The sequence below is a fragment of the Eptesicus fuscus genome, chromosome 13 (genome assembly GCF_027574615.1).
Source record: "Eptesicus fuscus isolate TK198812 chromosome 13, DD_ASM_mEF_20220401, whole genome shotgun sequence".
NCBI classification, from domain to species: Eukaryota; Metazoa; Chordata; class Mammalia; order Chiroptera; family Vespertilionidae; genus Eptesicus; species Eptesicus fuscus.
In genome coordinates this window covers 45,071,291-45,215,469 of record NC_072485.1, presented here as the reverse complement: position 1 = coordinate 45,215,469, position 144,179 = coordinate 45,071,291, and the positions used below count along the sequence as shown (strand labels likewise).

The window sequence follows — 144,179 nt, the reverse complement described above, 5'->3', positions numbered from 1 at the left end:
ATAATATCAAGAGGCTTTTGGAAATTCTGCAATGCAGTCTTGATAGCTTTGTAATTCAATTCTTTGCACAGAAATATGACTGGTTTGGATTCATTGCATGTTAAGCAGCTTTTACCATGAGGTGAACTATCAGTAAAAAATTAGTTAATGCTCCAAGAATAGGTTCCTGCCTAGTACAACTAAGTTCCCCTGAATATTAACTTATTTCAATTTGGCAATTTAAATTATTCTGAAATAAGGCTTATTTTCTAACTTTACTTGTCCTTGGCTGTGGACAGTAAATGACACTAATTGAATTTCTGTTATCAGTCTTGAAGTATATTTACATAAGCTTTGTTTAAGGAGACAAAATGCAAATTATTTACTTTTCCTTCTGAGGCCTAATATATTGACTTTTAACTACAGTTCTCCAGACATTTGAAGGAAACCCCTCTTTATTTCCTTCCAGAGTAATTTCTAGGCTACCATTAGAGAGTTTCTTTTTTAAACCTTTTACTTTCTTTTACAGCAATCAACAAACACGATTGCTTTTGAGATGTTGACTGGTACCCTCATGCCTACACATTAAGTGCTCTCTTTCTGTTTATGGTGACATTATTAATGATCAGATTTAATGCTTGAACAACAATCTTTAGTCTAACCTAAAGTAGTGGAAGAGATATTTAAATTTTTTAATTTATCCTTTTTATTAAGCTTAAAGTTTACTTTTAAATAGCTGCTTTTTTTTTTACTAGAGCTCATTTGTATACACAGAGGTATTATGAGAGGTCTCAGTAAGTTTCAGAGGGGTGGCGGTATGCAAATTTTTATGTTGGCCTTTGTTAAAGCCAACTGCTTATAAAAATATTGGCTTCTTGACTTAGCTGGCTTGGCTCAGTGGATAGAGCATCAGCCTGTGGACTGAAGAGTCCCAGGTTCAATTACAGCCAAGGGCACATTCCTGGGCTGTGGGCTTATTCCCCAGAAGGGGGCATGCAAGAGGCAGCTAATCAATGATTCTCTCTCATCATTGATGTTTCTCTCTCTATCACCTTCTCCCTTCCACTCTGAAATCAATAAAGAAATATATTTTTTTTAAATATTGGCTTCTCATTTAACTGAAATTACATGAGACCTTAATTATATTTTAAAAAGATAACCCAGCCCTAACTGTTTTGGCTCGATGGATAGAGTGTCGACCTGCAGACTGAAGGGTCCCAGGTTCGATTCTGGTCAAGGGCATGTACCTTGGTTGCGGGCACATCCCCCGTAGAGTTGTGCAGGAGGCAGCTGATTGATGTTTCTCTCTCATCAATGTTTCTAACTCTATCCTTCTCCCTTCCTCGCTGTAAAAAATCAATAACATACATTTTTTTAAAAAGCTAAGCCATTAAGCCATTAAGTATGCACCTCCATTGAAACAGCAAAGCAAGTAAACCCATATATTCAATCCATGAGGCACAAACGCTGCCCTAACCCCGGCCCATTTAAAATGCAGACTTCCAGAGGGCTTTTTGTCTTAAAATTCCATTGCTAAATCTTAAGAAATATTTAGCAACTTTGCCTTGCCCTCCCTTAGAGGTTGAAACCTTAATAACAATGAAATTATATGTATATAAATAAAATATATTTATTAATTTTTTATAAAGCTTTTCACATGATTTCAAGTATATTAAATCAGCCTAATTTACTTTAAAATATTTCTTTTAAGAAGAGAGAATACATTTTTTGAGTCACTTCAGGGCCCTTGGAGTGTTCCAAGTCATTCCTTGGTTAAAGTCTTGAAACTTGACTTAGAAAGAACATCAAATATATATATATTTCAAATGCTATATTATATACTTTTTATAATTATTCTAAAATATATCAATTAAATTTAAGATTGTTTTCATATTAAAAATTTGGTTGAGACTGCAGAATTAAGCCTAATAAGACCATATAAAATATTATATCTTAGGTTGAAATTTTACCACACTTGGTACATCAATGTATTTTAAACTACTAATTTCTCCAGAGAAAATACAAGAATTCTTTTCTCAAAAATAAATGTCTATGCTTTAGGAATTTTGTTACCACAACTATATATTTTCTCTCAACTTAATTTGAACTTTAAACTCTTAGAAGCCTTAAATTTTAGGTGGCAAGTTAAATACTTAGCATTTCTTGGATTTGTAATAACTTTACATTTTTAACCCTTTGCACTCACTTGCTTTTTTCTCGATTCCTTTATTCTAATGCTAACCGTGTGGAGTCACACTCGACATCCGAGTGCAAAAGGTTAAAAATATGAGAGATATTTAATTAAATAGATTCAATTCTGTCCTCTAGGTTAACATTTCAGTATTTTGTTATCCTAAAATACCTAGACATTCAATAAATTTTTATCATTTAATTTAGCAAACTCCAAAGTTTTAAGTTCCCAAAGGCTCTGGAAAACCATGTTTCTGGCTGGTAAAACAGGTTTGACCCACCCACTTGATGTAAAACTACCATGTTTTTTCTGCTGGGGTAAGGGCAACCAACCCAGCCTCCTCCTTCATCAAGAAGCCAAGACAGTTTTCCCCGGACCATTGAACCTTCATTATTAATATATTATTACTGAGAAGCTTCATTACAAATCCTTTATTTTAGTTACATCTATGCTTCAACAATTTTGAGATTCTAAAGTAAATTATTATTATCCAAAGCATTTTCTTTGGCAAATTCTGTAACAGATAACTTACTGACTTTCTGGTGGCCTTAATGTTAACTTTGGAATGCGGTTCATTGTTATTTAAAAACTGCCCTTTATTATGGAAACACTAAGCTTGTTTAAAACTTGCCTGTATTTTTTTCTTGGGTTGTCTCCACCATCTTTTTGAAGAAAAAGCAGCCTTGGTCCCATTCTGTAGCTTCATTAAGATATGTAAACTTAGCCCAAAACTATCTAAAATCCAAAATCAGATGGTGCGCACTTTTTGTCTTAAGCTAGCTTTCTCTCTTTGGAGTACAGAAATTCCAGATGCATTCTTAAATTCTGCTAAATTTTTAAGTGACAGACCAGGAAAAAACATGGCGAGAATGAGACTTTTTAATAGCACTCTCAGGAGTAGGCATCCATTTTACAGGAACACCACATGTCTCTCCACCCCCACATCCTGCTTGCTTTGGGGAAATTCAGCAAATGGTCTGGCCGCCTTTCTTTTCCCAATTAAACTAAAGCCATGCTTAATAAACTAACAATAAACACATTAAACTACACAGTTATTTTCCTGTTCCACTCTTCATAGTATTGATTGGCCTTTAAAGTTATTTTCGCTAAAATCTGCCTTTCCAAAACGTCCTATGGTAATTTTTATTTATTTTTTTTTGAATTTTATTTTATTATTTTTTTAATGAATCTTTATTGTTCAGATTACAATTGTTTCTCCTTTTTCCCCACATATCTCCCCACCACCCAGTTCCTAACCCCCCTCTGCCCTTACCTCCCCCCCCCCCCCGCTGTCCTTATCCATAGGTATATGATTTTTGTCCAGTCTCTTCCCATACTCCCCACACAGACACCCCTTTCCCCCTGAGAATTATCAATCCACTCCCATTCTATGCCTGATTCTATTAAGTTCACCAGTTTATTCTGTTCCTCAGATTTTTAATTCACTTGACTTTTAGATTCACTTGTTGATAGATATGTATTTGTTGTTCATAATTTTTATCTTTCTTCTTCTTTTTCCTCTTTTTAAAGAATACCTTTCAGCATTTCATATAATGCTGGTTTGGTGGTGATGAACTCCTTTAGCTTTTTCTTATCTGTGAAGCTCTTTATCTTCCCTTCAATTCTGAATAACTTTGCTGGGTAGAGTAGTCTTGGTTGTAGGTTCCTGCTACTCATCACTTTGAATATTTCTTGCCACTCCCGTCTGACCTGCATGGTTTCTGTTGAGAAATTAGCTGATAATCATATGGGAGCTCCCTTGTAGGTAACTAACTGTTTTTCGCTTGCTGCTTGTAAGATTCTCTCTTTGTCTTTTGCTCTTGGCATTTTAATTATGATGTGTTTTGGTGTGGTCCTCTTTGGATTCCTTTTGTTTGGGGTTCTGTGCGCTTCCTGAACTTGTAAGTCTATTTCTTTCATCAGGTGGGGGAAGTTTTCGTTCATTATTTCTTCAAATAGGTTTTCAGCATCTTGCTCTTTCTCTTCTTCTGGTACCCCCATAATTCTGATGTTGGTTCGCTTGAAGTTGTCCCAGAGGCTTCTTACACTATCTTCAACTTTCTGAATTCTCTTCTCTTCATGCTTCTCTGGAGGAGTGTCCTTGGCCTCTTTGTATTCCAAATCTTTGAGTTGATTCTTGCAATCCTCTAGTCTGCTTTTGGGTCTCTGTATAATATTTTTTATCTCAGTCAGTGTATGTTTAATTTCTAGTTGGTCCTCATTGAATTTATCGGCCTTTTCCATGAAATTCTTGAAAAACCTTATAACCGTGGTTTTGAACTCTATGTCCAGTCGCTTGTTCTCCTCCATTTCCTTGGTTTGTGGTCTGTTTCCTTGCCTTCTCATATTCTCTGCTTCCCTAAGTTGGTAGGGTAGTTTTGTGTACAAGGTGTCCTATTGGTTCAACAGGTCAGCCTCCCAGTTACTTGAGGTGGACACTCTTGGTGTACCCTTGTGTACTGTGTGTTCCCCAGCAGGAGCTACAGCAAGGGCTAGTTTTCTCTCCTTTGCTTGGGTGGTTTTGGAGCAGTCTGACTGGAGCTGCAGTTAATTTGGTTGAGCTGCCCCAGAACAGGCCATTTATATGCAAAAGCCGCTGAGTGGAGCCTGGGTGGGTTTGTAGAATGTGTGGGGCGGGGTCTCAGGGTGGGGCGGGGTCTCAGGGCATCACTAGGCTGGGGCGTGGCCAACGGCAATGGCTGCCGTCAGCCGTCTCTGCCTTTCCACTTTTCCAAGTCCCTGCGCCCTGCGCTCCAGTGCAGTAAACAATGATTGCTGGGCGCACCTCTGCAAAAAAGTCACTCTCACTTTCCGACCCGATGGCCGAGAGTCCAGCTTCTCCCCGTAGGTGCCTGGGTCCCCCGAGTGTCCCCAGAAACTGGATTTCAGAGTGATCGGGAGCTTGTCTCCCTGCGGGTTGAAGAAAAGCCTCGCACCCAGCCGCCCGCCGCCGGCCCGATTCGCGTGCCTCCGTACCTCAGCTTTTCAGCGATTGTGTTCCTTTCTCTTAGTTGTAAATCTTCCACTCAGCCAGCTTTCCCGTGGTTCTGGGTGGTAGACGTTTTTGTCTTTTACTTGTATTTTTGAAATTGTTGTGTGAGGCAGCAGATTAGTTGTTTAACTATGCCGCCATCTTGGTTCCTCCTTCCCTATGGTAATTTTTAAACAAAGCATCAGAGAGTTCCTCAGCGAGAGGATTAACAGCTCCACCCTCTCTAGCTTCAGAGTTTCTCCTCACCAGAAGCCGAGGATCCAACAGGGCCTTAGGTATTACAGATTTTTGATCCCCAATATGAATTAGATATTTTGCAATTTGAACAAGAACCCACACTGTTAAATATGACAATGGCACTCTTTTTCCTTGTGCCTGATTTAAGAAAGTACCTTTTGAAGTTTTAATTTCTCTATAATTTTGCCTTTTAATCAAATTCTTCCTCATTATGGCCTGGCTTAAAACAAAAGACGTTCTCACCCACATAGGCTCGCAATTTCCTAGGCTTGGTATGGGCTTTACATGCAGTGAATCTCCCCACCGAATTTTCAGTGACCCCACATTTACCGGTGATTAACTTCTTTTTTTTCCCTCTGGTGAATATTCTTCTCCAGATTTCCTTGTATCAGGAGCTATAAATTCTGGGGTCTTTTCACATCTGCAAGGGTTCAAAGAATCTGGAAAAGGGGTTGCGCATAAATTAATCAGACTAGACATGAAATATATAATTTGGAGGCATGGGAGAGCCAGGGGAGTCTTCACTCTAGTGGTGAGCTCTCTGAATGTCCAGAACCAGGGCTTTTTATTACCACATTTTGCCCTTTAGCAAAGCAGATATACATATCAAAGGTAAGGTTTGGTAAACAGTAAAGGACCATCAGGTTGGGGGAACTGCCCTCAGCTGTCTGGCAGCAGGCAATAATATTCAGATCTTCAGCCCTGCTGAAGCCCCAAGGTCCATCAGCCTTCTGATGAACTTCTTGCATAATTATGACCTGCTGGAATTTGCCACCAGCACAGAAGGACTTCCTTTAGCATTTTCTGTAGGCTATATGTATTAGTGATGGAGTCCATCAGCATATGCTTACCTGGGAAAGTCTTAATTTCTCCTTCATTTTTGAATGAAAGCTTTACCAGATATAGGATTATTGGCTAACAGTATTTTTCTTTCCATGCTTTAAATATGTCATTACACTCTCTTTTGGTCTCTGGTTTCTGCTGACAAGTCTGCTTTTTTTTTTTTCTTCTTCTTTTTTTAAGGCTTTTCCCTTGTACATGACAAGTCACATCTATTCTGCTGCTTTCAAAATTCTCTCTTGTCTCTCCTTGTTTCAAAAGTTTTATTATAATGTGAGACAGTGTGGATTTGTTGTGTTTGTTCTTACTAGAGTTCACTGACATTCTTGAATGTGTAGATTCATGAATTTTATAAAATTACTAGAGGCCTGGTGCACAACATTCATGCACTGGGGTGGGAGGTCCCTTAGCGCAGCCTGTGCCCTCTCACAGTCCAGGACCCCACGGGGGATGTTTGCCTAAGCCAACAGTCAGACATCCCCCCGAGGGATCCTTAGAACTGCCATAGAGGCGGGAGAGGCTCCTGCTACTGCTGCTGCACTCGCTGGCTATGAGCCATGCTTCTGGCTGAACAGCGCTCCCCCTATGGAAGCACACTGACCACCAGGGCGCAGCTCCTGCATTGAGTGTCTGCCCCCTGGTGGTCAGTGTGCATTATAGCAACTGGTCTTTCTGCTGTTCAGTCGATTTGCATATTAGCCTTTTATTATATAGGACTAGTGGCCCAGTGCCCAAAATTCGTGCACATTGAAAGGGAATTAATTAGAGGAAATATTTTAATATTGCTATTTGCCCTTTATAATAAAAGTGTGAAAGATAAAAGGAAATGAGTACAATGTATATGAAAATAATATATAATTTTATTAACAAATAAACAATAACAAAATGATATAGCAACAATAACAAACTCATAATATAAAAACAACATTGATGCAAATAATGACTGATAAAGTGATTAAACTTATTCTAATATCTCCCTTTACACCACATTAAGAGTGAAAATACTTTCAGAGTGCTTGATTAATTTCCCTTGAGATAAAGTATTTTCAACTTTAATTTTAATGTCACATGCTGTTCTAACTTGAGAGAAAGCAACATATAACTGACCATGTGCGAAAATGGGTTCAGGTATGAATATTCCTACTCTGTCTAGAGTTTGTCCTTGTGATTTATCAATAGTCATCGCAAATGCTGGCATCATGGGAAACTGTCGTCAAATTAATTTAAATGGGAGGCCAGAGTTAGATGGGGATAAAACAATTCCTTGAATCAGAACAATCTCACCCTCTGCAGATCCTGTTAATACTTCAGCTTCAATAATGTTAGGTCGTAATCTTTTGATAATAAATCTGGTACCATTACAAAGACTCCATTTACTATTAAGATTTCTCAATAGCATGATGATTGTACCCACTTTTAATTTTAATTTATGGCACGGCATTCCTGAAGGAGTAATACTATTAAGAAATTCAATGGGAAAATTTTCCTTTTCAGTATCATCTGTTGAGTCAATGGAATCATCACTCAAATATCTGTGAAAATCTCCATCAAGTATATCCAAAATTTCTTCATTTTTTCAACGTGTTCATTTTTTGGACAAAGAATTGCACGTTTAGATATATTTTTAATATTATCTATAGATATACTATTTCCAAAGGTGGCTTCAATAATAAATCCATTACAAATCATTTCATGGGGAATTTTAATAATATCCATTCCTAAATGAAAATTGCTATCAAGTTTGCCATCTCCAAGTTTTACTAACCACGGTCGCGATCAAGGCTGGCTTGGGTCCCGCCGGGGCGGCGTAAGGCGCTGAGCCACGCTGCCTGCCCCGATCCGCAATCGGGGCTTGGGTCCCAATGGCGGCAGAGGGCGCTGCCCCCTCCCCCTTGCCATCTTTGCTAGGTTAATTTGCACAGCACCCCTGATTGGCTGTGGACATAGAGAAGGTACGGTCAATTAGCATATTACCCTTTTATTAGGTAGGATGATACTTTTTGGCCATTGCTTCTTGAAAATTCTTCCACATCCCTTTATCCCTCTCCTCTCCTTACGGTCCTCCCATTATGTATGTTGTAAGAGTCACAGTATCCCACAGGTGTCATGGGCTCTCTTCACTTTTCTTCATTCTTTTGTCTTTCTGTTCCTCAGACTAAATAATTTCAATTCACCTATCATCAGCGTTTATGGTTTTCAATTCTGCCTGCTCTGATATTTTTGAGTAAAAAAGAGGTTCTGTAATAAACCAGACACTGAAAGTATCCTCACAAGGTGATCTGATCATAAATTCCTAACTGGCCAGGTCATGGTGGGTAATCATGCCCCAGACCTATAACTTCTTTAGTAAAAGGCAAGCCCTATCCATTGTTCTTGTGCACCTAGGTTAACATACCTTTGAAATGCCAGAGTAGCCCTAGCCAGTTTTGCTCAGAGGATAGAGCATCGGCCTTTGAATTAAAGATCCCCTGTTCGATTTCAGTCAAGGGCACATGCCTGGGTTGTTGGCCTGATCCCCAGTAGGGGGCATGCAGGAGACAGCTGATCAATGATTTTTCTCTCATCATTGATGTTTCTATCTCTCTCTCTCCCTCTCACTTCCTCTCTGAATATCAATAAAAATATATATTTTTTTAAATGCCAGAGTAATCCTCTTTTTCAGACCCTTGGAAGCATAACCACTCTCAAACGAGCATTGAGATATTCCTTTCATGCATGTCATCAGTTTGGCTCAAATAAGCTTATAACAATTTTCTACAAGTTTGGACATTTCTACATTGACATGTTGAAATTCTTCATTTCAGTTATTATAATTTTTAACTTCAGAATTTGCTTGGTCCCTTTTTATAATTTGTATCTCTTTTCTTCCTGAGTGATTCATGATTTTAATAAGCCAGAGTCCCTTTGACCTACTGCTTTACTATTTCTCAGAAGTAACCATTTCTCTTCCAGCTATTTTTTTCTGAAGATTAACATCATATTTCTAAATAATATTCTTCTACTATCATTTCTTAATTAATCTATTTTATTTTTTATTATTGACACAGATATCCTCTATTTTCCCCACTTTGCCCACATCCATTCATTCCATGCACTCCCAGGCCTTCATTACTTTATTGTATGTGTCCATGTGTAACTGGACAAATAATGGGTCCATGCTACCTGTCACTACTTGAGCCAATTAAGCAGAGACAGGTTGAACCATATATGAGCACTTATTCCAATATTGCCAGCTGTATGGGAGAGCAGCAGGTTTTCCACAAAAATCTGCTCTATTGCACATCATAAGCCAGCTGTTTATATGGTACTAGAGGCCTGGTGCACGAATTTGTGCATGAGTGGGGTCCCTCAGGGTGGCCTTCAGAGATCGGGTCCCAGCTCGTGCCCCCAGCCTCACAGCCCTGCAGCCCCACCTGGCACCTGCTTTGACCTGGCACCGCGACCTAACCTGATCCACAATCCCGCCTGGATGGCAAATGATCTGAGACAGGTCACCCGCCCCCCCATCCCCCACACCTGGCTCCCTTAGTGTCTTGGAGTCAGGCGGCAGCTTCACCCTCGCCACCACTGCTGGTCACCATCTTTAGTGCAACCGATCAGGGCCGGGCCTCCCACCCCTGCTGATGCCGCTGATCGCCATCTGTGGGGTGATTGATCGGGGCTGGGCTCCCCACCTGGGTCCCTCAGCACCTGGGAGCTGGGTGGCAGCCCTGCTCCCCACCAATGCCACTGGTTGCCATCTGCGGGGCAATCGGCGGGGTGATCAGGCTCTCGCTCACACCCACCTTGGCCTGGCACTGCCTGCTCACCTGCTCCACCATCCTGCTGCAGTCTCACTCTTGTTGAGCTCATTAGGGCCAACAGGGCCTCCACTGCTGTCCACCCACAGCGCCACATTGCTGATGACTACTATGTTCCGTGCTGCCCTCTGGTGGTCAGTGCACTTTATAGTAAGCAGTTGAATTCCTCCTCTCCTGGTTGAACTCTTAGTCGAAAGACCACCAGAGGGTACAACTTGTATATTAGGCTTTTAATATATAGGATAAGTACAAAGGAAAAAGAGGCCAAAGGGTAGTTTACAGATATGCTAAAGAACTGGGGATCTTCAAAGTGTTTAGTGATATGCAAGGGCTGGAGTTACAGGGGGAAATGTCCAAAGGGTGGACCAAGGGCCAGTTATCAGGTAAGCAGAGGACTGGGGATCTTCAAATGGCTTAGTGATATGCAAAAAGGGGGCTGGGGTCTTGAAAGGGCTAGAGATTCTGGTTTCTGCAACATAATCTTTCCATGATAATAGGCAGCTCCAAATGAGGGAGAAAGTGCTTCATTTCAGGGTCAGCTCAAGCCAGGGTGGAATGAACCTTCTTTAATCAGAATAAAAAAATCATGGTTAACAGAGTTTGAGTAATATTTCTTACAATACCAGCTGGTTCCCCAACATTCTATTTCTGCCCCCTTTCACATGTACTATGCATATATGCTTATATGTTCTTTAGTTAATCTCTTGTAGTCATTACCACACCTGTGAGTACCCCCTCTACGACCCGCGTGGTTCAGGGTTCAGGTTCTGGAGGAGGCCATGCACAAATGAAAGAAACTAGACAAGAGAGTATAAATTTGGGAATTGGGGGCCAGGCAGAAGCCCAACTCAAAGGGAAGGACTACCCTTTGCTCTGGCCTTGTGATCCCTTTTATTAACCCTTTGCACCCGCTTGCTTTTTTCTAGATTCCTTTATTCTACTCGGGATTTAATTTTTTAAATACCCCAGATTTTACAAAGCATGGCAGTAGAATAAAAACCTGGAGTTTCTTTTCATACAAACTTATTTATTTGGATTTTTTTATATTTCAAATTATTGATACATTCAAAGAGTAGTTTTAATCTCTATAATTTTACTGGAAAAATAGACAAAAATCCCCCTTCCCCCCGCGGTGAAACTACGGGTGTGGCTTGACATACGAGCTACCGATGCTAACCGTGTCGAGTCACACGAGACATCCAAGGGCAAAAGGTTAAGGTTTGGGATCCACCCATAGCCAGTAATAGCCAATCAGCAAGGATTTACATAAGATTAAAAGATGGAGGTTGTTACCATTGTCTCAACTAAACAGTGATTGGTTGGCTCTGACCTTTCAGAGCTTCAAGGTTGACCAGCCTTCCGGGTTCCTTGTCCACACCTCTCTGCTAGTGAGGACAATGGGTAGCTTCCGACATCTTCCCCATTTTTTTTCCTTAAAAAATCTTGCATCTACAGACTAGAAATAAACATGAGAACAAAAATGAGACAAGCAATAATGGTTATGCTGAGAGGCAAATGAATCAGTCTGTATGTAGTAAGTTTCTTTGTGGGCCAACAGTTTTTTGAGTCCCAATTTCAATGTCCAATACTTTTGAGTCCCAATTTTAATGTCTAACAGTTCCTTATGTGTACATTTCAGCAATGATATTTCAGTTCTGGATAGTTGGCAAATGGTGGCAATGCAGGTCCGACCTTCTCTGGCTTGGTCCTGGGCGACCTGAAGCGATGCACAGCTGCTGACTGCTAGCATGGCAAGGCGTCTTCACCATCTTCCATCTCTGGACTGTTTCTCCTCTTGTCTTCATGGCTGGAGCAATCCTTTCAGCTCCTCTCCAGAATCCGTTGTTGCAGGAATCCATATGAGCTTTTCTGGAAATATACAAACATGTTCTTGATCAAAGGTTAATAAAGGAATCTTTTCTATAAATTAGAATTGGGATCCTTTTTAATTTTTTGCCCAAACAATTTTCCTTTGGCTTATCTTGATACCATCTATGTTCATGGGTGTCTCTCTGTTAGCATAACAAGTGAAAATTAATTTTCAAAGTAAAAAATTTCTTGATTTAATTTACTTCCAACATATTTCTCCACATATCATATTTCTCCACTATCCCCCCTTTTTTATTTAAATATTAGGAGGCTTTTGGAAATTTTACAATGCAGTCTTGATAACTGTTAATTTTAATTTTTGCATAGAAATATGACTGCTTTGAATTCATTGCATGTTTGGCAATTATACTATGAGATGAGATGAACTATCAATAAAAATTTTATTTAATACTTCAAAACAGTTTTTGTCCAGTACAATTAAGTTTTTATGAATATTTACTTATTTCAATTAGCCAATTTTAAATAATTTGAAATAGAACTTATTTTTTAACTTTACTTGTCCTGCATTATAGACAATAAATGACATTAATTAAACTTCTACAATTAGTCTTTAAATAACATTAACATAAACTTTATCAGAGAAGCAAAAACACAAATTATTTACTTTAGTTCAAGAGGCCAAATATATGTACTTTTAATTACAGTTCTTAAGACATTTAAAGGAAACCTCTTTATTTCCTTCCAAAATAACTTTTAGGCTACAGAGGGTTTAATATTTGCTCATGCTCAGAATAGCCTGTCACAAGAAATCTCATTACAGTAAACTTGACTACTATTTTACTGTCAGATTTAATACTCTAACAACAATCTTAGTTTACACTGTAAATATTAGTGGAAGAGATTTCAAAAATTTCAAATTTCTCCTTTTTATTAAGCTTAGAATATTATTTTTAAAGAGTATCCCCTTTGGCTAATTTGCATATACAGAGGGATCATGGGAGGTCTCAGTAACTTTATTCAAAGGGAGGGGTTGGCCTTTGCTGTTTCAAGATGGCGGCCCCCAGGGGAGCTGCCAGCCATGAGGCTAACATGGCAGCTACCAAGTCAGGCAGTCTAATCTGTTCTTAGATTTTACTTGGATTCAATTACTTATAAAAACATTGGCTTCTCATGTAACTTAATTTATATGAGACCTTTATTATGTTTTAAAAAGCTAATTTATTTAAGTAGGTATCTTTTATTGAAAAAACAAAGCAAAGAAAATTTAGTAAATGTTTACATCTGATTCACAAGGTGCAAAACTTGCCCCACCTCCATCCTAATTAAGAATGCAGGAGGCTACAGACTTTTTGTCATTTTAAATTCTGCTGTTGGATTTTAAGAAATATTTTGCTACTTTATTTTATATTGCACTTCTTAGGGGTGAAACCCTTGATAACATTTATAAGTAAAATATAGTTATTAATTTTTATTTGATAAAGCTTTCCATGCAATTTCAAGTATATTAGATCAGTTAAATTCAAAATATTTTCTTAAAGAAGAGAGAACTTCTTGAATTACTCTGGGCCCTTAGAGCTCTTTAAGAATCACCTCTCAGTTAAAGCCTTTAAATGTTAACATGGAAATAAAGCATCAAATATATATCCATATATGATTTAAAGATTACAACACCTTCTACAATTATCCTAAGATATCAATTAGATCTTAGTCGTTTAATTACCACAACCATATTTTCTCCCAATTTGATTTGAATGTTAAACTTTTAGAGCTGGCAAGTCAAATATTTAAGATTTCCTAGATTAATAACACTTTACATTTCTAAGAATAAATTTCAAAAATACAAGACATAATCAATTAATAGGTTCAATTCTGTCCTCTAGATTTTTTATGAGGCAACTTTAAATTAATATTTTAGCATTTTGTCATTGCAAAATCTCTAAACCTTTAACTTTATTATTTATATAATAAGCAAACTTCCAAAAAAAATTTTAAGCTGCCATAACCCACATTTCTGGATGGCAAAATAGGTTCCGAAAGGGCTTAATCATTTACTTTAAACCGATCATATTTTTTTTCTTTGCCTGGGGAAATTGAATAGTACACTTGCAGGTATTCAAATGCAAAATTGTCCTTAAAAAAATGGCTACTGGCAGGAAGCTGATTTCAAAGGAGTCACTTTTTATTTAAGAGTTTGCCACCATGGGAAAAACTTTTAGGCTAGCAAAACAAGTTTTTTGGTCTAGCCTCTTGACTTTTTTGGGGAAGGGTGGCTAGCAAACTGCAACCATTTAAATGCAAATTAACATTCTTTCAAGATGGCTGCTGGCCAGAAACTGGATTACCTTTCTGCTGGGGGAAGGGCAACTACCCTTCTTCCTCCATTAACAAAGGGCGTAGCCAGTTACCTGGGCTACTTGATCTTTATAATTAATACATTATTTCAACAATTTTTTGAGATTCTAGAGTCAATTATAATTATACTAGAGGCCCGGTGCACGAAATTCGTGCACAGAGGGGGATTGTCCTTCAACCCAGCCTGTACCCTCTCCAATCTGGGACCCCTCAAGGGATGTCCGACTGCCCGTTTAGGCCCGATCCCTGGGATCGGGCCTAAACGGGCAGTCGGACATCCCTTTCACAATCCAGGACTGCTGGCTCCCAACTGCTTGCCTGCCTGCCTTCCTGATTGCCCCTAACTGCTTCTGTCTGCCAGCCTGATCACCCCCTAACCACTCTGCTGCCAGCCTGTTTGCCCCCAACTTCCCTACTCTGCCGGCCTGGTCACCCTTAACTGCCCTCTCCTGCAGGGTTGATCACCTCCAACTGCCCTCCCTTGCAGGCGTGGTCCCTCTCAACTGCCCTCCCTTGCAGGTCAGGTGCCTCCCAACTGCCCTCTCCTGCTGGCCATCTTGTGGTGGCCATCCTGTGTCCACATGGGGGCAGGATCTTTCACCACATGGGGGCAGCTATATTGTGCGTTGCAGTGATGATCAATCTGCATAGTACTCTTTTATTAGATATGATAGAGGCCTGGTACAGTGGTGGGGGCCAGCTGGTTTGCCCTGAAGGGTGTCCCTGATCAGGGTGGGGTACCCTTGAGGCATGGGCAGCCTGAGCGAGGGGCCTGTGGTGGTTTGCAGGCCGGCCACGCCCCCTGGCAACGAAAGCGGAGGCCCTGGTATCTGGAATTTATTTTCCTTCTACAATTGAAACTTTGTAGCCTGGAGCAGAGCTAAGCCTGGGGCTCCCTCCAAGGCCCGAAGCCATTTGTGTTAGGGTTATAATTGAAACTTTGTTGCCTTAAGCTGGTGGGCCCAGCCGGGTGTGTGGAAAGCTTTGCTTCCCCTGTTGCCAGCGGCAACTCTGGCCTGCTCTCTCAAGCTCCATTCTGCCACCATTTGTTTGAATTTGTTTACCTTCTATAATTGAAACTTTGTAGCTTGAGTGGAGGCTTAGGCCTGCAACGGCTGGCAGAAAGCTTGGCTTCCTCTGTTACCTAGGAAACCTTGCTCTCTGTGGCTGTAGCCATCTTGGTTTGTGTTAATTTGCATGCTCGCTCTGATCGGATGGTGGGCGTGGCTTGTGGGCGTGGCTTGTGGGTGTGTCGGAGGTATGGTCAATTTGCATATTTGTCTATTATTAGATTAGATTTAAAGCATTTTCTTTGGCAAATTTCTTGTAACAGAGACAATTTACTAATTTTCTTGAAGGCCTTAAAAGTTAACTTTTTAACAAGGTTCATTAGTATTTTAAAAACTACTCTTTATTATGGAAATGCCAGTCCTGCTGCTAGAACCTAGCCTGTGTCTTCTCCTTTTGGTTCAAATCCGCCATTTTTCTTAGGAAAAAAAACAGTTCTGGGTTTTTCATTTCTGTAGCCCTTGTAAAGAGATTCCAGCTTAAAATCCTCTCTAATATGTCCAAAAATTAGACAGTTGTGCACATTTGTTTCAATTCAGGCTTCTCTCCCCACGAGAACAAAAATCCCAGACACATTTCTAAATTTTTTAAAACTTTTTCATGGCGAGAAAGGGGATTTTAAATTAGTATACTGGGAGAGTTGCCTTCCATATTGGATTGCCATGTGTCTCCCTTTCCCCACATCCTGCTTGCTCTGGGGTAAGTTTTCAGTAACAGTTCTGGCCGAATTTCTTTTCATGCTTAATAGATAAAGACAGATCTTAAATTTTTTCTTTCATTTTCGCTTTCCAAAGTAATAACTAGCACCCAATTTGGCCAAGATTTGCATTTCCCTGCAAGTTGTATAATTTTTAAACAAAAAAGTAATCTTATTGAGGGAGAGCAGATAGCCTGCCCTCTCCTGCCACCTTTGAATTTCTCCACACCAGAGGTGGTTTCAGTAGTGGAGTTTCATTTCTTATTACAGATTTTAGATTCCAAATACCAATTAAGATTTTAATTTGAACAAGAAACCACATTTTTTAATAACCTAATTCTGCCCCATTAGCCTGGCTGAAAAAGTCATTCCCACCCTACTTACAGATCTTGACTTCCGCAGCTGTGCATAAATTAAAGAAACTAGACAAGAGAGTATAAATTTGCAAATTTGGGGCCAAGCAGAAGCCCAACTCAAAGGGAAGGACTACCCTTTGCTCTGGCCTTTCGATCCCTTTTATTAAGGTTTGGGATCCACCCATAGCCAGTAATAGCCAATCAGCAAGGATTTACATGAGATTAAAAGATGGAGGTTGTTACCATTGTCTGAACTAAACAGTGAGTGGTTGGCTTTGACCTTTCAGAGCTTCAAAGTTGACCAGCCTTCCAGGTTCCTTGTCCACACCTCTCTGCTAGTAAGGACAATGGGCAGCTTCTGACACCCATCCCCACCCTTCTCCCCTCTGAGATCTGTCAGACTGTTCCAGGTACCCATACCTCTGGTCCTATTTTGTTTGTCAGTTTATTTTGTTCATAAGTGAGATCACATGATATTTGTCTTTCTCTGAGTGGCTTATTTTACGTAGGATAATAATCTCTAGGTTGATACATGCAGTCACAAAGGCTATGAATTCCTCCTTTTCACAGGCATGTGGTACTCCATTGTTTAAATGTACCATGTCTTTTTTATCCACTCATATACTGATGGGCACTTGGGCTGTTTCCAGAACTTGCCTATTGTATATTGTATCTTTATTGATGGTCACTAATTTGGAGACATCATTCCCCTGGTGTCCTCCAACTCTCTGTCATTGGTTTCCTGGAGCTCTTTGAGCATATTTAGGCTCGTTAATCTAAAGTCCTTGCCAAACAATTCCTCATGCACTGTTTCTGTCCATTTTTCTGGGAATGGGCCATATTTTTAGTGTGTTTTTTTTACATGCTTTTCATTTTCTTATGGAAAAATAAAGATTTTCAATAACTATAATATGGCAATCATATTCTTCTTCATGCTCAAGGTTTGTTTATCTTGGTTGCTGTGTGTGTGGTTATTTGTTTAGGGACTTTTCTACTTTTTGTAAAGACTATATGTGATATGTGGTATCTGAAGTGTGTTCTTTAACTTATGGTAAGTTCACGTGTAGATAGAAATTTTTTTTTAATGCCTGGACCAAAAAAGAAAAAGACCAAAAAAAAAAAAAGAAGAAGAAGAAAACACCACCACGGCACCTCCCCCCAACACTAAGGTGACCAGATTTTAACATTGGTAAAGCAGGACACCATTGACCGGGGGTGGGGGGGTGGGGAGGGTGGGAGGGGGGGTTCTTGATTAAAAATTTGGTCTATATGGAGCAACAAAAATTTTCATAGAACACAAAAATAGTATTGTAATATATTTTTTTAAATTTCAACATAAGTACAATTTACAAATATAATAAATAAAAAAATATGTATATTATTATTTTATTCTTTGGCATTTTCTCATTTGAGTGAATTTTTTTAGTATATTGCTGTCGTTGTTTAAAAGGTCATGAAATTTTTCACAAGAATTTCTTAAATTATGTTTCACACATAAAATGGCTTTCAAAGTCTCAATACTTAATTGTGATTTTTATGATGTCCACACTTTATTTACCGTAGAAAAAACGCGTTCAGTCGCAGCATTAGTTCCTGATAAGAACAGCGCGTATTCCGCAATTTTTAGTGCATTATTTATTCTGGCTAAATAGCCACATGGCCACTGAAAACCGTATATTCCCTTCCTGTTCTCCCGTCGTTCCCTAGCTTGTCGTGCATTCTTTCCAAAAATCGGGACTTTTTTAAAACACCACAGGACGCAGGACTAATTGTTAAAAATCGGGACTGTCCCGCCAAAAGCAGGACGTCTGGTCACCTTAATACACACACACACACACACACACACACACACACACACACACACACACACACACCCTTTGCTTGTCGGCTCAGTGTTCAGCATTCCTTCAATGTTTAGTGGAGCCATTTACAACTCTGCCTTAGCCTTCACTTGAGCCTAAAGATTATTAGAGAGAAGAGTTTATGGTTCTAAGTACATATCCTGCTCTGAGTTTGCACAATACTGTCTAAATTACTATACACAGGGAGCGTTTTAATGTCCTACTTCCACACAAAATCTCTCTCCCCAGTTTTTCCTCCCAGGTTTCCAGCAAGTCTATTCTTTGTCTCAACCTCAATCTCTTCCCCAAGGCGGTAAGGGTTGTTCATTTCCCTTTCATTGTTTTCAAGAAATGCCCTCACTTGGCTGCTTTCCCCTAAGAAAGCTTTGTGTTAGGCAAAACAAAGCCAAAGTGCCTTATATCAGTCCTCAGACAGTCCTCAATCATATACAAATAGATAAATATAATTCTTATAGAACAAGATAACTCTTCTCCCTTGGGAAGCAGGGACAGGGTTCCATAATGGAAATGTGGGCTGATATCTTCAAGACCTCTAGAAGGAAAGGGCGGGGGATGAGGGGGGGCAGGCACCAAGGTCAAGTAAAAATGCCACAACACTCACCTACCACTTTTAAGTTGCCTTTTTCTTCACTTGATAGTCGTTTGGCTGCTATACACCTTTGACAATTTTGTAGAGTTCCAATGAGGTTGAATCTGATGTGTGTGTGTGTTTTTTTTTTATTTGCTTGTTTGTAGTTGCAGTGGAAGGAAGGGCCCTCAGAGCTATTTACTGTTTATATTTGCTGATGTGACTCTTAGTTTATTTGTCATAATGGCTGTGCTTAGTAATTGCCTTACAAAATTCCTGAAAATTTAGCAAATGCTTCTCATGAGCCAGTACAGACTGATTCCAGCATACCACTGAGATATATGGTCACTGAGGACATAACAGAGTTTTGCCAAGGTCTCTGAGCCTAGATTGGTTCTCCACATGGTGGGGTTTTCTTCTCTCATGAACAAAATATTAGCAAACTAAATTCAATCATTCTTATAAGAGAACTAGAGGCCCAGTGCACGAAATTCGTGCACGGCGGGGGGTTGTCCCTCAGCCCAGCCTGTACCCTCTCCAATCTGGGACCCCACCAGGATCGGGCCTAAACGGGCAGTCGGACATCCCTCTCACAATCCAGGACTGCTGGCTCCCAACTGCTTGCCTGCCTGCCTTCCTGATTGCCCCTAACCGCTTCTGCCTGCCAGCCTGATCACCCCCTAACCACTCCATTGCCAGCCTAGTTGATGCTTAACTGCTCCCCTGCCAGCCTGTTTGCCCCCAACTTCCCTACTCTGCTGGCCTGGTCACCCCTAACTGCCCTCTCCTGCAGGATTGATCACCTCCAACTGCCCTCCTCTGCTGGCCTGGTCACCCCTAACTGCCCTCTCCTGCAGGGTTCATCACCTCCAACTGCCCTCCCTTGCAAGCCTGGTCCCTCTCAACTGCCCTCCCTTGCAGGCCGGGTGCCTCCCAACTGCCATCCCCTGCTGGCCATCTTGTAGTGGTCATCCTGTGTCCACATGGGGGCAGGATCTTTGACCACATGGGGGCAGCTATATTGTGTGTTGCAGTGATGATCAATCTGCATATTACTCTTTTATTAGATAAGATAGAGGCCTGGTGCACGGGTGGGGGCCAGCTGGTTTGCCCTGAAGGGTGTCCCGGATTAGGGTGGGGTTCCCTTGGGGCGTGGGGTAGCCTGAGCGAGGGGCCTGTGGTGATTTGCAGGCCGGCCACGCCCCCTGGCAACCCAAGCAGAGGCCCTGGTATCTGGGATTTATTTTCCTTCTACAATTGAAACTTTGTAGCCTGGAGCGGAGCCAAGCCTGCTGTTCCCTCTGGGGCGGCAGCCATTTCTGTGGCAGTTAATTCACCTTCTACAATTGGAACTTTGTAGCCTTAAGCGGGTGGGCCCGGCCAGGGTGTGTGGAAAGCTTTGCTTCCCCTGTTGCCGCTGGCAACCTTGGCCTGCTCTCTCAAGCTCCATTCTGCCGCCATTTGTTTGAATTTGTTTACCTTCTATAATTGAAACTTTGTAGCTTGAGTGGAGGCTTAGGCCTGCAACGGCTATGGAAAGCTTGGCTTGCTCTGTTACCTGGGAAACCTTGCTCTCTGTGGCTTTTGCCATGTTGGTTTGGGTTAATTTGCATACTCGCCCTGATTGGCTGGTGGGTGTGGCTTGTCTGGTGGGCATGACTTATGTAGCAGAGTGATGGTTAATTTTCATATTAATTTGCATATTTTATTAGAGAAGATGATTCACCACAACCAAGTGGGATTTATCTCAGGTATGTAAAGATGGTTCAACATTTAAAAAGCAATGCAATACATCACAACAGACTAAGAATATTCGTGTGTGTGTGTGTGTGTGTGTGTGTGTGTAAAATCTTGGCTATTGTGAATAATGCTGCAATGAACATGGGAGTGCATACATCTCTTCAATATCCTGTTTTCACTTCCTAGGTTATATACCCAGAAGTAAAGTTGCTGGATCATATGGTAGTTCCATTTTTAATTCTTTGGAAAGATCTCCACAATCTTTTCCACAGGAGCTCAATGAATTTCTATTGCCACCAGCATTACACAGAGGTTCCCTTTTCTCAACATCTTTCCAGCACTTGTTCTCTCATCTTCTTAATAATAATAGCCATTCTGACAGGAATAAGTGATATCTCATTGTGGTTTCATTGACATTTTCCTGATGAACAGTGATGTTCAGCATCTTTTCATGTACCTTTTGGCCATTTGGATGTCTTCTTTGGAAAAATGTCTATTTACTTTCTCTGCCTATTTTTTAATTAATTTTTTGGAGTTTTATATTTTTGTATTTTGTATATTAACCCCTTATGCAATATAAGGTTAGCAAATATTTTTCCCATTTTGCATGTTACCCTATCTTTTGGTTGTTTGTTTGTTTCTCTTGCTGTGCAGAAACTTTTTAGTTTGCTGTGCTTCCACTTGATTTTTGCTTTTGTCACTTGTGTTTTGGAGTTATATCCAAAAAAAAATTTATGACAAACAATGTCAAGGAGCTTCTTTTCCATGTTTACTTCTGTAAGTTTTACAGTATCAGGTCTTATGTTAAAAAATTACACCATTTAGAGTTCATTTTTGTGAGTGGTATAAGATTGGGGCCCAATTCATTTTTCTACATGTTGTTATCCAGTTTTCCAACACCATTTATTGAAGAGACAATCCTTTCTCTATTGAGTGTTCTTGACTCCTATCCTATATAATAAAAGGCTAATGTGCAAATCAACAAACAGCAGAACAACCAGTCGCTATGACATGCACTGACCACCAAAAGGCAGACACTCAATGCAGGAGCTGCCCCTTGGTGGTCAGTGTGTTACAGAAAACCAAAGAAGAACAAAGCAATATAGAGAGATGGAGTTACATTTATTACGCACGGGTCCAGGGGAAAATGTCGCAAATTCTGGGCCCCAACATGCAGGAATTTTCCCTATTTATATGTTTTTACCTTCTTTGTCTCCCAAATGGGGAGGGTTTTTTTGTTTGTTTGTTTGTTTTTTGGCCCCTTTTGCAAGTTCTTAAAGAGCCTATATGTGCTGGGCCTTGAGACCTCAACCAGAGGCCTGGCCTGGTGCCAGCACTGATATCCATGTCTGGGGAAGGTTTAATGACCTCTCTGAAGTGGGAGTAGTCTTAGCAAGCAAGAATTTACAGAAGCCAAATAGCAGGGTTAAAATTTCAAACAGCAGTTTTTATATAAGATGGATGCTTCATTCCCCACTGGTTTTATGTACATGAGTCAAATCATTGACTCTTAGTCATTGTAGTTATATTTACCCCTGAGGACTATAATCTTAATTTTCTGCCTAATAAAGTTAGTGGGCCTGCTTATAAGATAAGGGCCCAGAATGAGGGCCAGGAGTAATCTTTAGAGAGTCCGAAGAGTCCTGGACTCTCAATTTTTCCTGGGCTGTCTTAAGCCGGGTGTGATGAAGCCACATTGGGATTCCGTTGACCTTGACTGCCGTGGAGGTGGTCCTTTCCAGGTAGGAGTCAGTCCTTGGGTGGCAAATTTCTTTACCCAAACAGAGTCACCAGGGTGGAAGGGATGAACCAGATCAGAAGTTGGTACAGGCAGAGCATCTCAGATGCTTCCTGGGTAGACTGTAAAGCCTGTAAGAACTTGAATAAAGACTGGTTATGGATTTCAGCTTTTCTACATTGGGTAGATCAGGGTCTGGAAGAGTCACTAGAATCTGTAGAGGCTCCACTGGTTTTAGGGCAGCCTCCTGGGCAGCTTCATCTTTGGCCCGGTTCCCTCTTGCTTCTGTGGAGAACCCTTACCTTGTTGTAAATGTGTACCTGCTATCAGTATAAATTGTTACTGATTTTTCTTTTGTCTACCAGAGAGACTGAAACTGGGTGACTCAAGTGTTTGACATCCAGTGCTCTAGTGTGTTCTGGAGTAAAACCACGACCTCATGTGGGGCAGTTAGGATTAGTTACTGCCCTAGGGTTAACTTATTTGTTTTTTTTCAATAAGTATAGTTGTGGCTGCTACCGCCTGGAGGCAAATATGTCCCCCAAATGCAAAGGGGTCAAATATTTTGGACAAATAGGCTACTTGCCTTTTCTAAGGGCTGATACGTTGGGTGATTACCTCTTTGCCTATGCCCCTTGTCTCACATACATAGAGGTGGAAAGACTTCGTTACATCTGGTAGGGCTAGTTGGCCCATCGCCCTTGCTCTGCTCATGACTGTCTAACTGCCTAATATATTACCTCAAGGATCCTGGCTCTGAATTCTTTTAGGGAAAATGGACGTTGGTGGGCTCTTCTAGCTACTTCCTGCTGAGGTGGGTCAGAGGTTTCTCTCAGAGCCAAGAGATCCTTGCTGTCTGTCACAGGGACAATGAGGCCTGGGCACAGAAGGAGATGAGTTTGTGACCTGGCAGAGACAAACTGTAACAAATGGTCTGGTGGATGGGAAAGAAAACATTTCAGTTTTAATAACCTCTATTGAAATAGAATCTTTCTCCTCAATATTACCTCTATGTTTATCAAAAGAGCCAGATAAAGACTAATTTATCTATTGTATTTAATTTGGCCTGATTGTTTGCACAAACACAATAAGAATGGTAACTGACTACCTTTGCCGGAATTTCATGATTGAATCTTAGTGTGCCCCATAGGGCCAGGAAGCCAAGCCATCCAGCTGCCATCCAGCCTGCGTATAGTATCTGCTGAGTTAGATGAATCCTTCACCGGCAGCAACTCCACCTGGGCCCATGCCCTAGGTTTTAAGGCCCATCTCAATAGTCCTCCTACTTGTCATGGCCTAGAGTGTGTGGGGTTCTGCAGGGATGCAGAGTCGTCCTTATTGCTCCCCTTCTACTCTGACCAACCACCAGTGATGGCAGGGTATGGGCTTAATGCTCCAGCAACAGCTATTTTCAGGGCTACCAAGCAGGATACCAGACTTTCTCCATTGCACTCTTATTGGCTTCAAGTCTTCAGAGTTCAGGCAGGCCTTTTGAAAACATGATACTCCAGTCAAAGTTTCTGGTTAATAAAACCACTATTGGAAACCTGTCTTTTTTTTTTAATTTATTTATTGGTTATGGTGTCACATAATTGTCCTCAACCCCCTATTCCCATCCCGAACCCCTCACCACATATGCCCCCACTGCCCTGTTGTCCATGACCACTTGTTAGGCTTATATGCATGCATACAAGTCCTTTGGTTGATCTCTCCTCCTTCCCTCCACCCTCCCCTGCCTTACCTCTGAGGTTTGATGGTCTGGTCGATGCTTCCCTGTCGCCAGGTCTGTTTTTGTTCTTCAGCTTATGTTGTTCATTATTTCCCTTAAATGTGTGAGATCATGTGATACAAGAAATACACATAGAAGAACCGAAAATGAGACAAGCCATAATGGTTATTTGCTGGGAGGCAAATGAATCAGTCTGTAGTGAGTTTCTTTCTGGGCCAACAGTTCTTTTGAGTCCCAATTTCAATGTCGAACATTTCCTTATGTGTACATGTCAGCAATGATATTTCAGTTCTGGGTGGTGGACAAATGGTAGTGATGCAGGTCTGACCGTCTCTGGTTTAGTCCTGGGCATCCTTCAGCGGCGCACAACTGCTGTCTGCTAGTATGGCAAGGCGTTGTCAGCGTCTTCCATCTCTGGACTGTTTCTCTTCTGTCTTCATGGCTGAAGCAGTATCAATTCCTCTCTATTGCAGGAATCCACATGGTCTTGGAGTTATTTTCTGAAAATATACAAACATATTCTCGACCAAAAGTTAGTAAAGGAATATTTTCTATAAATTTGACTTGGGGTCCTTTTTCTTTTTTTTCTTTTTTTTGCCCAAATGCTTTTCATCTGGCTTGTTTTGACACCATGTGTGTTTTTCATGGGTTTCTTGCTTTTCAATTTTGAATGATAGCCTTGTATTCTTGGATTCAGTCCCTTGTTTTGCATCACTTTGTATATTTCATTCCATTCCCTTCTGGCCTGGTGTGTTTCTGTTGAGAAATCAGTTGCTATTCTAATAGGAGATCCCTTGTATGTAACTTTCTGTCTCTCTCTTGCAGCCTTTAAGATTCTTGCTTTGTCATTGGTGTTCATCAATTTAATTATGATGTGTCTTGGTGTTGGTCTTTTGGGGTTCAACTTGTTTGGGACTCTTAGTACTTCTTGGACTTGGATAGTTTTTTTCTTGCCAATATCAGGGAAGTTTTCTGTCATTATTTCTTCAAAGAGGTTTTCTATTCCTTGCTTCTCTTCCTCTCCTTCCGGTATATCTATTAAGTGAATGTTATTTCGTTTTGTGTTTTCCCAAAGCTCCCTTAGGCTCTCCTCTTGCTTTGTAAGTCTTCTTTCCAGTTGCTGCTGTGTTTGTGTGTTTTTTTCTACCTTGTCTTCTACTTCGCCGATGCGGTTCTCAGCCTCTTCTAATCTACTTTTTAAGCCTTCCATTGTGTTTTGTTTTTTTTGTTTTTTTTTTTTTTTTTGCAGTTATGTCGTTCTTCATCTCCTCTTGGTTTCCTTTTACGTTGGTGACATTCTCATTCAGCTCCTTATAGGTCTCATTGAGTTGTGTGCATTTGTCCTCCAGCCGTTTAAACATCATTATAACCATTACTCTGAATTCTATCTCTGATAAGCTGCTAGCCTCAGATTCATTTAACTCCCTTTCTGGAGATTCCTCTTTTTCTTTCCTTTGGGGATTGCTTTTTTGTCTTCCCATGTTTGCCTGTAATGTTTTAATTGTAGATCCAATTGCTTTGCTGCCCAGGTTCATTTGGGGATGGTGCCACTGGTGTAATGTCTCAGTTCTCCTGGGCTTGTTAATCTAGTGTAGCTCCCTTCTCAAGCTATTTTGGTTCTCTTGATATAGGCCTGTGAGCTTTGGAGGCACACTGCAGAGTCTAGAACTCAGCCGCTGTGGAGTGGAATGTCCCAATTTTTGCTGTCTTGCACCCTTAATTGTAGTCACACGTGCCCAGCAGGGACTCGTAGTGGTCCCCAGGAACCGTCTGTTGGGTTGTTGGGGCTCAGGGGACCAGCTATTTGGAGGAGCGTGACTGAGGTGCCCAGAGATCTGCAGTCATGGGGTGGGCAGACCCAGCTTTTGCTGTTGCACCTGTGGTGGGTAGGTGCTTACTCCCAGTGGCGGTTCACAGGAGCACCCAAGTTAGTTTGCCAGTGAGGCACACTGAAGGACTCTGAAGGGCCCTGGCAGAGTAGCTGCACAGTTGAGGTGCCTGTGGGCCAGTATCTAGGCTAAGTAAATTTGAGACTTCTATTGCTGGAGGGTTGTGCGCCTCCTGCTTATACAAGATCACACCCAAGGAGAGCTCACAGTGGCTCCCACTAGAGCCCTGTGGTTAGTTGGGCTCAGTGTGCCCAGCGGCCGGAACTTCGCACCTGCGATGTCGTATCTGAAGATGCACGCTCTCAGGGCACAGAGCTATGATGCACTCCAAGGGGTCCCGGCTCCTCGGTTGAGCAGCTGGGCTAGCCTCCAGGAAGAGGGAATTCAGATTTTCTACTGCAGGGCCGCACGCCCTCATCTGCAGAATCACACCCTCGGGTGCTCTTGGCATCTCCCGCGCGCTGCCCAAGGAGAGGCGCACAACCCCGGAGTGAAGTGTCCTACCTTGTCTATGGCGTTGGGATGACACGTGCTCGCTCTCGGTGTCTCCTGCGTGCTGCCCCAGGAGAGACAGGCAGCCCTGGAGTGAAGTGTTCTAGCTTGTCTATGGGGTTAGAATCGCGAACGCGAATGCAAACACACGCAAGCACGGCTCCGGGGTTTTGCTTTGGGGAGGGGGAGCTGCACTTACAGCTCCTGTGAACGGTGTATCTTTGGATGTGGAGGTCCGCGGGTCTGCAGCTGGGTAGCAGGATATTGGCTGCAGTTGGTGATGGGTCATGGGGCAATTCCAAGGCCTGTCTTGGTGGTGTTGATGGGTTTCTAAAAAAGGCCGTTCAAGATGGCGTGGGCTCAGTGCTGGAATTCTGCCGTCCAGGGGGTGCCTGCAGCCGTGGTAGTCTCTCCTTGTCAACGAGAGGATGTCTGCCAGCCCCTGCTGCTCCTGCGAGATTTAACTTTCCCTCACTCACTTACACACACCCCATGCACAGCCACACATTCTGCTTTCATACCCTCACTCACTTCCTCTCTCTCCGCTCAGTCCTGCCAGCCGCCATCCTTTTTTTCCAAAACCAGTCTTATTGAATTTATGTAGATAAATGTATTGCCATGATTTATTAAGCATTGCCAAATTTCAAAGGAATTATATAAGGAGAAAAATATACTGACCTGCTTTAAGATCTTCTGATTTTCCTTGTTAGTCCTTTCTATGGATTCTTCAGAGTAATATAACTATCTTCAAATGACAAGGAGAAATTAAAAATGTGTCTATATTCAAGTAGACAATTATAGCTGTCCTTGTAGTAGGGTTCCCCCTACTTAACTTGTCCTTAAAATTTCATATGGTCTCTGGGAGGGGTGACATGCCCTCTGAGAATGGACTAAGGGAGCTTTATTGCTTTACAGGGTCTCACATGTCACAGGACCTCACAGGGTCTGTAATTCCTGTAACAAAGGGCTGGTACTCACCACTTCCCTCTGTTCCAAACAGGCCTTCCCCAGTTTCCTAAAGTTGAGGTTTGTGTCACACCTGACATGGGCATGGTCACACAGGCCTGCAAGACAGTATACAGGCTGCCAACTATCTTTTAATAAAAACCAAAACCAGGTGGGTATTTCCCTTGCCCATTTGGGCACCTGCCCTTTTGGCAACTGCATTCAAATCTGTAAGGTTAATGCAATATTATTAACACAATAAAGTACAATATTGGCACTGTGGCCACCTTAGGTAGCCAAATCTTCTGCTATCATATATGAAACATGGCAGGGCTATACAAATATCTTAGGGAGGTGACTAAAGTCTATTCTTAACCTTCCCACACAAAGCAAAACTGTCCTTGTCTTTCTGGAGTCATGTCCATGAAGACGTAGGCATTATCTAAGTCTATTATACCGTTTTTTGCAGGCCACTGGCAGGGCTGTGCATGGTGGTAAGTTCTTCTTTCTAGCCACAAACACAGCCTGTCTAGTTTCCCTAAATTTTATTCTGGCACGGGAGAAAGTGGTTTTTCTGTAAACAGGAAGCTTAACCCCTACATAACTGGGCTTAGACATCTGCCTAGAAAGCTGTAATTTATAAGTTTAACATGTGGCCTTAGGTCCTTCCAACCCAACAGGCTCTCTGCCATCCCTCGGTCAGATTCCTCCTCTCTTGGAGAATCTCAGTCCTGAAGGCTCCCCGGTCCAGGGAGAGTGCCTTTCCTTTGCTCTTTGACTTTAAACTGCCAATCCCAAACAGCCAGAGTTGCAGTTAGAAACAGTTTTGCATATTGCAAAGCACTTCAGTGGCAGTGGCTTGGGGATTAGGCCCCTTGTCTTCCCACCAGTCCCCTTTGTGGCAGAGCAGCGACCAGGCCTCTCCCAAGGCAGTGCACTGGAAGGGGATCTCAGCCCCTCCTCTTCCAGCAGCAACAGGTACTGAACCCTTTCAGTACATTTGCAAACAGGGAGCTTTCACTAGCTCTATCTGCTGCTTTCACAGATCCCGGGCCTGCTGCTCTATTCCTGGGGCTGCAGGAAAGCTAGTAGCAGTCACTGGCTTCTGGTTTAACTGCTGCAGCCAGCAAGCCAAAGGCCTAAGTCTTGTATTGCTTGTTGTAAAATACTTATTACTCACTGGGTAGCAGCAGGGCAGCTCTAGTGTCAGGTAAATGTCTGCTGTCCCCCACTTTTCTTGCTGCTGTGTCTTCTTCCAGGACCACTTCGGGCAGCTCAGGCATCCAGCCCCCCTCACCCCCTTCTTTCATCTGGCTCTTGGGGGCTGAGTCTGCCTAGCAACCAGTTTTAAATCACCAGGGCAGCTAGAAGTTCTGATAAGACACCTATGCCAGCAGAGTGGTCTGCAGCCAGTAAAAATAAACAAAAACCTATCTCTCCCAGCTTCATAATTAACTGCTGACACCCCCCCTCCCCTTCTCTGCATTAACCATTTACTCTGTCCTTAGCAGGGGAAATAAGGCAAGCGGTCTGAGATCCTGTATAACCAGACTTTTTACATTTAAGGATACTTTTTTATCATTCAAATCTGTAACCGTTGTTTTCCATCATAGATTTTTACTCTAAGCTTCTAGACTCCTAGAGGATCTTAAATCCTCCTCCTTTACCACTCTTGATTTCTCCGACCACTCCCTCCCTACCCGTCCCGTCCCCCAGTCCAGTTGCTTGTCTCCCTTTCCGATTGTGAGTCAGAGGAAGATAATACCTACAGAGGGATGAATAGAAACAGTGGGAGTTTCAGAGAAAACTACAGACTACCGCTGTAGTAGTCCTCCCTTTCGAAGGCTGAGATCAACCTGAGGAGAAAAATGACTTTTACTCAGCCTGGAAAGATAGCGGATGGGGATAAGGGTGTGTAGGGAGATTTCTTGCGAACTGATGGCCTCCTGAAAGAAAAGATCTTTACTCCAGTTACAGATGCTATCAGAATCAGGATGAGAGAGGAAGGAAAACCCAGGTTATGTCCTCTATGAGGATCCTAAAAATTGAAAACAGCAAGTCAAACAAAATGGTTAATGGGTTCTATAAACAGTTAATAATAACTTCAGCCTTAGTTCCCCTCAGGTGGCTCACATTGGACTATGATGTCTCAGGCAGGGACAGGGCCTGTAAATCTCTCCAACCTGTGGAGCTGTAAGCCCTGCCCTTGGAAGTCTCCGACCACCAAAAGAGATAAGAAAGCCATAAATAAAAGTTCTTTGTTCTTTGAAATATCACAAATTTATATCTTTAAATTAACCTTAGGACTTTAAATTTTCAATTTAATATAGAAAATTCACAAATCAGAGCAAACTGAAACCCTTACTTATACAAACATACAAACAGAGAGAGAAATTTTTATTAGCTAAATGGGCTGATTCCCTCCCACTGTGATAGAGAGCAAACATCTCTGAGAAAAATAACTCAGCAGTGCTGCTTAAGACGTTTGCAGACCATCACAGCAGGTCCGCCCTATCTTTAAACAAATTAAACAACAGAAAGAGATAAAAAATCTAGAGTCCCACATTCATATACTAGCTATTCCAAGTTTTTTACTTCTACCAGATATTTACCCAGAGTTTCCTGATTAATTTGCCTGAGGAAGCTCTATGGCCTCCGGGGAGGTGATCAAGCTCCCCGTTCCACTCACTTGGAGTGGGCTGAACTGACGGGGCCCCTACCTTACAGATTCTGTCAACAGGTCCAGAAGTGTCCATCCACTCTCTCCAGATGCCGGCCGGGTCCTGAGCTGAGGTCCGGGAGCGCCTGGAGTCCCCCGGTTCAATTCTGCTAAATCAGCAGAGCAGTACCTCCCACAGGCCCATCCGGCTCCCCCGGGCCCCAAACCTGGCCCATTCACCGGAGGCCAAAAAAGGCCAAGCCCAGTTGTTCCTCGGTTCAGGGAACCAACAATGTTACAGAAAACCAAAGAAGAACAAAGCAATATAGAGTGATAGAGTTACATTTATTACGCGCGGGTCCAGAGGAAAATGTCTCTCACATTCTGGGCCCCAACATGCAGGAATTTTCCCTATTTATATGTTTTTACCTTTTTTGTCTCCCAAATATGAAGTGTTTCCTGCCCCTTTTGCAAGTTCTTAAAGAGCCTGTACGTGCTGGGCCTTGAGACCTCAACCAGAGGCCTGGCCTGGTGCCTGCACTGATAACCTTGTCTGGGAAAGGTTTAATGCCCTCTCTGAAGTTGGAGTAGTCTTAGCAAGCAAGAATTTACAGAAGTCAAATAGCAGGGTTAAAATTTCAAACAGCAGTTTTTATATAAGATGGATGCTTCAAGTGCACTCCCAGAAGCGGAGTGCTGCTCAACCAGAAGCTGGGCTCACAGCTGGCAAATGCAGCAGTGGTGATGGGAGCCTCTCCTGCCTCTGCAGCAGTGCTAAAGATGTCCAACTGCTATCTTAGGCCATCAGTCAGACATCCCCCAAGGGCTCCCAGACTACAAGAGGGCACAGGCCAGGCTGAGGGACCCCCCCTACCCCCAGTGTACATATTTCATGCACTGGGCCTCTAGTGGATAATGTTAGTTGACCACTTACGCACAAGTTTAATTCTTGGCTCTCTATGCTGTTTCATTGGACTAGGTGTCTATTTTTATACCAATACCATACTGTTTTAATTACTATAGTTTTGTAGTATAGTTTGAAAGCAGGAATTGTAAAGCAGGCTTTGCTCTCCTTTCTCAGGATGGTTTAACCATTTGGGGGTTTTTATGAGGCCACACAAATTTTAAAGTTGTATTTTATATTTCTGTGAAAAAATGACATTGGATTTAGGATAAGGATTGTGTTGAATCTATAGATGGTTTTGAGTGATCTGGACATTTTAACAGTATTAATTCTTCTAATCCACAAGTATGAGATATCTTCAACTTGTTTGTGATTTTTCAATTTCTTTCAGCAAAGCCTTGTAGTTTTCATTTCATAGATATTTTACTTCCCTTGTTAAATTTGTTCCTAAGTATTGTTTTTTATGCTATTGTGAATGAAATAGTTTTCTTTATTTATGTTTTAGATGTTTCATTGTTAATATATGAAAACACAACTGATTTCTGTATGCTGATTTTACATCCTGCAACTTTACTGAATTCATTAATTGATTCCAATGGGGTTTTTTATTAGTATTTAGGAATTTTTATGTATAAAATCATATTGTCTGTAATAACAACAATTTTACTTCTTCATTTCCAATTTGGATGACTTTTATTTCTTTGTCTTGCCTAATTGCTCTAACTAAAACTTTCAGTACTATGTTGAATAAGAGTGGTGAGAAGGCACCTTAGTCTTATGCCTGATTTTTTATTTAAAAAGCTTTCAATTTTCCACCAATGAGTATGTTTGCTGTGATAGTGTCATATATCACATTTATTATGGTGAAGTGTGTTCCTTCTATACCCGATTTGTTAAGAATTTTTGACATGAAAGAATATTGTAGTATGTGAAATTCTTTATTTGCATCTATTCTTATGATCATGTGATTTTCCTCTTTCATTCTATTAAGGCGATGTAGTATAAATTTTTAAAAATCAGTTTTCACGTATAGTAAACATACAACAGTATACTAGTTTCAATCATAATAACATACTGGTAAGACACTTAAACATATTACTAGAGGTCCGATGCATGAAAATTCGTGCAAGAGTAGGCCATCCTTCCCCTGGCTGCTGGCACCGGCTTCCCTCCAGCACCCAGGACCCGGGCTTCCCTCCTCTGGCTGCCGGCAGGCACCTGGGACATCAGCTGGCTTCCCTCCAGCCCTGGCTTCATCAGGAAGGACATCGGGAATGACAAACGGAAGGATGTCTGGTCTAATTAGCATATTATCCTTTTATTATTATAGATAAAGTACTCAAAGAGCATACTGGCTAAGTTTTCCTCTAGACGTTTTGTTTTCAGGTTTTGTATCCAAGTATTTAAACGGGCTTACGTTTATTTTTTTATATGGTCTAAGAAAGTGGTCTAGTTTCACTTTTTTTACATGTATCTGTCCATTTTTTCCAACACCATTTAATGAAGAGACTCTTTTCACTCTATATTCTTCCTTCTTTTGCCATAGGATAGTTGATGAGAAGGGTGGATTAATTTTTGGGCTCTCTACTTTATTCCACTGACCTAGGTGTCTATGTTTATGCCAGTACCATGCTGTTTTTATTACTATAGCCCTAAAATAGTTTGATATCAGGTAGCATGATACCTCAAACTGTGCTCTTCTTTCTCAAGATTGCTGTGGCTATTCAGGGTCTTTTGTGTTTCCATATAAGTTTTAGAATTATTTGTTCTAGTTCTATAAAATATGACATTGGCTTTTTGATATGGATTGTATTAAATCTGAATATTGCTTTGAGCACAATAGACATGTTAATGATGTTAAAATTTTATATCCATGGACATGTTATTGCCTTATTTATATCTTCTTTGATTTTTTTTCAGTGTGTTATAGTTTTCTGAGTATGGGTCTTTTACCTTCTAAGTTAAATTTATTCCTATGCATTTTATTCTTTTTGATGTAATTATAAATGGATTGTTTTCTTTATTTCTCTTTATGATGGTAAGTTATTGGTGTATAAAAATGCAACCAATTTCTGAGAATTCATTTGTATTATGCTACCTTTCTGAATTCATTTATTAGTTCTAATAATTTTTTGGTGGTCTTTAGGGTTCTCTATGTACATAGGTAGGCAAAAGTAGGTAAAAAGGCACACAGGTTATAATTACAATAGCTTTACTAACACAAAAAAATGTCATAATGTGTTTCACATACTCCCACTGTAAACCTACTTTTCCCACACCTGCACAGTATCATCATCTACAAATAATGACAATTTGAGTTTTTCTTTCCAATTCAGATGCATTTATTTATTTTTCTTTTCTCAATATTATGGCTAGGATTTCCAGTAATATGTTGGATAAAAAGGGTGGGAGTGGACATCCTTGTACTGTTTGTGATATTAAAGAAAAAATGTTTAGCTTTTCACTGTTTACAGAAGGTGGTGCTATAGCCCAAGTGTATGGTTTCCCCCTTGCACACAGATCCTAGTGTGCTCTTCAGATTCCACTACATTTTCAACACAGGAGTGCACACAAGTCGGTGACCGCAGTAAAGGGGAGTTTCAGGCTTAGCACTTGAGGCATTGTTACTACCTGCTGACCCATATAAGTTTTAGAATTATTTGTTCTCTGTGTGGGACATGGAAGGCCTTCCTGCTGAAGTCTGAGCAAACCAGCAGGAACCTTATCCTTTTAATGCTCTTTGATATTCTTCTCTGCTTCTTTCCCACCCTTTTCTTCCCCCGATCATGAAGGTCCTGCCACAATACTCTGAGTGCTGCTGGAAAGCAATGTGTATCTTAAGCCATGTCCCACACAACTTGGGTAGCCAGGCACTCACTAACCACTCTCCTTTTCCACACTGGAGAAATTGCCACCATTGGATAGTTCAGTCCATGCAATGTCCCCAAATTCATGCTGCAATCTACCCTTGAGAAGACTGGACTTCCACAAATTCTCTTTCATCTTTGGGCATGTGCCCAAGTGAGCTTTAAAAAGATTTTTTCCAACTATGCTAACCCAGTAGTGGCAGAATCGCTGGTTTTGCTGGTTCTATAGCCCATACTGAAGTCCTCTGCCTATTACTAGATAAATAGGTAGGCAAGACTCCCTTGACATCCTTGGCATGATCCCAAAATTCCCACAGAGGGGCACATTTCTTTGTGGATAGGTGCCTAATTAACTGTTACAAAATGGGAGGAAAAAAAAAAGAGAAATATCTTATGCACCATAATGCTGATGTCAAGAACTCTATTTTAAAGGACAGGAGAGTAAATGAATATTATAAAACTAGATGTATGGTGCATAAAATTCATGCACTGGGTGCAGTTTCCTCAGCCCAGCCTTTACCCTCTAGCAGTCCAGAACCCTTCAGGGGATGATCGCCAGCTTAGGCCTCCTGGGTATCAGGCCTAAACTGGCAATCAGACATCTTTCTTGCACACCAGGGTCTCACAATCTGGGACTCCTCACTCCTTACCGCCCTCCTGTAGTGGAGGCAGGAGAGGCTCCTGCCACTGTTGCTGCACTCGCCAGCTGTGAACCCAGCTTCTGGCTGAGCAGCGCTTCCCCTGTGGGAGCCCGCTCAGCCAGAAGCCGGGCTCGCTGCTCCTTAGTGCTGCCATGGAGGTGGGTGAGGCTCCCACCATCACCACTGCACTCGCAAGGCATATAGGATGGCACAAGAAATGACAAAAAGAATGAGGGCACCATTAAATATAGGTTTTCTAGAAACTAATTGTGGAATAATAATTGGTGTCCCCTTAATATTCTTCCTTCAATTGATTCTGTTTAAATAGGAAGTGCCAAAACCCAGGCTATTAAGTTCCAACTCATCCTGATAACTACAAAAGCAATCCATGTTGAGAACACCCACAAAGATGTCTTGCTTGTGCACATGTGGAGGCATATACACACACACCCCAAATTTTTTAAAACACAATCCTATCTAATAAAAGAGTAATATGCAAATTATCCATACCTCCGCTACACCCACAAGCCATGCCCACAAGCCACACCCACAAGCCAATCAGGAACGAATAGGAAATAAACCCAACCAAGATGGCTGCAGAACCGAGAGAGCAGGAGGGAGGCTTGGGTTACCCTGGCAATGGAGGAAGTCAAGCTTTCCACCTGCCCTTGCCAGCCTAGACATCCACTCAGTGCTACAAAGTTTCAATGATAGAAGATAAGTAAATCCCAACAAAAATGGCGACAGCCATAGAGCTGGAGAGAGCAGGAGGCTAGGGTTACCCCTGGTGATGGAGACAGCCAAGCTTCTGCAGCCCTGGCCAGCCTAGGCATCCACTCCAGGCTACAAAGTTTCAATTATAGAAGTTAAATAAATCCCAACAGAAATGGTTGCTGCCATGGAGTGAGCAGAAGACTTGGCTCAGCTCCAGGTGGAGCAAACAAAAGTTTCAATTGTAGAAGATAAATAAATTCCAGATACCAGGGCCTCCGCTTGGGTCGGCGGGGGGTGTGGCCAACCTGCAAACCATCACAGGCCCCTCACCCAGGCCGCCCCATGCCCCAAGGGAACCCCCACCCTGATCTGGGACACCCTTCAGGGCAAACCAGCTGGCCTCCACCAATGCACCAGGCCTCTATCCTATCTAATAAAAGAGTAATATGCAGGTTGACCATCACTCCAACACACAAGATGGCTGCCCACATGTGGTCAAAGATCCTGCCCCCATGTGGACACAAGATGGCCACCACAAGATGGCCAGCAGGGGAGGGCAGTTGGGAAGGACCAGACCTACAAGGGAGGGCAGTTGTGGGTGATCAGGCCAGCAGGGGAGGGCAGTTGGGAGGGACCATGCCCGCATTGGGGGCAATCAAGCCTGCAGGGGAGGGCAGTTAGGGGTGACCAGACCTGCAGAGGAGGGAAGTTGGGAGTGACTGGGCTTCAGGGAATGGCAGTTGGGAAGGAACCAGGTCTGCAGGGGAGAGCTGTTGGGGGGGACCAGGCCTGCAGGGGAGGGCAGTTAGGGGTGACCAGGCTTACAGGGGAGGTCAGTTAGGGGCAAACAGGTTGGCAGGAGAGCAGTTAGGAATCAATCAGGCTGGCAGGGGAGTGGTTAGGGGGTGATCAGGCTGGCAGGCAGAAGCGGTTAGGGGCAATCAGGAAGGCAGGCAGGCGAGCAGTTTGGAGCCAGCAGTCCAGGATTGTGAGGGAGATGTCCGACTGCCCGGTGGGATTGGGCCTAAAAGGGCAGTCGGTCATCCCTTGAGGGGTCCCAGATTGGAGAGGGTGCAGGGTGGGCTGAGGAACACCCCCCCATGCACAAATTTCATGCACGAGGCATCTAGCCCTATATAATAAAAGGCTAATATGCAAATCGACTGAACAGTGGAACAACCGGTCACCATAATGCACACTGACCACCAGGGGTCAAATGTTCAATGCAGAAGCTGCCCCCTGCTAGTCAGTGTGCTCCCAATGCTCATCCAGAAGCCAGGCTCACAGCTTTCGAGTGTAGCAGCGGTGGTGGGAGCCTCTCCTCCCTATGCAGCAGCACTAAGGTTGTCTGAATGAGTGGGCCTAAGCCATCAGTCAGACATCCTCCAAGGGCTCCCAGACTGTGACATGGTGCAGGTCAGGATGAAGGACCCCGCTGAGGGCAAGAATTTCATGCACCAGGCCTCTAGTATATTTTATGAAAGAATGAGAAAGCCTTAAAGACTTGAATCTTTTTGCTGCTGTTGTTAATCCTGAGGATATTATTTCCATTGCTTTGCAGAGAGTGTAAAAGGGAAGGTAGGAAGAAGAATGGGAAGAGGGAAGGAGAGAGGGAGGTAGGGAGGGGGGAGGAGGGAAGGACAGGAAGAATCGGGGGAAGGGAGGGGAAGGAAAAAGAGAGAGAAACATCAGTGTGAGAAACATCCTCCCACAAACACCCCAACTGGGAGCAGGAAACGAACCCAAAACCCCAGTATAGCCCTTGTTCAGTAACCTATGACCCTTTGATATATGTACCAATGCTCTAACCATTAAACACATCAGCCAGGGAGGAGACTTACATTTTTAGTACTCTTACCTTTTTTTGAGGTGGCTGATCATGACAGAGGCTAACTGACTTTTCTTTCCGCAGTGATGGACACAGCAGACTCCTTCTCTCATGAGCTCCTTATCAAAGGAAAAAGGGGGCAAGATCTCCAAGAGATGCTGAGAGAAGTAGGACTGGCAAATGAGTACTGGTTGCCAAAGCTGCAGGAACAGCTGGGTGTGACCTGTGCACAGGCCTTACAACACATAGAAGAAGAAGACCTCCAGAAGCTGAAATCTCAGGCACAATATCCCTGGGAGAAAAGGGCCCTGGAGAAGCTACTTAACTCAAATAGCCTTTCAAAGTTACAGGAGTCTCAGGTAAAAATAATAAAGGAACGGCACAAGAAGGCAGAACAGGCATTGCAAGAGCTAAGAGTCTTGCAATCAGAAGGCAGGCAACGACAAGAAGAGGCAGTGAAGAAAAAAGAGGCAGAACTGAGACAGGAAATGGAGATTCCAAAAGAGTACTGGCCATCCTCCAAAAAATCCTTAAGAGAGGTGATGGAACACATGCAGGAACAACTCAAGCTCATGGAGGGGACACTGTCTCACAGGCAAAACCTCCCAGATAGAGATCTCGTGAGATGGGCATCTGGAGGGCTGGCCCTGCAGGGAATTTACAAAACCAGCTCCCACAGCAGCCTTCTAGAGAGGAGAGAAGAGCTACTCAGTGTTCCCAAGGAGTTCTCACTCTTTGGCCCTCAGCACAGCACACGGATGGAAACCAGGGAATTTACATCTTCTCAAGAAGAATCCATATTCAACCAGATGACAGAGAAGCTGGGCTTCAATGTAATTTCCTCAGCCAAGGGCAGAGGTTGGGGATTTTCTAGTACCTTAGAAAGTGGTACAGACCACATCAAACATTCAGAATCCAAGGAAGTCCAACAATCACGTTCTGAGCACTCCTATTTCTGCTCTACCAAGTTCAGCTATGTCCCACTTGCCTCCTGCCACTTTCCCATGGATCAGCTCCAGTTCTCCAAGGCTGCTCTCCAGGAACTGAGATGCATTGAAGACCTTCTGGGTCAGCCTGCAGGCCCAGACAAAATCCCCTTGCTGAGGCACAGGGCTGAAGCTTTCTTCCACAGGTTTGGCTCTCATGCCAACCAGGGCCCTCTGCACCTTGGAGGAATCTACTGGTGGAAAGCCATATCAGAGGGTTTCCGGAGTGAGCAGCTGGAAGAAGTAAAACAGCAGTCAGCAAAGGCCCTGAATGGTTACATAAGGGGCAGCTACAGCGGCTTTGGAGTGAACGTTGCTGCAGGTGTGGATGTGTCAGCCACTAGTTCAGAAACTGCCACCCAAAGCACAACCTTCCAAAATCTCCAAACCAAAGTTCAATTATCTGTGGCCCAGACAGGTGGCCCACCAGAAGCAAGTGGCTTTCTCCAATGGAAAGCTGGCCTAGTTGCCAGTAATCAAACCTGGAGTGTCATCGACCGGGGACTTCAGCTGGTGCCCATTTGGGACATCATCCTCTCCAACCACAGAAGTGATTTTAAGGATCCATATCAGGTAGCTAGCTTACTGAATGATAGCTACAAAGCTCTGACATGCATCACTGCCCAGATCCAATATGCAGAAGAATTACTGAGTTCTGAGAAGGAGGCTGGTATTTCCCTAGAGGATGTAAAATCCTGGGAGGTATCTGACCCTGAAGAGCAGCTTAAAAAACTGATCAATTTCATGCAAATATTGTGTAAAACAACAAACAGTTATGACACTTGGGTTAACATATGCCTCACAGATTGGGGTCTGCAGAATTTTCTGGTAAACACTGTTAACTTTTACAAAAATTCTTCCATCTATGAAACGAAGTTTATTAAATCTCAGTTGCTAAGCCTTTTGTATCCTCACATCTACCAAGTGAATAACTTTCCTCAGGCTCATTCTATCATGCAGTGGGTCTTCCAGCCAAAGTCAGTGCAAGAGCACATCAGCATCTCCCAATTTTCTGAATTAATTGAAATCTTAAAGGAAACCAAGAATGACCTCATGGAAGTGAAGGCGAAATCTGGGCCTGCCGAAATAGTGGAGGAAGCTCAGAGAAAGGCCACTTATGAGGTCGGTTTATCTCTTGGCTACTTCTTGAATTACCTCCAAAAAATAGAGCAGCCAGACACACAGCTATTGCTACTCTCCATTGCAGCTGGTGCAGGGTATCATGTGGTAAACAATAAGTTTCAGCATCTCCTGGGGTGTGAGGAATTAGATTTCCTACTGCATGAAATGCAAACTGCCCAAGATAAATACCAGGAGCTCAAAAATATCTGCACGTACAGAGCTCAGGCATTCCTGGTGCTCACAGGTCTGACAGCTACTGTTGGAGTCATGGCTGTTTCTCCAGAGGAGAAAACACAACGCTTGGCATTAATAAAGTGTCTCCTGGGCCAATCTTTGTCAAAAGAACTTGTCCATGTCCTCTCCAAACCTGGAGCAGACTATGATTGGGAAAACCTAGAGAAAGACTTGAGATTGCTGATTGATGGTAACTATGATGCCACCATCTCTTCATTACAAATGGATGGTATAAGTAAAAACCTGCAAAGTATTTTCAATGAAAGGAAAGAACCTCGTGAACCACATGATAATGATAATATCAAAGGGGAAGTCATTAAAGATACAGCCTTCCTAGATTTACTCCATAATCTAGGCTTAGAACATTTCTACCCAAAAAAGATGAGCAAAACTAACTTCCATCTGATCAACAAGACTTCTGTAGACAAAAGCCAGCCCAAATCTGAAAGGGAGCTTCCCCTATATTTCCTTCAGAAGCTACAAGTTCTGGATTATGGGGTGAGATACCTGGTCTTCAGAGATGATGGAAACACACAGAATCAAGTCAATCCAAGTGCCTCCAATAAGGACAATGAGGCTTTTAACCCATATAAATACTTGTTTGAAGACAGGGATACTCCAATTAACCCTTCACCCTCTAATCCTAGGCCCCATATTCACCCAATGGATATTCAGATGGCAATTCTTCACTGTGCAGATGATTTTGCCAGACAGTATATTTTGTCCAAACTTTCCATTTGCCAGTTTGCACTCCCTCTTCTCATACCTAATCCCTGCAATTCTCAAATTGAATTCTCTCTCTGGTCTCTCAGTCAAATTAGAAGGAGCTGGCAGGAAGCAAGGAAATCACCAAGAGAGGAGAAGATCAATCACAAGAATAAGCGGATGTGTCATGTCTCTACCCCCATTGTGTCCTTTGTAAGAGTTGGAAATGGCTTCTCTGCTTCCAAATCTCAGATCATGAACTGTCTTCTCAGTAAACGTAAACACGATGTCTTTTTCCACCGCCATTGCAGAGGGAGCACCAAAGACTGTCTCTTGATGGGGGGAGTGGTGGAAATCTGCTGGTTCTGCCCTGGGGGAGAAGACGAGGACAGATTTTACAACTGTGTGACGTTCACCAATCTCCATGGAGATGCAAAGGAACATAAGAAGCAACTCACCTTTTTGCAGGAGGTCTCTTCTCTTATTGTCGTCCTCATGTCAACTTCTGACAACAATAAAGAAAACCAAAAAATTATTAGTGATCTGTGTCAGTCTCCAAAACCTTTGATCTGTTTAGTTGATAACAAAGAGAAAAACATGGACAATAATTCTAGCCAAAAAGTCATAATTGGAATTAGGAACAGAAATGAAGCAGAATTAACAGAGGAGCTTGTTACTACAATCAGACGTTTGCTGGAGCTCTCAGACACTGTTCTCAGCTTAGAGGACTGTACCCCAATAGCTCGTAAGCAAGGATTCCTTATTGATGAAGACCAGAGAGACTGCAAGGAAGCCAAAGAAAAGGCAGAGGTCCTAATAGCTCTACTGAGAGAACTTAATATATCTCAAGTAAAGGAAAACTTATTACCCCTTCAGGGATACCTATGGCATCTTTGGTGTAAAATGGACAAAGAACTCTATCATCTAAGAGAAAAAGGGAATCGAAGCATTGAACAACACAAGAGTGAGATTGAGACAGAAAAGCAAAGAATACGGAGTCAACAGTTGACCAGAGCCTTTCCTCTCAATGACTTAATGCAGTCTGTCCTTGAAATTCTCCAAAATCATTCAGAAACTCAAATCACACACTACTTTTTGCAGTGGCTGAGTGTATTTTTGGACAAACTGACTGCAGAACACTTGGAACAACTGAATGAAAAGAAAAACAATTTGTGGTCACTGATACAAACAGAAAAGCAAAAGGCACCAAAGAGCACTGACCTCCAACGATGGAAAAAACAGATAGAAGCTATCTCCAAAGAGATTAGTGACTGTACATTGGGAATTGAGCAACTTCTCAGAGAAGTTGGCCAGATCTATGAAGCTCTGGAAGAAGCTTCCCCCACTAAAAATATCCTTTATCTCTCCCTTCCCCAGATTGCTGCAGATCTGATGATATCTGGTGTTCCCATTGAGCTGATGGATGGGGATGCTTCATATGTGCCTGTAAAGTGGGTGGGAGCTGTTTTTGACAAGGTCTCTGAGAAACTTGGAAACAAACGGCTGTTTGTTCTCTCTATCCTTGGCCTACAGAGCTCAGGGAAGTCCACCCTGCTGAATGCACTTTTTGGGCTGCAGTTCACTGTCAGTGCTGGGAGGTGTACCCGGGGGGCCTACATGCAGCTCCTAAAGGTTGAGGAGACGTTCAGAGAGGAACTGGGCTTTGACTTTGTGCTTGTTGTGGACACAGAAGGCCTTCGGGCCCCACAACTCAGCAATAAATCCAAAAACCGTGACAATGAGTTGGCAACCTTTGTCATTGGACTTGGAAACTTGACTCTGATCAATATTTTTGGGGAAAATCCATCAGAAATGCAAGATATTCTAGAAATAGTGGTTCAAGCCTTTCTGAGGATGAAACAAGTAAAAATCTCCCCAAGTTGCCTTTTTGTCCATCAGAATGTGGGGGAAGTCACAGCTAAAGATCAAACTATGGAAGGAAGGAGGAGGCTAGAGCAGAGGCTAGATGAAATGGCAGCAGCAGCAGCTGAGCAAGAACAGTGCTCAGATGTAACACGCTTTGGTGATGTCATTAAATTTGATGTCAATACTCATGTCTACTACTTTGCTCACCTCTGGGATGGCAATCCCCCAATGGCACCTCCCAATCCTCGCTACAGCCTCAATGTCCAGGAACTGAAAAGGAGAATTCTTAGGGCTGCCAAACAGGAGTCTAGGGGCAGCATCATGAAGATCTCAGATGTGAAATTAGGAGTCCAAGATTTGTGGAGAGCCCTAGTGAGTGAGAACTTTATTTTCAGTTTTCGGAACACTAGAGAGGTCATGGCCATGAGCAAATTGGAAACCATGTATAACCACTGGACCTGGGAGCTAAGGAGTCATACGCTAGCCTTGCAGAACCAACTCATCAACCAGATTAACAATGGCAAAATCCAGGAACTGACAATAAGCACACTTGAGGCTCCAGTTACTGAAAAATATAAAGCCATCAATCAAGAACTGGAAAAATATTTTAATGAAGACCCAGATAGTGAAATAATGATTCAGTGGAAAGCAAGTTTTGAAAATAAACTAATAAACCTTAAAGAGGCACTTATATTTGAGAGCAAAAATAAAGCTGAGGGACTTATCAGTTATAAAAAGAATAAAAACATACTGGATAACAAAAAGTCAAGTTATGAAAAGGAATTACTGGAAAGAAGCCGAGAATTGGCTTTAACTCTAAAGGACAAAGAATTGAGTGAGGAAGAGCTGCATTTCAAATTCAATGAAGTTTGGGAAAAATGGGTCTATGGTGTGTCCTTAACTGTCCCTCCAGTCCCTGAGCCAAAGATTGATGTGGATTGTGAAGACATCCTTTTGGAATATTTTAAGAAGGAGAAAGATGTGGTGAATAAAGTGAAGGAAAAGTCTAGAAAGGTGTTTGAAGTCAATTATGAAGAACATGTCAAAATGAGCAAAAGGTTGTACGTATTAACAAGGAACTTAGAAGTACATGATCAAGAGTCCATAAATAGGACTACTGACCACATTGTTTCAATATATACTGAAACTATTAAAACCCTTCAGAGGCAACAATGTGATTACGATAGAAATTATTTCCATGAAATCCTGAGAATAATAGAAGATGAGATTAAATCTGCACCCACTGAAGACAGATACACATTTACAAGTAATTATAAAATTGACTTATCTTTGTGTTTATTCCAAAGAGCATCTGAGACTTTTAAGGAGATGCATAGGGCATTCAAAAGAGCAAATGATCCTGTAAGTTATTTGGAAAGCAAGAAAGATGATTTCCTCAGGAGTTTTAAGATCTCTTGTCAAGGAGCAACCTCAGTCACAGCATTTGTGGATTTTCTGTGGGAAAAACTCACTCCTGCTGTCTCTGACATGATTTTGGGAAAAATGACCCTTAATATTGCTGGCAACATGCGAGCTACATGCCCAGAATTCAATGCAAACAGGGCTAACCTTGAGAAACACATTCTTGTCTCCCTGGCAGAAAATGAAAATTTTGATGATTATTGGAATTACCTTCATAACCCAGAATCATTTTTTAGGAATTACATTCAAACCCATATTAAAAGATATTATTCAAAACAAAATAACCAAATAAACACTATTTTAAAAATAAGTATAGGTGATATCAAGAATGCCATCCTCTCAGCTATTCATGAATCCACAGCAATAGCCAAAGATAAAAGCAGCACTGTGTCTGGGTGGTTGGATTTGTTCTGTGATCACCTGGGGAGTAACTTGAGCTTTCCACGAACAGACTTGATAAGCATTGAACACCAGGAATTAGAAGATATTGAGTTTCTCAAAGAAGCCATGAGTGAACCTTTGGATGAATTAATGATCACAGTAGAAATGATATATTTGGCTAAGCCTATAGAAGAAAAGGTTCCTGAAATCCAGAAAATGCTCTTTGAACATCTCTGTGGCTGCTGGAAACAGTGTCCCTTCTGTGGAGCAATCTGTACAAACACAATCCCTAACCATGACGGAGACCACAGTGTTTCTTTCCACCGTCCTTTGGCTATCCGTGGAGGCCAATGGGTTAACACAGACAACTTTGTTATTGACTCCTGTACTAGTTTGGTTTCAAGTGATTGTTTATTTATTTTGAAGGATGGTCGTAAAATCCCATATAAGAAATATCGAGAGGCAGGAGGGGAATATGCCACATGGAGCATTACCCCAGACACATCCACCCAGACATATTGGCAATGGTTTGTCTGTCACTTCAGATCAAATCTAGAAGAAAAATACCAGAAAAAATTTACAGGTAAAGCTAAAATCCCTCAGGCATGGACCAAAATCACAAAGCAAAATGTGCTTGATGACTTGAAAAAGCAATAATACTCAATGCCCACAAAAGAATACCAGAATCTAAACAAGAGTCACAGTACCTGAACAAACTGAAAATACCTCCTCCTCACAATGAGAAACTTTATTTCCATTTTTTCAAATGAGACGGCTAAGAATAGATCAATTAACATTTCAATAATGTAAGACACAGAAGCATTGAACAGACTGTCAAACTTCAAAGGAAAGGCAGGGGAAGGCCTTGGGGAGGTGGAGGTCAGATAAGAGATCAACCAAAGTACTTGTATGCATGCATATAAGCATAACCAATAGACACAGACACCAGTGGGGAGGGATGAGGGCATGTGCTTGGGAATGCGGGAGGTCAGGGACTGGTCAATGAGGGGAAAAAGGAGACATATGTAATACTATATGTAATATTTTAAGCAATAAAGAATTTAAAAAAGAATTTAAGATTTGTTGTTAAAAGGACTTCCTTTTTCTTTATCTCAGTTCCTTCTGGTTGAAAAACAAATTGCTAAAATATATGAATATATAATAAAGTCTAATAATATCTATTTAAAATTCCTACTTCATATTTAAGCTATTATTCAGAATGCTTTTTATTTGAAAATATATAATGTTTTATAAAGTTCCAGACAAAGTTGTCTGCCTAGAGGGAAATCAAAACCTTTATACATAGTTACAAATTTCTATAGATTAACTATCTAAACATTTCAAATGCATATACAGTTTTGGCTGGACGCTAAAATTGCCTCTGAAATCTTCAGAAAAAGTTACGAACCCTTGAATGGAAAAATATTAATGGAAAGATGATTCCCAAGCATACTGGCTTTTAAATATATCCTGTTCTAGGAAATAATAACACAGACTTGACTTGAGCAGGGCCTATATCAATTCAGGAAACACTACTAAGTAAATATAGAAAATATAAATTAAATTATTGTTTTTCTCATGTAAGTATCACCCTCATCTTCTTGGGGAACCTTGGCAGTTCCCCATGCCACGCTTAAATAAAAAAAAAAAAAAAAGGTTCATAAGAGTTTAGGTATTCAAAGCCTGGTATTTGTAAAAGCCTAAGCAGACCTGGCTTTTGGAACAAGGCTTATGAACAGGCAAGAAGGGCCACTTTAATCATGGCTGTCAACAAGGGTCAGATATCATTATGCCATTAATAATTTTAAAAACTATTTCTTTAAGAATAAAATAGTAAAGAATATATAGTTTTTAGATTCTGATTATTTCAATAAGATATACTTTTATGTACTAAAATGTAAGGAAATGCTGATCTCCAAAATAGGCACCTTTGTGTCTTTTCACACTGTATGAGTCACAGGATCATGATCAGAATACAAATGAAAAACTCTGATGGTAACCAAGAATCTGAGAGGGGAAAACAATCACCAATCTGCAAACCTACACCTTCTGAAACAATGACTTATGCTAGGTTCTCAAAGTTAATGACTTAAAGTGATCTTGATACAAAGAAAAGGTCTTCATGTTGGACATAAGAGCATCCATGTCTTCCCTTTACAGGCACACTCTATCCCTCCATAGCCAGTGTAAACAGACGGTGAACAGCAGTCAAAACCTTGCATCTTCAGAGCTGGGAGATGGTGCTGATTCTGCTTTGAATCCCCAAAGAACTTCAAGCATACTCTCAGTTTGAGGTCAAGTGACCCAGTCTCCAAGACAAATCCTTGAACAGAAAAATTATAAAGGAAACAGGTGTTCTGGATCAGTATAGTTTCCCTTTTGTTCTCTGGAAAATAGTCTCAGTAAGAGTTGGAAGGACCTCCTCATATCATATTCAAATGGTGACAAAAATAGAACCTCTTGCCTAGTATGGTGCGTGGTTCTCACATAACGGCACCCCTAAACACTGCAATGTTCAATTAACATCTGAAGAATTCTTTTGTTATTTGTTTAATGAATCTAGAATGGCCTTTAAGAGGTACCATGTGTCATATATTAACTTTGATTTTCAATCTACAATTGTTGTCTATAAATAGAAATCACCTCAGATAAATTCCTCAGACATTTAAGCAGTGTGATTATTAAATCAGATTTAGTCCAGAGCCTGTGCCTCTGAGACAGAGTGGTCACCCTATGTCTCCAACTCATTCCTGGGTTTCTCTCCATCACCTCTCAAAATCTCTGGTCACACACACTTAAGGAGATGCCCACCTTGCCTCTACTGTGCATGGAACTAAGTGGTCTTCAGGGAAAAAAAGCTGTGTGGCGCCGCCACCAAGGATTTCCCTGGAAGGATCAGCCACATGCTTGACCCAGACCACTGTGATGGGGGCCCAAGGTGGTGAGCAGGGCCTTTGGAGAATCCTGAACCAAAAGTGAGCAGCCAGCTGGACAGCAGCTGATGCCCTGGGACATGCCTGACCCCAGTCTGCAGCCCCTCTAACCTCTCCAGACAGCCTCCAGGATGCACAGCAGATTGTCAATGTCCTCAGGCTGAACCCTGAGGAGATCCAAAATAACTAGAAGCACCTATTCAAGGTGAACACTAAATCTGTGGGCAGCTCCTTCACCTGTAATTGAAAGTGGTCCCAGCAAAGGTGCACCTCCAAGAGGAGGTTACAGTCTAGGCCCAGGAGGGCAAAGAGAGGAGAAGAGGCCCAAAATGTGACCGCTTGTCTCCCACCCAATTCTTCCTGCCACCTCAAACTTATAGCTAAATGTCTTTTACACACACACACACACACACACACACACACACACACACACACAAAAGAGATTCAGAGGCTGTGCTGCTATGCTGAAGAGATTTAAAAAAAAAAACAAAAAACACAAAAAACTCACACCAAATAAATGGAAACAGAGGAAAGAGTAGGTAAGAACTGGGTTTTCTGATATCAAGGAGGGATCAAAATTAAGGAGATTACAATATCATTGGGTTGGGGTCACTGAGGGAGAAACCCTCAAAACCAGTGGAGTAGGAATAGGCATTAGTAGGAAGGAGAATCACAGGATCACCATGAGTAGGAGGCACTGGGTCCAGGTGTATTCACAGGATTAGAGGTGGTCAGACTTGCGGGTCAGTTGAGACAAGGTCAATGGATTGGGACTCAAAAAAAATCATTGAAAGCAGGAAACATAAAAACAGGAATTGAGGTTACCACATCCATAGATTTTGGGGATTTCCAGAGTATGTTAAGCAAATGATCCCAAGGGCAGAGGAAAAGAAGGAGTCAGAAGGCCTTTAGATATGAGGCTAGAAGGGTGATGGATTTTAAGACAAAATCAGACCTCACGAATAAGATGTAAGCTTCTTAAAGGAAGATGAAAACTTGCACTGCAATGTTTTTATTTTAACAAAAAACACCTTTATTTTCATCTTCAAAGAACTGTTATTTTTTTCCCCATGATAAACATGGTTAATTTACAAAGATGGCCTATATATTGCCTCTTCAAAGCATTCCCCTTTAAAGAGAAATTTAGTTTCATATAATCCAGACATGGAAAGGTGTGTTATTGTTGTTGTTTTTTCTAGAGAGAGGAAGGGAGGGGGATAGAGGAATAGAACATGGATTTAGGAGAAACATCATCAATCAGCTGCCTCCTGCACATCCACTACTGGTGATTCAGCCCACAACCCTGATATGTGCCCTGACCGATAATCGAACAGGCAACCTCTTGGCTCAATGCGTAATTACTGAACCACCCTGGTTGGGCTTGAAAGGTTTAAAAAAATAAATTTATATTTTGTTGTCATTATAAGACAAAAGAGAAACCAGCATAAATTAAAGGAATCCATTCATATTCAGATTCTTTTTCTCCAGGAACCAGCATTGTTATATTATTTCCATTCAGCACAATCTGATCTAATTTAGTGATCCTTCTTCCTTCTGGTGTGACTTCATTAGAGGCAGCTGCTGCATTGGGTAAGTGGTAGCCTTAGCCACCATAGCAACACTGGAAGTGGTCTGTTTGCACTGAGAAGTTTTGAAGTAGATCTTTCTCTCTCTCTTTCCCAGAGGACAAAAATATGAGAAAGTCCAGTGAATGGGTGTGCTATAGATTAAATCTTTGTGTCCCCAGTAGGATCAGTGATCAGTACCCTTATAAGAAGAGACACCAGATCTCTCTCTCCCTCTCCCTACACCCCACACAAACATGCATAAGCCAAGGAAAGAACATGCAAGCATACAGCAAGAAGCTAGCCATCTGGAAGCCAAGAAGAAAGCTCTCACCAGGGACTGAATCAGCCAGCATCTTGAGCTTAGATGCTCTAAAACTATGAGAAATAAGACCCTATTGTCTAAGACACCCGGTCTATGGTATTATGTTATGATAGCCTGAGCTGACTACAACAAGGTGTGTTTAAAGAAGACCTCCTTAAGCTTTGGCATGCTCTTCCATTGGACTACGTGGAAAGCAATAATAAATATACCATTTTTCCTATTGCCTCAAAATTGTAATTCTCCTTAATCATGTTAGCCCTTCACTAAGGTCTCAGAAAGCCATTCAGCCATTTAGAGTAGAGCTATGCTTCATAAGTAGACAAGGAGCGAAGAAAAGCTTTCATACTATCACTGACACTGTCATGATTATTACTAATCTGCTGTCTTTGCAGTAATAGTAGTGCCTGAGAAACCTTGGGGATGCAATTTAATCTCTCTCTACTCAAGTGCCCTATCTCTCAAATAGTTGGGGAAAATAATTGCTATCTAGAAGCATTTAGTGCCACATACTGAGTAAGTATTCTCTTAAGTTATTATAATGTTACTAGTGGCCTAGTGCATGACATTCATGCATGGGGGGTGGGGGGTGGGGTCTCTTAGCCCAGCCTGCAACCTTTCCAATTGTGGACCCTTTGGGGGATATCCGACTGCCGGTTTAGGCCCGATCCCTGTGGGATATCCCTCTCGCAACCTGGGACTGCTGGCTTCTAATTGCTCACCTGCCTGCCTGCCTGATCGCCCCTAACTGCTCACCCCTGCCGGCTTGATCTTGCCTTAACTGCCTCTGCCTGCCTGATCACTGGGGTCCGGGATGCAGGTGAATCAGATTCATGGCTGGCAGACCGCTGACAGCAAGTTATCCAATGGTCGATCCTGCGTGGAATGGGGCTCCCTCCTCCCTCCTGTCAGGGTCTGTTTTGAAGGCTGGCCACAACCTCAATTGCACAAGACCCAGAGTTCCACTGTGCCCTGGCCAGTCAGGGCCCACAGCCCCTGCCCACCATGGTGCAATGGCTTCCCAAGGCCCACAGCTGCCTCAGCAGTCAGTGTTGGGTCGCCGTGGCACCAATGGTGGAGTAGTCAGTGATGGGTCACTGCAGCACCCGTGGGAGCCAGGGCGGTGGGTCAGAGTGGTCAGCAGTTCAGCCTACTCGCCAGTTCCCGCCCACCCGAGCCTGCTGAGCATGCAGACTGGCCTTCGGTCATACCTTCGGTCGTTTTTGATGTTACGGACCTTGATATATCCTATCTAACAACAGACAAATATGCAAATTGACCATACCTCTGACACACCCACAGGCCACGCCCACAAGCCACACCCACCATCCAATCAGAGCAAGTATGCAAATTACCCAAACCAAGATGGCTACAGCCACAGAGAGCAAGGTTTCCTAGGTAACAGAGGAAGCCAAGCTTTCTGCCAGCCGTTGTAGGCCTAAGCCTCCACTCAAGCTACAAAGTTTCAATTATAGAAGGTAAACAAATTCAAACAAATGGCGGCAGAATGGAGCTTGAGAGAGCAGGCCAGGGTTGCCGCTGGCAACAGGGGAAGCAAAGCTTTCCACACACCCTGGCCAGGCCCACCCGTTTAAGGCAACAAAGTTTCAATTATAACCCCAACACAAATGGCTGTGGGCCTTGGAGGGAGCCCCAGCCTTGGCTCTGCTCCAGGCTACAAAGTTTCAATTGTAGAAGGAAAATAAATTCCAGATACCAGGGCTTCCGCTTGCGTTGCCAGGGGGCGTGGCCGGCCTGCAAACCATCACAGGCCCCTCACTCAGGCCGCCCCACGCCCCAAGGGAACCCCACCCTGATCAGGGACACCCTTCAGGGCAAACCAGGTGGCCCCACCCCTGTACCAGGCCTCTATCCTATCTAATAAAAGAGTACTATGCAGATTGATCATCACTGCAACACACAATATAGCTGCCCCCATGTGGTCAAAGATCCTGCCCCCATGTGGACACAAGATAGCCAGCAGGAGAGGGCAGTTGGGAGGCACTCAGCCTGCAAGGGAGGGCAGTAGGAGGTGATCAACCCTGCAGGAGAGGGCAGTTAGGGGTAACCAGGCCAGCAGAGGAGGGAAGTTGGGGGCAAACAGGCTGGCAGCAGAAAGGTTAGGGGGTGATCAGGCTGGCAGGCAGAAACGGTTAGGGACAATCAGGAAGGCAGGCAGGCAAGCAGTTGGGAGCCAGCAGTCCTGGATTGTGAGAGGGATGTCCGACTGCCCAGGGATGGGGCCTAAATGGGCAGTCGGACATCCCTTGAGGGGTCCTAGATTGGAGAGGGTACAGGCTGGGCTGAGGGACAACCCTCCTCCATGCACAAATTTCGTGCACCGGACCACTAGTATATATATATATTAGTGGCCCGGTGCACGAAATTCGTGCACGGGGAGGAGGTGGTCTCTCAGCCTGGCCTGCATCCTCTCCAATCTGGGACCCCTGTGGGATCGGGCCTAAACCTGCAGTTGGACAAACCCCTCACAATGTTTAACTACTGGCTCCTAACCGCTCACCTGCCTGCCTGCTTGATCTCCCCTAACCACTCTGCCTGCTGGCCTGCTTACCCCCAACTACACCCCCCCCCGCCAGCCTGCTCACCTCCAACTGCCCTCCCCTCCTGGTCTGATCACCCATAACCGCTTCTGCCTCAGCCCCGCCACCATGGCTTTGTCCAGAAGGACATCTGGAAGGTCTCATGGTCTAATTAGCATATTACCCTTTTATTAATATAGATAGGATATGACATACTGCCATAACTATAACATATCTACCAGTATTACTCTATGAGAATACATACTTCATCCAATAGGAAGGCATCTAATACATTACATTGTATATGTTGTAAGTAGTGGGAAATACTGTATTCGTAGCAATAATATATATCCTGTGACTTCCCTTCCTGATCTGGGAATAGTTCCCCAGTTCTTTTAACATTTCCTGGCCCCTAATGTATTTTTTTTTTGTCATTCAGTGTAACTTTATTTACTGTTTATTGCACATGATTTGAGGTCTTTAATTTCTAACCACCAAAGATTCAAAGGATTATTTTTTCCATGAAATTTAACATTAACATTAGTGAATTCCTGTATTCATGTGTTTTTATTGTAAACATCTGAATTATTCACATTGTCATAGATCCTGAACTCATAAGCGTGGACCATGCACAGGCTGGCAGCAAGCCAGGAAGCCACTCTGCAAGCAAACAGATACTTTGCATAAGGAGAAAAGTCATAGCATAACAAGTAATATCCAACCTGAGTCACCTCAGAATGTTATATATATTGACTTCTTAATTCATATAGTATTGGGAACTCAACTGCTTGGTTGGTGGCGGGATTGACCTGGTTTTGAGAGGATTATTCCTGAAATAATTAAGGAAAGGAGGGCTCAATCTTTCTTCTTGGTTGCTTGCTCCTCCCCAGCACCTTCATCTTTCTTCTCGTCCTCAGCTTCTTGGGCATCTTCTCCTTCACCTTCACCTCCTTCTTCCTCCTTTGCATCCTCAAATTCTTCCTTGGCACCTTCTTCCTCTTCCTCTCCTTCCTCTTCCTCAGCCTCTTCCTTCTCCTTTTCCTCCTCTTCAGCTTCTCCTTCAGAAGGGGGTTCATCCTTAGCTTCCTCGACTTTTGCAGCCTCAATGGTCTCCTTCACCTCGATCTGCTCCTCCTGGACGTGGCTGGTGTATTAAGAAGGGAAGGAGTGAGCAGACATCAAGTAGGAGCTAGTCTGTAAACCACCATAGGCAGATCACCAAAGACCTGGGAACTCTGGTAGTAGCTGCTGGCTATGCTTCCCATTCTGGTGAAACTGAGCCGGTTTCCTCACCTTCCAAGAGTTTCCTGTAAGCTGCAATGTCAATATCCCAAACTATCTTCACATTGAAGAGGTCCTGGTATTCTTTTAATTATCCTGCCATTTCACTCTTTGTGGTTCTCAACTCATTTTCTAATTTGTTGATTGTGTCCTGCATAGCACTAACGTCAGAGTTCTGCTTATCCTCCAGCTCTTGCAGCTGCTTTCCCAGCGCTTTGTTCATGCCCCAGCTTGCTTCAATCTCCAGGGTCTTGGCCTTGAGCAGTTGCTGGTCTGCACCATGTAGGTGCTCTTGGCAGTGCTCTATGTCAGCATGGTGAAGCTGCTCTTGTACCATTCTTCGGCATTCTGCATGTTCTTGGCAGCCAGCGTCTCATACTGGTTGCGGCTGGCCCTTGAGCATAGTGGAGAGGTCGGACTTGGAGAACAGGTCCATCTCCACGGAGATCTGAGCATACTGGACATGCACCTTCTTCAGAAAGGCGATTTTGTCCATCAGGCTTTCGATGCACTTTTCCAGCTCAGTGCTGGCAAGAGCCGCCTCATCTGCATCTTTGCTCACCTCCATCAGCCAGCCCTCTGCATCCTCATGGTTCAGCACCTCTTCCTGGTAGCTCGCCTGCAGGTTGTTCCCAGCCACTTCAGAGCCCCGGTGCCTCCTAACTGCCCACTTCCCTCTCCTCTCCAGGGACAGGGTGCGGTGGGGCAGGGCACAGGCATCGCATTTTCATTAAAATGTTCAACCCTGGCCTGCTCCACCGGTGTCCTCAGGTGGCCCAGGGGCAGACAGTGATCCCGGAGACCCTGGCCACCCCCGCCTACGGAGCCCACAGGCAAAGTCAGGCACTGACCATGCTACCTGCCCAGTCCTGATTGCACCCTGGACCCCGCGGGTGACATCAGGTGCTATCCATGCCGCCTGCCTGGTCTCAATAGCTCCCTGGATCCCACAGACAGCATCAGGCGCTGCCTGCTAAAACTGCCTAGTCCCGATCACCGCCTGCACCCTGTGGGTGATGTCAGGCGCTATCCATGCCGCCTGCCAGGTCCCGATAGTCCCCTGGAACCCACAGACAGCGTCAGGTGGTGTCCATGCCGCCTGCCCAGTCCCGATCTCCCCCTGGACCCCACGGATAGCGTCAGGTGCTGTCCATGCTGCCTGCCTGGTCCCGATAGCACCCTGGACCCCACGGGCAGCGTCAGGCGCTGTCCATGCCACTTGCCAGGTCCTGATCTCCCGCTGGACCCCGCGAGCAGCGTCAGGCGCTGCCTGCTGAAACTGCCCGGTCCCGATCGAAGACTGAACTCCGTGGGTGACGTCAGGCGCTGTCCATGCCGCCTGCCCTACCGGATCGCCCCCTGGACCCCGCAGACAGCTGCCATGCTTAGTCCCAATGGCTTCCCGGTTCCGCGGGTGATGTCTGGCGCTGTTCGCTGGGCCTGCCTGGTCCCGATTACTGCCTGGACCCCGCGGACAGTGCCAGGTGCTGCCTGCCGAGTCTGCCTGGTGACTCTCATGGCCTGGACCTTGTGGGTGACATCAGGTGCTGCCCACCAGGCCTACTGGGTCCATGGCGGCCTGGACCGAGTGGGCTAAGTCAGGCAGCACCAGCTTGCCTCCCTTCTCCGCCTGCCCCCCCCGCCCGCTTGCCTCCCTTCTCCGCTGCCCTGCCTGCTTGCTTCTTCGCAGCTTCCCTTCTTTCTACACTGTCTTGATATGCAAATTAACCGCCATCTTTGTTGGGTTAATTTGCATACTCGCCCTGATTGGTTGGTGGGCATGGCTTAGGCATAGTGAAGGTGCGGTCAATTTGCATGTTACTCTATTATTAGGTAGGATATCCATCCATCCATCCATCCATCCATACATCCATACATACATACACTAGTGGCCCAAGCACAAAATTCGTGCATGGGAGGGGGGTCCCTTAGCCCAGCCTGCATCCACTCCGATCAGGGACCCCTTGGGGAATGTCTGACTGCCAGTTTGGGCCCGAATCCTGTGGGCCTAAACTGGCAGTCGGACATTCCTCTCATAATCCTGGACAGCTGGCTCCTAATTGCTCACTGCCTGCCTGCCTGCCTGATCACCCCTAACTGCCCCCGACCCCCGCCAGCCTAAATACCCCTAACTGCCTCTGCCTGCCCGCCTGGTCACCTCCAACTGCACCTCCTGCTGGCCTGGTTGCCCCCAACTGCCCCCACCCACTGGCCTGGTTGCCCCTCACTACCACCCCTGCAGCCTGGTCACCACACACAGCCTGTTGTTCAGTAGTTTGATCAGCCCTCACTGCCCCCCCGCTGCTGGCCTGGTCACCCTCAACTGCCCCCCACACCGGCCTGGTCGCCCCTCACTGCCCGCCCCTGCTGGCCCTGTCACCCCATGCAGCCTGCTGTTTGGTTGTTTGGTTGTCCCTCACTAACCCCCTGTAGGCCTGGTTGCCCACGCAGCCTGTTCAGTCGTCTGTCTGGTTGTTTCGGTTGTGACAGCCCCTGGCTTTTTATGTATATGGGTAGATAGATAGTGCCTTTTCCAAATTGCTTATTCCTTTGTTTTTGAGTAAAATTTCATTATAACCGCATTGATAGGCTGAGATAGTCTCATCTGGGCTTCACTGGCAGAAATATTTAACAAGGACCTTTTGGCAAATGACAGTGAAGAACAAAATAAATGTGATTTTAACTTATAGCTCAAAATGCATCTCAAGATATTGAGACCCTTGGTACTTCATCAGTTGTTACAATTATTACAAACACTAATTAATCAATCAAAGATATAGAGATGTCACTATCACAATTCTTTTTAAAAAAAAATTTTTTTTTATTGATTTCAGAAAGGAAGGGAGAGGAATAGAGAGATGGAAACCCAAATGAGGAATAGAGAATCACTAATTTAGCTGCCTCCTGCACACTCCCTACTGGGGATCAAGCCCAAAACCCTGGCATGTGCCCTTGACCACAATCAAACCCGGTACCCTCCAATCGACAGGCCTACACTCTATTCACTGAGCCAGACCAGCTAGGGCACTATTATAATTCTTTAACAATATGGAAGATAATATGTTTTAGGTTTCTCAGAAGTAGGTCTAAGACATAGATTCACAAGGGATTTATTAGAAAAGTTATTCCAGTAAACATTAAAAAGGGGAAGCAAGAAGGAAAAAGTAATTTAAAGTGAGGGAATAAATTAGTAGATATAAGTCAAGTTTTGTAATTTAGGGCAAATATAGAGCCCATCATTTACCTACTGTATGACCTGGGTTGGGTTACTCAATCTCTCTCTCCTTCATTATTTTTCCTCTATAAAATGATGCTGCCTCATAAAAAATGCGGGGATTACCATATATATAAGACTTAAATGCTTACCACCAAATTCCTTGCATAAAGTATGTGTCCTAATATCTTAGAGAGTGCTAGGAGTAGTAGCAGCAGCAGCAGCAAGAACAGAAAAAGTCTTATTAATAGAAGAAATTCTAATAATTATTAACATGTTCATTGCTACTATATGAAAGGTAGTTATGCCTGCACCACATTCTCAACTGTAAGCTCTTGAAGAAGAGGGTCTGAGTCTTGTTCATTTCCATATGCAACCATCTAAAATGGTATTTACCCCAGTGTAGTTGATGAGTAATGGTTATGGAATACAATTGACAAGACAGGTTTACTAGATATTGGAGGTAGGAAAGAAATAAATCAAAGCTGGTTCTGATATTTCAAATAGATAATGCAGCTGATGTTAACTAAATAGAATTTACCAATGGCCTCTACTAAATCCAATTTTTTCTTCTCAATCATCTTCCTTGCCTTACCAGCATCATTTTATCACTCTTTCCTCCTTGAAACACTTTCTTCACTTGGACCTGAGAATATTATACTCTTGCTTTACTTCCTATATCACTCTGCTTTACTGGTTCTTCCTTTCTGTTAGAACTCTTTCATAATGCAAGCATACTTCAAGGGCTCAATCTTCCATCTTCCTTCTATATCTAGATTCTTTCTCTTAATGTGTCATCAGTCCCCATGGCATTAAACACCACCTGAATACTGATGACTCCTAATACATATGTCTCACCCACATTTCTGTCTAACTATCAAACACCTGCCTACTTAACACCTCCATTAGGAGGTCTTAAAAACATCAAGCTTGACATGCTCAAAACTGGATTCTAAACATACCATTACACAAACCCCGCTCTACTGACAACCTTCCTCAAATGTAAAATTAAATCATTGTTTCAATTCATTGTGTGGCTCTTAAGGAGTTATTGGTCTCCTCTTAAATCACGGGAGGGGAATGTATGACCTTTTTGACCTGTGGGCCTTATAAGGCCGGAGAATTTTGTATGGCCTGCCAGTGATGTTACAAATATCCAAATGGACCTTGGCAGAAAAAGATTCCCCACCCCTATAAGACTTAAATGCTTACCACCAAAATCTCCATTATTTTCAATAACATACTTGGGCTTGAACTTCCCCACACTGTTTCAAATAAAGTCAGTTCCTTTAGGGTAGATATTCTGGGCTCTCTGTTCCTGGGATCTTCCTTTTCTCCCAGAAAAAAAATCTCCAAGGCAGTGCTATAGCCAAGGGGTAGAGCAGTAGCCTTTAGCCTTCTTGGCTTGTCTTTCCCAGCATGGAAGCTCTGCCCTACAAGAGATCCAAGGCAAGGACAATTGAGGTCCCAGTATTTTCATCCTGCCATTGCTGTGCTAGGATTTCCACCCCAAGAAGTAGGAATGGGAGAAAAGAATGAGCCCCGACCTCTCTGCAACACTTTCCTGCAACTTAGCCTCTGCAAAGCAGAGCTGGTAGGAATGAGTGCTTTTGGCTGCCTGACCCTTCCAGAAAGACACCTTATCCCTTGTCCAGGGGCTGAGGGGAAAGGAAGCTAGAACATAAGACTGGATATGCACATATTCATTGGACATGGAGACACATTATCATCATCATGTGGACGAAAGGAGCCACATGCTAAAGACATTATGTTCTTCATATAAAAACATAAGTACGTGTAACTATATTTTCTAGAAAATTATTATATAGACCATCTCAGAATGTGTTTTGGGGACACATTCTTGGATTATAAAATTTAATGTATTGTCTAGGACCTCAGAGCATTGGAGAAGTTCCCTGTCTAAAGAAACTCACTAAAAGTAGGAAGGCTCTTAAAAACTTAGATCAAAAGCCCACACTGAGAACAATAGAAATACTTGAGTTTGTGAAATAATTAAAAAAAGATAACAGTGTGATGGGCATGCTGGAATGGTTAAATGAGGTAAAGTCAGAAGATGTGCAGGACCGTTACCAAAAGTTCACTACCCACAGAGGTTGTGAAGATGGTCAGTAGTGCATGGCCTAGGTAAACATTGCTATCATCTAAATGGATTTGAACAATGGGATTGAAGAGAATAAAGAGGCATCATGCTCTGGCCACTTTGGTTCAATTGGTTGAGCATTGCCTTATGCACTGAAAGGTCACCAATTCGATTTTAGGTCAGGGCACATACTCAGGTTTCAGGTTTGATCCCAGGTGAAAGTGGGTGCAGGAGGCAACCAATCAATGTTTCTCTCTCCCTCTCCCTTCATCTCTCTCTAAAATCAATAAAAACATCTTTTTAAAAAAAGAAAGTGCAAAAAGTAAATAAGGGTTGCATAAGATTCTTACACTTGTTGGAAAAGAGATGCATTTTTTTGAGAGTTGAGGTGAGAGAACATAGACCTTCTAGAGGTGACCAGCAGGTAAGAAAGTAAGCACTGGTCCACATTCAGTTGAGAGCAGTGAAGAGGAGCATAAGACATGGCTGCCAGATGGGTAACTCAGTAGTAAGAGATAATTAGAAAAAGAAAGCTGGATGGTAAAAAAGATAGGTAAAACCAATGAGCAGATCAAAAATAAACTTGTTTCTGCATGGCCTTACCCCAGAGTAAGGGTAAGAAGAGAGGGGTCAAAATGAAAGCCTAGGCCCTGCAAATGATGCCCTTCTTGCATCAGCACATAGTTATTCTGGTCTCTAGAGTCACAATGAAACTGGAAATTTTAATGTAGGGTTTACAAATACAGAATGTGAGCCTCACAACTAATAAATACTGGTCTTCATAATATCATCACAGCTACTGCCAACCACAAATTTCCCTTGCTCTTCCCCTGCCTCCCATTCGAATTACAGCTATCCACCTTATGGCCTTTCATCTTATTTCTTTTTTTTATTATTAAGGTATTATATGTGTACATATCTTACCATTGCCACCCCCCACTCCACTCCCATATATGCCCTCACCCCCCAGAGTTTTGCATCCATTGGTTATGCTTATATGCATGCATACAAGTCCTTTGATTGATCTCTTATCTCCCCACCTCTCCCTAATTTTCCCCCTGTAATTTGACAGTCTGTTTGATGCTATACTGTCTCTGTATCTATCTTTTTGTTCAAGTTTATAATGTTCTTTATTATCCATAAATGAGTGAGATCATGTGGTATTTTTCTTTCATTGACTGGCTTATTTCACTTAACATAATGTTCTCTAATTCCATCCAGGTTGCTGCAAATGAGAATTCCTTCTTTTTTATGGCAGCATAGTATTCCATTGTGTAGATGTACCACAGTTTTCTGATCCAGTCATCTGCTGACGGCCACCTAGGCTGTTTCCAAATCTTAGCTATGGTGAATTGTGCTGCTATGAACATAGGGGTGCATTTTTCCTTTCTGATTGGTGTTTCTAGTTTCTTCGGATATATTCCCAGGAGTGGGATTACTGGGTCAAATGGGAGTTCCATTTTCAGTTTTTTGAGGAAACTCCATACTGTTCTCCACAGTGGCTGCACCAGTCTGCATTCCCACCAGCAGTGCACAAGGGTTCCTTTTTCTCCGCATCCTCGCCAACACTTGTCATTTGTTGATTTGTTGATGATAGCCATTCTGACAGGTGTGAGATGGTACTGCATTGTTGTTTTGATTTGCATCTCTCGGATAATTAGTGATGTTGAGCATGTTTTCATGTGTCTCTTGGCTTTCCTTCTGTCTTCTTTGGAAAAGATTCTATTTAGGTCCGTTGCCCATTTTTTTATTGGATCATTTATCTTCCTTTTATTAAGTTGTATAAGCTGCCTGTAGATGTTGGAGATTAAACCTTTATCAGTGATGCCATTTGCAAATATGTTCTCCCATGCAGTAGGCCTTCTTGTTGTTTTGTTGATGGTTTCTTTTGCTGTGAAAAAGCTTTTTATTTTGATGTAGTCCCATTTGTTAATTTTCTCTTTAGCTTCCATTGCCCTAGGGGCAGTGTCAGTGAAGAATTTCTTTTGGCATATGTCTGAGATTTTGCTGCCTGTGGATTGCTCTAGTATTTTTATGGTTTCCCATCTTATGTTTAATTCCTGTATCCATTTTGAGTTTATTTTTGTGTATGGCGTAAGTTGGTGATCAAGCTTCATTTTTTTGCATGTATCTGTCCAATTTTCCCAACACGATTTATTGAAGAGACTGTCTTGACTCCATTGTATGTTCATGCCTCCTTTGTCAAATATTAATTGAGCATAGTGGTTTGGGTCAATATCTGGATTCTCTATTCTGTTCTATTGATCTATATGTCTGTTCTTGTGCCATTACCAGGCTGTTTTGAAAACAGTGGCTTTGTAATACAGCTTGAAATCTGGTATTGCGATCCCTGCTACTTTATTCTTCTTTCTCAGGATTGCTGTTGCTATTCGGGGTCTTTTTTTATTCCAGATGAATTTTTGGAGAATTCTTTCAAGGTCTGTGAAATATGCCATTGGTATTTTAATGGGGAGTGCTTTGAATCCATAGATTGCTTTGGGTAGTATGGACATTTTAATGATGTTGATTCTACCAATCCATGAACATGGTATGTTCTTCCATCTGTTTACATCTTCCTCTATCTCTTTTTTCAGTGTCCTGTAGTTTTCCGTGTATAGGTCTTTTACCTCCTTAGTTAAGTTTATTCCTAGGTATCTTAATTTTTTTGGTGCGATGGTAAATGGGATTGCCTTTTTAGTCTCTCTGTCTGTAAGTTCACTATTGGTGTATAGAAAGGCCATAGATTTCTTGGCGTTAATTTTGTATCCTGCTACATTGCCAAATTCATTTATTAAGTCTATTAGTTTTTTGACGGAGTCTTTTGGATTTTTTATGTACAATATCATGTCGTCTGCAAATAAAGACAGCTTTCCTTGTTCTTTTCCAATTTGGATGCCTTTTATTTCTTCTTCTTGTCTAATTGCAATGGCTAATACTTCCAGTACTATGTCAAACAGGAGTGGTGAGAGTGGGCATCCCTGTCTTGTTCCTGTCCTTAGGGGAAATGTTTTTAGTTTTTGTCCATTGAGTATGATGTTTGCTGTGGGTTTATCATATATAGCTTTTATTATGTTGAGGTATGAGCCTTCTATTCCCACCTTGTTGAGAGTTTTTATCAAGAAAGGGTGTTGGATTTTGTCAAATGCTTTTTCTAAATCTATTCATATGACTATGTGATTTTTATCTCTCAATTTGTTTATGTGATGTATCACGTTTATTGATTTGCGGATATTGTACCATCCTTGCCTTCCTGGGATAAATCCTACTTGGTCATGGTGTATGATCTTTCTGATGTACTGCTGGAGCCGATTTGCTAGAATTTTGTTGAGGATTTTGGCATCTATGTTCATGAGGGATATTGGTCTATAATTCTCTTTCATTGTGTTGTCTTTATCTGGTTTTGGTATTAGGGTGATGCTGGCTTCATAGAAGGAGCTTGGAAGTGTTCCTTCCTCTTGAATTTTTTGGAATAGTCTGAGGAGGATAGGTTTTAGTTCTTCCTTGAATGTTTGGCAAAACTCTCCTGTGAAGCCATTTGGCCCCGGGCTTTTGTTTGCCGGGAGCTTTTTGATGACTGCTTCAATTTCGTCCATAGTTATTGGCCTATTGAGCTGTTTAGATTCTTCTTGATTGATTTTTGGAAGGTTATATTTTTCTAGGAATATGTCCATTTCCTCCAGGTTGTCCAGTTTGTTGGAATAGAGTTGTTCGTAGTATTTTGTAACCATCCTTTGTATCTCATCGGGGTCTGTTGTTATTTCACCTCTTTCATTTCTGAGTTTGTTTATTTGGGTCCTCTCTCTTTGCTTCTTGGTGAGCCTAGCTAGAGGTCTATCAGTCTTGTTTATCCTTTCAAAGAACCAGCTCTTGGTTTTGTTGATCTTTTGTATTGTTTCTTTGGTCTCTATGTCATTTATCTCCACTCTGATCTTTGTTATTTCCTTCCTTCTGGTTACACTGGGCTTTTCTTGCTGCTCTTTTTCTAGCTCTTTGAGTTGTAGGGTTAAGTAATTTATTACCATTGTTTCTTGTTTTTTTCAATAGGCTTGTAGAGCTATGAACTTCCCTCTCAAGACTGCTTTCGCTGTGTCCCATAGATTTTGGATTGTTGTGTTTTCATTGTCATTTGTTGCCATGATGTTTTTTATTTCTTCCTTGATCTCTCTGGTTGACCCAGTCCTTGTTTAATAGCATGCTGTTTAGTCTCCATGTGTTTGATTTCTTTTAATTGTATTTATTGTAGTTGTTTTCCAGTTTTATGCCACTGTGATCTGAGAAGACGCTTGATATAATTTCTATCTTCTTGAATTTGAAGAGACTTTGCCTGTGACCCAGCATATGGTCTATCTTTGAAAATGACCCATGTGCACTTGAGAAGAATGTATATTCTGTGGCTTTGGGGTGAAATGTTCTGAAGATGTCAATTAATTCCATCTGGTCTAGTGATTCATTTAGGATTGCTGTTTCTTTGCTGATTTTTTGTTTAGAGGATTTGTCCAGTGGTGATAGTGGGGTATTAAAGTCTCCTACTATGATTGTATTGCTATTAATCTCTCCCTTGAAATCCTCCAGGAGTTTTTTTATGTATTTGGGTGCTCCTATATTGGGAGCGTATATGTTTACCAGAAGTATTTCTTCTTGTTGGATTTCTCTCTTTAGTATTATGAAGTGGCATTCTTTATCTCTTGTTATGGCATTTGCTTTGAGGTCTATTTTGTCAGATATAAGTATTGCTACCCCAGCTTTTTTTTTCATTTCCATTTGTCTGAAAGATATTTTTACATCCCTTCACTTTCAATCTGTGTGAGTCTCTTGTTCTGAGGTGGGTCTCTTGTAGACAGCATATATATGGGTCGTGTTTTTTTATCCATTCAGCTACTCGATATCTTTTGATTGGAGCATTTAGTCCGTTTACATTTAAAGGTATTACTGAAAGGTATTTGTTTGTAGTCATATCTATTTTTGTGTCTGTATTCCTTCTTACCTGTTTATTTCTTCTTTTTACAGTATTCCCTTTAGCAATTCTTGCATTGCTGGTTTGGTGGTGATAAACTCCTTGAGCCTTTTTTTGTCTGCAAAGCTCCTGATTTCCCCTTCAATTTTGATTGATAGTCTTCCTGGATATAGTATTCTTGGATTCAGTCCTTTGCTTTGCAACACTTTGTATAACTCCTTCCATTCACTTCTAGCTTGTTGTGTTTCTGTTGAGTAATCATTTGACAATCTGATGGGTGTTCCTTTGTAGGTAACTCTCTGTCTCTCTCTTGCTGCCTTTAAGATTCTGTCTTTATCATTTATATTTGCCATTGAAATTATGACATGTCTTGGTGTGGGTCTTTTGGGGTTGATCCTGCTTGGGACTCTCTGTACTTGCGTAACTTTTATCTTTCCCATATCCAGGAAGTTTTCTGTCATTATTTCTTCAAATAGGTTTTCTAATCCCTGCTGCTCTTCTTGTCCTTCTGGCAGCCCTATTATACACATGTTACTTCGTTTCATGTTGTCCCGAAGCTCCCTTAGGCTTTCCTCCTGCTTTTTAATTCTTTTCTCCAATTGCTGTTCAGATTGAGCTTGTTTCTGTACCTGATCTTCTAACTCACTAATTCGGTCCTCTGCTTCTTGTAGTCTACTGTTGAAACTTTCCATGATGTTTCTGATTGTAGCTATATCACTTTTCATTTCTTCCTGATTCTTGCATAAGTTGTTTATTTTCTCATCCATCCAATGTATAAATTCCACGACCATTACTCTGAACTCCTTTTCAGTCATGTTGCAAGCTTCAGTTTCACTAATTTCCTTTCTTGGCGACTCCACATTTTCTTTCCTCTGTGAGTTATTTCATTTCCCCATTCTGGCTATCACCAGAAAGCTCAAGCTTCCGTTTGCGTGGACCTTGGCCGTGTGCTGTGGGAACTTCGCTCAACCCGAGTTTCACTGAAGTGCTCTGACACTAGGACGTGTGGCTGCCTTTGGTTGGTGGGAACCAGACTTGCCCAGGGTCAGTGTCCCCAGTGTTCCGTGTGTGCACACTTAGAATCAGACTTGCCTAGGGTCAGTGTCCCCAGTGTTCCGTGTGTGCACACTTAGAATTCTGGTGTGCACACTTAGAATCAGGGGCCCTGTCTGCACCATTCTGTTGGTATGTGCTGAAAATGAGATCCTTAGCATGTGCCAGGGGTCAGAGTTTCCCTGTTTCTGCACCAAGACTTGAGTGTCAGAGTCTCTGTTGCCTTTTGCAGTTTCTTGTTGAGAAATAGGGTCCCTGTGTGTGCATGCATCAACAATTGGGGTCGCTGGCTCTTAGTGTGAATGCGCTGTGAGTCAGGGATCCCAGGCAGCTGTGTCCGGCGTGCCAAATTCCCTGAAGTGGAGCTGCATCCTGTGTGTGCTCTCTCTACTGAGCCAAACCGGCTAGGACGCACACTCTTAATTTCCTGAAGGTGAGCTGGCTCCGTGCACTCTACCGGAGTCCCGGAAGGGGGGCGGAGTCCGTCCTGCGCGCCAAATTCCCCAAAGGGGAAGCCCCTCTGTGCAAGCTCTAAGATTCCCCGAAGGGGGAGCTGTGACCCGCAAGCCAAATTCCCCCAAATTCTCCGAAGGGGAGCCTTCTGTGTGCACTGACAGATTTCCCCAACAGGGAGCTGCTTCTGTCCCGCACTGTGAGCCAAATTCCCTAAGGGGGAGCGAGTCCCTGTGCAAAGCTCTGCGGCTTGGGCGAGGGGCGGATCTATCAGTTACTATGGCGCTGTCTGCACGCCTGTAGGAAGGGGGATAGGCTCTTTGACTCACGGAATTCTGCTGGGAAGTCTGGATTCTTGTTGTTTGTTGGTCTGAAGCTGTGATAGCAGTTCTCTGTCCCCAGTGGCTGCAGGGTCCTGGTTTGTGTCAGAAGCCAGGATCCGAGTCTCAGGCAGCTCTGTTTCTCAAGATCCTTTCATCTTATTTCTGAGGCCCTACTTCAATCATCTGAAATTCCTCTGGAGCTACATTGAACTTGTAGGCCCTACTCTAGCCACCAGATGGCAGTAAAGAACCTTATGAGGTTAATTCTGATAGATGTTTTCATTCACTGTTGACACTTGAGGCCAGATCATTCTTTTTTTGTGGGAGACTGTCCTATGCATAATAAGAAAGGGTCATCCATATATTTTCCCAGCAGATGAAATAATTTTATTTCACAGTTGTCTTTAAAACCACAAAGACATTATGTTCTTCATATAAAAACATAAGTATGTATAACTATATTTTCTAGAAAATTATTATATAGACCCTCTCAGAAAAAAATGCATCCCATTAATATGGTTTCAGTGAAGGTGCTTGGAAAGAATTCACATCTAGTTTGATTCCTAAAACATACCATTTCACCACTGCATCTTTTGGTTCAAAGTATAGATTATTATCATCAGTACATGTTCCTGTGTTCTTACACATTGATAATACACATATAGAATGGAGGTTTATCACTTAATGCTCTATTGGTTCATCAGCCTTTTCTGCAGGTTCATCAGCAGGTTGAGCAGGCTGTGCTTTTCTCTGTGGCCTTTTTTCAAGGCCTTCCAGGAATGGAGACACATTATCATCATCATGTGGACAAAAGGAGCCACATGCTAACTTGACAAGCTCAGGGGAGGCCTGCGTGGCAGTCTTGCAAACTCAGAGACCTGGAATAACCACAAAGGATGGTTTGAAAATTAAATATTTAACTACAAACAGGTTATAGTGGGTAGTCATGTCCTAGTCCGATATCTTCCCTGACAAAGATCAACTTAGATCTTCTTTACTGAGCCCATTTGCCTTTTTGCCTCTAAGATAACATGTCTGTGAGATGTCTGGGTAACTTGTAACTTCCTTTTTACCCCGGGCCCCTCAGGGCACAACAAATGGCACCCGGGACATTCCCTCATTGTTATTGTTATCAAGTTAATTGTCAAACGTTAAAGTATCCTGTATCCATCTCTGTAAGAGAAGCACATGTCCATCATTTCACTTTTCACCCTATCCCAGATGTTTCCCTGCTTTGCTTTGTCCCACCTCCCTAATCTGTCACCAATGGATTTCATGTAACTCACCTACATCCCTTTCCTTTGATTTCAATGTATAAATATAGATGTAACCCTGCATTCTCCAGAGCATTATCTCAATTCATTGAGGTTCTGCTTCCTGGCATATGTCGACAGTTTGGCTCAAATAAACTCACAAAATTCTTTACAGGTTTCAATGGTTTTTTTTCCGTTAACAATCATTATAAATCATAAACTCCAAGTCTTTACCAACAATTCCAATGGAAACATTCTTTGTAGTTAGGTCCTGTTCTGTAAGAAGTGTCTCTCTTAAAGCACGCAAATTATGCTTAACCAGTTCATTCAAATTGCATTCCATAAACTCAGACATATGTCTGTCCAAATAAGTATGAGCTGGTTGAAAATGAGCTCCAATGGACACAAATCTGCTGTCAAAATAGTTAGCAGATAGACAGATGTGGAATACAAGAGGGCCCATATCATCATAACCAGGAATAAGCAGCCCAACAGCATTCGGTCTTTAGCCATTTCTTTGTGTTGGTATCTGGGTCTTGCTTCCAATTATAGATACAAGAGGAGACACAGGAAGAGGTCTGTCAAATACAAATATGGAATCCAAACACTCCTGGCACATAAAATTACATAACAGTCTAGCCCCAGCAGTAAGTCTCACAATTGAGATACCAATATGTCAAAATGGAGAATTTTTTTCTGGTGAGCTGCAAGTTCTGAGTGTGCTTTCTTCAGTGTAACCAACACTGCATGGGGTTTCTTATTTCAGACCAACTGTGGCTAAACATTGATTGACAGCTTCCATTGCATATTCAATTTGATGAATCCTGCCCTGAGGGCTCCAAACATTGACATCATTGTCATGCTGGTTGCAAAACTTGGTTCCAACATGGGGCGTGACTGTCCCTTTCTGCAGACCTGCCTATCAATGAGCACTGACAAAACTAAGGCTTGGCCATCTACAGGAATGTCTGTGTGATCAGATGTTGATGGAATTTTTAAAAATCTTTGTTGTTTTATTTTTTATTGAATTTATTGGGGTACAGGTTTCAAGTGTACAACTCAGTAAAATATCATCTGCACACTGCATGGTGTGCCCATTGCTTTAAATAATATTTATTCATTAAAAATATTTTAATGTGGAAAAACATACAAAAAGAAATTAAAAACACACAAAATCCCACTCCTCTTCTAGGCATATGACACATAGTTAAATATGTATAATTATGCACATATAATAATCTACTATCCTATAATCTCCTTTCCACTCAAAATTTCCTAAGGACATCTTTTGATATCAACAATTTTGGTCTATTGAATAATTTTAAAGCCTGAATAATGTACATTTATTTGTACCTAAACAGATCTCCATCAGGTGACAACCAGGTTCCTAAATTTCCACTATTATAAATTGCATTGCAATTCACATCTTTGAATATATATCTTTGCACAGGCTGAGATTGACACTGTTTCACACTCAAAACTTCTGTGTATCTAGAATTTTGCCAGGACCCAGAGCTTTATGAAGTGAATTACAGATAGATCTTGTTCCCAAGATGTACACAGGCTGGTAGGAAAAATGAACACAGGATCAAAAAAAAGTATGGTGAATGGAATAGAAATACAAAGTAGACTGTTAGCCAAAGATAAAGAGAATGTAACTGATTGGGGGTCAGGGATGGCTTTATAGACATAGGCCTTGGAAGAATCAGTATAAAAGTTAGTCTCTGCTCCTTTTTTTTTTTTTTTTAATGGTTATTATATAACGACCATTTATTTAAGTGCCTATTTCTCCTGCACTCTGTGTGTAGGTGAAGGCCAACCTTCTGTTAATGAAAAAAACCATTGAAACCTGTAAAGAATTTTAGTGAGTTTATTTGAGCCAAACTGTCGACATATGCCGAGAAGCAGAACCTCAATGAATTGGGATAACGCTCCGAAAAAATGGTGGGTTACATCTGTATTTATACATTGCCATCAAAGGAGGGACATAGATGGGCTACATGAAATTCATTGGTGACGGATTAAGGAGGTGGGATCAAGTCAAACGGTGGGAAACCCTGGGATTGGATAAAAAGTAAAATGATGGACACATACTTAGGTGGGTACAGGAACAATTAACATGATAATGAAGGAATTTGAAGTATCTGTCCTGGAGCCCACCACATTTGGTTGTGCCCCAGGGGCTCCAGCAAAAGAAGGAAGTTACAAGTTACCCAGACATCTCACAGATAGCTCACAGATATGTTATCTTAGAGGCAAAAAGGCAAATGGGCTCAGTAAAGAAGATCTAAGTTGATCTTTGTCAGGGAAAAGATATCGGCCTAGGACATGACTGCCCACTATAACCTGTTTGTAGTTAAATATTTAATTTTCAGACCATCTTTTGTGGTTACTTTAGGTCTTTGAGTTTGCAAGACTGCCACGCAGGCCTCCCCTGAGCTTGTCAAGTTAGCATGTGGTTCCTTTCATTCACACTTTCCTTCTTCATATGCCCTGTATTTATCATAGGGCCTCATATGAACTGAATTTTTACAGAATTTACCAGGTGACCGGAAAACAAAACAAAACAGGGAGTACTCAGAGATTCAGGAAGAACCCTTTATTTTCAGATGTATTAGTACAGTGACTCGGGAGAGTCTGTTTCTCCAAAGCCTGAGTGAGTGAATATGGATGAAGCTTTCCCTTTATACCCTTGGTTTCTTTGTCCCCCAAATATGGCAGGCTTCCAGAACTTTTGCAGACTTTGCGAAAAAGCCCTTTGTGTTGGGATAGAGATTACACCCAAAGGCCTGGCCTGGTGCCAGTGCTGATAACCCCCTCCGGGGGGTTGTGTATGGTTCATGGTTTATAGCCTCTGTAAAATGGGAGTATTCTAGGACACAGGTTCTGCAAGGCAAGACAGGTATCATTGGAGTTAATTATGCATTAGAAGGCAGGTTATTGGCAACGATTCAGAATGCTAACCCTCCCCCTCCCCCCCCCAAAAAAAAAATGTCTTATATCCCCTTTCAGAATCTTTAGTAAAGGGTTGCTGAATGGGGGTATTTATTATAAACCTTCTTGTTATGAGAGCATTCTCCTGAAAGGAGAGAAGGGAGAATCATATAGAAACAAATAGACTATGGATACAAGTTTAAATTCCCTCTCAATTTTCCACATTCAAAAACAGAAAAGGAAACAGGGATGGGAAAAAAGAGAGAGGAAGAGAGAAAAGGTAAATTAGTATATACCTTTCTGGTCCTTTCTTCCCTCTTCTGAAAAGCTCGCCCAAGAAGAAATCAGAATGACCTTGCAGAGGAGCACAGTAAAAATCAGATGATATGGAGAAAAGTTTTACTCCCCTTATTTTAGTCTAGAATGTAATATTTCCTCCCCCCACCCCCTACCCCTTTTCCATTCATGGTTACCAGGAGAAAAATATTACAGTCTCGATTCAGTTTAAACTTTATTCAATCTGACAATTTAAACATCCTTTTAGAAAGTGTGTAGTCTCTATTGGAAAAAATAATGCTTAATCACTCAAGAGAGCCTCCCCTTGAGAAAGGCTTTTCCTGTTGTGGTGGCTGCCACCTGCTGGTCTCCTGAGCATTCTCCTTCATACATCTAATTGCTAAACATTCTGCAGGATATCACTGCTGAATTAACTAGTTAACTTGAGGTCTAGACTAAGCGTCCTCAAACTACGGCCTACAGGCCACATGCGGGTGTTTTTGTCGTTTTGTTTTTTTACTTCAAAATAAGATATGTGCAGTGTGCATAGGAATTTGTTCATAGTTTTTTTTTTAAACTATAGTCCGGCCCTCCAACGGTCTGAGGAACAGTGAACTGGCCCCCTGTTTAAAAAGTTTGAGGACCCCTGGAGACTTTTGGCAGGGACAATGTTCCTGAGTTGCTGATGCTATACCAAGGATTTTGCTGGCTGAAGAACCCCTGAGTTTACTGCCACTCCACCAATCTGAAAGTTGGCCCAGCAGTCCACACTACTTGAAGCCTGAGTCAACTCACTCTGCTATGGTAGGCCTATGGAAACCCAAGGGGTTTCTTTTGTTGTTGTTAATCCTCATCCCAGGTTATTTTCCCCATTGATTTGTTTAGAGACTGGAAGGGAGTCAGGAAGGGGAAGCGGGGAGAGGAGAGGAGAGAACAGGAGAGGAGAGGAGAGGAGAGAGAGAGAGAGAGAGAGGAGAGAGAGAGAGAGAGAGTCATCAATGTGAGAGAGATACATTGATTGGTTGCCTTCTGCATTCACTCCCAACCAGGGCCTGGGATCAAATCTACAACCCAAGTACACACCCTTGACTGAAAATTGAACCTACAACCCTTCAGTGCAGGGATTGGTGCTCTAACCAATTTGCAATACCGGCCAGGGCCCAATGTGTTTCAATTGTGCACCCACCAACACTCAGGGCATCTTTGAACCCCAGAGCCTCCCTCTACCAAACCTAGATGTGCTACATTACTGTGACTGAGTCCCCAACTTGAAACATAGCCAAATCCATTTTGAATATCAAAGACTAACATTACCTCAACCTTATTTTTTTAATATGTTTTTATTGATTTTACAGAAAGGAAGGGAAAGGGAGAGAGAGATAGAAACATCAATGATGAGAGAGAATCATTGATCAGCTGCCTCCTGCACACTCCCAACTGAGGATCGAGCCCATAACCTGGGCATGTGCCCTGACTGGGAATCTAACTATGGCTTCCTGGTTCATGGGTCAAAGCTCAACCACTGAACCACATCAGCCGACACCGCCTTATTTCTTTAGACATTTCCTTTATTTTTAAAAAATCTTTATTGTTGAAAGTATTACATAATTCCTCCTTTTTCCCTCTTCCAGCCCGCTCCCGTGCCCAGGCTCTCACCACCCCATTGTCTGTGTCCACAGGTTTTATGCAAATATGCACTCAAGTTCATTGGTTGATCTCTACCCACCCACTCTCCCCTGCCTTACCTCTGAGGTTCAACAGCATACATTTCCTTTATAAAGAATTTTCATATCCTCTTGACAAATAAATGCCTCTCATGGCCTAAGAAAAGCCCTAACCATGCCATCTTCATCTGTATCCTCATCCCCAACTTTGGTGCAGTCTGATCACTACAAAGACTGTGCTCCTTCCCCTTCCCTCCATTCCTTTAGCCTCAAAGTTATCAGGTTTGAGGATTAGAGGGAGAGAAACTGGAAGAAAACTGCCTGACCATAGCATATCATACTGGTCTGGAACCCTCACAGAAACATCCTTATTTACTTGTAAAACCCCTTCATCATAATTAAGAAAGAGACATTTTAGAAACTTGACCATTCACATAATACACATTCAAAGAGCACCTATTATGTGCAATATACTGGGACAGGTTTAATGTGAAACCCACTGTGTACTAGTGCTGCTTTAACAATTTACCAGCCTTCGTGGTTTAAAACAACAGATTAATGATTTTACATTACTGGAAGTGTAAAGTCCAAAATTGGTTCTTATGCGGCTAAACACAAATTATTCTCAGGGCTGTGTTCCTTCTGGAGGCTCTAAGGCAGTGGTTCTCAATATGTGGGTCGTGACCCCTTTGGGGGTTGAACGACCCTTTCACAAGAGTCGCCTAAGACCATCGGAAAACACAGATATTTACATTATGATTCATAACAGTAGCAAAATTACAGTTATGAAGTAGCAACAAAAATAATTTTATGGTTGGGAGTCACCACAACATGAGGAACTGTATTAAAGGGCCGCGGCATTAGGAAGGTTGAGAACCACTGCTCTAAGGGAAAGGAAGTCTGTTTCTTTGCCTTTTCCTCTCAAAGGGGAGAATAATAATTGTTGTAAGAAAAAGTGAAATCATCCAGGGACACACAAACAAGAAGATAAATCAAATTTATCTTTTTTACTAACCATTAGAGAAAGATTTAGGAAAAATCTCTGTCTAGTCCTCCCCAGAACATCCTACCCATAAAGGTTTCAAGACTCTGACCAGAGAGTAAAACAAGTATCAAGAATGAGCCAAACCCTCTACTTCTAGACCTTCATGATTCTACGGATAGAACCAAAAGTTGGCTTCAGGTCCAACTGACAAGTGCTTCCCTGACTAAACACTCGCTGAGCTGCCTGTACTGGCTCCCAGGACACTGCTTCAGGGAGGCTTCAGCAGAATAGGATGCAGTCATTCAAGGTAAAGGAAGAAGTTTCTCTCTCTACTTACAGCACCTCTGACAACAAATGCATGTGTTTTCCACGCCAAGCAATTCTCAGTTCTCTGCGACACCAGCTGAATGTCCTACAATTCGATTCTAACACTAACTACCTGGAGTTAGCCCTACTCTACAGGTCAGGGGCTTAATCCTCTGCTGCAAAAGCCAATTGCCCATCCCAAGTTGTCACCTGCACTTCTGACCAACCAGTTATATATTTGAGGTTCTCATGATCCTCTCCTCAAGTTTGATAATTTGCTAAAACAGCAGGAAAGTGCTTTACTTACTCTTACTAGTTTATACAAAGGATACAACTCAAGAACAGCCAAATGGAAGAGCTGTATAGGGCAAGGTATGTAGGAAGGCCTTCAGAGCTTTCATGCCCACTCAGAGCAGGGTGAACTACCCAGCACCCCAATATATTCATCAACCCAGAAACTCTCTAAAATCTGTGTAGGGTGTTTGTGGAAGCATGATTGATTAAATTATTGGTCTTTGGTGATTGAGTCTCCAACTCTCCATGGAAAGTAGGTGCAGGGGAGTGCTGACAGCTCCAACCCTCTAATCACATGGCTAGCTCCTCTGATAACCATCGCTCATCCTCCAAGAGTCACCTCATTAACATAACCTCAGGTGTATTTGAAATGGACTTTTTATGAATAACAAAAATGCTCCTTTATCCCTATTACTGAGGAAATTCCAAGGGATTTAGGTGTTCTATGCCAGGAAGCAGGATATAAGACAAATAAATATTGTTTATTTTATCACAACATCATACAGGGTTCTCTGCAGTACTGTGGACAGGGCAGCTCCTTTCTCCCAGCAGAAGCTATGACATTCTATGTACAGCATTTTCCTACCGGCTGGGGTCTTTCTTCAGAGCCACTGGGTACCAAGAGTCAGGGAGGTAGATGCAGTCCACCCAGATGTAAGCATAAGGAGGTGAATGATCTGAAAGGATTTTAAAGTAGCAATAAAACTAACTAAAAATCGATCTGATTCTTATCTCCTTGCACAACAATGCCAACAGTGTTAATGATATAATAACTTTCTCACAAAAATCTTCTGTTTGTCTAATTTCTAAACAATTACTATGGTTAGTGTTGAGTAACCTACGTATGCAGGGTTAAATGATCACTTTTTAAAATTAATCCACTAAAAATATTTCAGTCTTCATGGAAAGTAATTTTGCAGAATTATCAGTTACACAGTTAAATTCAGCCACAGACATAACTTTCACAGTAAATTCGTAAGAATTTAACCATCTTTCAAACTCCCTGCAGGTGCATTTTCTGGCTCCAACCCCTATGAAAGAAGATGGCCCTGCTATTGTAGCAGTAAAATTAAAATAAACAATCTTAAATGTATGAGACTTTTCTGACATCTTTTTTTTTTTGATAGGTGAAGTTTCAGATGAGGTCAATCAGACACAAAAATATTAGCAATCAGCCAAAACAATCCTTGAACAACATGTAGTATAACAAGTTTTACAATTGTTCCTTGAACACACACAAAAAACATTCTGTAGTAATCTATTAACTATGAAAAATGTAAAGAAATTGACATAGAAAAGATAATGAAATTCTGAAGACTATCAGAAGAGAGAAGAGAAGATAGTCTTATATGCCCAAAAATGAATAAATAAATAATTAAATACCATGTTACCCTGTACATTTGCACCAAGAGAACATTTCTTTTGAAGCAATGCATCAAATAATGTCAGTGGCAATGTTCATTGTCTCCAAATTTGGCAAAAGATCTTCAGAAATGTTTATCAATAGATATTTATGAACTCCAATTATGAAGTTCATTGAAAGCTGCAAAATTTGATCCCAAAGAAACAAGACAGGGAATTGTAGTTTCTGGAATTTATTGTGAAGTGTGATTTGTATAAATTTCTACCAGAATATCCATGTTTCCTAACCATTTGTTATCTGTTGCTTCAAACTAAATAAACCTTTCAGAATTGAAATTAACAAGAAGTGTTCTCTGGTGATCTATGAGCAAAGACAAGTGACACATTCTAAGTATGTTGACTAGTGAACATGAGTATGTGGAGACAAGTGTATCACTTTCCTAGTGCTTCTGTAACAAAGTGCCACATCTGGGCACATTAACACAAATGAACTGGATTGTCTCATAGCTCTAATGTTTCCGCTGGGTCATCTCTAGAAGGATCTAGAGAAGAATCTGTTCCATGTCTTTGTCTTAGGTTCCAGTGTTTGCCAGAAATCCTTGGCTTGCAACTTCCTAATACAGATCTCTGCCTTCTTGGTCACATGGGTTCTCCCAGTGTGTGTGTGTCTTCATGAGGTTATCTTTACTCAGTGTGTCCCTGTCTGTCTCTTCACCCCTGTTCCTTTTATAAGGACACCAGTCACTTGGATTAGATGCCCACCCTACTCCAGTATGACCTCATCTTAACGAATTGCATGTGCAATGACCCTCCTTCCAAATGAGGCCATATTCTTAGGGACTGGAGGGGAGGTGGAGGAGGTTGGGGGATGTTAGGACATAATATATCCTTTGCTGGATGTGGGAGAATCACAATTCAACCCATAACTAAGAGCAATGTTTTTGCAAACTTATAAGCATTCAGGCTCCAAAACAGAAACTATAATGTTATTGTATGTTACCTTACACATAAATGCCTAGTATGTTTATCCCTTAAAAAATACACTGATGTAATTTAAAAGTATTAATCCATTACTTTTCTTTGAGTAATTTGTGTTTTTTCTTTAGGATGATTATATGTACCTACCTCAACAAAAGTAAGTTTTCACTATGTTTCTTAACTGAACATCATTGCTACTGCTTTCCTTTCACCATGACTGCTGAAAACAATTGTGTCAAAAATGACGCCCTTCCTGTGTCAGACAGGCCTCCTCCAACCATCCATAGCAGGGTGAGCCCCCAGCCCAGGAGCGCGACCCTCCAGGCGTCTCTTGCCTCAGACACTCACTTTCCCATCAGGCTCCAAGGTGGAGCTTCCATTGCTCTACAGGCCACAGGAAGCCTGAGGCAGCACAATAGAACCCCTAAGGCTGGCTCCTCCCTCAGGAGGGGGCGCCTGTTCCCACACAGACCAGGAGCACAGGCAATGCCTGAAGCCCGCCCAGCTTGCCTGCCCTGGAAGGGGTCCACACCCCTTCTCCCCCTTCCCCAGGTTACCCACCAGGCAGGCTCTGAAGCTCATGGGCAAACCCGTCCACCAAGCCTTTAACAGCAAAGTATCCTTTCAAACCACCCCTCCCTGCAGTTTCCCTTTATGTTTCCTGTTGCAGTCCCACAGGAGCAGTGAAAGGGAGCAACAAGGACCTTCTATAGCCGTAGGCCATATTCCATCCTCTGGGCCTTGTTCCCCAGTCCTGCATCCACCTATTGTGAAACTTGCTTGCAGGACTAGTACCACATGGGGGCGTCAAGGATGCATGTGGACCAGATAACAGGTTACCCTGAGAAGATCAGGGCAGGATGCTCTGGTCTACAGTGCTGGTCTGGCCTGAGGGGGTGTGGGCGGCCTGGACATGGGGAAGGAGTGGGACCCTCTTAGTAAGCCCAGCCCCCTAAGTCTGAACCCTCCAGTATCCTGAGCAAAGCCCACTTTTCTTGTCCCCAATTGAAAGACTGGTTAGGGCTGCAGGGTGAGGGGTGGCCTGAATGGAGAGAAGCTTGGCTGCAGTCCAGCATTAGAGGAGTAATCATCTGTAAAAATTAAAAACTGTAATAAAACTAACTAAAAATCAAGCTGACTCTGATCACTTTGCACAACAATGCTAACAGTGTCAGTGATACAATAACCCTCAAGCAAAAATCCTCTGTGGGTTTAAGTTCTAAACAATTGCTGTGGTTAATGTTGAGTAAACTACATATACAGGCTTCAAATGATCACTTTTTGAAACTAATCCACTAACACATAGTTTATTCTACATGGAAGTTAATTTGCAGAATTAACAGTTAAACAGTCAAACTCAGCCACATATCTTACTTTTCATAGTAAATTAATAAGAATTTAGGATCTTTCAAGCTCATTTATGGTGCATTTTGTGACATCAGCCCTTGTGGCAGAATATAGCCCTGCTTTTAAAGCACTAACTTTAAAATAAATTATCTTAGTTGTTTGACACTTGTCTTTTATGACATTTATTTTTTTTACTGAGGTGCAGTTTCAGTTGAGGTCAGACACAAAAATATAGGCAAACAGCCCTGGCCAGTGTGGCTCAGTTGGTTGGAGCATTGGTGTGTGTGTGTGTGTGTGTGTGTGTGTGTGTGTGTGTGTGTGTGTACCCTATCTCTTTGGGAGTGCTGAAAGTAAATGTCTGCAGTGGTGCCTAACTCTGCTCTCTTCTGGGTAACTCTCCCGCTCTAGCAGAAGGACTTGATACCAAAAACTGTTTCAAGTGCTGGCCTATTGGTCCCAAGGTCAGCTTAGGGGTTCTGAGAATGCTGCTGATCCCAAATTGGAATAAGCAAGTAGGCAGTGATGGAGTATAAAGGGAATTGCCTCCCACCCCCTCACAGAGAAAGCAGCCTTATGTTCCTAAACCAGCTACTATATGGGCTGTGACAGCATCAGGAATCAAGCATCCACAGCCCACACACCTCAAACACCAGGGATTTAATTGGAGTCAAAGGATATGCAGCCTTCATCCTTGCCCTTGATTATGTCTTTGAATCTCTTCACCTTTAAGAACTGGAGCTAGAGTTGTGACATGGGCAGTCTTAATGGAGCCCAGAAGCATTGAGGGAGCCAGATAACCCTCTCTTTGTACAATAGCTAAAATCCCTTGTGTGAATATATGCAACCTGACTTCCCCCCCTTCCTTTGAGATTTCTGAGAATGAGAACTATCCACATGCTCAGGCTTCATGGGATAGTAAATGCACAGTATATGTTTCTGGCTCTTAGTTCTTGCTTTTATTTAGTTAGCATACTTGTTTTTCTTAATGTTGGTTTATATGGGGCATGTACCCTATAGTGCCAAACTGACCCATAGTTAATTGACTTATAACATCAAGCATAAAGATTGAGCCCCTGAGATTTCTTAGAGAAAGTCTAGGTCCTGGTAGGGATTGGAGAACCATCTGTGCCCTAACTGAGTAGCTCAGTTGGTTAGAATGTTGTCTGAATACAACAAGGTTTACACAGTCAATCCCCAGTCGGGGCACACACAAGAATCAACCAATGAATGCATAAATGAGTGGAACAACAATTCAATGTTTCTCTCTCCCTCTTTTTCTCTCCCAAATAAATAAATAAATAAATAAATAAATAAATTATACATCTCTCACCAAAAGAGAGAGAAAGAGAGAGAGAGAGAGAGAGAGAGAGAGAGAGAGAGAGAGAAACAATCTACACTAATTAAAGAGTAAGATGCAAATTGACCATACCTTCAAGATGCCCACCACCCAATCAGGAGTGAGTTTGCAAATTAAACCAACAAAGATGGCTGGTTAATGTGCACACACAGGCGCCAAGTGGCTGGGGGCGGGGCGGGATGCTTGTGCTGTCACCATGGCAATGACACAGGCGTTCCACACTGCCCCAGCTCTTTGGGCCTCTGGGCAGCGTGGGAAGGCAGAAAGGCAGCTCCGGGCCAGAGCGAAAAGGTGGCTCCATCCAGAGCGAAGGCAGTGCCTGCAGCCAGGGGAATGAAGGCCCATTTTGCACGAATTGTCGTGCATTGGGCCTCTAGTCTATAATAACCATTTATAATAATCTGGTACCCTTCCTGTTTCTAGGCAGGATCACATAGTACCCTCATGTATTCCCCTCAAGCTCTGAATAGGCCTCGAAAGAGGAACAGAACTGAGATGTACTACTATCCTGGCCAAAGGAGTGCAAGCATTGAGCAGAGGATTTTGGACTCCAGGATCAGCTACTTTTTTTTGGACTGGAATAGGGGTTTGTGAGGGAAGGGAGGTGAAGTGAAGGAGGGGGTTGAAGAGGGAGGAGGATTAGGAAGTTAAACCTGCTGAGAATTTTCTAGAAATTTTTTATTGGCAAATTTGGGCCTCTCTGGGAACTCAGCAAAGAGAAATCCAGCTTCCATATGGCCAGGACATCTGAGAAGTAGGAAGCTACTTTATATACACTAATTAGTGTGAAGCCAAACTTGCCCCAATCAGGATGTCCATCCCTCAAGGCTAAGTCTTGACTAGGGTAAAGACTCAGTGCTTCATCCTAGTCTAAATGCTTCATAACAGGGCCTAACAGTTCCCATATCCCCAATATGGTAGAAAGGAGAGATTTTTATTTTAGCCCAAACCTTCAGAGTGTATTGGGCCCACCTTACCCACCCATTGTCTTAGATGACAAGCCTGAAGGTGAAGAGGTCTCTGGTCTAGCAGACAGACAGTAGCTTCAGTGACAGCTATTCTTGTGCTGTTTCACTCAGCTTCTTTAATCACACACTCAACTATTCCCAGCAGGGATCTCCATGCCTCCTACTTCTCCAACTTGTCTTTCACATTATTACCAGAAAGCTCTGTCTGACATTATATTTGAGTGAGATACTAGACAATCAAAGCTTTATTAAATAAACGTACAACTCTGAAAGCTTGTACCCCAAACTTATTCCTTTCCTGTCTTCTTAGAATGAACACTCCCCTCAGCTAGATAACTTAGAGTCATCCCTGACTCCTAGAGAAAGCTCTTTTCTTAATATTAAAATGACATCTTTAAGTATTATTGGCAATAGGTGGATTGTGGCTGACCCTCATAGCTTTTCCATTTACCCCCATTATATATCCCCCCTTGTAGTTTTCAGCAGTTCCCTAAGTGCTTATTAAGCATCTGCTAGCACCCATCATCAATAAGCAGGGGTGGGGATTGTTCTACACATGGGCCGTATGAGGCCCATAAAATCATCTAGTCTGGCCCTGCCAAAGCATTAGGGTTCAGTTAATTAAATGTTTGACCAAATATGGCACGCTAATTTTTAAGTTGATAATTTTGTATGGCTTGCAAATGATTCTATAGATAAACAAATGGCCCATGGCAGTAAAAAGGCTCCCCACCTCTGCACTAGGGATAGGATTTTTATCAAATGTTTGCCATGTGTTGGACCCTCACCTCAATACAAGGGATACAGATATGAGAAGAAACAACCGCCCACTTCAAGGAGCTCACAGTCTAATGCACCGCTACTGATGTTCCCCACTACCTTTGGTTGATGCAGTCTCTACCACCCAGGAAACCCTCCTCCCCCTTTTACCTACCTAACTATACACAAACATGGCATCTCCTGGTGGCTCCTCTGACCATGGACACACACAAGTTCATTTATAGATATGCACACTGATATTTCACTCTTCTCTAGTTCACTTTTTAAAAGCACTGGTCCCAATTCAGTAATTGATTTTACTGCTCACTAATGGATTACAACAACCTTTTCTGAAAAACACTGATCTCAACCAGCATTAAATATAGGGACTCACCATTGCCATTTTGGGATAAAATCCAGCCTTTATCATGACACCAAAGCCTCCTATGGATAAGTCTCAGCTACCTCTCAGCCTCAACTCCTATCATTATCTGCTTCTACCTTCATAGGAAACAATGTGTTATTTTCTGACCATATCATACCTTTGTGCATGATTTTGCCTCTACTATAATGCTTTGCCTGTTTTAATGTAGCTCCTACTTGTTCAAACCTCTTCTCAGAAGTCACTTTTTTGAGGCATTCTCCACACTCCATTTCACTCTTCAAATGTAGCAAGGCCCCTTCCTGTGTGCAGTTATACTCCTCAGGGCATGCACCTACCAAAGCTTTCATCATGCTGCATCACAAATGCACGTCTGTATCCTTCACTCAACTGAGCTCCAGAAGCCAGAAACTGGGATTCATTCTTCTGGATGCCTATTCCTACCAAAGGACCTGATTCAAAACAGCTGCTCAATACACACTGAGTTGCCAGATTATTATGATCTCTGAACGCATAATAATCTGACCAATCAGTATATATGTGTGTGTGTGTGTGTGTGTGTGTGTGTGTGTATGTACACTAGAGGCCTGGTGCATGAAATTCATGTATGAGGGGGCGAGGGGTGTCCCTCAGCACAGCCTGCACCCTCTCTGATCTGGGACCCCTCGAGGGCAGTCGGACATCCCTCTCACAATCCAGGACTGCTGGCTCCCAATTGCTCACCTGCTTGCCTTCCTGATTGCCCCTAACCGCTTCTGTCTGCCAGCCTGATCACCCCCTAACCACTCCCCTGCCAGCCTGATTGATGCCTAACTGCTCCCCTGCCAGCCTGTTTGCCCCTAACTGCTCTCTCCTGCAGGCCTGGGTCCCTCCGCAACTTCCCTCCCCTGCAGGCTTGATCACCCCCAACTGCCCTCCCTTGTAGGCCTGGTCCCTCCCAACTGCCCTCCCCTGCTGGCCATCTTGTGTCCACATGGGGGCAGCCATCTTTTACCACATGGGGGCAGCTATCTTGTGTGTTGGAGTGACAGTCAATTTGTATATTATTCTTTTATTAGCTAGGATAGAGGCCTGGTGCATAGGTGGGGGCCAGCTGGTTTGCCCTTAAGAGTGTCCCGAATCAGGGTGGGGGTACCCTTGGGTGTGGGGTTGCCTGGGTGCAGAGCCTGTGGTGATTTGCAGGCTGGCCATGCCCCCCCAGTGTCTCAAGCAGAGGCCCTGATATCTGGGATTTATTTATCTTCTATAATTGGAACTTTGTAGCCTTGAGTGGAGCCAAGCCTCCTGCTCACTCCATGGCCACAGCCATTTTTGTTGGGATTTATTTATCTTCTATAATTGAAACTTTGTAGCCTGGAGGCCTGGGCCACCCAGGGCAGGCTGAAAGCTTGGCTTCCTCCATCTCCAGGGGCAACTCAAGCCTTCGGCTCTCTTCTGCTCTGTGACTGCCACCATTTTTGTTGGGATTTACTTATCTTCTATCATTGAAACTTTGTAGCATTGAGTGGAGGCCTGGGCCAGCAAGGGCAGGCAGAAAGCTTGGCTTCTTCCATTGCCAGGGAAACCCAAGCCTCCCTCCTGCTTTCTTTGTGGCTGCAGCCATCTTGGTTGGGTTTATTTGCATATTCACTCCTGATTGGCTGGTGGGTGTGGCTTGTGGGCATAGCGGAGGTATGGTCAATTTGCATATTACTCTTTCATTAGATAGGATACCCTATCTAATAAAGGACAAACATGCCAATTGACCGTAGCTTCGCTACACCCACAAGCCACGCCCACCAGCCAATCAGGAGTGATTATGCAAATTAACCCAAACAAGATGGTGGTTAATTTGTATATCCAGGCACAGAGTGAAGACTGAAGACAGCGTAGAAGGAAGCCAAGCACTGCAGAAGGGAGTGAAGCTGTGGAGAGGCAAGCGGGGTGGTGGAGAAGGGAGGGAAGCAGGCGGGGCAGCGGAGACAGCTGCAGGAAGCCCTATTCTTGCAGGAATCTATATTTACATATCCTCTCCAATAAAAGAGTAATATGCAAATTAACCATCACTCCGCTACATAAGCCTCACCCACCAGCCAGGTCATGCCCACCAGCCAATCAGGGTGAGTATGCAAATTAACCCCAACCAAGATGGCTACCAGAAGGGAGGCTTGGGTTTCCCTGGCAACAGAGGAAGCCAAGTTTTCCACACACTCTGGCGGGTCCAGGCCTCCACTCAAGGATACAAAGTTTCAATTATAGAAGATACATCAATCCCAAGAGAAATGGCTGTGGGCCACAGAGCGAGCAGGAGGCTTGGCTCCACTCCTGGCTACAAAGTTTCAATTGTAGAAGGTAAATAAATTCCAGATACCAGGGCCTCTGCTTGGGTCGCCAGAGGCGTGGCCGGCCTGCAAACCACCACAGGCCCCTCACCCAGGCCTCTCCACACCCCAAGGGAACCCCAACCTGATCCAGGACACCCTTCAGGGAAAACCAGCTGGTCCCCACCCGTGCACCAGGCCTCTATCCTATGTAATAAAAGAGTAATATGCAGATTGACCATCACTCCAACACACAAGATCAAGATAGCTGCCCCTATGTGGTCAAAGATCCTGCCCACATGTGGACACAAGGTGGCCACCACAAGATGGCCAGCAGGGGAGGGCAGTTGGGAGGGACCAGGCCTGCAAGGGAAGGCAGTTGGAGGCAATCAACCCTACAGAGGAGGGCAGTTAGGGGTGACCAGGCCAGCAGAGGAGGGAAGTTGGGGGCAAACAGGCTGGGAGGGGAGCAGTTAGACATCAATCAGGCTGGCATGATTAGGGGGTGATCAGGCTGGCAGGCAGAAGTGGTTAGGGGAAATCAGGAAGGCAGGCAGGCGAGCAGTTGGGAGCCAGCAGTCCTGGATTGTGAGAGGGATGTCCAACTGCCCGTTTAGGCCCGATCCCACTGGATCTTAGGGATCTCAGATTGGAGATGGTGCAAGCTGGGCTGAGGGACACACCCCTGCCCCTGTGCATGAATTTCGTTCACCGGGCCTCTAATATATATATATTATACACACACACTCTATATATATAATATATATATTAGAGGCCCGTTGCATGAATTTGTGCATGGGTAGGGTCCAGTCAGCCTGGCCAGGGGGAGGGGACATGGGCAATTGACTGGCCTGCCTGCTGGTCGAACTCCTGGTGGAGGGGACAATTTTCATATTAGCCTTTTATTATATAGGATATACACTGAGTGGCCAGATTATTATGTGTTCAGAGATCATAATAATCTGGCCATTCAGTGTAAGTTTATTAAATGAAGAGAAAGCTACATGTTGTCCTTGACATACTGAGCTCTCAGGCTGAGCTTTACAAAACAATAAACATGGTGATGTGTGCTGTGTGCAAGGACAGTGCTAGGCTACACTGTTGAGTAGTCCAAGGCTGAAGAACTGGGTTTCTTCCTCTCCAGGGTCTTAAGTGCGGTAATGACTGTCAAGGATGTAACCAAGTATTTAATTCATTTCCCATACATTTCATATTGCTGTTTTCTGAAATCTCTCTCACCAAGCTACAGGCAGAAAATACCTGTACATTTTCCAAGCTTAGCCAATAGCTGAAATGATGTATCTTTTGTGAAATAATCACTGAATTCCCCAAGAAAAGCTAGCCACTTCTTCAGTGATTCAGTCTCACACTCTACGTCCTTTATTTTGGCAAAGGCACAATTATAAGGTTCGGCACTCTTCATTAGACAGTGAACTCCTTGAGGTTAGGTGACATATCCAGTTCACTCCCGTGGCACCCAGTAGAGAACATGGGACAAAATAGACTTCTAAAAATGTCTATCGACAGAGTTAACACATTGTCTAAAATTATTCAGCTAGCTTGATATTTAGAGCTCACTAACTACTCCCTTCCCCCAGATTCCTCTCACTAATGGGTGGTGTCTATACACTGAAGGCTTTCCTCTCTGTGCCCTTAAATAACTGGGCACATTGTAATTCATGTCTCTGACTCTGGGGCATGAATTTGGGAGCTGTACTTGGGATTCTCTAATAATAGAAATGTTCTGTGTGCCTACATTTTGAGGAAAGGAGTTTAAACTCTTCTGACATTTTGCATTGTGTATCACAATATAAAAATAGCATTTTCAGTCCGTAAAACTTAAATATTGTACGTTGCGCAAACACACACACACACACACACACACACAGAGAGAGAGAGAGAGAGAGAGAGAGAGAGAGAGAGAGAAGGTCTGTCAAGCCTGATACTCTAGGTCACAGTGGTCAGCAAACTCATTAGTGAACAGAGCCAAATATCAACAGTACAACGATTGAAATTTCTTTTGAGAGCCACATTTTTTAAACTTAAACTATATAGGTAGGTACATTGCTATTAACTTAATTAGGGTACTCCTAAGCTGGCCTTTGCTAAAAACTCAAGGGGCCAAAGAGCAGCATGTGGCTCAGGAGCCGCAGTTTGCCTATCACTGCTCTAGGAGGCGAGTCTTGCTTATACTATGACTTCACAGATACCTTGACAGATCACCATGTGACCAGCAGGGGGAGCATAGGATTAAAGCTTTATACTGTTCACTCCAAGGCAAAGAAAATACAAAAGCTATTTCTAGGGTTGTCATATAAAACTTAATATCATTTTTCTGATATAATTTCAAATTGCTTTAAAAAAATATCTCTCCTACATTTATCTTTTTATACCACATGATAAAAGACAAATAAAGTAGTTCAATTTTGTAACTGCTGAGTTTGAGATGCTAGAGTTTGAAAAAGAGTTGTTTACTGGGAGAACAGATTTGGGAGTTGTCAGCAATTGAAGTTAAGGAAATGAATTGGTGACCAAGAGTGTATATGTGAAGGGAAAGGAGGCTGAGATGAGATGTTAGGGGACAGACAGGATGTAGAATCTATGAAGGAGACTGAGAAAATAATTTCTAAGAGGAAAGAGAACCTGGCACTCACAAATAATCACATACATTCAGCATTAAGTATATTCCTTCTCCACTCAAAGAACTGTGCTAGTATAGAGAATACAGGGATGACTTTTCAAGGACCCAGAAGGCCAACTGGAGGGATAGGTCATAACCAAATAAAGGCAGTACAGTAGACAAGTTGTATGAAAGTGGTGCACACAAGGCTTACCGGAGTACCAACAAAGGAGGAGGTCAATGAAGAATGTCAGAGGAAATGGCTGAATCTTGAAGAAAGTATGCATTCATCAAGCATGGGGGAGAGAAGTCAGCTGTGAGGGCATTCCAGGCACCAAGAGCTGAGGTATAAGTGCACTGAGTTATGAAGCAGTAAGTCTTGGTTGAGAAATTCCAAGTAAGTAACTTGGTACATCTGGGATTTAGTATTTGAGGAAGAAGTGAAGGAAATGAAGAAGGAAAGCCAAGCAAGATCTGCTTACAAAGGGTGTGGGAAAATTTAGAAGAAAAGATTCTTAAATCCATTAAGAAGCTCCAAAATATCCTGGCTCACATAGCAGGAATTGTTAATAGGATAGAGATTTTTTACATCTCAAATTATTTTTTTCTTTATATAAGTCATATTAAGTGCTTAATCTTAAAGCTAAACTATTATATAAAAGCTAAAGCTATTCTGTAAAACTAAACCAAGTTCATTATCAAAACAAAGAAAATTCAGTAATTTTGACAGAAGCAAAAATAGCCTATAAAGTTTCCTATTCGGGAGTAGGGAGCTGTCCATATATGTTTTTTATTGAATTGTTTTGTACATGTTGTTTAAAGCCTTGTTTTTTTGTCATTTAAAAGCTGGTGAACCTTCTTTGTTAGTAGGGGACATTAGAGTTTTGGGTTAGGGAGGGAAGGGAAAGACTGTCCACAGTGCTGAGTATGAATGTCTGCTCCCTCTTTATCATCTGTGTGTCTTTGGACACTAAATTGAATTTGGTGCCTCCATCTGCTCATCTTAAAAGTGGTGATGATAATAGGACTCTTGAGGATGTTTTTAGGATGACTGAAAAAGACCAAAAATGTCAGGCCCTTAGATAAGAGCCTGGCAAACAGTGCTTAAACATGCCAGCTAGCCCAGGTTGGATGGCTCAGTTGGTTGAAGCATTGTCCCATACACCAAAATGTTCAGCGTTCAATTCCCCGGCATGCCATATACCTAGGTGAGTCTAGATAGGCACCTGCATGGGAACTGGTACCACAAAATAAAAGCAATAATTTGAAGCTAGGTATCTTAGGTCCCACCCGCACCACATCTCCAGAGAGGGTTGAGGCGCTGAAAATGAAATCCATGATATATAATGTGTGAGAAACCATCTATAAAATCCCAATAGCATGGGTTTCAGAGAGCTTCTAGGTTGGTGAATACAACCCTAACTGGAAAGGTGCTACACCTCAACTCAATGGGACGAAAGCTTTTGCCCTCAAACCCTCCCCAATCATGCCTTTAATATGTTGGTGACTCTCTTCATCTGTATCTACTAGCATATCTTTTAATATACTGGTGAATATAAGTCAGGGTTTCCCTAAGTTCTGTGAACCACTCTAGGTTAATAGAACCTGACAAGGGGTTCGTGAGAACTTCTGATTTGTAGCCAAGTTTGACAGAAGTGAGTAAGTACCCGGGGGACCTGCTGCTTGAGATTGGAATCTGAAGATGGGGCTGAGCCCTTAACCTGTGGGACCTGACACTGTATCCAGGTAGATAGTGTCAGAATGAGCAACAGTGCAGGTCACCTGGTTGGTGTTGCAGATTTGTTTGGTGAAGGGAAAACACCCACACCTCTGATGTTGAAACAAAGGAAGACTAGATTGTTGCTAATTCGCCTGAGTTATCTGATTTTTCTTCCTTTTCTCCCTCTCTTTCTTATTGGCAAGTATCTCCCAAGAGACTGCAAAAGAGGATAATAGAGTCCTTTAAAAGATATGTTCTCTTAGCCAAAGATGAGCCAGCTATAAAGAAAGGGTCATGGGGAAACGCTAGGCAGCAGAGACTCGGTAATCTCAGCTGCTCTTTTCTCTCTAATCAGTGTTTTAGAGATGGATTGTCTCACTCCACATGACTTTTAGTCAAAGCTGGGGGGAGGGCTGGAACTAGGGTGGAAAACTCATGGACTCCTTCATTCTCAAGGTCCCTTGCGCCCCAGGTGCCTCTCTGGTCTCACTCTAGTTCCAACCATGGATGGGCCCCTGGGTCACTGACTTTCTCTAGTATCGCTAGGGAGGTCTCAGTGGGTTCCTTTTCCCTTTGTTTATTCAGAATAAGGTTAGAATTTTTCAAATGTAACTTAAATTGGAAAACTGGTTGGCAAACATGAAACCTACAGAAAACATCTTGCAAATAAATTTCAGTTATTGGTTAACAAAGAGCCTGTGAAATACAGAAGTTTCTGAGAATTGAGATGAGACCTGAAAGTGAAACAAAGTCTCTTCTCAGTATTGAGGGTTGACCTGAGTAACAGGAAGCAGCTGCGGTAGAAAGAACTCCTTTATGAATCTGGTCTTAGGCCCAGGGATTGCTTACCGTGCTTCATTTATTTAAGCAACATTTGCTAAGATCATACCATATACTGAGAAAGTGCTCACACTGTGGGGGAGTCTGAGATGGATCAGACATAGACTCTATCAATTGTAGATTCATAGCATAGCACTAGACAAGACATAGGCAAAGATACCAGACCCAGCAAAAGAGTGAAAAGAACTCCCCAAGAACTGCAACATGGTGGCACTCAGAGAAAAACGTAGAAGTTTGAATGAAGCACTTGATGGAACATTGCTGCTGGAGACATTCCCGTTTATGCCTCTTGTTTTGATCAATTAGGTCTTCAAATCACCTGTGCCAGGGAGAAAAAAAAAATTCACGCTGGAACAACTGCTTTTATACCTATTATAAAGCCAAGCATTTTATACCTATTAACATTCTGTGAGGCAGATAGTACTAATGGCACAAATTCACTCCACTACTCAGCTGCTCCTCATTCCTTAGTTCACCCTCCTCACATCCAAGATTAAAGTAAATATAACTAGCACTTAACTTTAAATCCTGGACTCAAACCTGTCTTTGACTGACTTTAAAACTCTTGCTTAGAGATGTGTCACCAGGAACAGTTGGTCATTCCTGACTTCATCCCCCATCACAAGAAAAACAACTAACAATGAATCAAAAACAAGCCACCACTGAAGGAATCCTAGAACAAGAGGGAAAACCTGAAACAACCCCCTGCACCACAGAGACCAAGACAGACTGCATTAGGAGGTAAGAGAGGCAGCTGCCTATTGACCCATGGCCTTTCCCTCAGGCAGGTGCCACACCACATAGAGAGCTTTCCCCTGAGCTGTTGGTTCCTCCAGCGGGAAAGGGAACCAAGGGAGGATAACCAGCTGTGAGGGAGCACTGCTCTGGCACAGCTGGAGCACAGGTGCTCTCTGAGTCTGTACTCTAAATTCTTCCCTACTCTCCCAAGTGTCAGAGAAGGTTCCTTCTTGAACCCTGCTAGCTGCACTAACTGTTGGGAATTTAGTCCAAGTTCCTCCTCTATCCTCTGCTCACTAATTATGTGTTGGGTCTGAGCCCCTCTGCCTGGGTCCGGACGTCCTGGGACGCTGGGTCTTAGATGGAGAATCCATGAGAAGTTGTAGGTATATGAGAATGAGACTTTATTATAGGAGCAAGTGGCACAACATTCTCATATAGGCAACCCTACACTGGCTGTTAAATCTTTCCCACAAAGTCACATTAGCCTCTATACCCACAGCTGTTATCTGAGCAGCCACACACTGCCTCTGTATGCACAGCCTCACATAGCAATAGTACCTGAGCTCTCTCTTAGACCTGTAGCCTCAGTAGCCTCTCCTCTTCTGTAGCCTCACATTGTAGCTACCTCTGAGCCTCCTTTTTCTCCCCAGCACACTGGCTGGTCAGCAACGTATTATGATACACAGACAAAGGCTTCTTTCCAAGTAGTAACCTTGTTGTGCACCTGCATCTGTGTGTAGTCCTAGGACATCTTGATTAAGATTCCTATGCTCAGCACTGGCTGGTTTGGCTCAGTGGATAGAGCATCAGCCTGGGGACCAAAGGGTCCCAAGGTTTGATTCTGGTCAAGGGCACGTACCTCGGTTGCAGGCTCCTCCCTGGCTCAAGCCCTGGTCAGGGCTCATGCAGGAGGCAACCCATTGATGTGTTTCTTCTCACCTCGATGTTTCTCTCTGCCTTCCCATCTCTCTCCCACTCTCCCTTAAAAAAATAATAAGATCCCTATGTTCAGAGTGGCCCTGGCCCTCTGGCATATTCTAGATAGGGGTTCCACACTCTAATTAGCCTGGACTATCCGGCATCTCTGGAGTGGCTCCCACACCAGCCCAGTCCCATACATTGTGGATCACTTTATGGGAGCAAGCCCCTACTCTGATCTTACATAATAGGGACTACAGCGGAATCTGGGGCTCAACCACTGAGAATCTGATGGTATCAGAGAAGTGGGGAGGGGCTGGCAATAACCAGCATGCAGATCTTGATAGACTGAGTTCATATCTGCTGTGCCCAATATTAATCCCAACTAGCAGAATCAAGTTGGTGGTGTGCTCTGACCAAGGACTTTATAAGGTACAGATCTGCCTGATCCAGATACTCAAATGATGAGTGTGGCCTGTTCCAGAGCCTGAGCCCAGGCAAGGAGCTAAGTCACAGCCCCTCCCACTGTGGAGAGTGTATCCAGGCCACATCAGACAGAGGGGCTACAAGAGAAAGTAGATGCTGTGTAGCCCAACAATGCTTGAGCTGAGAGTTAGAAAGATACTCTCTGATCACCCCCAGAGCAAAGCCAAGAGCAAAGCTAGTATTGGGTGTGAGGAGTTCCCCTAGTGTGCACAGGCAGATGATCAATTCACAGCTGAGGCTGATGGTAGCTCTTGGCTCAGAGAGCCTATTTGGAAAATTGAGAATTGCCTGGAGCAGTGCCTCCCATTTCCATCCAGGGAACTGTGAAGCCCAGGGAAGGGCAGGCAGGATAGTTTGCATAGCAAAGCCAATGGACCTGTTTGGCCAGGGGTGAGGGTCACCTTGAGTTAAGACACAAAGAGCTTTACTGGCTGTACATTTGCTTCTCCCACTGCATCTCAGCATGTTATTTAACTCCTACTCCTACTGAATACAGCCTTCAGCCTATGTGACAAGGGAATATAACCAGAGCACACAGTGAGCATAGCCCACTTCACAATCCAACATACCACGGCACAGGAAAAGAAGGCACATGTGCCTTCCCCCATCCTCAGAGTTAAATTGGTGGCCTCACCTACCCAGGGAAATTAGTCCACACTATGGGATGACATATTCAAATTATTGAAAAAAAGTAAATAATCTGTCCTTCAAACAAAGAACTAAACAAAACAGAGACCAATTAACCAGATGCAGAGTTCAAAACACTGGTTATAAAAATTTTAATGAACCCACATTTGACATTGAATTTGGATAGTGTGTATTGTGATATGTTTGTTTATTTTGTTCTGAAATTAAAGGGTGTGAAATAAAGAAGATACAGTGTTTAAAAATGCCATATGAAACTTGACCAGCAGCTTATACCATACACAAGACTAAACTCAAAATGGACAATATACATCACGAAACCATGAAAATCCTAGAAGAAAACATAAGCAGCAAAATCTCAGACATCTCTCATAGCAGAATTTTCACCAGTACATCTCTTAGGGCAAGAGAAACAAAGGAAAAAAATAATCAAATAGGACTACAACAAATTAAAAACCTTCTGCACAGCAAAAGAATGAAAAGGGAAACCATCATCAAAATGCAAAGGGAACCCACTGTATGAGAGAACATATTTGCCAATGATACATCTGATAAGGGGTTAATTGCCAAAAAATATAAAGAACATATACAACTCAACTCCAAGAAGATAAACAATCTGATTAAAAAATGGGTAAAGCACCTGAATAGACACCTCCCCAAAGAGGACATACAGATGGCAAAGAGACAAATGAAAAAAATGTTCAATGTCACTAAGCATCAGAGAGGTGCAAGTTAAAACTACAATGAGGTTTCCTCTCATACCTGTTGGAAATGCTATCATCAATAAATCAACAAACAACAAGCGCTGGCAAGAATGTGGAGAAAAGGCACCCCTAGGAATGCAGACTGGTGCAGCCTGTGGAAAACAGTATGGCGTTTCCTCAAAAACTTAAAAATGGAACTGTTGTTTGACCTAGTGATTCCAGTTCTGGGAATATATCCTAAGAATACTGAAACACCCATCAGAAAGAATACATGTACCCCTCTTTCATAGCAGTATTACTTACAATAGCTAAGATCTAGAAGCAGGCCAACTGCCTATCAGTAGATGAGTGGATAAAAAAGCTATGCTACATCTCCTATGGAATACTGTGGAATACTATGTGGCTATAAAAAAGAGAAAGAACTCTTACCCTTTGCAACAGCCTGGATAGACCTGAAGATTTATATGCTAAGTGAAATAACCCAGTCAGAGAAAGACAAATATCACATGATCTAACTTATATGTGGAACTTAATAAACAAAATAAACTGATGATAAAAATAGGACCAGAGGCATGGACTGACAGATCTCAGGGGGGATGCGGGTAGAGAGGATTGGAAGAGATTAATCATAGAACATGTATGTATAGATGAATAGCCCATGGACACAGACAAAAGTATGTTGAAGGCCTGGGGTGAGGTGGAGGTTGAGTGGAAGGGGAAATGGGGAGAAACAGGGGGTACATATATAATACTGTCTACAAAAAATGAAAATAAATAAAAAACAAAAATGCTATATGATCCAGCCATTCCATTTCTGGGAATATATCCAGAGGAAATGAAACACTAAGTTGGAAGATATATCTGTACCTCTGTGATCATAGCATCCTTATTTCCAATACACAAGATGTGTGAACAACCTAAAGATCCATCGATGGATGAGTGCATAAAGAAGTTGTAGTATAAATATACAATTGAATCCTATTCAGCCGTAAAACAAAAAGGAAACCCTACCATTTGTGACAACATGAATGAATCTGAAAGCTCTTGATCACACTTACATGTGGAATCTAAAAGAAAGAAAAAGAAAAAAAAGTCAGTAAAAAGAGATCATACTTGTAGCTACAAGAATTGGAGGTGGGGAGGAGAAATTGAAGGAAGCTGGCTAAAAGGTACAAACTTCCAGTTATAAGGCAAGTAAGTACTGGAAATGTCATGTACAACATGATGACTATAGCCAACACTGACTGCTGTGTGATATAGAGGAGAGTTGTTGTGAAAGTAAATCCTAAGGGTTCTCATCACAAGGAGAACATTTTTCTTATTTTATATCTTTCCTTTTTTTTCTTGTATCTATATAATACCAGAGGCCTGGTGCACAAATTCATGCACTGATGGGGTCCAGCCGGCCCACACCAATGGGGGCCCATTTGAGGGTGGGGACAATGGGGGGGAGGGGATGTGGATGGTTGTGGGGGGGGCCTAATTGGGCTGTATTGGGCTGGTTGGCCACTGCAGTATGCATCATAGCGACTTGACATTCTGGTCATTCTGGTTGTTCCGCTGCTTGGACACTGGGCTTTTATATATAGAGAGATGATGGATGGCCCAGCTGGCATAGCTCAGTGGTTGAGCATGGACCTATGAATCAGGAGGTCACTGTTCAATTCCTGGTCAGGGCACATGCCTAAGTTTCAGGCTCGATCCCCAGTGTGGGTCGTGCTGGAGGCAGCCAATCAATGTTTTTTCCATCATTGATGTTTCTATCGCTCTCTCCTTCTCCCTTCCTTCCTGAAATCTGATACATTTTTTAAAAATATGATGGATGTTAGCTGAAACTTATGTGGTAATCATTTCATAATACATGTAAATCTAATGATCATGTCATATGACTTAAACTTATACAGTGATGTATGTCAATTGTTTCTCAATAAAACGGAGGAAAGTGGGAAAAACCTTGCCTATTAGAAAACACCTGTGCTCCTACATTAATCAAAAAGAGTAGGAAAAGATAAGTCTTATTGGTAAGATAATATGCCAGCCCTATTATATCCTTTTTGTTCCTAATGTCAACGCACTGAAATAGCTATTAATATCTTCACACATACATGAAAAAAACAAGCTCAGAGAGATAGGCTACTTTTCTTATTCAATCATCACACAATTCTTTATTATCTATGTATATCATGCACTTTGTTGGAACTAGGATATAAAAATGAAAAAGACAGATCCCCGCCCCCAAACTGGGAGGAGCACAGAGAGGTGGGATGTTTGATGTTTGGGAGACATCATATAAACAAGCAAACAGATAAAGTGCAGCACCAAGAGATAAGAGAATTGTAAGTGTATACTAAATGCTATGAGAGAACAGCACAGAAGAGCTCAATATAGTCCATGAAGGTGGAATGGTGCAGGTATACTGGGAGTGGGTAGAAGTAATATGAGACTACATGGGTAGGATTTCTGGAGGAATGGAGAAAATGAGTATGAGGTCCATTGGAAAGAATATGTGTGTGTCAGACATAAAGTTTGAAATAGAAGAACAGTGGGGCAGGAGGTACTTATCTACAAGCAATACTACCATGAATTAGAACCTGGACAAAGATAATACTCAACAAAACAAAATGCTGTACATGGGATTTAGGTTTGAGGGTGTCAAGCAAGAAAGAACTGAGGCTACGAATCAAATCAAAAGTTTATTTGGGATCTTAGGGGTTTTTACCTGGAGACATAGATTCAGCAGGAACCTTGAAAGTGCTTTAAGTAGGGCGGGATGTGAGAGAAAGGAGAAAGACTTTAAAAGGCAAAACTACAGCCTTACATACTTGTTTTGAAAGAATTATGATTGGTGTAGGCAAAAATAACGTTAGTCTATAGAGACTAGGTTATAAGCTAGTTGCTAGGTTGGATTTCGCAGAAATGGGCCTTGTTCTGAGAACTGCAACAGGATGTAGCCACTTGTGGTTGGCAGTTTAAAAGTTCATGTTGTATCTGGTGTGAACATGAATGAAACCCAGGGGCCCCTCCGTTCCACTTTAGGGCCCTTTCACATTAGTGACTCCATTTCGCAGGGGAATGCAGTCAGAAATAACATCACTAAAAAGCTCTAATGTAAAAGAGAGCAGTAAATTCTCTCCTTCTCACCATAAGCACACAATATGCTTTTAGAGTTTAGCTCACTTTAGTGTTGAATTGAATCATCCAAATCAGCTAATATGACATTAAAAATTTTGCTAATTTTTAAATCAACCACAGTAAAAAAAAAACAAAAAAACACACACACACAAAAAAAAAACAACCCAGCTACTTTTAGCAAAAAGTCTTCTATGGGAAATAAAAACTAACAATTTTAATTAGTACTGAAAGCTTCTCCCTTGTGCTCACCCACCTCCAACTATGGTATACACACGCACACACACACACACACACACACACACACACACACACACATTCACATCAACATTAGTCTTCTATTTGGAATAATTTGAAAACCCAGGAGTCACAATTAAAAAAATGAACAAGCAAACAAGGAATTCCTTTTAATCAACTGAATTTTTAAAAAGATAAAAATAACCAATAAGAAGTGTGGAACCAGTTTTTCCCATCCTGCTTGGGGGTGACCTCAGAGACCCCCACCACCATAGCAGGAACCTAAGTCTGGGCTGGAGACCAAAGTCAGTAGCTTACCAGACTCTGGGAAGGAACCTACTCTACACGCAGGTCTCTCTGGAATAATCTGAAAACAGGAGGTTGGCCTCAAGGAGACAGGTAGGTGAAGAAGGAGGAATATGAGGGAGACAGAAAGATACAACAACTGACTCTGAGACTAAATCAAAAACAGAAATTGATGGAACTAGTCATAGGGAACAGTCAGAGACACAGGCAGGTTAAGACATACTAAGAAAACTGCATGAAACTGGCATTGTCATTCTTAAAACACACACACACACAACAAAAAAAAAAACCAGCTTCAAATCTGAAGGAAAGGAAATACAATATCTAAACAGATAATGAAACAATTTAGTAATTTAGATTATCAAATAAAAGTAAAATCTAAAGTTGGTAAAATACTTCATTTGAAAGAATTATTACACTAAGGGGAAGGAAACTATTGCAATGGGGGTGGGGAGAGAAACATACATAGAGCTGCAAGTGTCTGAAAGAATGCAATTTAAAACATGAGTTAAGCTTTTCTCTGCAGAAGAGAATTTTATTTTATAGGGAAAGGGACAAGAAGGTTCTTCTAGAAAGGAAAGGGTATTAAGAGAGCAGGATTGTAAGAGTCTGCTGATTCTTAGGAGGTATCATTAAGGATGGGTTGTATGCTGGGTCAGGAGGTGCTTAATTCAGAGTTCAGGAGCCTGGAGTAAGGTGAGAAGCTTAACTCCTGTTTAAGTTGCATTATGAATTTTAGTTCCACTTTGTTTCAATTGTTTCAATTGATCGGTGAGGACAAACATCTCAGCTAACCTTATTTATGAGGCAAAGCATGAGAATTTAAAGGGTCTGTGTCTGCCCTCATTATAAGTGAAAAGGTAAGATATTGGTGAGTCTTATCTCTCTAAGTCATAAGGGAAAGAGCGGTTCTTTGCAGTCAGCTGTTTATTAGAACACAAAAAGGAGGATATATTTCTTTTACCATTGCTGTTCTCCTGGAGGGAAGGGCTCCAGGAGAAGTTTAACATTGTTATTATGGCTCATGTAGGTAACAGGTGCTATTGTAAGCACAGAAAAGAGAGGCACGAACTAAATCCGGAAGTAAAAGGAAGGCTTCACCAATGAGAAACTTGAACTGAGTGGTCAGGAGTGTTGAAACCTGAGCAAGGAAGATGGGGAAGGCTGAGGTAACACAATATTGGAGGGGAGGAAAGTTTCTCTACTGCCCTTCTGGGTTCATCGGCTGGTCTAATAATTAAAATGACTTAGGAGAGATTAACAGGAGAAAACCACATGTAATTACATACATATAGGAGCCCCAGAAAGACATGAAGACTCAAGGCAGTGAGGCAATGGAGGCGCATGTTCCATCCTGAGCTAAGGAGAAGAGGGTGGGGTCTGGGGCTTCAAAGGGAAGAAAGACAATTCGAATGAGATGAGAAGAGCAAATGTTTGCTAAACAAAGTTTGCCAGGCCAGGTAGATAAGTCTAACATAAAAAGGTATTTCTGGTAATAGCTGTCTTCCAGGTACAGGCCCCACATCTAAATTCTTTCAGGCAGTTGAGAGCAATAAAAAGCTTTTCCTGAAGCAGATGGGTCTTCATTGCCTTCAACTCAACAATCCACATGCCAATTCAGAACATATTGGGGTGGCATATTCTGCTCCCTTTCAGTGTACAACATTAAGGAAACTGAGCCTGAGGAAAGATGACACAATGTGATTTCAAAGGGAAGAAAGTGAAGTAGGGGGTAGGAAAAAGAAAAAGAGTGGATACAAAAGGGTGCTCTGACCATAAATTCCTAACTGGGCAGGTCCTGGTGGGTAGTCACAGCCCAGGCAAGAGAGCTTCCTATCTGATAATAGACAAATATGCAAATTGACCATACCTCCTACACACCCACAAGCCACGCCCACAAGCCACACCCATCATCCCATCAGAGCGAGTATGCAAATTAACCCAAACCAAGATGGCTACAGCCACAGAGAGCAAGGTTTCCTAGGTAACAGAGGAAGCCAAGCTTTCCGCCTGCCCTTGCCAGGCCTAAGCCTCAACTCAAGCTACAAAGTTTCAATTATAGAAGGTAAACAAATTCAAACAAATGGCAGCAGAATGGAGCTTGAGAGAGCAGGCCAGGGTTGCCGCTGACAACAGGGGAAGCAAAGCTTTCCACACACCCTGGCCAGGCCCACCCGCTTAAGGCAACAAAGTTTCAATTATAACCCCAACACAAATGGCTGCCTGCCTCGGCCTCGGAGGGAGCCCCAGGCTTGGCTCTGCTCCAGGCTACAAAGTTTCAATTGTAGAAGGAAAATAAATTCCAGATACCAGGGCCTCTGCTTGGGTTGCCAGGGGACGTGGCCGGCCTGCAAACCACCACAGGCCCCTTGCTCAGGCCGCCCCACACCCCAAGAGAACCCCCGCCTGATCCGGGACGCCCTTCAGGGCAAACCAGCTGGCCCCCACCCCTGTACCAGGCCTCTATCCTATCAAATAGAAGAGTAATATGCAGATTGATCATCACTGCAACACACAATATAGCTGCCCCCATGTGGTCAAAGATCCTGCCCTCATGTGGACACAAGATGGCTAGCAGGAGAGGGCAATTGGGAGGCACCCGTCCTGCAAGGGAGGGCAGTTGGGAGGCACCCTGCCTGCAAGGGAGGGCAGTTGAGAGAGACCAAGCCTGCCAGGGAGGGCAGTTGGAGGTGATCAACCCTGCAGGAGAGGGCAGTTAGGGGTCAACAGGCCGGCAGAGGAGGGAAGTTGGGGGCAAACAGGCTGGCAGCAGAGTGGTTAGGGGGTGATCAGGCTGGCAGGCAGAAGCGGTTAGGGGCAATCAGGAAGGCAGGCAGGCAAGAACTTGGGAAACAGCAGTCCTGGATTGTGAGAGGGATGTCCGACTGCCCGTTTAGGCCCCGGTGGGATCGGGCCTAAATGGGCAGTCAGACATCCCTCCAGGGGTCCCATATTGGAGAGGGTACAGGCTGGGCTGAGGGACAACCCCCCCCCGTGCACGAATTTCATGCACTGGGCCTCTAGTATTTAATAAAAGGAGTAGCTTTGCCTTAGGCAAGCCTTGTCCATTGTTTCTGTGCATCTAAATTAACACACCTTTTTGAAATGGCTTTTTTCAGACCCCTCAGAAGCAAAACTACCTAGAAACCACCTGAAAGAGAGCACGTAATCTTAACTATGGTCTAAGTCAATCCCCACCTTGCTTTCTCAAACCTTCATGTAATCTTCCTTACATTCCCTCCTTAATTCAGAATGCATAAAAGAAGCTGCCCACTGCCATATAGGACACATCTGTTGGCCATTTGTATGTTTTCTTGGGAGAAAAGTCTGTTCTCCTCATTTTCTAATTCAATTGTTTTTTGTTGGGTCTTGATTTGTATATGTTCTTTATATATTTTAGATATTAAGCCCTTGTTGGAACTGTTGTTTGTAAATATCCCGTTATGTTAATTGCCTTTTTCTTTTGTGATAGTTTTCTTTCCTTGTAATGTACTTATCTGCCTTCGTTTTTAGTGTAATTCTGGCCTAAATAAATGAGTTTGCAATCATTCCCTCCTCCTCATTTTCAAGAAGAGTTTAGAAAGAGTTGGTATTAATTCTTTAAATGTTCAGCAGAATTTGCATTTGAAGACATTGGTCCCATGGTTTTCTGTGTTTAGGAATTTGTATATTAACTCACTCTTCTTACTTATTACAGGTCTGTTCAAATTTTATATTTCTTTGTTATCATCCATGGGAGATTATATGTTTCTAAGAATATATCCATTTCTTCTAGGTTACCCAATGTTCATAGTAGTATCTCATGATTCTTTGTATTTTTTAAATTAAAAAACACACTAATATTCTTGCTGTCTTTTGACTATACAACTTGAATTTATAATAATACAATTAATAAAACATTGAATTTTAATTTCCTCACTTATTTTTTTATTCTTTGTATTTCTGTGATAGTAGTTTAAATGTCTCCTCTTTTAATTTTGCTTTTATTTATTTGAATCTTTATTTTCCTTAGTGATCCTAGCTAAAGATTTGTCCATTTTGTTTATTTTTTTAAAAAACGAGCTGTTGATTTAATTTTTTTATTTCAATTATTTAAACTCTGATCTTTGCTTTCTTCCTTCTGCTAAGTTTGGACTTAGTTTCTTCTTCTTTTTCTAGTTATTGGAGGGAGGTGCTAAGTTAGGTTGTTTAGGATTTTTCTATTTTCCTAATGGTTGTACTTATCACTACAAACTCTCCTCTTAGAACTGCTTTTGCAGCATCTCATAGATTTTGGTTATGTTGAGTTTTCATTTTCAATAGTTTCAAAATATTTATTATATCCTATTGAGTTCACTTTGATTAATTAGTTGTTCAGGAGTATGTTGTTTAGATTTGTGTTCTATCCTATGATCTATCCTGGAGAATATTTTGAGTGCACTTATTAGGAATATGCATGCAGCTGCATGCAATTTACATATGTATATAATAGAGAAATATGCTAATTATTTGGGTCACTGTAACTGGTTGACTGGACAGGAGGTTACACATGCAGTATTGGGGGGCGGGGTGGCAGGGACCTACATGCACCTGTGCTGGGGGAGGGTCTGATCAGCAATGGCCGCAGATGCTTCAAGGGCCAGAGAAGGAGACAGGGCCGGACCGGAGGGTGGGCAGTGCTGCGTGATTTCGAATTGTGCGCTGGGCTCCTAGTCCTATCTAATAAAAGAGTAATATGCAAATTGGCCATCACTCCAACACCAAATGGCTGCCCCCATGTGGACACAAGATGGCCAGCAGGGGAGGGCAGTTGTGGGCGATAAGGCCAGCAGGGGAGGGACCAGGCTTGCAGGGGAGGGCAGTTGGGGGGACCAGGCCTGCAGGGAAGGGTAGTTAGGGGGTATCAGGCCTGCAGGGGAACACAGTTGGGGGGACCAGGCCTGCAGGGTAGGGCAGTTGTGGGGGACCAGTTTTGCAGGGGAGGGCAGTTGGGGGGGACCAGACCAGCGGGGGAGAGCAGTTAGGGGCAACCAGGTGGTCAGGGGAGGGCAGTTGGGGGTGACTAGGCCTTCAGGGGAGGACAGTTAGGGGCAACCAGGCCTCCAGGGGAGGGCAGTTGGTGGAGACCTACCTCCCTTTCTTCTTCTCTAAAATTGATAAATAAATATTAAAAAGAAAAAGACATTTATTCTTTTGTTAAAATATATTTTTATTGATTTCAGAGAAGGAGAGAGAGAGAGAAACATCAGTAATGAGAGAGAATCATTGATCGGCCACCCCTGCATGCCCCCTACTGAGGATTGAGCCCACAACTAGGGCATGTACCCTTGACCAGAATCAAACCTGGGACTCTTCATTCCTCAGGCCAAGGCCCTATCTACTGAGCCAAATGAGCTAGAGAAAGGACATTTATTCTTAGCAAACACTCCTCACAAAAACAAGCATTTCCCAGAATTGAGATAAGAATGAGAAATGAAACCAAAAGTCTTTTCTCCATATTGGGCAATGTCCTTAGTAAATGGAGGCACAGTGGTGGAATGAACTCTTTTGAGAATCTGATTTTTAGGCTATAGGTAATTCAAACAACATTTGCTACCTTATACAGAAAATGTGTTCAAATGTGACAGACTCTGAGGTGGTTCAGTCACAGACTCAATCATGTGTAGACTCCTAGTGTTACCAAAGGCAGGTTTGGCTGCCTGCTGTGATGAAAGCCAATACTCATGAAACAGGTGTTGGTAAAAAGGAGAGGGGTTGTTCAGGTGCTGGCTTCCTGAGAAGATGGCGATTCCTGTCTGAAAAACGAGCTTCACATCTCTGGTCAAGCTGGTGGCTTTCATAAGGAGAGGGAAGGGAAGTGGGAGCATGCAGGCAGTGTTCTTCCTGGTTATGGTAAAGCTCTTAGTGTCAGCAAGTTGAATCGATCTGCATCAGTCTAATTTCTGTCATCGGTTATCTCCTATCTGGACAGGAACAGAAACTGTTGGTCCCTGCAATGTACTAAAATTGAAGCTAAAATACAGATTGCTAGCAGAAATAATCTGCTTCGTCTTTTTGTCCCAACATACTTGTTAATTTGTTAGTTAGCATATTTAATTCAAGTTGGTACAATATTGTATAAATATTTTATGCTTTATATTCTCTGTTACAATAACATAGCTATAGACGAGATAATTGACACTGATATAAGGCAGAGTATATGAGTGGAAAATAAAGGTCCCAAGAACTGTAAGATGGTGGCTCTCATATAGAAAATCTCAAAGATTTGAATTAAACAACTCATGGAATATTGCACTTGTAAACAATCCCCTTGATGCCTCTTCTTTTGATAGATTTGAACTTCAAACCAATTATTTGCCAGGAAGAAAAATCTGAATTTGAATCATTATTTCAGGCTAAGCATTTTATCCCCTTTAATGTTATGTGAGGTAGATAGCACTACTGGGGAAAAGTCATTCCGCTATTCAGCTGTTCTCATTACATGGGTTGTATTTCCCATTCGCAAGACCTAAGTATATATAGCTAATAACTGTTGGATGCTGTATTCAAATCTGTCCTGACTGGCATTTAAACTCTTGCCTATTAGAAAACACCAATGCCTCTAGAGAATATAATCTATAACCCTATATAATAAAAGCCTAAGATGCTAAGTCGTCCAGTCGTCCAGTTGGCCATTCAACCAATCAAAGTGTAATATGCTAATGATATGCTAAGGCCGCTCAACTGCTTGCTATGATGTGCACTGACCACCAGGGGCAGACACTCCAAATGGTAGGTTAGATTCCTGTTGGGGTCCCACAGATCTGGACTGAGTGAGACGGGCCAGACACGACCTAGAGCTCTCCTGTGGTCCCTCCCCAGCTGGCCAACCACCCATGTCCTTCCCTGGCCCTGATCATGCACCAGTGGGGTCCCTCATCCTGGCTTGCACCCTATCACAATCTGGGACCCCTCAGGGGATGTCAAAGAGCCAGTTTTGGCCCAATAGTGGAACAACCAGTCACTATGACATGCACTGACCACCAAGGGTCAGATGCACAATGCAGAAGCTAGCCCCTGGTGAAATGCAGGAGCTAGCAATCCCTCAGGGGAAGCACTGCTCAGCCAGAAGCTGTGCTCATGGCTGGCAAGAATAGTGGTGGTGGCAGGAAACTAGTGATAGCAGCAGCAGTGGCGGAAGCCTCTCTTGCCTCTGCAGCAGCACTAAGGATGTTCGACTGATGGCTTAGGCCTGCTCCTTGTAGGCAGCAGACCTTAGCCATCACTCAGACATCCCCCAAGGGCTCCCAGACTGCAAGAGAGTGCAGGCTGGGCTGAGGGACCCCTCACCTGAGTGCATGAATTTCGTGCACCAGGCCTCTAGTCTGCATAAAAGCCTAAGTGACCATTGCGGCAGAATGGCCAGAACAACCAGTTGCTATGATGTGCACTGACCATCAAGGGGCAGATGCTCAATGCAGGAGCTGCCCCCTAGTGGTCAGTGCACTCCCACGGGGGGAGTGCTGCTCAGCCAGAAACTGGACTCATGGCTGGCAAGAATAGTGGTGGTGGCAGGAACCTTTCCCATTTCCTGGACAGCACTAAGGAGCAGGAACCAGGTGGTAAGGAGCAGTGAGCAGGTGGGTGGTAAGAAGCAAGGGGTCCCATACTGTAAGAGGGATGTCCGAATGTTGGGTTAAGCCTAAGCCTGCAGGCGGACACTCCCCAAAGGGTCCCAGATTGCAAAGGGTGCAGGCCAGGTTGGGGGACCCTGCCCCCAGTGTGCAAATTTCATGTAGTGGGCTTCTAGTATTGTAATGACTATGTATGGTGCCAGGTGGGTACTTAAATTAGCAGGGGGATCATTTCCTAAATTATGTAATTGTCCAACCACAATACTGTATACCAGAAACTAAAATAAAATAGTATTTAATGCCACTGTAACTGAAAACTAAAACTTAAAATAAAGAAAGAAAACACCAATGCATCTAAGAGAAAGAGTAGGAAAAGAGATGTGGGTAAGATTCTGGAGGAACTGAAAAGAATGAGTATTGCCAAAACCGGTTTGGCTCAATGGATAGAGCGTCGGCCTGCGGACTCAAGGGTCCCAGGTTTGACTCCGGTCAAGGGCATGTACCTTGGGGGGTGTGCAAGAGGCAGCTGATCGATGTTTCTCTCTCATCGATGTTTCTGGCTCTCTATCCCTCTCTCTTCCTCTCTGTAAAAAAAATCAATAAAATATATTAAAAAAAAAAAAAAAGAATGAGTATGAAGTTCACCTGAAGAATACCTGTGCATCAGATCACAAAAGTTTGAAATAAAAGAACAATAGGACAAGGGACACTGGTCTGCAATCAATGTTATAATGCATTATATTCAGAGAAACATGATAAAGCAAAATGCTTACTTGAATTTAAGTTTAAGGACCAAATGTGAGAAATAACATTACTAGAAAACTCGAATATGAAGGATACAGAAGAGTAAAATTATCTCTTTCTCTCCATAAACACAGAATATGCTCTTTATTTTTAAAAATATGTATATATTATTGATTTTTTACAGGGAGGAAGGGAGAAGGATAGAGAATTAGAAACATCAACGAGAGAGAAACATAGATCAGCTGCCTCCTGCACACCTCCTACTGGGGATGTGCCCACAACCAAGGTACATGCCCTTGACCATATCAAACCTGGGATCTTTCAGATTGCAGGCCAATGCTCTATCCACTGAGCAAAACCGGTTAGGGCCAGAATATGCTCTTTAGATTTTTACACAACACACCTTTAAGAGCTTAGCTTACCTTTGAGTTGGGTCATCCAAATCAAGTAATAAAATATTGGAATATTGGTTCATTTTCAAACTAACCATTTCTGGGAAACAGAATTTCAAGACTTAGAACTAATTCTAGCATAAACGTCCTTTACTGAAATAAAAACTAACAGATTTCATTAGAATGGGAACATGCTTCTCCCTTTGTCCTTAGGTTACACGAGAATTAGAACAGCAAAGCTGAGGAAATCACTGATCTGCAAAATGTACCCATATCTTCTTCCAAATTCTATCTCTATCCTATTTGTGATGTGTGTTTTTTCAATTCTGTGTTCACCGTAACCCTCATTGGCTCACACACACACACACACACACACACACACACACACACACTCAATTAATTAGTCTTCTAATTATAATAATTTTAAGTCAGCTGATTTTTAGTCAGCTGATTTTTAGTCAGCTGATTTTTTAGAAAGAAAAATATAGCCAGCAAAATAAAAAATGAAACCACTTTTTTACTTCCTTCTTGGTGTATAAATTCAGTCACCTCCTCCACAGCCAGAGCCTAACACTCAGCTGCAGGTCAGAGTTAGCAGCTTACCAGGCTCTGGGAAGGAACCTCCTCTCCATGCAGGGCTCTCTGGAGTGATCTGAAGACAGGAGCTGACGTCAAGGTGACAGGTAAGTGAAGGAGGAAAACGGGGTAGACAAAGACAGACTCAAACTAAAATAGAAACAAAAATGTATGGAAATGGCCATAGGGAGCAGTCAGAGAAACAGCATATTAAAAGGTGCTAGAACACTACAGGAATCTGGCATAGTTATTGTTCCAAAAAAATACACACAAAAAAACAGCTCCAAATCTGGGTAAAAGGGAGTAAACTATTAAACAGGCAATGAAACAATTTGGGCAATCTGTATTATCAAATAAAAATACATCTAAGCAAGTCAAAAAAGACTTCTTTGACAGGATTATTGCAGTGAAGGGAAGGAGACTATTGCGATGTGGAAAACAACCCAGCCATAGAGCTGCCAGCATCTCACAGGCCACCAAGGAACTGTCTTCACAGGGAAGAAGCAACAAGGTTCTGCTGGGAAGAACAGGTGTGGAGGGAGTGGGGTAATCAGGGAATGTTTTCCCCTGAGGTTTGCTGACTTTCAGGCAGGATCTACAAGGAAGGGTTGTTGGCTGAGTCACAAGGAGGGTAGGTCAAAGTTCAGTGGACAGGAGAAAGGAGGGAACCTGAATTAAGATTTACTTGCAGGCCTTTTATTGTGATTGATCAGTGGAGGCAAAGAGCTCAGTTCATCTTTATTGAGATATAAATAATGATTAAATGGTCTGTGCCTGGCCTCATTATAAGTCAAAAGGGACATTAGTGAGTTTTATCTCTAAGTCATATGGGTCTAGGTGCTTCTGTGCAGTAAGCCATGTGTTAGGGAAAATCCCCAGTCTAAATTCAGGTTTGATTCTAAAGAACTGACCTGTAGCCTTATTCAAATTCATTAGAGTTTTAATAGGAGAAATTGACATACATGGGCAAATCAGCTGCCTGCTCCCAGTGGTGGCTGGCAGAGAATAAATCCACACCCTCCAAGGACAGGGTCTCTTCTCTATGGGGGTTAACAGTGAAAGCATATGGTGGGTAGTCACATAGATCACCAGAAAGAACAATGCATTTCCACGTTAACAGATAACATCCACACTCTGTACCTTCATTAACCTCCTTCCTGGGGACATGACCTTTACCTCTGGGTGGCATTCCAGCTTTCTGGTTCATCAGCAAACCTGAGGCTACAGAGTTAAACAGGGACAGAAGGTTAAACAAAGAGTCCGACATGTTCTAGACCCTTTACTGCTGGAGACATATTACACCCCCTTCTTCCCTTCCAGTTTTGTTGACTGGTCTAATAATCAAATTGATATAAAACACATTAACAGGAGAAAACCAAATATAATTACATATATACAGAAGCCCTCAAAACACATGAATACTCAAAGGCAGTCAAGCAATTGAGGTTCATACACTATCCTGAGCTAAGGAGAAGGGTGTAGGAGTCTGGAGCTTCAAGGGGGAGAAACAATTCACAGAATGATAAAAGAAAATGATTGGTTAAAAAATGTTTTCTGTGCCATGCAGATAAGTCTTTTTGATATATAAATGTATCTCTAGGAGACTCAGCTATAGGTCAGAGTCAGCAGCTTACGAGGCTCTGGGAAGGAACCTCCTCTCCATGCAGGGCTCTCTGGAGTGATCTGAAGACAGGAGCTGACCTCAAGGAGACAGGTAAGGGAAGAAGGAGGGAAATGGGGTAGACAAAGACAGACTCAAACTAAAATAGAAACAAAAATGTATGGAAATAGCCATAGGGAGCAGTCAGGCCCTGTCTATAATCTTTTTAGCAGTTAAAAGAGAGATTAAAAGCTTTTCCTGAGTAGGCTGGGTCTTAATTGCCTTCAGCTCAAAACAATCCACTTGACAAAATGCCACATGCATTCTATATCCCCTCAGCATACAGGATTAAGACAACTGTGAGGTTGAGGAAGGATGGCAGAGTGTACATTCTAAGAGAAGAAACTGAGCTAGAAAGTAGGAAGAGGAAAAAGAGTGGTTGTGGAAGGAACTGGGTTATGGCCAGATTATGAGAGGCCTTGAAGGCCATGGCCAAGTAATGTTATCATATCCTAAACCAATGAAGAGTTTTCAAAAATTTGTAAACAAATGTTTTAAATCTGAGTTTCAGGATGCAATGGCCACAATGGACCACAATAGGAAGAGAGATAACAAATACAACAGCTTTTCATACAAACAAGTCAAATAAATAGGGCAAACTAATGCCCAATGTTCAAAAAGTATCCTATAGGAACTTATTTAGGGGAAGAAATAAGAAAAAATGGGATTCTAAAACCTTAAAGGTGCCTCCATCACCATTTTTCCCATCAGAAGTGTATGGATACCCCAAAATGGCTACAGCCAGGAAGTTTGGATGAGTTTCTAATTCAATAAGCCATTCTACATCATTAATCCAACATGTCCAAAGAGCATCTCCAAATTCAAAAGGAATAATAATGTTACTGGACAGGAAGGGACCTGGATGGCCTGGAGCAGGTCTGCCTCAGGCCAGCCTGAAGTGCGTGGGTTCTTGATTTGTATAGAAAAGATTTCACAACAGAATCCAGGTGATTTTCAGAGAATGTGTACTAAAGCTGGGGACTGTGAAACACAGGAAGAACTTAGGGAACAAGAAGCAACAGGAGAGAGCCTAGGCGGTGCTCTCCTTTCGCTCCCTAGAAACATAGGAAAGAAGTGATTCAAGGTGGGCTGCTCTTAGCTCACTGGGAAGTCAGAGAAAAGGGGGCCTTGGAGATAGGATCAGGGGGTTAGCTCAGGATGAGCTGCTGCTGCCCTATTCTCTCCTGGTTGCAAGTCTCGTGGGGACCCTTAGAGTTTAGGGGGGAGGGGCATAGGCATGCTCTAGTCTAGAGTGAACCCACAGTGAGTCTTTGTTCTGAGGACAGTTACTTTTTTTTCTTTCTTCCTTTTCTTTCTTTCTTCCTTTTCTTTCTTTCTTTCTTTCTTTCTTTCTTTCTTTCTTTCTTTCTTTCTTTCTTTCTTTCTTTCTTCCTTCCTTCCTTCCTTCCTTCCTTCCTTCCTTCCTTCCTTCCTTCCTTTCTTTCTTTCTTTCTTTCTTTCTTTCTTTCTTTCTTTCTTTCTTTCTTTCTTTCTTTCTTTCTTTCTTTTGTCCAAGGGCAAGAATCTTAGGGAAGGGTTTCAGCAGAATATTCATCAGTTTCCAGGTGCATTTTTAATGTACTGATGCATCAAAATGAAGGTTAGGGGAGATTGGGATCATTCTTTTGTCTGCTTTACTTTTGTCTACTTTTACCTTGGGTCTGTCTGGCTTTTATGGGGTTTTGTCCTTTGTTCACCTAACATCATTTGTTCTTGGGTTTAACTGGCACAAATGGCATTAATTGGGTCTCTGTTCTCTATTTCTCATACCATGGTGATTTAACTATGTATGCTCTGATTAGGGAGGGAAGGTACAAACCATTTGCCTTCAACTGTATGGGGAAGACAAGCTCTTGCAATTCAAAGGCTAGCTGTAAGTTGTTCAAATTGTTTGTCCTTGTCTAATTTTCTTGCCTTGGTTTCCCTATACCACTTGCCCAGGAATGTTCTTAGCTTCTTAAGACAATATATAAGTCTTTCTGATTTAAAAAAAAAAAGTGTTGTTATTTTTTTAGAAGGTACAGATGTAGAGGCAAACAAAATATTTTAATTTTTTATTGGGATATAATTGACATATAAAAATATATTAGTTTCTGTTGTACAACATACTGATTTGATATATACATATAATAAAATGATCATCATAATAAGTCTACTTAATATCCATCACCACACTAGTTACAACTTTTTTCTTGTGATGAGAATTTTTAAGGTTTTATTCTCTTAGCAACTTTGAAATATATAATACAGTATTATCAACTAGAGTCATCATGCTGGACATTACATATTCAGGATTCATCCATTTTATCACTGTAAGTTAGTATCCTTTGATATCCTTTACCCATTTGACCCCCATATCCCCCACCCCTGGAAACTACCAATCTGTTCTTTGTGAGTGCCTTTGTTTTTGTTTCTGTTTGTTTTAGTTTTCACATACAAGTGAGATTATACCTGTCCTCTGACTGACTTACCTCACTTAGCATAATGACTTCCAGGTCCAGCCATGTTGTGTTAAATGGCAAGATTTCCTTCTTTTTATCATTGAACTAAAGGTCCAATTCATGAAATTCGTGAACTGTGGGGGTTTCCCTAAGCCCAGTCTGTTGTTTCCTTGTATTGGCTATTATAAAGAACTAGAGGCCCAGTGCACAAAATTCATGCGTGGGGGAGTGGGGGCTAAGTGTCCCTCAGCCCATCCTGCACCTTCTCTAATCTGGGACCCCTTGAGGGCAGTCAGACATCCATCTCACAATCCAGGACTGCTGGCTCCTAACTTCTTGCCTGCCTGCCAGCCTGAGCACCCCCTAACCACTTCCCTGCCGGCCTGATTGATGCCCAACTGCTCCCCTGCAAGCCTGTTTGCCCCTAACTGCCCTCCCCTGCAGACCTGGTCACCTGCAACTGCCCTCCCCTGTAGGCCTGGGTCCCTCCCAACTGTGCTTCCCTGCAGGCCCGGTCACTCCCAACTTCCCTCCGCTGAAGGCCTGGTCCCCCTACAACTGCCCTCTCCTGCAGGCTTGATAGCCCCCAACTGCCCTCCCTTGCAGGCCTGGTTCCTCCCAACTGCTCTACCTTGCTGGCCTGATTGCCCACAACTGCCCTCCCTTGCAGACCTGGTCCCTCCCAACGGCCCTCCCCTGCTGGCCATCTTGTGGTGGCCATCTTTGACCACATGGGAGAAGCCATCTTGTGTGTTGGAGTGATGGTCAATTTGCATATTACTCTTTTATTATATAGGATAGAGGCCTGGTGCACAGGTGGGGGCTGGCTGCTTTGCCCTGAAGGGTGTCCCTGATCATGGTGGGGGTTTCCTTTGAGTGTGTGTGGCCTGGGCAAGGGGCCTGTGATGGTTTGCAGGTTGGCCATGCCCCCCAGAGACCCAAGCGGAGGCCCTGGTATCTGGGATTTATTTATCTTATATAATTGAAACTTTGTAGCCTTCAGCAGAGGACAAGGCAGGCCAGGGCTGCAGAAACTTGGCCTCCTCCATCTCCAGGGGCAATTCAAGCCTCCTGCTCTCTCCAGCTCCATGGCTGCCGCCATTTTGTTGTGATTTATTTATCTTCTATAATTGAAACTTTGTAGCCTTAAGCGGAGGCCAAGGCAGGTCAGGGCAGGTGGAAAGCTTGGCTTCCTCCATTGCCGGGGAAACCCAAGCCTCCTGCTCTCTCTGTGGCCACAACCATCTTGGTTGGATTAATTTGCATACTCATTCCTGATTGGCTGGTGAACATAGCTTGTGGGTATAGAGGAGATGTGGTCAATTTGCATATTACTCTTTTATTAGATAGCATACTGTAATGAACATTGGGGTGCTGATCTCTCTAAGTCAGCATTTTTATTTATTTTGAATATTTACCCAGAAGTGGAATTGATGGGTAATTAAATTTGATAGAGACTGGAAAAGGCTGGACATGGCAAGAGTCTACATCAGCTCATGATTAGCACCAGAGTCACAACTCCTCAAACACATATTCTCTAACCATATGATGGAAAGCAGCCTCAAGTTTCTCTCTGTCTTACTACTGCTTACTTATTTCTTAGCACTTAATACAATCTAAAGTTATTTTGCTTATTCGAGAATTTACAAGTTTATGATCTGCTTTACGCTGCTAGAATGTAAAATATCCAAGGACAGGGGTCTAACTTATCTTATTCAATTATTCTACAGCAACTAGAGTATTCCCCAGCATGCTGACACCCTTCAATAAATATCTGTGGAATAAATGCTGCAATTTTAAACATATCTTTGCTAACCCTCTGATCCATAGTAATTATATGACCTATTTTGTTGAAAGGCACATCATCGTGATGGGTACAAGAGAGTAGAGGTAGTCAGATAGAGAAGGTCCCTAGATTTATCAGGATGAAAAGGTTGGAGTGATCTTCTAGATAGGGAAACTATAGAGTATGAGTATCAGGTGTACAGAGAATTTTTCTTTAAAAGAAGAGAGCAGAAATTAGAAAAGAGGGTAAGTGGACAGGATGCATTCTTTGGTTCATTTTATCAAACAAACATTTATTAACCCAGAAAGGCTTTTTTGTTGTTGTTTTGTTTTGTTTTTTGAGAAATCTGGCAATTAAGAATATATAAAGAAAATAAAAACTTATGGAGGAGTTAGGATCCAATCTTTATTTAAATGGGATGGGAAGGATTGAGCATGTTTTCCTTTCCAAAACAAAGAATCCATGAAAGCAAGGTACTCAAGCTATTTGACTTGATATATGGAACACAACACCCAAGGGGAGGTGAGCAGGAGCAGGATTTAGAGTACAGTCAGCATTGCAAAGACATTCGGGACACTTCTTCCTTAGAGACCAGGAAAAGAACATAAGAATGGAATTACAGTCTTAATTGAAAGGGAAAATATGTGAGAAAGGTCTGACCATAAGACTTCTCCATTCTCTAGAATTAGAAGTGAGGTCACCAAATGTGAGAAGAGCCTCAACAATACTGTTTAGTATCATCTTTCCTACTGTCCTAGCCCATCCCTATGCTTCAGGATTGTGAGTTCACAGCACCTTCTCAGACCTTTTCTTAATTATTTCTCTAACCCTACGGGCAAGCAAAGTGCCTGCATTTAGGAAATCAATAAGTGTGAGTCAATTAGGTTGAAAATTATAAAGATGTCATATCTGATTGTAAGGACAGAGGAGATAGAAGATTCAAACATCACTCTCTTTGGGGCCTGAGACATTAGTAAGATGGGAATAGGGCGAGTGCATTGAGAGAACAAAAAGAAGAGGTTTGGAAAGAAGGTGGGTGAAATTTGGGATGCACTTATTTATATTCCACTGCATGGCCGCTGATGGTGAGAGCCACATCTCTGTCTGAGACTGGCACTGAAGGGGATTCATTCCCTTAGGCCTCCAGGGAATGAACCTTCTTCTTCATTTGACTCAATGAGCCACACACACCCTCCAAGCACTTGGATGTCCCTGGTCCAAGGTCCAGTTCAGTTCCTTTCTGTCCTCAGAACAATGCCTTATGCTTCAACTGCAGCTTGGGAATTTACTACTAATCACTAGATACACAAGGACAAAAATGGACAAAACTGTGGGAAGGGAAAAATTATCCTCCTGCTATCTGACTTCAGAATACTTCAGGTAAAGTTCCAGAGTCTCACTATTCTGAAAGCAAATTAGAACATGGAGTGTAACTGGTTTCAGGAATGTCATGTCTAATGTGAGCACATACCCCATATAAATGGGCTCTATGAACCCCCACTGAAAGGTCTCATAGAAGAAGGTATCATGTGAGTTCCTCTATCTGGCTTAAAACCTAAGTTTTTATGTTTTTTATAGAGGCCCGGTGCACGAGATTTGTGCACTGGAGGGCTGGAGTCTCTCAACCTGGCCTGCACCGTCTCACAGTCTGGAAGCGGGAGCAGGCCTAAGCCGTCAGTCAGACATCCTTAGTGCTGCTGCAGAGGTGGGAGAGGCTCCTGCCACTGACGCTACATTCACCAGCCGTGATCCCTGCTTCTGGCTGAACATCTGCTCCCTGGTGGTAAGTGTGCATCATAGCAACCTGCCATTCCACTGTTCAGTCGATTTGCATATTACCCTTTTATTATATAGGACTAGTGTTCCCGTTGCAGGAAGAATCCTGCAATAGGGCTTCCTGCTGCACTCTACCCCACCCCGCCTGTGTTCCTCCCTTCTCCGCCAGCCCGACTACTTTTCTCCCTTCTCTGCCAGCCCACCTGCTCTCCTTCCTTCTCCCCCCGGCCCCGCCTTCGCTCCTCCCTTCTCCACCAGCCCGCCTGCTTTTCTCCCTTCTCCGCCAGCCCGCCTCGCTGTCTTGATATGCAAATTACCCGCCATCTTGGTTGGGGTAATTTGCATACTCACCCTGATTGGCTGGTGGGTGTGGTTTGGGCATAGCGAAGGTGCGGTCAATTTGCATATTTTTCTATTATTAGGTAGGATTATTATATAGGATGTTAATTTCATTGAGAAATAACTTGTGTACAAACAAATGCACCCACGTAAGGTATACATTTGATGAATTTTGCCTGGTTGAAACCATCAAAACCTTGAAACCATTCCCACAGTTAAGATACAAAACACTTACATCATGCCAAAGAATGTCTAGTGTGCTTTTGCCATTTCTGCCTCCCTCTGCCCATCCCCAGGCAACCACTGCTATGCTTTTTGTTGCAATAAATTTGTTAGTATTTCATAAAAATGGAATAATATACTCATGTATTATTTTATTGATGGCCTCTTTCACTTGGCATAATAATTTTTATATTCAACCAGCTTGCTGCATGTATAAGCAGTTATCTACTTTTATTGTTGAGTAGTATGTCATTATATAGCATATTTTATTTATTTGTTTACCTATTTAGGGAATGTCCAGTTTAAACAATTATAGGGCGAAGCTGTTATGAATATCTTCTCACAAATCTCTGATGGGCATATATATTTCTTTTTCATGGGTAGATACCTGGAAGTGAAATATCTGAGTTGTATGGCAGGTGCATATTTAACTTTTTAAGAAATTGTCTAACACCAATTACAAATATTTTATTTCATTCTTTTTTTGTTTGTTTGTTTTTGTTTTTCAATTTTTTTTATTAAGGTATTATATGTGTACATATCTTACCATTGCCACCCCCCACCCCACTCCCATATATGCCCTCACCACCCAGAGTTTTGCGTCCATTGGTTATGCTTATATGCATGCATACAAGTCCTTTGGTTGATCTCTTATCTCCCCCACCTCTCCCTAACTTTCCCCCTGTAATGTGACAGTCTGTTTGATGCTTTACTGTCTCTGTATCTATCTTTTTGTTCAAGTTTATAATGTTCTTTATTACCCATAAATGAGTGAGATCATGTGGTAATTTTCTTTCATTGACTGGCTTATTTCACTTAACATAATGTTCTCCAATTCCATCCAGGTTGCTGCAAATGATGAGAATTCCTTCTTTTTTATGGCAGCATAGTATTCCATTGTGTAGATGTACCAGTTTTCTGATCCAGTCATCTGCTGACAGGCACCTAGGCTGTTTCCAAATCTTAGCTATGGTGAATTGTGCTGCTATGAACATAGGGGTGCATATATCCTTTCTGATTGGTGTTTCTAGTTTCTTCGGATATATTCCCAGGAGTGGGATTACTGGGTCAAATGGGAGTTCCATTTTCAGTTTTTTGAGGAAACTCCATACTGTTCTTTCCCCGACCTGCGGGGTCTTCTAGCGGGGGTACCGAGGCGGCGCACCTAAGAGAATGAGAGACAGACAAGGGACGCAAAGAATGGAGGCAAGACAAAGGGGTTTCTGATCAAGCCTCAAAACTTTATTTTTACAGCGTTCCTTATATGTGATTTCTAGAAGGGTGGATGCCTAGGAGGGGTGGGGGCTGACCTAGATAATCGGCTAAAGTCGTAACTATAGATAAAGGGTGTGGCAGTTGAAGGGCGGCTACAGAAGAAATGCTTTGTCCTCAGGCAAGAGGAAGTGGGCCTAGTTACAGTAACTTACTGAAGGTCAGAGTTAATCCTTTGACCGACTCTTGGTCCCTGACACTGTTCTCCACAGTGGCTGCACCAATCTGCATTCCCACCAGCAGTGCACGAGGGTTCCTTTTTCTCCGCATCCTCGCCAACACTTGTCGTTTGTTGATTTGTTGATGATAGCCATTCTGACAGGTGTGAGATGGTACCGCATTGTTATTTTGATTTGCATCTCTTGGATAATTAGTGACGTTGAGCATGTTTTCATGTGTCTCTTGGCCTTCTTTCTGTCTTCTTTGGAAAAGATTCTATTTAGGTCCGTTGCTCATTTTTTTATTGGATCATTTATCTTCCTTTTATTAAGTTGTATAAGCTGCCTGTAGATGTTGGAGATTAAACCTTTATCAGTGATGCCATTTGCAAATATGTTCTCCCATGCAGTGGGATTTCTTGTGTTTTGTTGATAGTTTCTTTTGCTGTAAAAAAGCTTTTTATTTTGATGTAGTCCCATTTGTTTACTTTCTCTTTAGCTTCCATTGCCCTGGGGGCAGTATCGGTGAAGTACTTTTGGCATATGTCTGAGATTTTGCTGCCTGTGGATTCCTCTAGTATTTTTATGGTTTCCCATCTTATGTTTAAGTCCTTTATTCATTTTGAGTTTATTTTTGTGTATGGTGTAAGTTGGTGGTCTAGTTTCATTTTTTTTTTGCATGTATCTGTCCAATTTTCCCAACACCATTTATTGAAGAGACTGTCTTGACTCCATTGTATGTTCATGCCTCCTTTGTCAAATATTATTGAGCATAGTGGTTTGGGTCGATATCTGGGTTCTCTATTCTATTCCATTGGTCTATATGCCTGTTCTTGTGCCAGTACCAGGCTGTTTTGAGAACAGTGGCTTTGTAATACAGCTTGAAATCTGGTATTGAGATCCCTCCTATTTTGTTCTTCTTTCTCAGGATTGCTGTGGCTATTTGGGGTCTTTTTTAATTCCAGATGAATTTCTGGAGAGTTTTTTCTAGGTCTGTGAAATATGCCGTTGGCATTTTAATGGGGAGTGCATTGAATCTGTAGATTGCTTTGGGTAGTATGGGCATTTTAATGATATTGATTCTACCAATCCATGAACATAGTATGCTCTTTCATCTATTTATGTCTTACTTTATCTCTTTTCTCAGTGTCCTCTAGTTTTCTGTGTATAGGTCTTTTGCCTCCTTAATTAAGTTTATTGCTATGTATCTTAATTTTTTTATGGTAAATAGGATTGTTTTCTTAGTCTCTCTTTCTGTAAGTTCACTGTTGGTGTATGCCATAGATTTCTTGGCATGAATTTTGTATCCTGCTACATTGCCGAATTCATTTATTAAGTCTAATAATTTTTGGATGGAGTCTTTAGGGTATTCTATGTATAATATCATGTCATCTGGGAATAAGGACAGTTTTACTTCTTTTCCAATTTAGATGCCTTTTATTTCTTCTTCTAGTCTAATCGCAATGGCTAGTAATTGCAGCACTATGTTGAATAGGAGTGGTGAAAGCAGGCATCCCTGTCTTATTCCTGTTCTTAGGGGAAAAGGTTTTAGTTTTTGTCCATTGAGTATGATGTTGGCTGTGCGTTTGTCATATAAGGCTTTTATTATGTTGAGGTATGATCCTTCTATTCCCACCTTGCTAAGAGTTTTTATCAAAACTGGGTGTTGGATTTTGTCAAATGCTTTTTCTGCATCAATTGATATGACTATGTGGTTTTTATCTCTCAATTTGTTTATGTGATGTATCGCGTTTAATGATTTGCGGATATTGTACCATCCTTGCGTCCTTGGGATAAATCCTACTTGGTCATGGTGTGTGATCTTTCTGATGTACTGCTGGATCCGATTTGCTAGAATTTTGTTGAAGATTTTGGCATCTATGTTCATGAGGGATATTGGTCTGTAATTCTCTTTCATTGTGTTTTCTTTATCTGCTTTTGGTATTAGGTTGATGCTGGCTTCATAGAATGAGCTTGGAAGTCTTCCTTCCTCTTGAATTTATTGAAATAGTCTGAGGAGGATAGGTTTTAGTTCTTCCTTGAATGTTTGGTAAAACTCCCCTGTGTAGCCATCTCGCCCGGGGCTTTTATTTGCTGGAAGCTTTTTAATGACTGCTTCAATTTCTTCCATAGTTATTGGTCTATTGAGATGTTTAGATTCTTCCTGATTGAGTTTTGGAAGGTTGTATTTTTCTAGAAATATGTCCATTTCCTCCACGTTGTCCAGTTTGTTGGAATAGAGTTGTTCATAATATTTTTTAACAATCCTTTGTATTTCTGTGGGGTCTGTTGTTATTTCTCCTCTTTCATTTTTTATTTTGTTTATTTGGGTTCTCTCTCTTTGCTTCTTAGTGAGCCTGGCTAGAGGTTCATTTATCTTTTTTATCCTTTCAAAGAACCAGCTCTTGGTTTTGTTGATCTTTTGTATTGTTTCTTTGGTCTCTATGTCATTTATCTCCACTCTGATCTTTACTATTTCCTTTCTTCTGCTTAGACTGGGCTTTTCTTGTTGCTCTCTTACTAACTCTTTGAGTTGTAGAGTTAGGTCATTTATTACCATTGTTTCTTGTTTTTTGCAGTAGGCTTATAGAGCTATGAACTTCCCTCTCAAGACTGCTTTCGCTGTGTCCCATAGATTTTAGATTGTTGTGTTTTCATTGTCATTTGTTGCCATGATGTTTTTTATTTCTTCTTTGATCTCTCTGGTAACCCAGTCATTGTTTAATAGCATGCTGTTTAGTCTCCATGTGTTTGATTTCTTTGGATTGTATTTATTGTAGTTGATTCCAGTTTTGTGCCACTGTGACCTGAGAAGATGCTTGATACGATTTCTATCTTCTTGAATTTGAAGAGACTTTGCCTGTGTCCTAATATGTGGTCTATCCTTGAAAATGTTCCATGTGCACTGGAGAAGAATGTATATTCTGTAGCTTTGGCTGGAATGTTCTAAAGATGTCAATTAAGTCCATCTGATCTAGTGTGTCATTTAGGATTGCTGTTTCTCTGCTGATTTTTTGTTTAGTTGATTTATGCAGTGGTGTCAGTGGGGTATTAAAGTCCCCTACTATGACTGTATTGCTATCAATCTCTCCCTTGATATCTTCCAGAAGATGTATTATGTATTTGGGTGCTCCTGTATTGGGTGCATATATGTTCACCAGAGTTATATCTTCTTGTTGAATTGCTCCCTTTAGTATTATGTAGTGGCCTTCCTTATCACTTGTAATGGCCTTTTCTTTGAGGTCTATTTTTTCAGATATAAGTGTCTCAACCCCAGCTTTTTTCTCATTTCCATTTGCCTGAAAATTTTTTTCCATCCCTTCACTCTCAGTCTGTGTGAATCCTTTGTTTTGAGGTGGGTCTCTTGCAGACAGCAAATATATGGGTCATGTTTTCTTATCCATTCAGCTACCCTATGTCTTTTGATTGATGCATTTAATCCTTTTACATTTAATGTTATTATTGACAAGTACATGTTTGTTGTCATATTTTTCCTTAATGTTTGCGTTTATTCTTGCCTTTCTCTTTCTTCTTTTTACAGCAGTCCCTTTAGCATTTCTTGCATTGCTGGCTTGGTAGTGATAAACTCTCTTAGTCCTTTTTCGTCTGTGAAGCTCCTGATTCCACCATCAATTTTGAATGATAGCCTTGCTGGGTATAGTATTCTTGGGTTCAGTCCCTTGCTTTGCATAACTTTGTAAATTTCATTCCATTCCCTTCTGGCCTGGTGTGTTTCTGTTGAGAAATCCATTGATATTCTAAAAGGAGAACGCTTTGAGGTAACTTTCTGTCTCTCTTTGGCAGCCTTTAAGATTCTTACTTTGTCATTGGTATTTGACAATTTAATTATGATGTGTCTTGGTGTCGGTCTTTTAGGATTCATCTTGTTTGGGACTCTCTGTGCTTCTTGGACTTGCATGGTTTTTCTCTTGGCAGTATCAGGGAGGTTTTCTGTCATTATTTCTTCAAACAGGTTTTCTATTCCTTGCTTCTCTTCCTCTCCTTCTGGTACCCCTATTATGCGAATATTGTTTCGTTTTGTGTTGTCCCAAAGCTCCCTTAGGCTCTCCTCTTGATTTTTAAGTCTTCTTTCCAGTTGCTGCTGTGTTTGTGTGTGTTTTTCCTACTTGTCTTCTAATTCACTGATGCGGTCCTCAGTCTCTTCTAGTCTACTGTTTAAGCCTTCCATTGTGTTCTTTATTGCAGCTGTCATTCTTCATCTTCTCTTGGTTCTTTTTCATGTTGGCAATATTCTCATAGGTCTCATTGAGTTGCGTGTATTTGTCATCCAGTCATTTAAACATCCTTATAACCATTACTCTGAATTTTTTTTCTGTTAAGCTGCTAGCCTCGATTTCATTTAAGTCCCTTTCTGGTGATTCCTCTTTTTCTTTCCTTTGGGGGTTGCTTTTTTGTCTTCCTGTAATGTTTTAATTGTAGGTCCAATTGCTTTGCAACTTAGGTTCTTTTGGGGATGGTGCTACTGATGTAATCTCTCAGTTCTCCTGGGCTTGGTAATCTAGTGTAGCTTCCTACTTGAGCTATTTGGGTTCTCTTGATGTAGGCCTGTGAGCTTGAGAGGCACAATTGCGGTGTCTAGAAGTCAGCAGCTGTGGAGGGGAGTGTCCCAATTTTTGCTGTCTTGCACCCTTAGTTGAAATCACGTGTGCCCAATGGGGACTCACAGAGGCACCCAGGAACCATCTGTTGGAGTTATGGGGTTCAGGGAGCCTGCACTCTGGAAAGGCGTGATTGTGGTGTGCAGAGTTCTGTAGTTGTGGGGTGAGAAGACTCAGCTTTTGCTGTTGCACCTATGGTGGATAGGCGCTCACTCCCAGTGGCGGCTCACAGGAGTACCCACAGCACATTTGCCTGCGAGGCACACTGAAACTCTCTAAAGGGGCCCTGGCAGTGTAGCTGCGTAATTGAGGCACCTGTGGGCAGGTCTCCAGGATGAGTGAATTCAGAATTTCTACTGCCAGGGGGGAGTGCACCCCTGTTTATCCAAGATCACACCCAGGGAGAGCTCACAGTGGCTCCCACTAGCACCCTGTGGGTAGATGGGCTCAGGGTGCCTGCCTGTTGGAAATTCGCATCTGTGGATGTGTGTTTGCTGGCACAGAGCTCTGATGCACTCTGAGGAGTCCTGGCACTGAGGTTTAGCAGCTGGGGTCAATGTGGGCAGTTATTCAGGAAGAGGGAGTTCAGAATTTCTACTGCGGGGCAGCACATCCTTGTCTGTATAGAATCACACTCAGCAGGGGCTCAAAGCAGCTCCCCAGAGGACCCTGTGTATATATGGGCTCAGGATGCCTGCCCTTTGGAAGTGTGTGCATCTGTGGTGGTGAGTTTGCTGGCACAGAGCTCTGAAGCACTTTGAGGGGCCCTGGCACTGAAGTTACCCTGCCGGGGTGTCTGTGCAGGTCTCCAGGATGAGTGAATTCAGAATTTCTACTGCTGGAGGCAGTGCATCCATGTTTATCCAAGATCACACCCAGCCAGGACCCATAGCAGCTCCCACAAGCGCCCTGTGGGTATATGGGCTCAGGGTGCCTGCCAATTGGAAGTGCACGGGCAGGACTGGTGGTGCTTTTGCCTGTGCAGAGCTCTGATACACTTTGAGCAGCCTTGGCATTGAAGTTAAACAGCTGGAGTGTAGTGGGCAGTTATTCAGGAGGAAGGAGTTCAGAGTTTCTTCTGCGGGCAGCACGTCCTTGTCTGTACAGAATCACACCCAGCAGGGGCTCAAAGCAGCTCCCCAGAAGACCCTGTGGATATGTAGGCTCAGGGTGCCTTCCCTTGTCTGTGGCGATGAATTTGCCTGTGCAGAGCTCTGATGCACTCCAAGGGGCCGTGGCACTGAAGTTGCACAACTGGGGTGTCCGTTGGCAGTTATTCAGGAAGAGAGAGTTCAGAATTTCTACTGCAAGGCCGCACACCCTTGTCTGTACAAAATCACACCCGTGGGGGCTCCCAGTGGCTCTAAGGTGCTGCCTACGGAGTGGAATGCCCTGGCTGCCTGCAGGCTGGAAACACATGAATGTTTTGTCCTGAGTTCTGCTGCTGGGGAGGGGGAGGTTTTACTTACTGCTGCGGAGCGATGCACTGTCAGGTCCAGCCTGATGATTGAACCGGGCTGAGGTAGAGAGGTGGGATTTGAGAAGAGAAAGAAAGACAGGACAGTGGGATTCAGGAGGTCCACAGCTCTAAAGAAGCTCTGGCAACTTTTATTAGTAATACAGTGCTTTTTATACATAAGACACTAAGCAGGGAATCACTCACAAGGAAAACATTCTTTGTTTCTCTAAAATCACTACTGGAGAGATAAGTTGAAGGACAGGTTTCTTGTTACAATAAATCTCACTAGCTGGATACATATTTCTTGGTAAGCCATGAAAGTAGCTCTTATCCTACTGATAGCAGTCATATAAACAAACCCTGGGAAAGCTCTGTAGGCAGGGGCTGCTCTCGTTATACTGATTAGTTGCCATCCAAACAGGCCTGGGAAATCTGTGGGGGTAGGTGCCAGCCTTGCTAGCCCCTACAGGTGCAAGGACTGTGTCAGCTTACAGCCCGTTCCCCACAGATCCCCCTTCTCTGTCTTTCAAGCAAAGTTCATGTAGTCCTATTTGTAGGGACCGGATGCTGGATCCAATGGTTCAGAAGTAGACTGGAATTAAACAGAGAATAACGAAAGCAAGGATAACAATAATTGACAGAGACCAGATAAATGATTGTAATCTATGAAAAGACATAAGGCTTAGAATTTTATCAAAAATATTCTGTGCCACTTCGCTAGGAGGCAACAGGGCAGAACCTGTATCATTAATAGCTTGAATCCCTCTATGTAATCTACTGATATCTGTTTTTTAGGCTACTAATAATAAAAGTAAAATTTAAATATTAATAACAAAGCTCTAATATTAAAACAATGCCAATGCAAAATTAAATTATATACATGTTATCATTTTTAAAACTTGAATGTTAAGAGCAAAACTATGGCTATTAAATAATAATAAAACAATAAGAGAGAAATCAAAACTATGGACATATTAATATTTTTAGCTACTAAATGAAAGAAAGTCTCTTTTGCTGCTGGTGTTCCTGTTGTATATTTACTTAGAGTCTTTTGTTTGCCTGCGTAAAACTTTGCAGAAGACTGGCAGCTAACAGATGCTAGCATGAGCAGGAACATGGTTGAAGAAGTAGCTTCAACTTCTTGCTTTTCTATAATCTGTATGAACTTCAACTTCTTGCTTTTCTATAATCTGCTGTACTTTAGTTGTTAACTTCTTCAGATGACTCTATGTTGGCACCTCAGTCCCTTGCATAGATTTCAGTTTTTCTTCTTCCTCTGCTTTGCTGTTATTAGGGTAGTACTTAGTCCTTTCGAGTGAAGGAACACAGGAGCTTGTCTGAGTCCATTTCGGTGACACATGTAACTCTCTGGCACCCGAATTGGCTGCATTGCTCCTTCTGGAAAGATATAAAACACAACCTCTTCCCCTTTTTTGTTTTTTAGTAAATGATTGTAAGAGTATGAATGGTTCTTTCTACAATTGAGTGACATTCTTCTGCTAGATATGATTAGGTTTAAGTCCTTGGGGATTTACCCCTAAAGTTGGTATAGGAAGGTGGATAATATACTGAGAACATTGCTTCTAATAAAATATGGAAATTGTTATTGTTAAATATTTTAAAGGCTGAAAATTAAATGAAAAAGTCTTGTAAATTAGTGTGCCTTATAGTAGCTGTTTTAATAATTTTTGCTATACTTACTATATAAGTACTATTACTATATGTTGATGGGCTTCTTAGTGAAATCTGTTAAGGTATAAATAAGAGCTTGTATTTCTACTGAAATATAAGGGGTTTGAAGGACCTTTTTTTTTTGCTCTGTGTTTTCTGCTGTAGTTTGAGCCTATAGGCAACTAGCTAGCTATATTATAAGTACTTTTATAGTAAAGCTGACTACTAATTTATTTTTAAATTTAATATTTTAATAACAATCTTAGTTTACCCTGTAAATACTAATGGAAAGGATTATTTGTATCCCTGAGAAAGCCCTGAGCATTCCTGGTGTTAGGCTGGATTTAGATATAGGGCAGCTGCTGTTAGCCATGTCTCTGTTATCTGGGTCCTGATCTGAGCTAGGCCAAGTCTTTGTCTGTTACCTGGGTCCCAATCCGGGCTGGGTGTGGGAAGTGCGAAGCAGCCATGGGGTAGGAGACCTCCCTCAGAAGGGGTGAGGGTTCAGGTCCCTGCAAAGTTGGGGGGGTGAGGGTCTGTGCCCCACCTCTGTTGACCCCCAAGTTTTCTCCTGATGGCCCTTCTGCGACTGTGCCTGTCTTAGGTTGTTCCTCCCTTGAGGAATCTTACCTGTCTTTGACTAACCAGCCATCCTCTGGGGCCAAGCAGGGTGATTCGAGGTTTAGTTATGTCTCCTTGGTAGTCTATGCCCCTATGGCCTCCATGCCCAGCACCTGCCTTGGGATTCCCCTCGCCTGCTGGCGGGGCCCCAGAACTGATCACATTTCTTGGAGACCCAGGTTTCTTCTCTAGAGAGGGCCGAGCTCACACCATTAGGAAAGAGACAGATCCATGGTACCAGCCACTATGAGGCTTTAACCTCAGTATGAATAGAGAGCTCAGGCAACAGCTGCGGGCAATTACATTGTGAGAAGAGGGTCCCTCTTGGTAAAAAGGGTAAGAAGGGCCAATATAGAATGCTCAGGTGCCTTCCCAGAGGGCCCTCCATATAGTGGAAGGGATTAAATCCTTTTATGTCCTTTTAAATTGCTGCCAAACATTCAAAAAATTAGTTTGTAAATCTGTTTGGGATAAATGTATAATATGCTGTTGTAAAATATTAAAAAATTATAATGACATTGTAGAATAATATTATGTAAGGATATACTTTGTTCTAGGTATGGCAATTTAATTTTAAATTGGCTGTTAATTTTTTTTTTTTTTATAGACAAGGTCTTAGTAACTTTCTTAGAATACTTAATTAAATTGCTTATAAAGACATTGGCTTTTCTTTAAGCTGAAACCCTTGATTATAATTTAATAAGCTAATATATTTAAGTAATTAAAGTAGGTATCTTTATTTAAAAAGTAAAGAAACTTATTTAGTAAAACTTATAGGTTTAATACTTTATTGGTCTGATCTAAAAGTATGGCTATATTTAAGAAATACATTGTTTTTGCCCTTCTTATAGGCAAAAATCTTTATAATATTTAATATATATGTATAAGTAAAATATATTAATTTATATTTGATAAAGCTTTCTATGTGATTTTAAGTATTAATCGGTTTAATTTAAAAAAATTTCTTTTAAGAGAGAATAGATTTTTGAATATTTTGGGGCCCAATTAAATGTTCAAAAGTCACTCAGTCTTGAAATAATTTGGAAAGATTAAATATATATATGCATATATTTATATATATGCTTTAAAAATTATATACCTAAATTATATTAAAGAATATCAATTATATTTAAACTGTATTATATAATTAATCCTCTTTTTAAAATCAGACCAATAACTAATATATTTTAAATTCTTAATTATTAGAGAAAATATAGCATTTTATTTTCTTAAAAATATATTTTTATATATTAGGTAATATAATTACTATATTTATAATTTCTCCTAATTTAATCTGTACTTTGAACTTTTAAAGCTTGTAAATCAAATATTTTTAGTAGTTCTTAGATTGATGACACTTATATTTCTAAGAGAAATATAAGACATAATCAATTAATGGCTTTAATTCTATCCTCTAGATTTTTCTTATGAGGTAAATTTAAATTTTACTTTTTATTTGCTAGTAACTCTGCTGGGGGAAGTGCATCTACCCCTTCCTCTATTAACAAAGGGTGTAGTTACTTATCTGGGCTACTTAGATCTTTACAATTAATATATTATTTATATTTTCATAATTTCTGAGATTCAAATCCAATTCTAATTATTTTAAAGCATTTATTTTGAATATATTCTATGACAGAGATAAATTTACTTATATTCTTGAAGGCTTTAAAAGTCAACCTTTTAACACACTTTATTAGTATTTTAAAAACAGCTCTTTATTATGGAAATGCGAATCTTGTTGCTGGAATTAGCTTGAATTTCTTTTAAGAAGACTTTTTCGCCGTTTCTCTTAGGAAAAATAACCAGTTCTGGGTTTCTAATTTTCTATAGCTTTTGCAGAGAGATTCCAGCTGAAGACTATCTAAATGTCTGAAATCAGACTATGCGCGCATTCTGTCTTACAGCTAAGTTCTCTCCCCACTAGCATAGAAATTCCAGATACATTTCTAAATTTTTAAGGCTTTTTCATGGCGAGAAAGGAAACTTTAAATTTGTATACTGGGAGAGTGGGCATCCATATTGGATCGTCACGTGTCTCTTCCTTCCCCCATATCCTGCTTATTTCAGGGGAAATATTAGTAATGGATCTGGCCAAATTTCTGCTTATGCTTAAAAGAAAGACAGATCTCAAATTTTTTCTTTCTTTTATGCTTTCTGAAGTAATAACTTATACCTAATTTAGCCAAGATTCGCATTTCCCTGTAAGTTCTTTTATAATTCTTAAATGTAACTTTAAGTAATCTTATTGTAAGTAATCTTATTGCGGGAGAGCAGATAGCCCTGCCCTCTCCTGCCACTCCTGGTGTAATCCTTTTATAGTTAAACTGCTTCTACCTGGTAAAAGGCTAAACATTCCTTCAGGAGGAGGTCTATATACCCCTGTAGGGATGGCTTGTGGTCCCAATTCTGGAGTTAATATATATCGCTTTATGGATCCAAGGTCCATGCCGGCACTTCCAGGGGTTGCTCGGAATAACTCCTGTATCTGTTTTGCTCCTGGGGCAGACTGGATGATGCGCAGCCAGCTGGCCTTGAGGCGGTACAGGGGCAGGAGGGTAAACAGATAGTGCCTCCATTATTTGCTGGGGCTGAGCTGGCCACTTCCAGGAGTTTCCCGACAGCTGCTGAGGCAAGGGATTTCCCTGGATATCTGTCTTAGATTTACACTCATTTGCCCAATGTTTTCCTCATTTACATTTAGGGCACAGTCCAGGTTGTTTGGGACCTCTGCCATTTCCTTTATTAACCCCTTTATTAGAGGGGCACTATTTTGCCATGTGTCCTGTTCCTCCACAAGTGAAACACTTGTGTGTTTGACTTTTCCCTGTGCTGAACTGTTGCTGAAGAATTCCTTCAATGGTGATTCCCTTTAATGCGGCTGCAATAGCGACTCCTTGTATATATGAGGGACTAATATCTGTACAAATGCGGATATAATCTGAGAGAGTCCCCTTTCTTTGATAGGACCGCAATGCAGCTTGACAGGCAGCGTTAGCATTTTCATACGCCAACTGATTGACTATTAACATGCCAGCCTCTCCATCCACCACTACTCGGCCAACAGCCTGTAATAGCCGAGAGACAAAATCCTGATACTTTTCATCTGGCCCTTGAATAATCTTTGAGAGCTCCTCTGTTTTTTGACCAGAGGTGGGAAGCTTTTTCCAGGCTCTGATCCCAGTTCTATTAATTTGCCCATAAGCTTCCTGGGGGTATTGAATTTGATTATGGGTATCAGCATAGGCTCCTTCTTCTACTAGCATTTTATAAGAAATATTAATCTGGGCTGCTCGATTACGAGCAGCTTGCTCTTTAGCCTTTTCATCATATTCTGATTTCCACAAGAGATAATCCCCTCCTGATAAACAACCCTTGGCAATAGCTCTCCAATCATTAGGTGGGAGAGCCTCTGAGGCTATAGTTTCCAAGATAGTTAAAGTATAAGGAGAAGTAGGCCCATACTGAGCACAGGCTGTTTTTAACTCCTTCAGGGTTTTAAAAGGAAGTGGGTCATAAGTACGCTCACGCTGTCCCGTGTTAGGGTTCACCCGTTCCATAACGGGGAAGGCGTGAATGCCTAAGTCCTCACCAGCCTTTCGTGCCTCCTGCAAAGTCATCTGGAGAGGGGAGAGTGGAACTGGTGCTGCACAGGGCAGCAGAGAGCAGCGGGAACGGCCCCCGCGGCTTCTCTTTTCCTTGCCAAGACGCTTTAATCCTTCTAAAAATTGTTCTAACTCATCTTTCATATCACTACCCTCTTCAGTTCTAGCAGAAAAATAATCTTCCTTATCTTTTGCCTGAACAACACCTGTATCATCATCATGACAAAGAGCAGTAGCTTCCTCAAGATCCTCCTCATCTTGAGGATTTAATTTGTCTTTAAAATTTACATTACTCTTTTTTAATATGCTGTCTTTTTCAGACCCCTTTTTTGTGCCAGTACACTGCTTCTCCTTTTTTCCTGGCTTAAGAGATGGTTGATTATGTTCATGCCTGGGATCTAAACAATCCCGTATCAAATTCCATAAGGAAAATGCATCTTGAATGAATTTTAAAAATTTTTTACTTGCTTGTCATTAACTTTAGTTCCTTTACTATTGAGCATAGACTTTAACATTTGCCCATAAAGGGCATTTTCTCTAGATTCTAACTGTCCCATGCTTTACTCCCGACTATCAAAAAAATGCTCCTCCCTTACCTTATCGAGTGCACTCTTTATCCGGAGGAGATCCTCACCTTCTGCTTCCCAAGTCCTCAGGTCCCTGGTAGGGCGCCAATTTGTCAGGTCCAGCCTGATGATTGATCCGGGCTGAGGTAGAGAGGTGGGATTTGAGAAGAGAAAGAAAGACAGGACAGTGGGATTCAGGAGGTCCACAGCTCTAAAGAAGCTCTGGCAACTTTTATTAGTAATACAGTGCTTTTTATACATAAGACACTAAGCAGGGAATCACTCACAAGGAAAATATTCTTTGTTTCTCTAAAATCACTACTGGAGGGATAAGTTGAAGGACAGGTTTCTTGTTATAATAAATCTCACTAGCTGGATACATATTTCTTGGTAAGCCATGAAAGTAGCTCTTATCCTACTGATAGCAGTCATATAAACAAACCCTGGGAAAGCTCTGTAGGCAGGGGCTGCTCTCGTTATACTGATTAGTTGCCATCCAAACAGGCCTGGGAAATCTGTGGGGGTAGGTGCCAGCCTTGCTAGCCCCTACAGGTGCAAGGACCGTGTCAGCTTACAGCCCGTTCCCCACAATGCACCTTTGGAGATGGAGGTCCCAGGGTCTAAGGGTCTGCAGGTGGGGCAGCAGGATTTTGACTGGAGTGGTTGCTGGGTCGCAGGGCAGTTCCAAGGCCTGTCTGGTTGGTGGTGTTGATGAGTTCCTAAAAAGGCTGTTCTCCCCTTCAAGATGGCATGGGCTCCATGCTGGAGTCCCACAGTCTGGGGAGTGCCCGCAGTGGTGGTAGTCTCTCCTTGTCCAAGGGAGCCTGTCTGCCAGCCCCTGCTGCTCCTGCGAGATTTAACTGTCCCTTAGCCACTCACACACACACCACACACACTCTCCTTTCATCCCCTCACGCACTCACTTCCTCTCCCTCACCTCTGTCCTGCCAGCCGCCATCTTCTGCCTGCTAAGAGTTTTTATGAAAAATGGGTATTAGATTTGTCAAATGTTTTTTCTGCATCTATTGACATGATCATATGATTTTTTGTCTTTCAATTTGTTCATGTGATGTATCACATTTATTGATTTGTGAATATTGTACCAGCATTGCAGCCTTGGAATAAATCCCACTTGGTCATGGTGTATGATCTTTTTGATATATTGCTGGATTTGATTTTCTAGAATTTTGCTGAGGATTTTAGTGTCTATGTTCATCAGAGATATTGGCCTGTAGTTCTCTTTATTTGTCATGTCTCTATCTGTTTTTGGGATGGGGATAATGCTGGTACCATGAAAAGAGCTTGGAAGTGTCCCTTCATCTTTGATTTTTTGGAATAGTTTGAGCAGGATAGGTGTTAGTTCTTCCTTGAATGTTTCATAAAACTCCCCTGTAAAGCCATCAGGTTCAAGGTTTTTGTTTGCTGGAAGTTTTTTTAATTACTGCTTCTCAGTTGTTATTGGCCTATTCAGATTTTCTGATTCAGTTTTGAGACGTTGTATTTTTCTAGGAATTTGTCCATTTCATCCATATTGTCCACCTTATTGGAATATAGTTGTTAATAGTATTTTCTTACAATCCTTTGTATTTCTGTGGTGTCAGTGTTTACTTCTTTGCTTTCATTTCTGATTTTATTCATTTGGGTCTCTCTTTCTTTCTGGATGAATCTGGCTAATGGTTCATCAATCTTGTTTATCTTTTCAAAGAACCAGCTCCTGGTTTCATTAAATTTTGTATTATTATTTTAGTCTCTATGTCATTTATTTCTGCTGTAATATTTAATATTTCCTCCCTTACTTACTCTGGACTTTTTCTTGTTGTTCTCTTTCTAATTCTTTAAGTTGTAGGGTTGAACAGTTTATTATTAGTTTTTCTTATTTTTTTGAGGTAGGCCTGTAGTGTTATGAATTTCCCTCTCAGTACTGCTTTTGCTGTGTCCCAGAGTTTTGGGGTTGCTGTGTGTTCATTTTAATTTTTTTTCAGGTAATTATTTTTCTTTCTAGATCTCATTGGTAACCTATTCATTGTTGAATAACATGCTATTTAACCTCCATGTGTTTAAATGTTTTTGAGTGTTTATACTGTAGTTGATTTCTATTTTCATTTCTTGTGATCTGAGAAGATGGTTCATATTATTTCAATCTTCTTGAACTTGTAGAGAGTTGTTTTCTGTTCTAATATGTGGTCTGTCTTTGTGAATGATCCATATGCACTTGAAAAGAATGTATATTTTGCAGCTTTGTGGTGAAATGTTCTTTTGAACCATCTAATGCAGTGTGTCATTGAGTGTCATTGTTTCCTTGCTAAATTTTTGTCTGAAAGATCTATCCAGTGAAGTCAGTGAGGTGTTAACATCCCATACTATGACCATACTGCTGTCTCTCTCTCTTTTAAAGTACTCTAGAAATATATATATATATATATATATATATATATATATATATATTCTCCTATACTGGGTGCATATATATTTACCAGGGGTATATCCTCTTTCTAGATTGACCACTTTAGTATTATGTAGTGACCTTTGTTGTCTGTCATGATGGCCTTCGTTTTGAAGTACATTTTGTCAGATGTAAGTATTGCTACACCAGCATTTTTGTTTTCATTTGCATGGATATTTTTTTGCATCCCTTCACTCTCCTCCTGTGTTAATCTTTTGTTCTGAGGTGGGTCTATTGTAGATAGCATATAGTTGGGTCATGTTTTTGTATCCATTCATATACCCTATGTCTTTTGATTGGAGCATTTAATTCATTTACACTTAATGTTATTATTGATAGGTACTTATTTATTGCCATTTTAATTCTGTATGCCTATGTTTCTCTATTTCCTCTTCTCATTACAGCAGTCCCTTTAGCATTTCTTGTAATGCTGGTTTGGTGTTGATAAACTCCTTTGGTCTTTTTTTCATCTGAGAAGCTCTTTATTTCACCACCTATTTTTAATTATAGTCTAACTGGATATAATAATCTTGGTTTCAGATCCTTGCTTTCCATTATCTTGAGTACTTCATGCCATTACCTTCTGGCCTATAGAGATTCTGATAGAGAAATCAGTTGATAGCCTTATGGGAGCTCCTTTGTAGTAACAATTTGCTTTTCTCTTGCTGCCTTTAAGATTTACACTTTGTCTTTATTTTTGGCACTGTAAGTATGTGTTTGTACATGGGCTTAAGTTCTTCTTCCTTGCAATTCTCTGTTCCTCCTGAACTTGTATGACTTTTAACTTCACCAGGTTAGGGGAGTTTTCTGCCATTATTTCTTCAAACACATTATCCCATTGCTCACTTTCTTCCCCTTCTGGCAAACCTGTTATGCAAATATTGTTATGTTTTATGTTTTCCCACAGCTCCCTTATGCTGTTCTCCTATTTTTTGTTTTTTTCTTTTTGGTTCTCTGATTGCATGATTTTTTTCTACCCTGTATTCTAATTAGTAATGCGATTCTCAGCTTCTCCTAATCTGCTGTATATTCCTTCCATTGTGTTCTTTATTAGTGCTATGTCCATCTTCATAGTTACTATATCATTTCTTAATCTGTTGAGTGTCTTTGCTATCATTATACTGAACTCTATGTTTGATAAATTTATTTTTTAAAATTTTCATAAGTTTGTTATCTCTATTTCATTTAGCTCTTCTTTTGGAGAATTCTCTTATTCTTTCATTTGGGTGTTGTTGTTTTTGTCTCCCTCTCTTGGCTGCTTATTTGGGTTTGTGCCTATGTATAGGTAGATGTGCCATGCCTCCCAATTTCTAGTGCAGGACAGTGTCAAATGCTGTTTCTGACTAATTAAAATAGTCAAAGACTCAAAGCCTCCAGAGACCCACCTCTGCCTGCAGAGTGATTGGATTCAGTCTTGAGTAGTTTAAGACAATTGTCCACAGGTGGGCCAGAGGTTTTTCAACAAGGCAGGGAATTGCTTCTGCCTGGAGGCTAATTGTTATTATCAGTCTCTTAATGGGCCTCAGGAACTCCACAGGGTGGGGCAAGGGGTTTTCCAATAGGGTGAGGTAACTGTCTTCCTCCAAGGCAAAAACTGTCTGGATAGTAAAGATCTGCCTGAGAAAGATGACCTCCACAGTGTGAGGAAATGACTCAGCTCAGGAAACCAGTGTGTCTTTCCTCAAAGCTGTAACTCCAGAGTCCTAAACCCTAGCTTCTCCTCACACAACTCCTCTGTACTCCCTCTGCCAGAGCCTAAGGATGCACACAAAAGTTTTGTGTTAGCACTTTAAAAAGGTGCCTGCATTTCTAGTCATCTCACCCTGACAGACAGCAACCATGCTACTTTACACAGCCAGATGTTATGTGGGCAACTTTCTCAGTTCTGGTGCTCTCTGCTGGGGTTTCCAGCTTGTGTATTAGACCCCAGAGTTTTCAGTCGCACCCCCTACAGTTGAGATATCTCTCTGAAACTTCAGTTGCTGTCTGTGGAGAGCCCAACCATCCATCTCATGTCTGTACCCTTCCTACTGGTCTCTATGTGGTCTCCACTTTCTGGTCTTGGTTATCATGATTCTCTCCATAAGAGTCTTAATTTGATAATCCAAGATAGTGTGTGTGTGTGTGTGTTTATTTGGTTGGTTTTTGTTTTTGTGTTTGTGTTTGTCTTTTATATGTAATCCATTTTGGTACTGGGAGCATTTCTGTATAGCATCCACTTGCTCCACTGCCATTTTTAATCTCTAATTGTGTCTTCTTATATTAGAATATCTAGTGACTCTGTGCTTTTTGCTTGATGGATTCTGTCTATTTAGATTTAGAGAAATTATTAATATGTGAGAACTGAGTATTGCATTCTTATTCATTGCTTTCTAGTTTTTTTTCTTTTTCTTTCTGCCTACCTTGGTAAATTGGTAATTTTTTGCATTTATTTTACTTTATTTTTATTGTTGGCATTATTACTGATGTCCTCCATCTCTCCCACACACACACACTTTGCCAACCTCCACCCAGCCCCTTCCCCCTCATCTCTCTAGCCACCATTCCACTGTTGTCTGTGTTCATGGGCTATGTATATATGTTCTTTCACTAATCTCCTTACCTTCTTTCATCCAATACCCCCACCATAGTGTGATAGTGTATTAAAAGCCTGGGGTGTGGTAGGGGCTGAGTAGATGGAGGCAAAGGGGTAAAATGGGGAACATATTTAATAATATCAACAATTTTAAAAGACAGGAGAGTTGCCCTAGCTGGTTTGGCTCAGTGGACAGAGTGTCATCCTGCAGACTGAAAGGCCCCAGGTTCGATTCCAGTCAAGGGCACATGCCCAGGTTGTAGGCTCGATCCCCAGTGGAGGGTCTGCAGGAGGCAGCCGATCAATGATTTTCATTGCTGTTTCTAACTCTCTCTCCCTTCCTCTCTGAAATCACTAAAAATATTTTTTTAAAAATAAAAGACGGGAGAGTACATAACTATCATTAAATGGTATAAGAAGTGACAGAGACAGGTAGGAAACATTTCAACACATGTTTGATAGAAACAACTTGAAAAATAATAACTTGTGTTATCCCTCTTGTCTTTAAAATAAATATCAAGCTACCAAAGTATGTACATTTTCAAATGGCAACCTTCGCACAATGCTCTCCATACAATTGACTTTGTGGAATACAAAGTGCCAAAATCCAGACTATCAAGTTGCAACTCGCCTGACAACTAAATCGCTGTACATGTTGAGAGCACCCACAAAGATATCTTGTACACACACAAACACACAAACACACACACACACACACACACACACACACACACACACACACTGAAAAAATTTAAACAATAATACATTTGTTGGAACAATGAAAGAAATGGAGGAGAAAGCCTCAAAAACTTGTATGTTAGTACTCTCAACATTTTGGACATGTGGATGACACCTGCAAGGACTAACTGTCTTTTCTGTCCACAGCCATGAACCCATCAAAGTCCCCCCCTGACGAGCCCCTTCTCAAAGGAAAAAGAAGGCAAGATCTCCAAGAGATGCTGAGAGAAGTAGGACTGGAAATTGAGTACTGGTTGCCAAAGCTGCAGAAACTTCTTGGTGTGAGCTGTGCCCAGGCCTTACAACACATAGAAGGAAGAGAACTCCAGAAGCTCAAATCCCAGGCAAAACATTCCTGGGAGAAAAGGGCCCTGGAGAAGCTACTCAAGCTGTCACACTCACCTAGACTTTCAGAGTTACAAGAGTCTCAGGGGAAAATGATAAAGGAAAAGAAGAGAAGAGGAAAGCAAATGCTGAAGGAGCGAAGATATTTCAAATCAGAAGAGAGGCGACGACAACAAGAGGCAGTGAGGGGGGGAAAGACAGACCTGAGGAGGGCAATGGAACTTTCCAATGAGTATTGGCCACCCCCTGAAAAATCCCTACAAGAAGTCATGGGATACATGGAGGAAAAACGCAACCTCAATGAGAGGACGCTGTCTCACAGGCAAAACCTCCCAGATAGAGATCTGGTGAGATGGGCATCTGGAGGGCTGGCCCTGCAGGGAATTTACAAAACCAGCTCCCACAGCAGTCTTCTGGAGATGAAAGAAGAGCTACTCAGTGTCCCCAAGGAGTTCTTACTCTTTGGCCCTGATCATAGCACACGAATGGGAACCTGGGAATTTACATCTTCTCAAGAAGAATCCATGTTCACCCAGATGACAGAGAAGCTGGGGTTCAGTGTAACTGCATCAGCCAAGGGCGGAGGTTGGGGACTTTGCTTGGAAGCTGATATGGACCACAGTAAACATTCGGAATCCAAGGAAACCCGACAATCACGTTCTGAGCACTCCTATTTCTGCTCTACCAAGTTCAGCTATGTCCCACTTGCCTCCTGCCACTTCCCCATGGATCAGCTCCAGTTCTCCAAGGCTGCTCTCAAGGAACTGAAATGCATTGAAGACCTTCTGGGTCAGCCTGCAGACACAGACACACTCCCCTTGCTGAGGCATAGGGTTGAAGCTTTCTTCCACAGGTTTGGCTCTCATGCCAACCAGGGCCCTCTGCACCTGGGAGGAATCTACTGGTGGAAAGTCACTTCAGATGGTTTCCAAAGTGAGCAGCTGGAACAAGTAAAGGAGCAGTCAGCAGAGGCCCTGAACAATTTCATAAGTAAAAGCTATAGTGGCCTTGGAGTGAAAGTTGCTGCAGTTATGGATGTGTCAGACTCTGGTTCAGAAATGGCCGACCCAAGCACAACCTCACAAAATCTTCAAACCAAACTCCAATTATCTGTGGTTCACACAGGTGGCCCACCAGAAGCAAATGGCTTTCTCCAGTGGAAAGCTGGCCTAGTTGCCTGTAATCAAACCTGGAGTGTCATCGACCGGGGACTTCAGCTGGTGCCCATTTGGGACATCATCCTTGACAATCACAGAAGTGATTTTAATGAACCATTTCAATTAGCAAGCTTACTGAAAAACACCTACACTTCTCTGACTAGCATCACTTCCCAGATACAGGATGGAGAAGACTCATTAAGTGTTGAAAAGGAGGCTAGGGTTTTCCTAGAGGATGTGAAATCTTGGAAGGTATTTGATCCTAAAGGCCAGCTTAAAAAACTGATCAATTTCATGCAAATGTTGATTCAAAAAATAAAAAGTTATGACACTTGGATTAACGTATGCCTCACAGATTGGGGTCTGCAGAATTTTCTGATAAAAACTGTTAACTTTTGCAAAACGTCTTCCATCAGTGCAACTAAGTTTATTAAATCTCAGTTGCGGAGCCTTTTGGATCCTCACATCTACAGAGTGAATAACTTTCCTCAGGCTCATTTCATCATGAAGTGGGTCTCCCAGTCAGAGTCAGAGCAGGAGCCTATGAACATCACCCAATTATCTGAACTAATTGAAATCTTAAAGGAAACCAAGAATGACCTCATGGAAGTGAAGGCGAAATCAGGGCCTGCCGAAAAAGTAGAGGAAGCTCAGAGAAAGGCCACTTATGAGGTCAGTTTGTCTCTTGGCTGCTTCTTGAACTACCTCCAAGTAACAGAGCAGCCAGACACACAACTCTTTCTACTTTCTATTGCAGCTGGTGCAGGATATCATGTGGTAAACAATAAGTTTCAGTATCCTCTTGGGGTTCATGAGTTAGACTTCCTACTGGATAAAATGCAAACTGCCCAAGATAAATACCAGGAACTCAAAAACATTTGCACCTACAGAGCTCAGGCATTCCTGGTGCTCACATGTCTGACAGCTACCAGTGGACTCACAGACGTTTCCCCGGAGGAGAAAATACAACGCTTGGTATTAATAAGGCATCACCTGGGTCAATATTTATCAAAGGAAGTTGCACATGTCCTCTCCAAATCTGGAGCAGATCATGATTGGGAAAACCTAGAGAAAGACTTGAGATTGCTAATTGATGGTAATTGTGAAGCCACCATCTCTTCATTGCAAATGGATGAGATAGGAAAAAACTTACAAAGTATTTTCAATGAAAAGAAACAATCCCATGATCCATGTGATAATAGAAATAGCAAATGGGAAGGCATAGAACATACAGCTTTCCTAAACTTACTTCAGTGTCTAGGCCTAGAACATTACTACCCAAAAATGATGAGCAGAGCTAACTTCCATCTGGTCAATAAGACTTCTGTATACAACACACAACCAAGCTCTGAAAGGGAGCTTCCTTTCTATTTCATGCAGAAGCTATTGATGTTGGATTATGGATTGAGATATCTGGTCTTCAGAGATGGTGAAAACATACAGAATCATGTCTATCAAAGTACCTCTAAATGGGAAAATGAGACTTTTGATCCATATGAAAACTTGTTTGAAGACAGGGATACTCCCAATAATCCTTCACCCTCTAATCCTAGGCCCCATATTCACCCTATGGATATTCAGATGGCAATTCTTCACTGTGCAGATGATTTGGCCAGACAGTATATTTTGTCCAAACTTTCCATTTGCCAGTTTGCACTCCCTCTTCTCATACCTAATCCCTGCAATTCTCAAATTGAATTCTCTCTCTGGTCTCTCAATCAAATTAGAAGGAGCTGGCAGGAAGCAAGGAAATCACCAAGAGAGGAAAAGATCAATTACAAGAATAAGCAGATGTGTAGAGTCTCTACCCCCATTGTGTCCTTTATAAGAGTTGGAAATGGCTTCTCTGCTTCCAAATCTCAGATCATGAACTGTCTTCTCAGTAAACGTAAACATGATGTCTTTTTCCACCGGCATTGCAGAGGGAGCACCAAAGACTGTCTCTTGATGGGGGGAGTGGTGGAAATCTGCTGGTTCTGCCCTGGGGGGGAAGACGAGGACAGATTTGACAACTGTGTGACATTCACCAATCTCCATGGAGATGCCAAAGAACATAAGAAGCAACTCACCTTCTTGCAGGAGGTATCTTCTCTCATTGTCGTCCTCATGTCAACTTCTGATGACAATATAGAAAATCGAAAAATTATTCATGATCTGAGTCAGTCACCAAGACCTTTGATTTGTTTACTTGATAACAAAGAACAAACTGTGGCCCATAATTCTAATATAAAAGTGATAATTGGAATCAAGAACAGAAATGAAGCAGAGTTAACAGAAGAGCTTGTTACTACAATCAGACACTTGATGGAGCTCTCAAATACAGCTTTCAGCTTAGAAGACCTTGCCCCAATGGCTCGCAAACAAGGATTTCTTATTGATGAAGACCAGAGAGAATGCAAGGAAGCCAGGGAAAAGGCAGAAGTCCTAATGACCCTACTGAAAGAAGTGAATATATCTCAGGTGAAGGAAAACTTATTGCCCCTTCAGGGACACCTATGGCACCTTTGGTGTAAAAAGGACAAAGAACTCTATCATCTAAGAGAAAAAGGGAATCGAAGCATTGAACAACACAAGAGTGAGATTGAGACAGAAAAGCAAAGAATACGAAGGGAACAATTGAGCAGAGCCTTTCCTCTCAATAAATTAATGCAGTCTGTTCTTGAATTTCTCCAAAATCATTCAGAAACTCAAACCACACACTACTTTTTGCAATGGCTGAGTGTGTTTTTGGACAACCTGACTGCAGGACACTTGGAAAAACTAAATGAAAAGAAAAACAATTTGTGGTCACGTATACAAACAGAAAAGCAAAAGGCACCAAAGAGCACTGACCTCCAACGCTGGCAAAGAGAGATAGACACTATCTCCACAGAGATTAATAACTCTATGTTTGGAATTGAGCAACTTCTCAGAGAAGTTGGCCAGATCTATGAAGCTCTAGAAGAAGCTTCCCACACAAAATCTATCCCTTATTGCTTCCTTCCCCAGATTGCTGCAGATCTGATGATATCTGGTGTTCCCATTGAGCTGATGGATGGGGATGCTTCATATGTGCCTCTAAAGTGGGTGGGAGCTGTTTTTGACAAGGTCTCTGAGAAACTTGGAAACAAACGGCTGTTTGTTCTCTCTATCCTTGGCCTACAGAGCTCAGGGAAGTCCACCCTGCTGAATGCACTTTTTGGGCTGCAGTTCACTGTCAGTGCTGGGAGGTGTACCCGGGGGGCCTACATGCAGCTCCTGAAGGTTGAGGACACTTTCACAGAGGAACTGGGCTTTGACTTTGTGCTTGTTGTGGACTCAGAAGGCCTTCGGGCCCCAGAACTCAGCAGTAAATCCAAAAATCGTGACAATGAGTTGGCAACCTTTGTCATTGGACTTGGAAACTTAACTCTGATCAATATTTTTGGAGAAAACCCATCAGAAATGCAAGATATTCTACAAATAGTGGTTCAAGCATTTATGCGGATGAAACAAGTAAAAATCTCCCCAAGTTGCCTTTTTGTCCATCAGAATGTGGGGGAAGTCACAGCTAAAGATCAAACAATGGAAGGAAGGAGGCGGTTAGAGCAGAGACTAGATGAAATGGCCACAACAGCAGCTGAGCAAGAACAGTGCTCAGATGTAACCCGCTTTGGTGATATCATTAAATTTGATGTCAATACTCATGTCTACTACTTTGCTCACCTTTGGGATGGCAATCCCCCAATGGCACCTCCCAATCCTCGCTACAGCCACAATATCCAGGATCTGAAAAGCAGAATTCTTAGGGCTGCCAAACAAGATTCTAAGGGATGCATCATGAAGATATCAGATGTGAAATTGCGAGTTCAAGATTTGTGGAGAGCCTTAGTGAATGAGAACTTTATTTTCAGTTTCAGGAACACCCATGAGGTCATGGCCATGAGCAAATTGGAAACCAAGTATAATTTCTGGGCCTGGGAACTGAGGAGTCATGTGCTAGCTTTGCAGAACCAGCTGATCAACCAGATTAAGAATGGGAAAATACAGAAACTCACAGCAAGCACACTTGAGGCTCCAGTTAAAGAAAAATATGAAGCCATCCAGCAAGAACTGGAAACATATTTTAAAGAAGATCCAGATAGTGAAGTAATTATTCAGTGGAAAGCAAGTTTTGAAAATAAACTAATAAACCTTAAAGAGTCACTTATTTTTGAGAGCAAAAATAAAGCCGAGGTACATATTAGTTATAAAAAACATCAAGAAATACTGGATAACAAAAAGTCAGGTTATGAAAAGGAATTATTGGAAAAAAGCAGAGAATTGGCTTTAACTGTAAAGGATAAAGAATTGAGTGAGGAAGAGTTACTTGTCAAATTCAATCAACTTTGGGGAAAATGGGTCTGTGATGTGTCCTCAACTGTCCCTCCAGGCAGAGAGCCTAACATCGATGTAGATTCTGAAGACACCCTTTTGGAATATTTTAAAAAGGAGACAGACATGGTGAATATACTGAAGAAAAAGTCTAGAAAGGAGTTTGAAATCAGTTATGAAAATCATGTCAAAATGACCAAGTGGTTGGGCTTATTAACAAGGAACTTAGAAGTACATGATAAAGAGTCCATAAAGAGGACTACTGACTACATTATTTCAAGATACACTAAAAATATTAAAAACCTTCATGGGCAACAATGTGATTATGATCCAAGTTATTTCCATGAAATCCTGAACATTATAGAAGAGGAGGTGAAATCTGCACCCACTAAAGAAAGATACACATTTACAAGTAAGTACAAAATTGACTTATCTTTGTGCTTATTCCAAAGAGCATCTGAGGATTTTAAGAAAATGCATAGGGCATTCAAAAGAGCAAATGATCCTGTAAATTATTTGGAAAGCAAGAAAGATGATTTCTTCATGAGTTTTAAGATCTCTTGTCAAGGAGCAACGTCAATCAAAACATTAGTTGATTTTTTATGGCACAAACTCACTCCTGCTGTCTCCAGCACGATTTGGGAAAAAATGGCCCCTAAAATTGCGGGGGACATGCGAGCTACCTGCCCAGCATTCAATGGAAACAGGGCTAACCTGGAGAAACACATTCTTATCTCTTTGGCAGAAAAAGAAAATTTTGATGATTACTGGAAGTACATTCATCATCCCGAATCATTTTTTAAGGATTACATTCAAAACCGTATTAAAATATATTGTTTAGACCAGAGAAGTAAAAAAATAAAAACTTTTTTAAAAACAAGTATAGGTGACATCAAGAATGCCATCCTCTCAGCTATTCATGAATCCACAGCAATAGCCAAAGATAAAAGCAGCACTGTGTCTGGGTGGTTGGATTTGTTCTGTGACCACTTGGGGAGTAACCTGAACTTTCCACGAAAAGACTTGGTAAGCATTGAACACCAGGAGATTAAAGATATTGAGTTTCTCAAAGGAGCCATGTGTGAAGCTTTGGATGATTTAATGATCATAGTAGAAAGGATTTGTTTGAATATGCCTGAAGAAGGAATGGTTTCTGACATTCAGAAAATGCTCTCTGAACATCTCTGTGGCTGCTGGAAACAGTGTCCCTTCTGTGGAGCAATCTGTACAAACACAATCCCTAACCATGACGGAGACCACAGTGTTCCTTTCCACCGTTCTGAAGCTGTCAATGGATGGCGATATCACAAAACAGAAGAGTTGGTCCTTGATTTCTGTACTACTTCAGTAGCAAGTGATAAATCATTTATATTGCATGATGACACAATCCGATTCCCATTTAAAATCTATCGACAGGCAGGAGGGGAATATGCCACATGGAGCATCACCCCAGACACATCCACCCAGCCATACTGGAAATGGTTTGTCTGTCACTTCAGATCAAACCTAGAAGAAAAATACCAGAAAAAATTTATAGGTAGAGGTGAAATCCCTCATGCATGGACCAACATCACAAAGGAAGATGTGCTTGATGACTTGAAAAAGCAATAATAATCAATGCCCACAAAAGAGTACCAGAATCTGAACAAGAGTCACAGTATTTGAACAATCCAAAAATACCTCCTCCTCACAATTATTTCTATTTTTTCAAATGAAATGGCTAAATATAAATCAATTAATATTTCAGAAGTTAAAGATTTCCTGTTAAAAGGTCTTCCTTTTTCTTTATCTCAATTCCTTCTGGTTGAAAAACAAATTGCTAAAATATATGAACAAACAATAAAAATCTAACAATATCTATTTAAAATTCCTACTTCATATTTTAAGCTATTATTCCGAATGCTTTTTATTTTTAAATATATAATACTAGAGGCCCAGTGAACAAAATTTGTGCATGGAGGAGGGATGTCTCTCAGCCCAGTCTGCACCCTCTCCAATCTGGGACCCTCCACTGGGATCGGGCCTAAACGGGCAGTTGGACATCCCTCTCACAATCCAGGACTCCTGGCTCCCAACTGCTCGCCTGCCTGCCTTCCTGATTTCCCCTAACCGCTTCTGCCTGCCAGTCTGATCACTCCCTAACCACTCCCCTGACAGCCTGATTGATGCCTAACTGCTCCCCTGCCAGCCTGTTTGCCCCCAACTTTCCTCCTCTGCCAGCCTGGTCACCCCTAACTGCCCTCCCCTGCTGGCTTGATCACCCCCAACTGCCCTCCCCTGCTGGCCATCTTGTGCCGGCCATCTTGTGTCCACATGGGGGCAAGATCTTTGACCACATGGGGGCAGCCATATTGTGTATTGGAGTGATGGTCAATCTGCATATTACTCTTTTATTAGATAGAATAGAGATCTGGTGCTGGGGTGGGGGCCAGCTGGTTTGCCCTGAAGGGTGTCTCAGATGAGGATGGGGGTCCCCTTGGGGCATGGGGCAGCCTGAGCAAGGGGCCTGTGGTGGTTTGCAGGCCAGCCATGCCCCCGGGCAACCCAAGTGGAGGCCCTGGTATCTGGAATTTATTTACCTTCTACAATTGAAACTTTGTAGCCTGGAGCAGAGCCAAGCCTCCTGCTTGTTCCGTGGCTGCCAGCCATTTCTGTTGGGGTTAATTCACCTTCTATAATTGAAACTTTGTAGCCTGGAGTGGAGGCCTGGACTTGGCCAGGGTGTGAGGAAAGCTCTGCTTTCTCCATTGCCGAGGACAACCCTGGCCTGCTCTTTCCAGCTCTGTGGCTGTCGCCATTTCTGTTAAGATTTGTTTACCTTCAATAATTGAAACTTTGTAGCTTGAGTAGAGGCTTAGGCCAGGCAAGGGCAAACGGAAAGCTTGGCTTCCTCCGTTGCCTGGGAAACCTTGCTCTCTGTGTCTGTAGCCATCTTGGTTGGGTTTATTTGCATACTTGCTCTGATTGGCTGGTGGGCATGGCTGGTGGGCATGGCTTGGGTATAGCGAAGGTATGGTCAATTTGCATATTACTCTTTTATTAGGTAGGATTATATGCAATCCCAGAGAAAGTTGTTTTTGTGGAGAGAAATCAAAATCATTATAGACAGCTACAAATTTCTATAGATTAACTATATGAACATTCCAAATGCATATACAGTTCTTGGCTGGATACTAAAATTGCCTCTGAAATCTTCAGAAAAAGTTACTAACCCTTGAATGGAAAAATATTGATGGAAAGATGATTCCCAAACATAGTGCTATTTAGATATATTCTGTTCTGGGAAATAAAAGGAGACTCCAAGCTTGACCAGAGCCTATATCAACTCAGGAAATATAATTAAGCAAATATAGAAAATAAAAATTGAATTATTGTTTTTCTCATGTAAGTATCACCCTCATCTTCTCTGGCATGTTGGAAGTTCCCTGTGCTAAGCTGAAATAAAATTTAAAAAAAGGTCCATAAGAGCTTAGGTATTCAAAGCCTGGTATTTGTAAAAGCTTAAGAAGAAATGGCTTTTGGAACAAGGTTTATGAGCAGGTGAGAAGGGCCACTTTAATCATGGCTGTCAACAAGGGTCAGATATCATTATGCCATTAATAATTTTAATAACTATTCATTTAAGAATAAAATAGTAAAGAATATATAGTTTTTAGATTCTGATTATTTCAATAAGATATTCTTTTATATACTAAAATGTAAGGAAATGCTAATCTCCAAAATAGGCACCTTTGTGTCTTTTCACACTGTGTGAGTCATGGGATCCTGATCAGAATACAAATGAAAAACTCTGATGGTAACCAAGAATCTGAGAGGGGAAAGCAATCACCAATCTGCAAACCTACACCTTCTGAAACAATGACTTATGCTAGGTTCTCAAAGTTAATGACTTAAAGTAATCTTGATACAAAGAAAATGTCTTCATGTTGTACATAAGAGCATCCATGTCTTCCCTTTACAGGCACACTCTATCCCTCCATAGCCAGTGTAAACAGACAGTGGATAGCAATCAAAAACTTGCATCTTCAGAGCTGGGAGTTGGTGCTGATTCTGCTTTGAATCCCCAAAGAACTTCAAGCATACTCTCAGTTTGAGGTCAAATGACCCAGTCTCCAAAAGAAATCTTTGAACAGAAAAATTATAAAGGAAACAGGTATTCTAGAGCAGTATAGTTTCCCTTTTGTTCTCTGGAAAATAGTCTCAGTAAGAGTTGGAAGGACCTCTGTTATAGTAATATATGGAAATGTTTAAAAATGCTTTAAAATGTCTAAAAATGATAAAAAGGTTTTAAAATGTTTGAATTAACTTTCTTGAAACTTAAATTGTGATATTAAGGACACATTCCCTACTGCCCTGGTGCATGTGCACCCCATAGATAAGAATTTGAACTTACAATTACTGACTCAGAGTGACTTGCTAAGATAACCATATGTGTAATGTACTCTCTCTAAATAACCACAAACAGCCCCTCGCCTTGTTTAAGATTAACATGTGCACATTGATGTGATTCATTGATAGCCACCTAAACTTCTGCGGGTAGGAACAGGCTTTAAAAATGGATCCTGGCCAGCCAACAATGCTTGCCTGTCGAGACAACCACAAAGGCATGTCCCTTTGTCAGTTCTGCAAGCTACGCTGCTCCACGCTCCTCTCCCTGACAGACTACAAAAAAACAAAACGGCTAGTACCTCCCAATGGAGGCACAACCAAACTCTCAGGCAACCAAGCTCTCAGGTGAGGAACTCCAGCCGCCTGTATCCGGACCAGACCAGAACAGCTGCCAGGCCCCAGAGAACAGCAACATTGGGATCCAATTAAGCCTGTACTCACAGCATCAAAAACTTTTTTAAGTAATAAAGTGCTGTGTGATTTGCAACTACCTATGGTTCATGTGGTGTAATTCCTCCGGCAATTAATTAAATAATTTTGCTTATACTTAAAATTAAAATGAAAGCTTCTGGCCCTAGCCGGTTTGGCTCAGTGGATAGAGTGTCAACCTGCAGACTGAAGAGTCCCAGGTTCGTATCCGGCCAAGGGCACATGCCCAGGTGTGGACTCGATCCCCAATAGGGAGCATGCAGGAGGCACCTGATCAATCATTCTCTCTCATCATTGATATTTCTATCTCTCTATCCCTCTCTCTTCCTCTATGAAATCAATAAAGAAATATATTTTAAAAAATAAACTAAATTAAGTTAAAGCTTCTGGTCCTTTTGGTCCTAGGCCTCCCCTTAGTCTTGCTTGCATAGAGTAGCCCCTTTGCTAGCAACTACTTTAATGTCCCAACACCTGCACAGTTAAAATTTATCAAAAGGGACACCTTAGATAAACACCCCAGATCCTTTCCCAGGTTCCACTTGGCACAACCTCCTCATATGATCATATACAAATGGTGACAGAAACAAAACCCCTTGCATAACATGGTGCATGGCTCTCACAAGACTGCACCCCTTAAAATTGCAACGTTCAATTAACATTTGCTGAATTCTTTTGTTATTTGTTTAATGAATCTAGAATGGCCTTTAAGAGGTACCATGTGTCATATATTAACTTTGATTTTCAATCTACAATTGTTGTCTATAAATAAAAATCACCTTAGATAAATTCCTGACATTTAAGCAGTGTGATTATTAAATCAGATTTAGTCCAGAGCCTGTGCCTCTAAGGCAGAATGTTCACCATATGTCTCCAACTCATTCCTGGGTTTCTATCCATCACCTCTCTAAACCTCTGGTCACACACACCCTTAAGGAGACTCCCAGTTTGCCTCTGTTGTGTGTGGAACATCGGGTCTTCCAGTAGAAAAATGCTGTGTGGTGCTGCCATCGAGGATTTCCCTGTAAGGATCAGTCACATACTTGACCCAGACCACTGTAATGGGGGCACATGGTGGTGAGCAGGGCCTTTGTAAAAGCCCTGAAGCAAAAGTGAGCAGCCAGCTGGGCAGCAGCTGATGTCCCTGGAACATGCTCACCCCAGTCTGCAGCCCCTCTAACCTCTCTAGACAGCCACCAGGTTGCACAGCAGATTGTCAGTGTCCTCAAGCTGAACCCTGAGGAGATACAAAAGAACTACAAGCACCGTGGGGCACAGACCCTTACCCCACCCCCCAACTTTGCAGGACTCTGAACCTTCACCCCTTCTGAGGGAGGTCTCCTGCCCCCATGGCTGCTTTGCTTCCCATGCACAGCTCAAATCAGGACCCAGGTAACAGACAGAGACTTGGCTGACAGCAGCTGCCCTCTCACTGCAACAAGACTTGTTTGAGATGTCTTGTACCCATGGTGTGGGGAAGTGGGTTTTTGATATCCAAATCCAGCCTAATACCAGGAATGCTCAGGGCCTACTCAAGAAGGCAAATAATCCTTTCCACTAATATACACAGGGTAAAATAAGATTGTTGTTAGAGTGTTGAGTTTGACAGTAGAATAGTAATCAAGTTTTCAGAATAATTTAAATTGGCTAATTGAAATAAGTGAATATTCTAGAAAAATTGATTGTACTGTACAAAAAGCTGTTCCTAAAGTGTTAACAAAAATTTTTATTGGCAGTTCATCTCATGGTAAAATTGCGTAACATGTAATGAACCTAAAGCAGTCATATTTTAGCGCAAAAAATTAAAATGTAAAAGCTATCAAGACTACATTATAAAATTTCAAAAAGCCTCCTAATATTTAAATTAAAAAAAAGGGGTGATAGTAGAAGAATATCATATAAGGAAAAATATCCTGTAAGTAAATTACATCTAGAAAATTTGTACTTTAGAAAATTAACTTTCATTTATAATGCTAATAGCAAGACACCCATGAAAAATACACATGGTGTCAAAACAAGCCAGAGGAAAATCATTTGGTCAAAAAATGAAAAAGGATCCCAAGTCAAATTTATAGAAAATATTCCTTTATTAACTTTTGGTCGAGAATATGTTTGTATATTTTCAGAAAACTCCAAGAGCATGTGGATTCCTGCAACAGAGAGGAATTGACAGGACTGCTCCAGCCATAAAGACAGAAGAGAAGCAGTCCAGAGATGGAAGACACTGATGACACCTTGCCATACTAGCAGTCAGCAGCTGTGTGTCACTGAAGGATGCCCAGGACAAAACTAGAGACGGTGGGACCTGCATCACCACCATTTGTCCACCATCCAGAACTGAAATATCTATTGCTGACATGTACACATAAGGAACTGTTTGACATTGAAATT

General features: G+C 42.1%; 2 protein-coding genes and 1 pseudogene across 2 annotated transcripts; 2 read left to right on the top strand and 1 right to left on the bottom strand.

Moving 5' to 3' along the window:
• Window positions 1-37,004: 37,004 nt before the first annotated feature.
• On the top strand, window positions 37,005-44,314 carry LOC129151267 (interferon-induced very large GTPase 1-like). The gene has a single exon (XM_054725528.1). It carries the CDS (start codon window positions 37,005-37,007, stop codon window positions 44,289-44,291), a length of 7,287 nt encoding a protein of 2,428 aa, XP_054581503.1. The 3' UTR covers window positions 44,292-44,314.
• A 20,736-nt stretch (window positions 44,315-65,050) lies between these two features.
• Window positions 65,051-104,455, bottom strand: LOC103302817 (proteasome subunit alpha type-1-like; annotated as a pseudogene).
• A 375-nt stretch (window positions 104,456-104,830) lies between these two features.
• LOC103294710 (interferon-induced very large GTPase 1-like) lies at window positions 104,831-138,627 on the top strand. The gene is made up of 2 exons (XM_054725201.1): window positions 104,831-104,902; window positions 131,287-138,627. The coding sequence occupies exon 2, from the start codon at window positions 131,289-131,291 to the stop codon at window positions 138,582-138,584; it is 7,296 nt and encodes a 2,431-aa protein (XP_054581176.1). The 5' UTR covers window positions 104,831-104,902; window positions 131,287-131,288; the 3' UTR covers window positions 138,585-138,627.
• Window positions 138,628-144,179: the final 5,552 nt, after the last annotated feature.

Excerpts from the sequence above, each read along its gene's own strand:
- LOC129151267 (XM_054725528.1), top strand. The coding sequence starts at position 37,005 with ATGGACACAGCAGACTCCTTCTCTCATGAGCTCCTTATCAAAGGAAAA.
- LOC103294710 (XM_054725201.1), top strand. The coding sequence starts at position 131,289 with ATGAACCCATCAAAGTCCCCCCCTGACGAGCCCCTTCTCAAAGGAAAA.